Here is a 144,179-nt window from a genome sequence, read left to right as displayed (position 1 = left end):
GCAAGCACTAAGCCAACAGTTAAATGTGCGGCCAACTTTCAAACAATCATTTTACGAATGACCAGAATAGATATCAATATCTCAAATTCACGTAGAAAGTAACTGTGACGCAATAAATGAAAGACAATTATGAAGTCATTCCAACAGGTGTTTAAGCTGATGTAATATTTCCTGTTTAAACAGGCCCAAACAGGTCTTATGAACGATGGTGCAATTTTGGCACATGCTTTAGGAATTTCCATGACGTAATATTCAGTAGACTTGAACGGTTTTTATATGACGTTTGATTTGGTGAAAATTGTCGGGAACATAGCGGCCCCTAGTTATGACAGTCTGACATGGCATAACTAAAAAGAAATGACGACAATTGTGAGCCAATGAATAAAAACACATGATACACAAATTGTTTGAATCACTCACGTTTAAGTTAATACGCAAATACAAAGGGCATGCAAAGAATGAACAGCAATAAGAATAAACACGACGATACATGAAATTGGTACCATAGGTACACGCAAAAAATGACGCTATATACAATGGTTGCGATAATAACCGACTGTTCTGGGCTCAGACAAGTATCGGCCACCGCAGACAAAACCAGGCTCAAACCCTAACACTTAGGTGTTCTTTACGGGGGCGAGGCACGAAATATCCCTCAACACGTAGTCTACTTTCACTTTCCCCGTACTCTCATCATAGTTGCAGACGGCAACTTTGGCTCTACGAACCACAGGCTTCCCTTTCCTAATTTGTGGAACTACCTCATGCACCCTCCCAAGTTGATACTTCCCACGTTTACCAATGTCTTGGAGAGAACCTACCACTACAAGTTGACCAGGCTCCAAATTCTCGGCCATTTTTAGCCATTTTTTCCGGCCCTGAAGACCTGGCAAGTAAAAATCGATCCATTTATTCCAAAACTGCTGAGAAAGTGACAAATTGAACCGATAATCCCTTCTTAATTGGTCACGATCATGTGGTTGCCCAACAGCACAGTATGGGTCTAAGTATGGGGTCAAAAGTGAGGCAGGGGTGATGACAGTAAAATCCCTAGGGTCGTCACTCAAAGGTACCAAAGGGCGTTCGTTCACGATCCGAACGGCACTGCCTGTGTACGTAAGCAGTTCAATAAAATTGGGCTTACGAATTGAAGAGTCCAAAATGTGAAAAAAGTATTTGGTCACATCAGCCATGAAACCAAATCTTTCAAGCCGAAATCTAGCCAAGACATCTGCCAGAGGGTTTAACAAGTCAGACAATTCAGGACAAGAAGACATTACATCATTTACACAAGTTCCTCGGAATTCAGATTGTTTTAAAGCCTTCTTCTTTAAATCAGCAGCTCTATCTGACGCCAACACAAAATTGTTAGGTAAATCAATAACTTCCTTCAACGGAACAGGTATCTCAAATCGACCATCTTTCAACTCAATATTCGGTTCGACAAGTTCTCTAGCCAAAATATCATTGCGAGACAATTCACAGGTTTCATTTTGCAAAGTCAAATCCTGAATGACTTTATTCAGGTCTGCTATTTCCATATCGCGAGACTCAATTTTACGCTGAAAGCCAGAGATGACATCCGACTCTGAAGACGTCTGCACTCTGCACACTTTAGCAACGCTTTCAACTAAGGGTGACTTACCACCACAAGCCAACCAACCGAGAGGAGTGAGTAAAGCATGCGGTTCACTACGATTGTCACCAACACGCTCTTCTTTTGCACACATCAAATAAGCGTTGTCGTTGCCAATCAGTACATCTACAGTACTACAATCATTCAAATGAAACATATTCACGTCATGAAAATGACGGAAACCACTTAAATCTTGTTTATGAGGTAAAGTTTTAACATCGTCAGCCCAAGCTGGGTTAACCACCGAGGTTATATCACAAAACAGTTCATCAGTCTCTAACGACTGGATGTTGAGTTTAACAAGGTCAGCACAAGTAGGTTTCTGACCAGCCAGAGTATCTATTTTAAACGACGCTTTATCATACGGTTTAAGACCAAGTTCGCACACCAAGTCACTCGAAACAAAGGTCAACTGCGAACCAGGATCATGCTGACAATACACCAACTTCGATTTGCCAGTCATTGGATTCAAAACACGAGCAGCAGTAACGCGGTTAAAGGCTGCTTTAACATTTCCAATCTTAACATTACGCACAGGAACTCTGGCACCAGCCTCATCTTTCCCAACCAAATCCAGAGAATCACGTGACGTCACATAAAAATCATGCAGAAGAAAATAGTGTTTCCTATCGTTGGTAGGTCCACACTTACGACAGTTATTTGCATGATTACAGTCTCTAACCATATGCTGGCGCAAACAATTCAAGCATTTGCCAGCTTTCACAATGACATCTCTCCGATCTTTAGGTGTCAAGCGCAAAAATTCTTTACAATTAGACAAAAAATGATATTCAACTTGACCACGTGACGAACAACAAAAACATGCCGGTATGTCACTATGTCTGGCCACACCGCCGCGCGGTGCGCCAACAGCAGTCGAGTACTGCGAACTCCCTGAAATCACATTATCATGGGGCTTTACCGACGTCTGCCTAACCGGACATGAAGGCAATTTTCCTTTGCCAAACTTTTTAAAATGCTGCGACTCACCAGAATCGCCCATTAGCATAATGCTAAAATCAGTCGACTTGCGCGTTTCCTCCCGTACTACAAAATCAAACAAACTCTGAAAGGTAGGTTCCTCAGTGCTACCATACTGATCACCTAAAAAGTCAAGATAACGCTGCTTAGCGTCAAACGGGAGTCGCTTAGCCAAATCCAAAACAAAACGTCCTTCTAATTTATCACGCTGACCATAAGCTTTCGCGTAAAGCAAACACTGCGACAATTCATCTTTAAACTCTTTCAAATCACTGGAAGAGATAGAAGTCAATTTGCTACCATAGCGATACTTTCTAATTTCTGGTTCTGCGAAAAGACCTCCACGAACCCCAAAACGTTGGGACAAGCGAGCTAACGACATTTCTATCCTGTCTTCCTCTGACAAGCCAGGAGTGTCAGAAACCAAATTAGCAATCGTTTGTGCAGCTGTTCTAACACAAGCTGCTTGCAACAAAGTCAAACGAGTTCCCTTAAAGGGCGAAGCTGCCATCAAGGCCATAACACGATTTTTAAAGAAGACAAATGGCATATTATTACCATCGTAACCAATCAAGGCCGCCTTATCGAAGAACGTCCTACTATTTTGGTATTCAAAAAAGCAATCCTGCTGTTGAGAACTCGATTTAGCGGGAGAAGACAAGCTATATCCCTTAATGGGCTGAGTGGGCTCAGTCACATGCACAGCCCGATCACGATCCTCACATACGTTAAAATCAGGAGACACGATACGCCTCTCACAACCACCCAAATTACGTGTAGCTGGGCGATCAAAAACTAGCGGCGCTGAAAACTGTGAAGGGGGCAAAGCATTACTGCTAATGGCGGCCCCGTGACCTGTACGCTCTGGGGGAGGAGTTCGGTTGTAATTTGCAGACCTTGGCTCTACAGCCTTCGGAAGACCCTTAGCCGCGGCCCTGAGACCTCCTGAAACAGCTTGAAAACATGTGGATTGTACAGGTCCACTTACAGATTGAACAGGCGTCTGGAAAAGGTTAGGTAAATTAAACTGCGATTGATGTTCACTTCTGGAATGCCTAGAAGAGCCCTTCCTAGAGCTACGCCGGGAGCCCAACTCAGAACGATATTCAGCTAAAACTACCTCTTTACGTTGTTCGGCCCTCAACTGAGCGTCTTTGAGTGCGTACTCAGCAGCTCTAGCTTCGGCTCTCGCGGCGGCCTCAGCAGCTCTCGCTTCGGCCTCAGCTCTCGCGGCAGCCTCTGCTCGTGCGGCCTCAGCTCTCGCGTCGGCCTCAGCTCGTATGGCCTCAGCTCGTATGGCCTCAGCTCTTGCGATGGCCTCAGCAGCTCTAGCTTCTGCCTCAGCTTGGATCTGGAGCTCCTCTCGTCTTAACTGTAGGTTAATTTGTGCAACTATCCGTGACGAGCTCTCAGACATCCTAGTGCTTACATTTGAGGCGCTATCCTCAGGATGTATGTCAGCATCCAACCTATCTGAGAACTCACTTTCTTTTTGTTCAAAGTTATTTTTTAACGAGTTAAATTCGGGATCTACCCTATCACGAAGTTCTGCTAAGATTGCAGAGTTAAAAATTTTACTCAAGAGAGCATGGAAATGCCGTAATTCCTCTTCTAAAGTAGATAAGTTAGATCGAAAAATTAACAGTTCCTGCTTATCACTCAAAGAACCTAGGGCTACAGAAAGTTTCCCAATTTGAGTCAAAATATCCCGTCTAAGATGCCGGGCCTCTCGAACTGACTTAGCCTCATCGTTAATGGGTCCCTCCCCAGAATGGCCTGCCCGACCGCAAAGAACATCATCAGGCTTAAACTCAGTCGAGTCGACGGCGGTCGAGTCCCTGTCGCCACCGAGTGTAGACATATTAAATGTTAGGGCTAAATTTAACAATTAAAAAATTAAGTTACACAAACACACAAATTAAGTTATAAAAAACTTAACTGTAAAGACCGTAAAAATACAAAAAAGAATTTAAATGCACGATACCGTAGCTGTACGAGTATGAAGTCCTAAAGTCCACAAAACTTGTTTGGATTCTTCCACTTGAATCTTCAAGCACAGATGGATTGCCTTTAATCTTCTTTCTTGCCAATGAATGTCAAAGTTATTTTTCTTCTGTACCAAACTGAGAAGAAATGTCTTTACTTTTTAGCTTAAAGTTCTTCAGTTGCCTACCGAGAAGAAATGTCTTTAATTTTCTTTGCTTCTTTAGACTACCAACCAATAAGATCTTCTTTTATTATTTCTTTGCTTCTAAGTGCTTCTGTGCCAAACACTAGACAGAGAATCGTCTTTTATTTTTTTTATGCTTTTAAGTGCTTCTTGGCCTACCAGCTAACAAAATCGTCTTTTATTTTTTATGGTCACAGCGGTAAACCATAATCTCTTCGTGGGAAAATTGTAACGTAAGATTCCCAAATCCGTTCGTCTGCATGCAATGACCCAAAAATAAACACACTTTCGAAACGTCTATTCAAAGTGTATTCCAGTAAAATTAGCCCGAGGCTATCGAAAATAGGTGCAACGCCTACACCTCTAAAAAACTGTCACTACAATACAGATTAATTGGATAAAAGACGGAACTTTTGTCCAGCTAGCAAGCACTAAGCCAACAGTTAAATGTGCGGCCAACTTTCAAACAATCATTTTACGAATGACCAGAATAGATATCAATATCTCAAATTCACGTAGAAAGTAACTGTGACGCAATAAATGAAAGACAATTATGAAGTCATTCCAACAGGTGTTTAAGCTGATGTAATATTTCCTGTTTAAACAGGCCCAAACAGGTCCAAACAGGTCTTATGAACGATGGTGCAATTTTGGCACATGCTTTAGGAATTTCCATGACGTAATATTCAGTAGACTTGAACGGTTTTTATATGACGTTTGATTTGGTGAAAATTGTCGGGAACACACGTATCCCCCAATATATTCTATTATGTGTATTTCATCAGTTGTAAGCACCGTATTAGTCGTTTGTTGTTGTTGTGAAACTTTGCTATTTTCATCTCTGAAATGTAAATTTCCAAACGTTAATGTTTGTGTATTGAACATAGATGCTGGCAAGAGTATTTAATGGTATACAAATCGTAAATTCGTGCTATTTTTTACAGTAATGTAGGCAAAGTTAAAATATGCATCTTGCCCCGTTTTATGCATCTTGAGTATGTCTCATTTACTGGCTGGTATAGACAATTGCGTTATCTATTTGGCGACTTTATATGAAGTTTTTGGATATCGACCAATAAATACAGACTGAATTAAGACAAGTTTCGTACTTGAAGATAAGACGGAGAGATTGGGATTGGCTCAGTCAACAGCAATCCCCCGTTGGTTTTGTAAGTTTTCGGACATAAGTGACATCTGCAAAAATACCGGATAATATATCCAAACAATTTTATTCAGCTTTCAACACACAACTGCACAATTTAATTAGAGGTGCGAGGTCCTTTGAAACGCTTTCTTACCCAAATTCACGTTGCACTGTAGACGCGCTCGTTGAAATGGGAATACTTTGAAATTCTTCATCTTCGATTATTTCCACAAGATACTCGACGGTTAAATTATCAGAACTGTTTTCCATTGCACTGTTATAAAAAGCCAAACTTCTTCTAGCCCTGTTGGTTGTTTATAGCTGGATGAGATAAACTTTGATAACCATATAGCCTACAGTCAGTCGTTTTGTATCGTATTTCGTAGACCTTTGCTACCCTATACTAATTTAATATTGTTGTTAGCAAGAGCCTATGTATTTACCCTGCTTATTGACCTGTAACATCCTGATTAACCTACTTCAAAATTTCACACAATAATCTGAAAAGACAAGCGGTAACGAAAATAAACTTTTAAACCACCTAACAATAATACTATGGTCGGAACAGTCCAATTGCTTCGTGGTATTCGCCGTCACTTTAGCCTTGCTTTAGTGCATTCTTAGCACGCCGTACACCCGTGCGGTCGCAGTCTGTAGCCTTCCATGTGCAAGCAGTGAACCATGAAACGAACGACGTAAGGAAACGAGAGAGATAAAAGAGAAACACTAAGAGAAGAGTGAGTTTCCACTCATTGTGTTATATCTCGTTGGGCTGACCATACACCTACTTGACATGCTGTCATTGAAAGAAAAATTCCCTGATGTTTATGAGCAGTTCATGAAAGGGAAGTTTGTGATTCAGAAGACCAACAGAGAATATTCTGCGATTGCTATTGACCAAGCCCATGAACAGCATAATGCTGTTATGAAAGGAGATGGAGGGATAATTGGAATCACAGAACACGAATCAGCCTTACAACGATGGACGGTAGCAGGCCCTAAAGTCTGTAGAATTATATAGGAATATGAATGTGTTTCTAAAAGTCGAGAGAAAGTTTCCCTAAATCATCATGAAGCAACGGCGCGGAAAATCCACTGTAGATCAGGTCACACTGTTGACCCAAGATATCGAGGACTGCTTTGAGGCAAAAAAAGAAGGCCGGCGCTGTCTTTCTAGATCTCACAGCTGCCTACGATACTGTATGACATCGCGGCCTTACTTACAAGCTGCTTCGCCTGCTTCTTGACCGACATATGGTCCATATGATTATGGAACTTGTAAGGAATCGAAGCTTCACCCTCACCACCGGCAATCCACGGCGAAGCAGACTGAGACGCCTGAAAAACGGCGTCCCACAGGGATCAGTCCTGGCTCCACTTCTTTTCAACATCTACACCCACGACCTGCCAACCACGGTCTCCGCAAAATACGCTTATGCGGACGATCTGGCAATTCTCCGCTCCACAAAGTCGTGGGAAAATCTAGAAGACACCTTGAGCCAGGACATGCAAACCATCTCAGCTTATCTTCAGAACTGGCGACTGAAACTCAGCGAAACCAAAACTGTGGCGGCAGCTTTCCACCTACACAATCGGGAAGCTGATCGTGAGCTACATGTCCACAACAACGGAAAACCTCTGTCCTTCTGCCCCGAGCCAAGGTATCTTGGGGTGACACTAGACAGATCGCTCACATACCGCCACCATTTGGTGTCACTGCGCAAGAAACTGACATCCCGCGCTGCACTACTGAAGCGCCTGGCAGGCTCTAGCTGGGGGGCGAGGGCTGACACTTTGCGAATAGCAGCCTTAGCCCTTGTCTACTCTTCTGCAGAGTACTGTGCACCTGTCTGGTGCCGCAGTGCTCACTGCCACAACATCGACATTGTCATAAACAGCACCCTGCGCACAGTGACCGGATGCCTGCGTCCCACACCATTGGACAATCTCCCCATTCACGCTGGCATCCAACCTGCTGAGCTTCGTCGCGAAAAAGCCACTCTGTCCCTCGGTCGACGGGCACTGGAGCCTAACCATCTTCTCCACCACAAGATCTCTGCCTTCCCAAACGGGCACCCCCGCCGACTGAAATCAAGACACCCATTCGTGCCAGCCGCTCGGCTTTTGATCAACGAAGCTGATGAACAAGACATCTCTGCGGCTACTTGGGCGGACCATAAATGGAATTCTGAATGGAGGTCAAGCACCACCAGACTCCATTCATTCATCCCTGACGCCGACACACGCCCCATCGGCCTGACACTACAGAGACAGGCATGGGTGCGCCTCAACCGTCTCCGTACGGGCGTCGGGCTTTTCCGCTCAACCATGCACCAATGGGGAATGGCTTCTTCCTCCTCCTGTGAATGTGGTGCCGAGGAACAGACCGCAGACCACATCATCAATGACTGTACCATCTTCAAGCCACCTAACGTAGTGGAAGGTCTGCGCGTCATGGATGATAAAACTAAAGACTGGCTGCTTTCTAGCAGCCTTCCAGTGTAGTCCGGGAACATCGTGAATCTGGGGTGGTAAAAGGATAGACCCTCGGCCCCAGAAGCGCAGACGACGACGACCATCAGCACAGAAAGCATTTCTCAAAAATGTCATTTCTCTCACCCGAACCATTGAAGAGATGGGCAATCCCTGTCTCGAGGAGTCAACTTCAGATCTGCTTACTAGACCGGGAGCCCGCGACGTCCACCCTAGGTGAAAAAGTTATCAATTTCTATTCATACAGCGATGTCCGGTGGTATGTGAGTAGGCTACTCATAATCTGGAAGTCTGCCTGCCGCCGGTGGTGGGTATGGTAATGGGAGGCATTTTTCATGGCCCAAAAATGCGCTAGGTCAGCTGAAATAGTTATCGTTTGAAACTTAGTAGGCTGTAAAGTAAATTGTTTCTAGATGATTGTCTGGTATGCGATAGACATTTTTGGTGGTGGGGAGGATCTGACAGACAAGTTTTATATACCCCCCAAAATTTGCGCTAGGTCAGCTGAAAAAGTTACCGGATAAAACCCAACTGATTATCAATCTGTAAGTGTTAAGCTTCACAAAAATGTATTTGACAAATTTGCTGGTGGGTGTTCCCTGACAGACGACCTAAAGTAGGTGACCCCCCTAACTTGAGCTAGGTCAGCTGAAATAGTTAGCGGATAAAACCAATTGACAATTAATGTGTGAGTGTTAAGCTTCACAAAAATGTAGCTTATGTGACAGACAAATTTGGTGGTGGGTGTCCCCTGACAGACGACCTGAAATAAGCCTAAGTAACCCCCAGGTTTGCACTAAGTCAATTGATAGGAGGGATTTGTTAGCTGTGCTTTTGAAGTATGGTATACTAAGTAACAGAACGTGATTTATCTACTTCATTTGTCTACACAAATAAAAATAGTTTCAATGCAAGGAACTATATCAAGCGTTTTTGCATATGCTTGGCTCACTACAATCTTAGCCAGTAAATCAACTGTTTTCTACATTGGTTTAACGTCTGCAGACGTTGAATCAATTTAAAAAAGGGTTGATTTGCTGTCTGAGATAGAGAAATCCGGTTGTCTTACTTTTAGCGAGTTTGGTGATTGGAATTTTACAGCCCTAGTGCAAGCTATTAAATTAGTTTGAAAGGGATCATTTGCTTTTGTGATCAGTCACAGTGAGCAACGACACATTACTAACAATTCACTCCTAAAAGCGCTTAAGCGCTTGATCATCTGACTATACCCTGACCATTTAGCTATGGGATAACACTTTTTTCGAAACTCCCTACAATAAGCTACTATATGACATCACAATGATAAATAATCATGTACTCTACGTTTTTATTCCTCCATGATTCCCCCACACCGTTATTCCATAAACAAGACTTTTCAAAGAGGCAGTCCGCAGTGACAATTCAGTTTAAGCTACGCAACAAATCAGCGATCTAACGAGTATGGATAAATATTTGTAGGCTAAGTTGAAGAATATGATACAAAAACAGTGTAAAAAGCATCCTTTCGAAAAAACATTGACAGCAAATCAACCGTTTTTTACATCAAATCAACGTCTGCAGACGTTGAATCAATGAAAAAAAAACGGTTGATTTGCTGTCTGGGAGTAATTAGTGTACGTTATTAGCCAATACAAGTAGCCTATTGCTACTATTTGTATAGTTTTGATTTATGTCTGTTAATGCCCAGGTAATGTATACAATACGTACTCCTATCTTTACAAGAGTTATCAGGTGGCTTGGCTACTTTATTATTTTCAACCAGTAATGTTTCACCTATCACACCAAGGTTTTATTTACCCATAATTCTTGGAGTTACTCAAAAGATTGGCAAGGTTTTTTGCAGGTTTTTTGTAACAAGCATGTTGGAAAAGCAGCAGTAACTTAACTGGACAGACTTCAAAAGAGTGTCCGAATTTCGGAGTGATATTTTACAGACAAACAACTACGAAATGGAGGAGTGTGTCATTGATCAGTTGCCTACAATCATCGTAACTCCGCCGACCGATGAGGATGCGACTAAGGTACCGTATAGTCACTATCACGATAAAGGATGGTATTTCGTACGCAACATGGAAGCGCTTGATTTGAGATTAACTCTTATACAATATATATCGCGATTGGCAACCCAAAACTATAGATTATTCACCAACATGTTGCTAATTTAACTTTACGTTGACATACGTCAAACTGTTTAGGCTCACACATTACTTTTTCAGATCAACTATGAAAGACCTGGGGGGTCTGGGGATCTTCCAGCGGGGGGTCTGGGGGGCCTCCCCCAGAAATTTTTGAAAAACACTTCCAATTTGGTGCGCTCTGAGAGCATTCCCAAAACAAAACAAATAAAAATCTGTCAAATTGTGCTTCGCCTATGTCGTGATCATACATCCATTTAATGTTTAGAAGTCATGAACAATCTTAATTTTAACGTTGCAGGACCAAAATCCAGTGATAGACATGGAATAATAGTTGTCTAAATATTTAATTCGTTATGAATATTCATTCTCAGATATTCAATTAGGCCTACTCTACAAAAACTAACACTTAGGCCTAAACATTACAACCGCAAGCAATTTGTACAAAAAGCTGGATAAGTTTGCCTCCTGCGTATAGAAGCTTAACGAACTAAATATTGCATCCGCACCTGAACGTTCATTGGCAAAGTAACGTTATATCAACGCTGTAAAAAGGGCAAACGCATGACTAGGAAAGCTAGTGGGCTAAAGTACATGGCGAGGAGACATCAAAAAACAGCAACAATGTTTTCGCCTTTATGATGCTGTGCTATGTACCGTGACGAAAGACCATTCTGTGCGTATGACGAGATAGTCTAGCGATTATACGCATTGACATCACTGGGAAAGTAACTCTAACCATAACACATCTGATTGGCTAAGCAGCTGGTGACGTTTTGCAAAACGAGTGAGGATTGGATAAAACGAAGGCGTTTTTTGACGTTTTTGAACGTGGGGAAAGCCACTTTGCAAGTTGATTTCCCTGGAGCCTCAGTGATTGTTTCTGAAAGGAGCGTTTGCGTTAATTGGCATTTATAGGCAAGACATGTGGTTTGGCGAGGACTTAGACTACTCACAAGCGTTACGAGTAATTCTAGTCACGAACACAGTAATTTTCAAGTTAAAATAGACGTGATAAACATAATAAGAAGTTAAACCTAGAATTCAGTTATTATATTTTGCATAGTTTTCGCTCAGGTAAGCACTGCTTTTCTTGTTTTCCCTCACCGATCGTCACTGGTTACCCATAGGTGTCTATCATCAGTCATGTCACAAAAAGTAAGCAAGCGAAAGAAAATACCATTAAGGTCTCAACGATAGATGGATACGAATCACTTTAGTCAAGAGCAGTGCTTTCTAAAAACGAAAGGATTAAATCACTAATTCGTAGTGATGTGGACTTAATTGCCAAAGAAGCAGAGTATCATAAGTCTTGCCGGGTTCATTTTGATAGAGAGACTAAAAGCAATCCCCAAACCACCACAAAGTGGAATATTTCATCTCGCCAAACTCACAACCTTCCTTTGCTAACAATATGCGAATTTGTTGAGGAAGAGATGCAAAAGCAAACGCCAATGCTATTTTCAATATTATTTGATCTTTACAAGGATGAGTATTTGCTAAATGGAGGAAATGATGTTGAGCTATGGTCTAACACCACACAGAACCTTGTGAGCAAAATTTCTCATAAGTTTGGTGTAGAATTTTGACGCGAATTCTACGTTTAAGAATATCTTTCTCACTGGCGCCAAGCAGTGGATTGGATTATTATATGCGTCGCTCAGTTAATACGGTTATGCGCCTACAACAGACAGAAAAACAAGCCAAGTAGATTGAATCTGAACACGGTCTTGAGTTCTGTTAGTTTATTGTGGCAGATAGGTTGCAAGATCACAAGTTAGAAGATCACAAGGTCACAAGATCACAAGTTGCAGGTCGAAGGTTTAGCCACAAGGTTGCAGGTCGCAAGGTCCAGCCACAAGGTTGCAGGTCGCAAGGTCGTTTAACAAACTTAGTGGGCAGATATAGGCTACTTCAATTCTAGATAGAGCTGGTGATTACAGTTCAGACTCACCGAGACAGCAATCAGGGCTTGAAGTGATAATCCGTACAAATAATAATCCAAATAATAATAGTCGTAACAGTCATACAGCAATTGATTCTACTAGTGCATCTTATTCAAATAGAATACAAAATGTACAATTAGTAAATGGTCAAGAAATATTTCACATAAAGTTTCTCAATTTATGCTTAAGAGTTAAGATTTAAACATCTCGTTTTACCAAATGCAGCTAATACAAAACTCAACGGATATTTCTCGTCCATGCTCTCAAACGTTCGCTTTGCTAAGCCTTTTATGCTGATATTGCAAAACACAAAGAAGATGAGCTATATAAAGACAACGATAAGAAAAAATAGCTTCAGTAATATGCCTTGGTTGAAGAAAGCAAGCGGATAACAATCGTTCGCTAACGTTCATACAACATCTTTCAAGATGCGGCGAAAGCTTCGAAGAAATATTGTGCTACACCAAGTATTTACATTCACATACAGACAAACGACATTAAGACGTTGAATTACCGTTGGCCGTGCTATGCCAACATTTAAATGGATGATGAAAAACAACGATTAATTTTCAGCCCACAAGATGACATAAAATTGTTTTTTAGAGCAGTAGAGTTAAAAATAGCATTTTAAAACAACACACTACAGATACTCTGGTGCCGTTTCATGAGTCACAATCTCTTGCAAGCCCAGTCTCTTGTCTAGAAACTGACAGCAATTATTTAAACTTGTGTTTCGGGAAGAATAAGGAATTGCTAAAAATGTAAATTGTTTTTGTACAATTCGATAGACTACTAACTCCGTGGAGAGAGATATATGGATTTAAGTAAACACAAGCTTTATTTCTGTAAAAGTAACGTAATAATTCTATCAGCACGAAGACGCGATTGACGTTTCAGAGGTTATCTTAAAACAACAAAGAATGGCTTGTTCGGCTGATATACATAGACTGCTTCATAGAGTGGCTGCTACTTGACATGTCATTCAAGTCGATTATAAAATTAACAGTTTGGTAAAGCACCAACAATAAGTAGGCAATTTTATTTACATCTCACTTCTCTCCGCCCAAGAAGAAAAATATGCTCTGATAGGTGATTATAGTGCCAATCAAGATGATCAGATTTGAACAGTGGCACTTCTCTTACGAGGTGAAATGTTGAACTTACGAGCTACTCAAAACCAAAACCCCAAATCCAACAATCATAGAGAGCTTGAAGGATATGGCCCCAAAACTTCCCGAATCATTGCAACTCTGCTATAGCCTACCACACTATCATGCGGGTTGAAATCCACATTCAGTGATTCTCACATAGACACAATGGAAAGAAAATAGAATCAATGTAGACAGATGCTGTGTATAACGTCAGTCGAGGTCATGTAAAGCCATGGAAGCACACAATGCTTGGTTTAGGAGCAATGACAGGTTCCAAGTTAACTTTGCAGATATACCTAACAGGGAAGGCCACACAATTAACTACAATGATGTTAAAAGTTTAGATCCGGAATTTGCATACTCTGCTTTAGTACAGGAAGAAAGTAAGAATCACGTTTCGTGGGAGAAGCATCTGATTTTATTCAGGAATATTCAATAATGGATAAAGAGTCCACCTTGACATGCAAAATGAAGCCGCTAGATATGTATTGGTTCAGCAAAAGTAGAGATTTTGCAACTCCACTTTATGCTGGTTTCATGAGCAATAATAGAGTGGATTGTCTACCGCTACAACGAATAGCCTATGTTACATGGACCCAATAACAAGATGACCAACCAACAATAACGTTGTTAAAGAAACACTGGTTAGAAAGATGAAGGTTGCAACTGGAACTCACCAACAATATGCCGAGGTGACGTATGACGTAGGTGTTGCACACCCCTGGTTGCACGAAAAGCCTACTCCATTCAAGTCATTGAAGCCGCTCTTTTTGACAATCTCTTCATTATGCTTGGGAATTTCCACATGGATCTTGCATTTTTCGAAGCAGAAGGAACCTTCATAAATGATTGCGGCATAGAGTCCATATTGTCGGAGTCAAAGATCCTTGCCGAGGGATCATTACAAGAGTTCATTTTAAGAAAATTTACAACAGGTGTACTGTACTCGTGTGCACGAAATTACAGCCAAGGTCATGGAAAGAAAGCTTTATGATCGATTCTTGACAACTTTAGATGCAGATGAAATTGACAACTTCCAGCAAGTCATGTCCACTATTCCAACTGACCCTGATAAAGTAGAAGTATGCTTGGCCAATCCAGTCGTCACCGAACACCGGGAAAAGTATGAAGAATGCTTTAACAGGTCCATGAATGGAGTGTTTGGTGAAACCTGTCAGTTCTGGACACTATAAGTGTTCTTAATAATCCGACTCTATCGAGAAGTGCCGAGATGCGTCAGGATGAACGACGTAAGTGGTTACATGGTTATTGTACCAATACTTCTAGAAATATATTTCGCTCTGAATCGTCTAAATTATGCAAAATGGGGATCGTTGTTCTACAACAAACTAAAAAACGCGGATCCGAAACTGAGGGCTATCGTGACCCGACAGTTTATCGAAAGACAATTTATCGAACGACAGTTCATCGAACGACAGTTTATCGAAAGACAGTTTATCGAACGACAATTCATCGAAACGACAGTTTATCGAAACGACAGTTCATCGAAACGACAGTTCATCGAACGACAGTTTATCGAAACGACAGTTCATCGAACGACAATTCATCGAAGGGGCTAGAGGCTAGGAGTTAGGGGCTAGGGGCTAGAGGTTAAGAGTTAAGGTTAGAATTAGGGGTTAGTGGTTGGGAGTTGGAGTTTAAGGGGTAGGGGTTAAGGGTAGGGTTAGGGGTTGGGGGTTAAGGGGTAGGGTTAAGGTTAGGGGTTAGGGGTTAGGGGTTAGGAGTTAGTGGTTAGGAGTTAGGGGTTGGGGGTTAAGGGTTAGGAGTAGGGTTATGGTTAGGGGTTAGGGGTTAGTGGTTAGTGGTTAGGGGTTGGGGGTTAGGGTTAGGTTTTAGGGGTTAGGTTTTCGATTAACTGTTGTTCCAGGCCCCTAGCCAGCAGGGAGCCAGGGAGGCCTCGCCCCCCTTAAAAACAAATCCGCCCCCCCTGGCAAAATCCAAACATTCAAGAGCAACAGCTACATTTATAATGATTTTGCCCATTTAAATTTTTTCGGCCCCCCTTAAAAAAAGTTGGCCCCCCTTGCTCTGCGGTCTGGCTACGGCCCTGTGTCGTTCGATAAATTGTCGTTCGATAAACTGTCGTTCGATAAACTGTCGTTTCGATAAACTGTCGTTCGATGAATTGTCGTTCGATAAACTGTCGTTTCGATAAACTGTCGTTCGATAAACTGTCGTTCAATGAACTGTCGTTCGATAAACTGTCGTAGTACCGAGGGCTATACTGGATAATGGTGCTTTTTCAGTTAGGCGTACCAAAAAGAATTACTATACAACGGCAGTCGATCTGTCTTTAGAGGAAACTGCGAATAGGCTATGGACGCTGCGTCGCAGGTAACAGTAATAATTGGGTTTCGGAAATCAAAAAGTGCCATAAAAAGATGTTGTGTCACAGTTGCACAGAGACCTGCTTCTGTAACAGAATTAAGATATCTTGCAGGCTTAGAACAAGCCGAAGATGCCGGCATGCCACGAAACAATTACGCAATCACAGAATAATTGTTAAAGAAAACAAGCAAATGTCACTATTATGGCTGGTCAAAAACAAATGAAGTTATCATTCCAGGCTGGTTTGAAGGCGCAGCTATACCATCTGAGCTATTTAGTAAATCGGAGGAAAGAAGTGATGAGGATGACATTGAGAGTTGTGATGAACAGTGGAGCGGAGATTCTGACTCTGAAGATGAATCTGACTTGGAATTATTTTTTTAGTCAATGACTCGCCACCATTGCCAAACATTTCTTCCTGTATAGGCTAGACTGTTCAGTGTTGACGAAAAATTCAGGCAAAAACTTTTCAAGTATAAATCGGCTACCCTTAACAGTGATTGTTATTATAGATCTAACTAACCCTAACCCAAATTGGATGATTGCTCAATTTGCATCATTTTTATTCTGGTATTCCATTAGTAGTTAAATTGCCTGTTATACGTAATACTTATTTTCTGTTGTGCACACATAAAACAAAACACTTCTTTAAGTTTTTTTTAGCGGTAACTGCTGTCATTGATTTAGTGCAAAAATGGAAGGGGTTACCTAGACCTACTTCAGGTCGTCTGTCAGGGGACACCCACCACCAAATTTGTCTGTCACATACATTTTTGTGAAGCTTAACACTCACACATTAATTGTCAATTGGTTTTATCCGCTAACTATTTCAGCTGACCTAGCTCAGTTAGGGGTGTCACCTACTTTAGGTCGTCTGTCAGGGGACACCCACCAGTAAATTTGTCTGTCACATATATTTTTGTGAAGCTTAACACTTACAGATTAATGATCAGTTGGTTTTATCCGGTAACTTTTTCAGCTGACCTAGCGCAAATTTTGGGGGGTATAAAACTTGACTGTCAGAGTAGGGCATGTCAATTTACTCAAAAATTTTTAATTTAAAATGACGGGTGTTAAAAACTTGTAGTTGGACTAGAAACTTCGCTAAATATATTTTTTTTCAAAAATAAATGACGTCTTGCTTGGTAAATCGTTCCCTAAAAATTCAAATAGGGGAGATGTGGGACCAATGATACAAGGGGACCAATACAACACAGCTCGTTTTTGATCCCTACTCAAAATTAACTTTTTTATTTGTGGTTATTGGAACGAGATTACACAAACCTTCTTTGCCATGAGGTTTGAAAGTTAGCTTGTTGCAAACGCAGAAATGAGAGACAAAAGTATGTTTTTGGCAGGCAAAAGTAAAAAGTAGTACTTCTGGAAAACTTTCAATATTATCTTCAGGTGTTTATTATAGCAAATGCTAAGTTTTTCATGTACTAGGTAGGAAGGTATTCTACAAGATTGGTAGGCTTTATGAGAGATAATAAGTGGAGTTTTGTGAAACCAAGGTTCAATTTAAAGTTTTCGAGATGGGGGAGCTTTGAGACACTGTCAATTGGGACCATGTCTCAAAGGTCCCCGCCTGAATTTGAAAGTATTTTTTGCAGAAAATGCCTACGTTAAAGCAATCCAAAGGATTAAAAGGGAATTTTTCAAATGAAACTTTGAATAAAGCTTTGCAAGACATTGTTCAATATAACTTATCAGTGAGAAAAGCTGCAAAAAAACATAAACTTGATCATACCACTCTTGGAAGATACTTAAAGACGACGAAAACTAATGCTGATGGTACACTGTCTGATCCTGTGTCTAAGAAAAGCATGAAAACAGCACAGGTAGGCTACATTAACTTATCTGAACATTATTGAGTTTTGTCTACTGATTGCAGTAATATTCTTGATAGGCTACCCACGTTAGTGCATAATTGTATATTATAGGTAAGCCTGCTTAGATGTTCAATTTATCGCTGTTATTTTTTTCACAGATTTTTACTGATGAAGAGGAATTAGCGCTGCAAAACTACATCACAACCAACTCAAAACTATTTCATGGATTAAACAAGCTTCAGACTAAGCAATTGGCCTATCAATTTGCCATTAAAAAAGGAATTAAAGTGCCTTCCAACTGGACAAAAAACGAAAGTGCTGGTGAAGATTGGCTGAGAGGGTTTCGCAATCGTCATAAAAGCCTGAGTCTTCGCAAGCCAGAAGCCACAAGCCTTGCTCGGGCCATGGCTTTCAATGAGCACAATGTTCAACACTTTTTTCAAAATCTGAAAGCAGTTCTTTCCAGAAGTCATGCTATTTCTCCAAACAACATTTACAACCTAGACGAAACAGGCATCTCCACGGTGCAAGTTCCTCATCAGGTGCTTGCACAGCGTGGAACAAAACAAATAGGCCGAATCACATCTGCGGAGAGAGGAGAAAATACCACAATGTGTGCATGTATAAATGCTCTTGGCAATGCTTTACCACCAGTATTTATTTTTCCTAGAGTGCGTTTCAAGGACCAAATGCTTAAAGGTGCTCCATCCAGCAGTTTGGGACTGGCAAATTCATCAGGATGGATGAAAAATGAGCTATTTTCTGAAGTGTTATCACATTTCATTAAATTTATGAATGTCTCCAAGACCAATCCAGGTGTTTTGGTATTAGACAACCACAGCAGCCATCTTGGGATTGAAGTCATTGACATTGCGCGTGACAATTCACTGTCTATTGTAACTTTTCCACCTCACTGTAGCCACAGATTACAACCACTGGATGTATCTGTGTTTGGGCCATTCAAGCGTTATTACAGTGCATTTTGTGATTCTTGGATGACAACTAATCCAGGCCGCAGCATATCGATTTACGAAGTTGCAGAGTTAGCTGGAATGGCATATTCCAAATCCTTTACTTGTGAAAATATCACTTCGGCTTTTCGATCAACTGGCATCCATCCATTTAATCCAGATATCTTCTCAAAAGACATGTATCTTCCAGCAGAAGTAACAAATACCCTTTTAAATAATGAGCAGTCGTCTGAAATTTCTGGAAACATACAAAGTGAGAATTTTGTAACTTCTGATGAGCATCACCAAACAGGAGAAACTGAGCCTTGTACGTCAGCTTCCTTGCAACCAAATGATTCGATTTTGTTATCTTCAATACGGCCATATCCAAAAGCTGTTGCAAAGGAAAAAAAGAGAAAATCACGAAAACGTAAATCAGCTGTGATTACTGACAATTCTCCGAAGAAGAAGCGGCTGGCACAAAATCTTAAAAGAAAATCTTCAGAATCTAGCACAAGCAGTGTTGTGGAAATTCATCTGGAAACTGACACTGAGAGTGTTTGCACCGATACCAGTGATGTTTCATTTGAAGAAACTGCATTGCAAAATATAATTCCTGATTGTCTTTCCACTGGAACCTATGTAGTGGCCAAAGTTCATGCAAATGCAGATGGCAAATTTAAACATTTCATCGGCCGGCTTGCACATGGTCCTGATCAAGATAATGACTATGAAATTGAGTTTGTGAAAAAATCAGATAAAATGAAGGACTGTTTTGTGTTCCCAGAAAATGAAGATGTGGCTTCTGTGTCTCATTGTGATATTGTGTGTCTTTTGCCAGATCCAACTTCTGTTGCCAAAACGAAACGCCTGTCTGGTGTTTTGAAGTTTGCTATAAACTTGTCACAATATGACATTGCCTGATGAAAGACTTTTCATTTTGTGTGTCTTTTGCCAGATCCAACTTCTGTTGCCAAAACGAAACGCCTGTCTGGTGTTTTAAAATTTGCTATAAACTTGTCACAATTGCTTGATGAAAGATGAACATTGCTTGATGAAAAAGACATTGCTTGATGAAAGACTTGTCTGTGACGACCACTCCACGTTCCCCAGCTAACAATTAATGTTTAAACAATTTTGTGTTGAATCAGCTTGTTCGTTCTTTAATCTGTCCATGTTCGTTCTAGAAACTGCTTGTTCCTCGCTTTTCCACAAAATACAATCTTTCTTCAGAAAAAGAGGAGATATTGTGTGAGTAGTAAACCTGTCTCATTGGTCCCATTGGTGTGTCGCAAAGGTCCCACCTAGGTGGGACCAATGATACAAAAAAGTGAACATTTAGAAAGTAAAATAATTATTTAATCTGTCATCCAATTCGAAGCCACAGCTATGCGTAAATACAGTAAGAAGGTGTGCTTCACTCAAACGCTTAAGTAGCCCTGCACTGCGAAAATAACACGCGACATCGGCAAAAATACTCATTTTGTCTCATTGGTCCCACATCTCCCCTATTTGACAATTTTTCAAATTTTACCGACCTCTAGAAATTTTCATTTACAACTTGTAGGTTCTGTGACGTCATAGTTTGCTTCCTTTTGAAGCTTGCTAAGAAGGTGTGAGATATCAAATGAAGTACTATGATATCATAAAGTGCAGAAATGCTAGCAAAAAAACTCTCATTAACCAGCAACTTTTGCCTGCGATGACTGCAATTAAAGTAGGTTAATTCGATTAAATTCAATTACTGTAAGTAAACTAAACTTAGAATCAATTAAACTTAGTACCGGTAGTTGTTGATCAACTAAGTTTTGTAACAGTAAATACTATTGCTGTATGACAATTTTTATTTCAAACTATCAGTTAACAGTAGATGTTAATCAGAAAATATATTTCGCACTTGCTAGTGCATCTTCAGACCAGAACTGAAGATGCACTAGCAAGTGCGAAATATATTTTCTGATTAACATCTACTGTTAACTGATCCCTGGTGCCTTAGCAATTGAGGTTTTAGCTTTGAGATATGGACCAGGGATCGTTGCAGAACAAGACTAGGTCAGAAAGTGAGGCAGACTCCGACTCCGACTCAGCTCAGCAGCAGCCTAGAGCAGTTAACTACATGCCAAACTATATTTTATCATGTTACAGATTAACAATATTATAGAGCTTATTATGATATCAAAATCTTTTGTGTGATTTGATTTACTGTAATTTCAAACGGTGATTGATATGGATTTAAAGCGAAAAACCAGGAGTAGTACATTTACACATATGAACAATCTGATTGGAACTGGAAGAGAGCTGCTGCCATCTGAATTGCCTACTCTACGTGATGAGATGTGGCATTCTGCTGAGAGAAGAGTGTAGTGAAGATGTTAGAAACTATCCATCAACAAGCCTTGCTAAAGATATCTACTCAAAAGTGATTGACAAATGGAAGCTTGCTAACTGTTGTTTCATACCCCCAGTAGTAAACTCTAGGGTAAACATTACACGGAAGATTCAAGAAAATTGGGAGCAAGCCAAAAAAATATCTTTAGGGAGAGGAAAACTACATCAGAAAGAAGCATTCATTAACAAATTGGACAAGCTGTTTGACATTCTTACTTGCAAATGCCGAATTGTGTTATGCTCTGATTATGGGTGCAGTGGTGCACTGTCAATGGTATTTGCAAAAAAAAAAATTCACATGCACTGCAAGTGTAACAAAGATATGATAATCCCTGTCAAAGAACTTGCATTTATCAAAAGTCAAAGAGAAAAAAATGGATCTTTGGGACTATATCAAATTGGCTTACCAGATTATCCGGAGCATAGCAGACTAATAAAAAAACTAAAACGACAAGAAGAGGATAAAAATAATCTATTTAAGTTTAGCAAACAGCAAGAAATGAAGATTGAAACCACAATCTCCAGTGATGAAAGTAGCACAGAAGACTTTCATAGTGATGCATGCGTTGAAAAAGATCCAAGCTACGATATTGAAATGCAGGCACCAAGAATGTCTTCATCTGCTGCTCAACAACCACAACGATTACAGTATAATCGACTAGAAATTCCTCACGTTGCTATGCAAAGTATTCGTACGGAGTTGGCTTGCGCGCAACAGCTGCTATTACTACAGCAGCATATATTGATGCTGGTTTAGTTACTGGGAATGATCACACTTTTGTTGTGGATCATAATAAAGTCAAAAGGGCTCAAGAAAGAGTATCCGATTTCATCAGCCGGACACCTCATGACGCATCGGCAGTTCGCTCAATTGAATGCATTTTTTATGATGGTAGACAAGATATAACAAAGATTATGTTGCATGCCGACAACTCGAATCGACAATTTCCCAGTATGATCAAAGAAGAGCATTATACGGTATGCAGTGAGCCTGGTGGAAACTATGTCTGCCATTTTACCCCAGTAAAAAGTTCTACGGAAAAACATGCCGAAGTTATTGCTGGTCATCTGGTTAATTTTTTGAAGGAGACTGGAAGTGACAAAACCCTGCAAGCAGTTGGTGGTGACTCTACAAATGTCAATACTGGTTGGGAGGGGGGTTCAATGCACTGGGTTGAAGTTAAGCTTGGTCGAAAACTAAACTGGTTAGTTTGTGCACTTCACACAAACGAATTGCCACTCCGGCATTTAATAACCTGCTTGGATGGAAACACTTTATCTAACAACAAATGGGCTGAAAACCTTGGGAAAATGCTGGAGAACGCAACTGACTTGGAAATACATCAATCCTTTTCCAAGATATCTATTGGAGAAGCACTTATTCAACTTGAAGATAGTGTTGTAGATAATCTTTCGACTGACCAAGCATATGGTTACAGGATGACACAGTCAATCAAAACTGGAAATCTTCCCTCGGATTTGGCTCTCTTACACATTGGCCCTGTCAATCATGCTAGATGGTTGACCACAGCAAACAGATTTTGTCGAATATGGGTTTCGAAGCACAATCTAAAAGGAAAAAATCTCAAAAATTTGAAATTGATTGTTGAATATATTGTTGGTGTCTATATTACCCTTGTTGGTTTCAAATTAAAGTCAAGCACAATTGGATCGAAGGACCAAGTCATATTTTGTTTCAGCTTCGTCTACTTCAACAGCAAAACAAATCTGTCATACAAGCAGTTTTGCCGACAATCAAACGATCAGCGTGGTATGCATTTAGCGAGATGATAATTCAAACTATGTTGTGCTCAGAAGATATGGAAATGAGGAAAAAAGGTCTGGAAAAAATAACAGCAATAAGAGGCGGTGACAGAGTATCCAGTTTAGGTGATGACTCTGTTCGTCCTAGAAAGACTCCTACAATTAACATTAATGCAACTTCTTTGATTGAATTGATCGATGGGTCAACAGAAGTCTATGAGCCTCCTTTAACTGTTATGCTACCATTGGAAGAAATCAAAAAGTTTGTTGATACGCCAATGAAAGTCCCTGAATGGCCCTGCCACGGCCAAGCTGTAGAAAGATGTGTAAAGATGGTGACAGAAGCTGCAAGCCGAGTTTACACCCACGAAAAGAGAGATAGCTTTGTTAGAGTTCAACAAGCAAGTCGATGAATTATGAGTAAAAGTGAATCGAAACAAGATTTAGCTCAAATGACAATGCCTGCAACTTTTTAAAACTATTTTTGTATTTGTGAACAGCATTTCAGACAATTTTGCAAAGTGTAAATTGTTTCCTCTTATGTTCAAAGTTTGAAAAATTACACAATTTTTGGCAAATATAGGTGGTTTAGGCATTTTTTCACTAAATTTTCAAGATTTCTTCTAAACAAACTTGTTTTTCTTACTTGAAAGAACAAAAATTGAACAAATAATTGTTGCTTATGTCAAAAAATATAATACAGAATAAAGTGACGAAGAATATTTTAAACTGGGAAAGAATCAACTTAAAATAAATTGAAAAAAAATGTTTTTTTTAAGAATATTTTAATTTTTTGTTAATTTACCAAGCTAAACAACAAAAATTTATTGAAAAAATTGCATATTCTATCTTACTACAATCATACACAAGTTTTTAGACCCCAGCATCTAAAAAAAAATACAATAAAAAATTTATTGCTATAAATGACACGCCCTACTGTCAGAGCCCCCCACCACCAAAAATGTCTATCGCATACCAGGCAATCATCTAGAAACAATTTACTTTACAACCTACTAAGTTTCAAGCGTTAACTATTTCAGCTGACCTAGCGCATTTTTGGGCCATGAAAAATGCCCCCCATTCCCATACCCACCACCGGCGGCAGGCAGACTTCCAGATTATGAGTACCCACATAGCCTACCACCGGGTATCGCTGTATGAAAAAAAAATTGATAACTTTTTCACCTAGGGTGGACGTCGCGGGTTCCCGGTCTATACTCTTAACACGAAAAATATCATGGAGCAAAAGGTAACAGATATGCTAAAAGACTACGATACAAAAGGTAAAGATCAGTTGGAAAACTACACATCATAATTAGACAAATTCTACTCACCAATTGCTCGGAACAAATTCACACTGTTTAGCTCAAAAAAGATAACAAGAAAAGGGAGTCAGAGCACATTGAAGGATGACTGCAGCCTTTTTTCAAAGCTCTTTATTTCATGCCAGATCCGACAAGTTGATTTGCCTGAACTTTTTAGCCATGAAAACCAACGATTCCCAGCAGCTTTAAGTTCAGGAGGTGATCTTTACCAAACACAGAAAGCAGATTTAATGGGTTGCTTAGAGAATGTGGTACATGCACAGCATGCTTTACTGGACGATGTAGACATGATGGTGATAGATGGAGCATGTTTAGTACACTCTATTACACCAAAACATCAGACGTTTAGAGATTGCTCAGAAGGACTTCATGGAGAAAAGCCATATGCCAGAAAGCACAAACGAACCGATGTTGTGTTTGACACTCACAAGGACGGAAGCATCAAATCCCATGCTTGTATAAAGGGGGGTAATGGTAGCAGGGGGGAGAGTTACTCGAGATGGGAGAGTCCCAAAGAACTGGCCAAACTTTCTGCAAAGTACAGACAATAATAAAGAACTTTGTCTATTCTTAGCTGATTCCATCCAAGAATTCATGCCACCGGATGATATCATTTACGCTTCCAAGAATGAAAAAGCTGTTACTAATAATGACAATCCCGCTTTAGTCAATTTGAGCTCAAACCAAGAAGAAGCCGATACCAAAATGTTTGTTCATCTTCATCATGGTCTCAAGTATGAAACTATACAAAAAGAAGCCATCCTGGCTAATGACATTGATGTGGTCGTTATTGGAATTGGCTTGTTTGAAAACTTGAGCAAGGATGGACTTCACGAACTCTGGATATCTTTCGGGAGAGGAAACAAAATAAGATCGTATTTAGCAAAGAGGAAATACGAAATTGAGAGACTCCCACTTGATCATGTCTATGTGGATGTAGCCTCGACAGCTACTCTTTCTCAATGTTTTGAAAAAGATCCAGCTGGAGTTCGACAGGTGAGATCATCTTGCCTCAGTTTTATGCTGAAGCTAGTAGGCTAAATTAGGAAAAGGTCTATTTAATGATTCCAGGAATGACACTTTTAAATCTTTAGAGTTTTTAATTCTGTCCAATGCAGAGTGAAATACTTTCTACCAACATTGACAAAAGTATGTACATCTTTCAAGTTTTGGCAAATGTAGCACCACTACAGTAGATTTGGTAGACATAGAGTGGAGGAAACAAGCGATTGAAGAGCCTCAACGATGGTCGCAATGATATGGTACATATGGAATTTCGGAAAGAGCGGTTATCTCAGAAAACAATTAGAGGTGAATTAAAGTACAAGCACCTGCGTCAAGTTGCACTTGCCTAATGTCCCTGCCATGTTCAAATGTACCAGTTGAATGACTTTTTAGTAGCTTGAAGGACATTAAAACTGACCACAGGAACAGTTTAAAGAGAGAAGGTTTAGTTGGTTAGATACACACCCAACAAGGTATGAAGTCACCTGGCTTATCAGATGACAAACTGGGTTTAAGTGATCGATCTAAATTGTTGAAGTTGGCAAGGGCTGTGAAGAGTTCAGCTACAGATGCTGAAGCACATGAACTAATTGCTAGTCGAATTAGCTCTGATGAATAAGTCGCTAGTCGTGCACACTGCACAGCTTATGTCATTTTTGGCATGTGATCACTGATAAGCATTGGTATATCTTCACTGTATCCCTGTAATGTTAAGCATCACTGTAAATTTAAAATACTGCTTTTACATTTTGCTTTAAGGCTTAGCCCACTAACAACAAAGTCCTGTAGAATGGTTTTGCTAGTGTTGTTGTTTAAACCGCTTACCGTAACTCTTGTTTTTTGTTTCAGAACATGAAACTGAATGTAATAATGATTTAGGGAATTTTGATGCAATCTAGGGATTTTTAGACGTAGCCTAGCTTTGGGGATTTTCATGTTTTCGTTTATGAGAGCACTGGGTTGCACTTAATCCATCCAATTTGAACTAGTTTGCAGGACTTTGAGACTTTAGCACTTTTCTGTTTTTGCCAAACTTTTCGTCAATCTTTCCTCTACCCAATAAAAACTTTTTTTCAAAGTTACGCATCATGGTTTTATTGGTGCGTAACGACAAGAGGTCAGTTTCTTTTTACCTCAAAAAGTAGTAGGCCTAGTTCCCAAATAAAATAAATTTTCATCTTTGATGTTTGTTTTGTATTTTTATCCTGCATTGCGGAAATATGGGTAAAACTTTATACTTGTCAGTAAAAGTATTATGAAGCATTTATTCACTATGTGGACACTGAGCAGTGCTGAAAAACTCCACTTTAAAGGGAAAATTTCTTCATTCGGGTTGGTAGTTAGATACTAGCAATAGTCAACATGGGTGGTGGGCATTTGAAAGGAACATTAACCTAAACCTTTTTTGACAAATGCACTTACTTTTGGCAGCTAAAAATATCAGTGATAAGATCTCTTGCATTATGTCACAAATGATCTGCAAGAAGCATCATTGATAAAGTGTCTAAGACCTTACAAGTTACTACAGACGAAAAGAATACTTCTGTTTCAACATTTATAAAGCATACACATTAGGGTGGCTCATTTTCCTTGATGTTCTTTAAAAATTTTGTCAGTTTGGAATAATGTTCCATTTTGCTCACTGATATTTGTAAACCAAAAATTTTTGTTGGGTTTTGACCTTTGACCCTGGTTCACCCAAGGAGAAATTCTGAATTTTTCTGAAAAATTAGTAAATTTCGAAGTGGTTTAGCAGTATCTGAAGAGAGGATTTCTCAAAATTTGACAACGTGATTTTGACGTCACTTCCTCTGTTAACTTCCACGTGGAACATCTTCACCCTACTCCAAGTCTGAGAGTCACTAATAGTGCATGCTTTTAGTGTCATTTTAGTTGATTTTACAGTCTTTTCGCAGTCAGTGAATCTACAACATAGACAAACAAAAAAATTTTGGCACAAAAGATGAGAGTGATTTTAGAGTATTTCAGGGCCCCTGATTCCGAAAATGCACTTATTTTTTTCGAATTGGCTCTAGTTTTCGAGATATTCGACAATGAAAGTATTTTGAAATCGTTTCTCAAAAGCCTTCAATTAGCAAATTACTTATTTTCAGCCCTGTTTACCATTATGATGTCATAATCGCACTTGTCTAGTTCAATTGGTTCATATTGCACGAAAGTTCAAAACGCAAGCAAAGGTTGAAATGAACTGTGTTTAACGTATGGGAGACATAAATACTCAATGAAAACAGTTGTGAATCAGTAGGCCTACATCACAAGAAAAATATCCCGAAAGTCATGTGTTTATGAATGCAGCTTTATATTGAAAAGGTAGGCCTACTGAAATGGATACTTGTACAAATGAAGTTTTATGCTAAGCCTTTGCTAAGGCCAAGTCTTTGCTGCAAGAAGTTTTGTTTCTGGTCTATAGGCTAAATAAATGGCATATAGGCTAATAAAATATGCCTTTGACAAGTAGGATGATGTACAAACAACCCAGATATATTTTGCTGCATGAGGCAACGCAGAGGAGCAACACATTCTGCGATAGATACAGCGCTATATAAAAACAAGCATTATTATTATTACTTTGACATGAAGCTGGGTGATCAAAATAAGTCCTGGGTTCCTCCTAAAGTATGCAAACATTGCACTCAAACCCGTTTCTGGGCTCAAGGCTAAGAAGTTCAGAGTGCCATGGCATAAAGAGAGCCGTGGAATCACCATGAAAATTGATACTTCTGCACGGTGAGGGTGTTCGAAGGAAGTTGGAACATCATGTTTACATGGAGTGTGCAAGGCAGTCATTGGATGGATGTTGCTATTTCTGTTTTATGTTTCCCCTCTCTAGTTTCAAGTGGTGATTTGCTTGAAACAATAGGAAAACGGGCGTGACTGAGAGTAGCCTCAATACCTTCAGTAATGTTTTGGAGCAAGGTCAAGTTTTTTTCTCAAAACCATTTCTACCACCTACTGTAGTAGTTAAAGATTTAGTTATCAAAAGTGGTAGCTGCAATCTTGGCTCCTCATCTCGATGAACATGGCATTCTTGACTCCAAGGCCAAGATTACGTTCTTCCGCAGCAAGGATAACATTCTAAGCAGCTACTTTACTGAAGAACATAACTTTGTATTCTGTAATTATATAAATGGCCTTCGTACCTTGATGGGTGTTGCTCAGTAGACCAATCATAATAAAGAGTTGCGTTTGTTCGTTCATCGATAGCTTTGTTTTGCTTATTTGTCTAGTTTGTTAAGCAAAACAATGTATGCATTTTGTTTGTACTTAGTAGCTTACTTAGTAAGTCTGAGACTGTTGAAATCAACAAATATATTAATGCAAAACGCAAGTTATATATTCTACATCTTGTATCCTCAGGCTTACTTCACATCATATTTTGATTGGTACTAGGCCAGTAAACGTTAAATAGCTGTTTGTTTGGGTTGTAATCAACGTGATTGGTTCCAAATAGCGTTTAAACAACTCAGAAATGTGCCTGGGATTACTTTCAGTTTTGTGTATGTAGTAAACGACACGACGTTAAATCTATAGGGGCTCAAAATAGCGAAAAAAATATTTTTGCTGTAACTCAAAAACTAAAGCCAATTCGAGAAAACTTAGTGCATTTTCAGAATCAGGGGCCTCGAAATACCTTAAAATGACTCTCACATGTCTTTATATAAAAAAAAGTTTTGTTGGCCTATGAAAATCGATAAACATCGTCAAATAATTCAAGAAACTGAAAGCAGTAGATATTTACTACGTGAAGGGTGCACAAAGAAAATCATGTCTGAAATGTCGTAGAATTTGACATTTTGAGAGTAATACATGTGTCAGTGTTCATGGAGTTGCTAATTAAACCACTTTGCTTGCTACAAGTTTGTGTTACTGCCTCTTATTGTGTCCATTAAGATGAGTGCATTAGAAGATAGAGGGTGAGCAGTTTCAGGGATAAGCGAAAATTCAATATTTTGAAAAAATTCAAACCAGGTGAACCAGGGTCAAACGTTAATATTTTTTTGTGAAATTTGGAGTAGGAGATATATTTACTAAAAGGAACAATACTCCAAACTGACGAAAAGTTTAAAAGAAAAAAATTTTTTTTTCGAGATTTTGCGCCAGCCTAATACACATCGTTGTTAAGCTATCAGTTAAAAAACATGTTTAAACAAGCTATTGGCAATAGCTTACATTAGTAAACTACCACAAACAAGGTAATGTGTGTTTTGAATACTGCCATCTTGTTTTTGCCAAAATTTCGTCAACCCATTGAGTGTGTACAAGAATAACCAGTCCCGGTATACTAACATCGTAGGCTAACTTCCATAAAAGGAAAAAGAAATTAACTCATCTACTTTATGTCATGTATCAAATTGCATTAATTCAATGTTTGTCAGGTCTACTGCCACAAACATGTCTGAGAATGAAGAAGAAAGCGAAACAACGTAGGACTATGCAAAAAACATATGCTGCTGCCAAGCACAAACACTTAGGAATTTCAGCACAACCATAAAACCATTTTTAATAGTTTAATGTTTTTCAAGAACACTATAATGAAACTAAGCTGCAAATTGTAAAAAAAATTGCAACTTTTCCAGAAAAATATGAAAAAAAAAAACGCGTGTTTTTTTGGCTCAAGTTTTTTTTGAAACAAAACACGTTTTTAAAAAAAAAAAACGTTTTTTTTTTTCCATTTACATCTCTACTCATGTGGTCTGTTTCACACCGCATAATTTACTCGTTATCATTCCTGTATCATTTGTTTCAGTTTGTGCTTTTCAGTCCAGAGTGTCGTTGCAGTTGTAGTGCAAAGTCAAATTTATCTTACGATTTTTCATTTATGTATAGGCTATTGCAGATTTAATTCCTGATGAGGATCGACACACGTACCGTACGTGTCGGAAACGTTTGAGTTTATTTTAATTATGTTATATTTTTTGTGTGCAAGAAGTATGTTAAACCCGCTAAGGTTACTCTGTTTTATTTCTCTATGGTTCAACAAAGCAAACTCTCTACCAAAGCTTTATCAAATCTCAAATAAAACTATAATCCGCAACATCTGGCACTGTCACGATTTCTTTCTATCTCTTACCAGGAAAAAGACTTGGAAAGATTCAATGACGTAGTTTAATGGGTCAAACCGAAAAGCAGTCAATTAAATGTCGAATAATTCTACTAGTGAAATGATAATCTGACTTCTTGAAGAACTTTAACGAACGGCTTCTCAAATAACTCTAAATTCGAACACAATTTATATCAGCACCAATTCTCATCTACTTGTATTCAATTACTTCAAGTCTCAATCACCAATAATTTCTGCATCAACTACCAATCCACAACTCATAACACAACTCTCATAACCAACTCAATAATAATCATCATAATAATCCATTACGCAAATTACACCACTATTTATAAAAGGTTTGTTCGGTCTAGTAACTTCGAGAAGGTTACGTAGTGTTGCATCACACGAACTCATCGTCGGTCACGTAGCATTGAGCGGCATAAACAAGCAAGTTTAAAGAAGTCTAAAGAATGTCACGTAGGAGTAGAGGACTGTTACATAATACAGATTTCGTAATCAGAAGTCCATTCGTAAACAACCTTATGACATCATGACAAACGATATTGGCAATTGTGAAAACAACAGAACGTTCCAGATACAGAATGATCTAGAATTACGCTACATAACAACGACTTCACAATTAGAGGTTACTACTGGTCATTGACCGATAATAACATACCGCTCAAGAATTTTATAATGAAAACAGCACATTCTGTCAAGACGCAAAGCAGCCCGACGCGAGGCCTTGCACATTGATTGTGACAGGCACTTAAATTTTACACGCATCGGATTCAGTATTAAATTTCCGTTTCAGGAATGTGCATCAAGAGGTGGACATTTGAAAGGAACTCCCAGCAAAATGGTTCAAAGATCGAGAATACTGTATACTTATAAAAATTAATACGGTAGTCTACTGTTCAGTTCAGTTTGTTTCTATTTCTGACCATCACAACGAAAAAACAATTACATGCCAAACATTGCAGAGGTCTAGAAAAAGGTAAAAGCGACAAAACACGGACGTTATAACGTGCATGATACCAAAGCAATCATTTTAAAATAGGGTACGGTCGCAACACCTTGATAGAATTTTTAAAAATTTATAAGGAAAAGAGAGAGAAAAAAAGCAAGTAATTTTTTTTAACAATTTGGATAAGTTACTATATATAGGCTAATTAAAAAAACAAAAAGACAGTTGCTACAGAATGTTGATCGACCTTGGTGGGTTATCAAAGTACTGATGGTCTTGAGGGGAACACTCTTGATGCGTTAGCTCATCACGAAAAGCAAGGTATGTAAAGAAACCCCTGAAAGAAATCCTACCACGGACAAAGTCATTTCAGGGGAGTGGTTTACCTGGGTCTACAGCAGGCATGGAGGAACAATTTTAAAAGTAGGTAGGCCCAGAGGCGCAGCAGTCAAAGTCAATCTAACTTCTGGGGGGCTTCGGCCCCCAGACCCCCCATAACATTGTTGCATTCCTAATGCTTGAAATCGGTAATAGCTTACATAGTGTTTTCATGATAAACTTTCTTGCCAACAGAAGCAATTTTTCTATTTTTAGGTCCGATTTGGCCCAAAAAAATTACAAAATTGTTACATTGCTTTATAGCGATGTACACACAAATATAAAGGCAACAATAGGCCTACACGCACAGTTATAATACCACCTGGGAGCAGGGCCTCTGAGAAAATTTTTCACTAGGGGTACGAAGAGTCATTCCGGGCCCCCCTCTCTCCGGGCCCCTTTGTCTTGGGCAAAAAATGTGATGTTTGCTTAGGCGTATTGCACACCACACAACATTTTACTGCAGAATTGGACATCTGTGCGCAATAATAGTAGGCTATCAGGCTGCAATAAAACTATTATTTTGTGCTGTACATATCATGTGATCTGTCCCTCGCCAATTTGTGTAACCTTCATTGAATTCGTGTGTCAGTTGTTGATGGTGCTGTTGAGAGGTGTCGCTTGCAGCCTACATCTTTAATGTAAAATTTTTAAATTCATTTTTTTTTTTTTCTTAGATGTAGCTTATAATTATTTCTGAAGAGGACACTATGTGGCGTCGAAAACGTTGGATTTAGTAATTTTTTCATGTTTTTTGTGTGTTTAAACTACCTTTGTCAAATAGTTTTTAAAAACACACACAAAAAAACACCCGGCATTTTCTCAAACCTGCTTTTGCTACATTATGCCCCCCCAGGGCAGGAGAATAACTAACTTTCATGATTTAATTTAGGGTGCTTTTAACAGAACATTTTTGCACGTAAAGCATTAAATTACCACTTTGGGCCCCTAATTTGCTCGCAAAGCACTCGATTACCTTTCTGGGCCCTTTTGCTAGATTACGGGCCCCACAGGACTAAAGAATAATAACTTTTATGTTTGAACTCAGTCGTTTAAGATGGTTTTAACCAAACATTTTTGCGCGTAAACTATAAAACCACAATTTCGGGCCCCCCAACAAAAACAGACCCGGGCCCTCAAGGGTACGCCATACCCTCCGTACCCCTCTCTCATAGGCCTTGCCTGGGAGTTATAATCTGCAGCATTATACAGTACGTGCATATGTGATGATATGATTGTTTTAACCAAAGGCAATAATTATATTGATTGATAGATTGCTCCACCAATCACACACAACCCACCCACATGTTCTACCCATCCATAGTCGGCTCAATAAAAAAGTTTGAAGGTTGGATTTCATCATTGATCTATCAAAGATAACCAAACTAGTGTGTATCCCATGAGTGAAGACCATTCTTTTGGAACTCCCTCCCTGATTTGCCGTTTTCGCTACCTTTTCAAAGAAATTTGGCTTTCAAAAGCGGGTGGGTCAAGCCCACCCAGAAAATAAAGTAGTTGAGCCAAGGTGGTTCCTTCATGCCTGGTCTACAGTAGTCCAGAGATGTAGGCTACGTACACGCCGCAGACTTGCGTCGTAGACTTTTTGTTTACGCTAACGCTTGCGGCCACATTTTTTTGGATAGTTTGCGCTTGAGGCTACGCCGTAAAGTTTTCGCGGCTTTTTAGCGCATAGCGTCAACCCATACTTTTTAATGTATTTTTTTCGCTACAACACGCCAATACCTTCCAGCGCTGCAGTTGAAAGAATGTTTTCAATGGGCAAAGACATATTGGAACCAAAACACAGCAAAATGTCAGATGAACACTTTCAGATACTTGTGTTTCTTCGTGAAAATTCAAAATAAATCTTGTCTGTTTCGAGTGGTTTATACCGTGTGGCTGTGAATGTTTGGCACCTAGCAAACAAAATTAGTTTACGCTAGTGTATGCGCTGACGCTAACGCCGCCAAATTTTTTTACAAGTTACGTTGACGCATACGGCGTATGGTTTTTCGAACGTTTGAGTTTACGCTGACGGCGTCAATATTTTTTGTATGCTCGTACATCACTGCAGTAGCCTAATATTGCTTCATACAGCCCAACTATAGGCTTATGAACAAAAAATTACTAGTCGGCGAAAAATTAGAAATTTTGTTACCAGCAAGGCAGCAACACATTGTTTTTAAATTTTTTGTTCGCTTACATTTTCTGTCTTTTTTAACCTCAATTGCGCGTTGGGCTCGCAGTCGAGAGCCTGCATGTTCGACTCCAGCCACCAGCACTTGCTGTTGTTTCTCTGGGTAAGAAACTTTACGATAATTGCATCTACCCAGTGATCGATTTCGAGTAATGGGTAGTACCAAATTTAAGTCATAGGCTAAGTGGATTAGACAACCGGAAACAGATATTACCGTCGGCTGCAGCGTGGGTCAGGTGTACGTCGGAAGACGTACACCGATGCATAGCGCTCAAGTCCGCTTTCCCGCAATGCAGGATAAAGATATGAAAAACAAACAGTTGCAGAAGAAAAAAGAACATTAGCAGAGGGTGGGAATCGAAATGACTATTCCCTTTCCCTAACCTTAACCCATTAGGCCACGCTGCTTGTGGCGATACATTCACTTAATTTTGTTTGTATCAAAAATCTTTCGAGTAGATCGGTCAGAATATCACGTGCTGAGTCGCATGACTGAAATCAGCTGATTCGCAAGGAAAACTGTCCTATTTCAAAGTGCCTACCGTCAAAAACACCGCTCACCACTAGCCAGTAAGGCAGGGGTTCCCAACCTGTGGTACGCAAAGGTTTTTCAAGTGGTACGCGGGTAGCTTCCGTTTTTTTCACAAAAACCTGGATTCATTGCTTTATATTTTGTTTATCTGGTTTTGTTCACAAAAAATTTCCCGAAGCCTATTCTTATTGTTTCATATCATTACGATCTTCAAAATACAGGTCATGTCAATTGTCAACAAGGAGCAGTGCCGGTCTTAGGGTATTTCGGGCCCTGTGCGGAATAGGCTTTGCGGGCACCAATGACAATGATCTAATTCAGTAGCGTAGCTAGGTATTTTGAAAGGGGAAGGGGGTGGTTTGACGGTCGGCAGCGAAGCCTGACGGTATGTCCGCCGAAGGCGACACCCAGCGGCGGGGGGTCTGGGTTAGGGTTAGGAAAGTTTTGAAAAATTACTTTGAATTTGGGGCATTCTGAGAGCATGTTCAACAAAAATTTGGGTATGAATATTACTGTTAAATGGTGCTGTCCGTTGGCATAGCTAAAGGATAAGATCATGTTTTCTTTGGCATTTTTCGGAAATAAAGCAATGTCTTTATGTTGAGTCTGGATGCAACCTATTTCGTCCCCTGAACAATTCGTATCTCGATTTCGTAACCTGACATCGGGGTACGAAATAGGTTGAATCCTTAAACATTTCTAACCCTGACGTGATTGCATAGCACGAACAATCGTTGAGACTGAGAGAATATAATTTCCAGCGCATTCTAGGGCACATCTAAAAAATGTTAATACTGTATCCTTTAGCTTCCATTTAAGCAGAAAAGCTTTGGATTTTTAGGTTGCTTCAACGATTGATAACATTGAATCAGCGTAATAATAAAGCGCGGCGAGCGAGAGAAATCGTGGCTCCTTTACGGCGTAGCTCAGCGGGTTGGGTGCCTGCTAGGATGGGTAGGCAGTCCGTTGGAGTGGGACGCAGGCATCCAGTCACAGTACGCAGTGCGTCGTTGATGGCGGTATCAATCTGGTGGGTGTGACAACTACGACACCAGACCGGCGCGCAGTGCTCAGCGGTGGAATGAACAAGGGCTAGGGTAGCTGTACGAAGAGTTTTAGCACCAGCTCCCCAGCCGGAACCCGCCAATCGCCTCAAAAGTGCGACGCGTGTAGATAGTTTTTTGCGCAGTGACTTCAAGTGCCGGCGGTACGTGAGTGACCTGTCCAAGGTTATGCGGAGGTATGTAGGTTCGGCACAGTAGGGCAGGCGTTCCCCATCAATGTTGATGTTTATCTCACGCTGTGCCTCCCGATTGTTAAGGTGGAAGGCCGCCGACATTGTCTTTGACTTGCTGAGTTGTAGCTTCCATTTCTGGAGGTATGCTGATAGTGTTTGCATGTCTTGGCTGAGGTTTCTCTCCACTGACTGCCAGTTTCTTGCTGAGTGCAGGAGTGCCAGGTCGTCTGCGTAAGCATATTTCCTGGAGATGGTGGGAGGCAAGTCGTAGGTGTATATGTTGAACAGGAGAGGAGCCAAGACTGAGCCCTGTGGGACGCCGTTTTTAAGTCGGCGTAGTCTGCTTCGACGACCGCTACCGGTTGTGAGGGTAAAACTGCGGTTTTGCACAAGTTCCATCATCATATGGACCATGTGTTTGTCAGGGAGCAGACGGAGTAACTTGCAGGTAAGGCCGCTATGCCATACGGTATCATAGGCAGCCGTGAGATCAACAAACACGGCGCCAGCCTTCTTCTTAGCCGAGAAGCTGTCCTCAATGTCTTGGGTCAGAAGTGTGACCTGATCTACGGTTGATCGTCCGTGTCGGAAACCAGCTTGTTCACGGAGGAACTGCGGGTCTATTATTGGTTCGATACGGGCGTAGATGAGTCTCTCGAGGATGCAGAGCAGTGAGATTGGACGGTAGCTCTTCGGGTCCCCTGGGGGCTTCTTCGGCTTAGGAACTGCAACCACAAGGGCTCTTCTCCAGATTCTGGGAATTTTCAGTTTTTTTTCAATTTTCAGGGTCTGGCTCCTTCATCAGAATGCGAGTGTGGTGCCACGGAACAGACCGCAGACCATGTCATCCACCACTGCCTAACCCACCGGCCTCCACACGGTGCGCATGGTCTGAGGGTCCTGGACGACGAGACTGCTGAGTGGCTGAAGATTTCCTGCCCTCCAATCTAGCCTGGAAAGATCGCTCATACGCCATCATCAGCGTAATAATGGTGAATTCTTCGCTAAGAATGGATGGGAAGTCTTACATCACAATGTCTGGCTTTGATCTCCGAGTAATAGGGGAAGACGGGGCAAAGCGGGACACTTTTCGTAAAAACGTAATTTCAGCAACAGTGATGGTTGCATTTAGTTAATTTCTTTTTTAATCGAAAGCCTTAGTTGGTCAGCATATTTGGTTCGAAGATCAAGCGTAATCTTTCTACTGTTATAGTACAAATCAAAAAAGATTTTTTTTTTTTAATGTCCCGCTTTGCCCCAGCTGTGGGGCAAAGCGGGACACTTCATTTTTGCATGATTTCGTACTGTTGAGCCGCTTCTCTTAAAGACAACTTCTTGCTTTTCACATCTTCTATTGCATTCTTAATATTGATAGCCTATCCGTCCATTTACCCTTTTCAGTTTTTCTCTTATAGCGACGAACCATTGTCAGAATTAAATTGTGTAGGCCTACCGGTAGAATATAAATGAATGCTGATAAATATTTTACAATCTTGAAGGCTAAAAGAGTTATAAACAAAAATTCAATCAACAGAAGAACCACAGGTACAATCTAGACTTCTAGAGTCTCATGTTGCCCTAATGCACTGTCCTACTTTGCCCTTATACAACTGTCCCACTTTGCCCTAAAGTTTAGCCTTTAGAAAATAACATCTCTGCTGAAACCTGTAAAGTTTTAGATAAAAGTTGCCTTTGTTACCAACAAATACTGTCTTAATGTCTAAGATAAAAACAAAGCTACCAACAAATTCGCTTATGCTAACGATTGTGGTAGCTACTTTTCCATCTCTTTCTTATAACAAACCATGCCAAAACACATTTTACTTCCTCACGACACGCGTTGTGCTCTGCCAGTCGCCATTTTTTCACAGCAAATACTGTTTATAGTTGCCTAACTAGTGCTTCCGGTTAGAGGGAGCCAAAGAATACAAAACGTGAGAAATCGCGATGTCCCGCTTTGCCCCGCGTCCCGCTTTGCCCCGTCTTCCCCTATTGATAAGGCAAGGTTGGTTACAAAATTAAATTATACGAGTAGGCTAAGTTTTGGTACGGTATTACAGTAAGAAAGAAAAGGCCCAGGGAAAATTCCATAAGTGAGAATGAATACGATGAACCTACTTGCTCTCCATCACTTTCGCTAACAAGACACGCAAAAATAAAACTAAGGATAAAAGCCTAGTGAAACGTTGCACACAGTGTTGTATTCGTAAAAAAGCACAGGGTATAGGCTACTGTCAGATTTGCCAAAATAATAAATAATACACAACTTGCAAAATAGAAGAACTTCTTCTTCTACTGTCAGATTTGCCAAAAATAATAAATAATACACAACTTTTAAAATAAATAAACTTCTTCTTCTTCTTCTTCTTTGCAAAATAGGCTACTACTTTTTATTCTAATTATCAACATCAAAATTGGACAAGAGGTACCAAATTGTTTATTTTTCTATGAATACATTCCAAACAGCCTGTCGAGAGGAATTTACATCTTTATCCTCTTTACAAATTTGGGATCTAGTATCCTCAGCTGATCGGTGGTTTAGCAGCCAGGGTCTTATATATTTTTAGCGGTAAATTGTGCCACAGGTGGTTCATTGCAATTAATAAACATCAAACAGCTCACATTACACAGGCCAACAAAAAAGATAAAAAAATTTTTGTCTGCAATGTAAGATGTGATTTGGGGTATATTGAGGCTGCTGATTTCAAAAATCACATCAGATTTCATCCATCACATCAGGTTTTTGAGATTTTTGCATGATACTTTTTCTCATAATATTGGGTTTTTGGCCGAATTTTCTCTTACTGTTACCGTTTTATAAAGACCTTATGAGCCAAAAGTGTTTCAAAATTTGGCATATTCATGGAAATGATTTTATTTTGTAACATTTGGAGATGTATGATGACACCATGACCATTGGAGTGACCGACCTACCTTCAGAAGGTACACTAGTCAGAAGCCCCCCTAGCTAGATGGTCCACTGGTCAAACGAGTCACCTAGACCATCTGGCTAGTGGACCATCTGTCTATGGTAGACCATCCAACTTATGTACCTTCTGAGAACTGTCCATAAACCACCCCTTACAGACAGGGTTACATTCACTTTCGCCTGAATGCTTAGTACCATTCTACTTTTTGATAAATAACATCGGTTTTATCTTTTTCGCTGAACGTGGAGATTTAAGCGCATGTGAAACTTGTCTATGACTCATTCTTATTTGAATTTTCATGTATTCAGATTTTTTCATATTAGCAAGGTGTTAATTCTGTTTGTGGTGTGAATAAGTAGCAGAATGACATCTTCAAAAAAGTGTGAAAATGACCCTGATGTTCTTTGTTACATATGTAGCAGTTATAGGCTACTGTTCCTAATCAAAGGTAAACCATAATAAGTTTTGTGAAACAAGCATATCTTACATACTTTAAAATTCGCCTGGGTGATCACCAATTTCAAAATGTGAATGTTTTTAATTTAAAATGACTGGTGGAAGAGCGAAAAAATCAGAAAAAGATGAAAGTGTGCTACTGCTACAAGATATTAAAGAAGAACTGAAAGAACTGAAAGCTTCTCTGCAGGGCGTAGTGAGTGATGTAGGATATATAAAGGAACAACTGGATGAGACAAGAAAAGAGTTAAAAGAGGTCAAAGAAGAAAACACCATTCTAAAACAACTAATCAACAAAAACATTTTCACAATTGACAAACTGGATCAGTATGGGAGAAGAGAAAACCTAAGAATTTTTAATGTTGAAGAACCGCATGAAGAAGGTGATGATGGGGAGGAAGTTATATTAAAAATTAGTAAAGAATTGGGTATCAACCTTTGTAAGGAGGATATCCAAAGAGCACACCGTTTGGGCAGGAAAAAACAAATTTCAAAAAAACCAAGACCATTATTGTACGTTTCGTGTCATACAAGAAAAGAAATGAAATTATGTTCAAGAAGAAAAACCTGAAGCAAGGAAATGTTCTTAACAAGATCCCAAGTGCTTTTATCACAGAAGATTTAACCCCATTGCGTGCTAAATTATTTCATTATGTTAAAAATTGTTGTGATGAAAGATTTTCCAAATGTCATACAAAAAATGGAAAGAAAATTGTTTTTGAAGAAAGCGAAGACAGATGGTATGTTATTGAAACTCCTGATGATTTGTTTAAAATGAAAATTGATGTTGACTTCAAACTGTTGAATTATGAGCCACTCATACATAACTTGAACTCATAAATTTTTTGAAATTGGTGATTCTATCCTGAAATCTCCTTTTCTGATAACTATGGCATCCAAAAATTCTTGTAAAGTTTGTATTAAACTATGTCAACCAAAGCAAAGATCTGTCCAATGTGATATTTGTGATTATTGGCTACATTTAAAATGCATTGGTTTAACTTCTAAACAATTTTCTATACTTGTGAACAGTCCCCAACCTTTTTTTTGTGCAAGTTGTTTACAGGATGGGTTACCATTTCAAAGAATTTCTGATAATGATTTTCTAAACCTAATTAACATTGATTTTGATTGTGAAGTGAAGTGCAACACATCACATGACAGCAACTGCCTAGAATCAAATGTTGAGGATAATCAACCAAAATGCTCAAAAAATATAACAAACCAATTAAAACCAGAACCAAATACTCAATATTTTAACTATAAACAATTGCAAGAAACTGTTACAAGTTTCAAAAATAGTTTGTCTTTGTTTCACTTTAATACAAGAAGTCTAGGGAAAAACAAAGAAAACATTGAAGAATTTATTCAACTTGTCAATCATTCTCCTGATATTCTTGCCATTTCAGAAACAAAAATTGGTCCTAACTCGTTCCTTAATTATTCCTTACCAGGCTATGTCATGCTACATAAGGATTCTTGTAGCAGTGCTGGTGGTGTTGCACTTTACTTAAAACAAGGCAATGTATTTAATGAGCGAAAAGACCTTTCGATTGATATACCCAATTGTGAAAATCTTTGGGTTGAAATTGTGCGAAAAAACTCACCAAGTATTATTGTAGGAGTCATATATCGTCATCCTAGTTACGCTTTTTCTGCATTCAAAGACAAAATAATTGATTCTTTAAATAAATTAGAAAACTCTCGATGTAAATACATAATTTGTGGAGATATAAATATTGGCTTGTTAAAGGCTGCAAAGTCTCCTGCAGTATTAAATTATAAAGAAGCCCTTGAAGCTGCAGGCTGCCAGTCATTGATAACAAGTGCAACTAGATTTTGTGGAGAATCTAATCCAAGCCTACTAGATCACATCTACACAAACATAACTTGTAACCAAAATGCCTATGGCATTTGCTTACATGACATCTCTGATCATTTACCTATTTTCTTATGTGTTAAAAATAAAAATGTAGTGTGTAATTCACCCACTAAAAAAATTCGAAGCTTAAAAAACTTTTGTCTTGACAGCTTCTTATGCGATTTAGAGTCTAATTTGAATGAAGTAAATACTGATTGTGATAACGCAGACAACTTGATGCACTCTTTTATTATGCGATTTCAAGCAACACTAGATAAACATGCACCACTTAGAAACATGTCGAGAACTGAAATTAAGCTCTCTAACAAACCATGGATAACAAAAGGCATTCATAAATCTATTAAAACAAAAAACAGACTATTTAGATATTGGATAAAAAATAAAAATGAATCAGCAAAGAGGAAATACAAAGCATATTGCAATAAGCTGAATCATTTGAAACAATCACTGAAATATCAACATTATAAAAAAAAGTTTGAAGAAACAAAAAGTGACTCCAAGAAAACATGGAAGATCATTCATGAGATGATAGAGGGGAAAAGAAATTCGAATAATAAAAAGCTTCCTTCAACTATGACTATAAATGATAAAAGCTATAAAACAGATTCTATTGAATTCATTAATTTATTAAATAATTACTTCACAAATATTGGAACTTCAATGGCAGCTAAAATTCCAAATTCAAATGTAAATTTTGAATCTTTCATATTAAACAGAAAATGTTCTTCTTTTGGCTTTCCTGATATAAATGAGATAGAAGTATCTGATGCTATAAGGAGCCTCAAAGCAAATAAAGCTTCAGGCATTTTTGAAATACCTTCTAAATTTATTAAAATGGCTAATGTAATTATATGCCCTTTTTTAACAAAAGTACTGAATAAATGTGTCTTGCAAGAAATTTTTCCTGATGTACTCAAAAAGAGTCTGATAATACCTGTACCAAAAGTTAGTTCACCTTTACACTTTACAGATTTGCGACCAATTTCTTTATTGCCAACTTTTGCCAAAATTTTCGAAAAAATTCTATATAAACGGATGATGAATTTTATTGACAAATATAATATTTTAACCCCAGCTCAACATGGTTTTCGTGAAAATGATTCAACAAGCTTAGCATTGACAAAAATTTATGATGATTTACTTTCTAACTCGAATGATCATAAATACACATGCTCGGTTTTTGTTGATTTAAGTAAAGCTTTCGATACAGTTGATCATGGCATACTTTTAAAAAAACTTCACCATTATGGCTTTCGTGGCAAGTTTTTAAACGTTTTAACATCTTATCTAACAAATAGAATGCAAAGTACAAAGATTAACGGTAAGAATTCTAATTTCAATGTTGTTAAATGTGGTGTCCCACAGGGGTCAATCCTTGGTCCCTTGCTTTTTCTTCTTTATGTGAATGATCTTCCAAATGCATCTTCTTTTTCAACTACACTTTTTGCTGATGACTCAAACTTTCATATGTCAGATAAATGCCTGTCATCTCTCCAAAAAAATGTCAATAGAGAAATAGAAAAAATTGATGTGTGGATGAAATCCAATAAACTTTCATTAAATTATAGTAAAACTACTTATATGATCCTCTGCAACAGAAAAAGTGCAGCAGAAAATTTTAGTCTGTCCATTAGTGGCCGATCCATCGAAAGGAAGAAATGTATAAACTATCTAGGTGTAACTTTGGATGAGCGATTGACATGGGATAGTCATATTATTAATCTTAGAAAGCAGCTTGCAAAGGTCTGCGGCATAGCATTTAAGCTGAGATACATTGCCCCTTTAACAGTATTACGGGCTTTATATTATGCTTTGTTTCAATCCAAGATCCAATACTCGATTATAAATTGGGGACGAGCTAACTCTACATTGCTTGCTCCACTACAAGTGTTACAAAACAAGTTCATTCGATCCTGCTTATTTTTGCCGAGGTCAACAAATACAACTGTTCTTTATCACCAATTTAATGTGCTCAGAATTGACGATATTATTAAATTAGAAACTGCAAAATTTATGTACAAATATGTGCACAAAATGCTGCCCCGGGCCTTTGCTGGCTGCTTTATTTTTGTAAATGAAATTCACCATCATAAAACCCGTCAGAACCAAAAAAATGATTTATATTTGCCTTCTACAACGTCAAACTCTGGTAAGAAGATGCTATGTTTTAATGGAGTGAAACTATGGAATCAAGTACCAAAAGAAATAAAAGAAAAGTCTTACAATGTTTTTAAATTTAAATATAGATGTTTATTAAAGAATTTGTACAATGATCACTCCTGAAACGTATTATCCGCTTATTTCTCTTCACAATATTTTTTTTATGTTGCCCTGTGTTATTCCATTGTTAATGTATTGTTAATTCCATTGTTAATTTTTACAAATTAAAGTGCTGGTATTGTGCTATTTATTATATACCGTATGTGTTAATGTTCTTAATTTTGGGTCTTTTGTTTAAATGTTTGGGTGGCAGCTGACTTTGGTGACCTTTTGGTCTTTCGCTGCCATCCTTGTTGCGCGAATTATTTGTGTTTATTGTGTTTTTGCTTTTTGTGTCTTTCTTTTTCGCCAACAAAACAAAAAATAAACTGAACTGAACTGATCAGGACAAATCATGGGCTCCACACATGCTGCATGTAAAGCTTGTGTGGAAAACCTAAGACGATAGATCAATGGAAATCTTAAATCCACTCACAACATTCACAAAAATCATGCAAGGAAAAGTTTGTCCAGAGTAACGTTTCCCAAATGTGCATGTGAATTTTCTTTTTTTTGTAGAATTGAACCTATTTTTATGTGTCTATTCTATTCAACTTCTTCAATTTTATTTTTCTTTGCTGGCGCAAACATAATAACGAATGACATTACAAACACGCAACTGTAGCACCAACAAAAGGAAAAGATAGCAAAACCAAAAGGTTTAAAATATGTATTGGGGATTTGCACAGCCATCAAACCTACTTCTTAACACGAAAAAAATAACAATGTAGCCTACTCTAGTAAAAAAAAAATGACGTTGAACGTTTAGTGTTAGCAGATAAACTTTGAAGAATTGGGTTCAAGTTTACCACACTTCAATAAAATAAAAAATAAAAAAAAATAAAACAGGTCTTGAAATACCTCAATGTTTTCATTAATATTATGTTTGTATCTCTTATGTAGACTTTAGACTTTATCGTAATGAATTTAGACTTTATCACAGACCTTGTTGACAAAAAAGGGTTCAAATTCCATGAAACGCCATATAGTCTACCAATACAGATCAGGAGTCGATTTTACCCATTTTTACCAAAACAGCACCCAGATATCATAAAATCCTGATGTGATACAAAAAATCTGATGTGATTTTTGAATTCAGCACCCAAAATATACCCTAGAATGGCATTTACTATGCTGACACAAAAAGTGTGTTGGCTTGTGTTATCAATGAGCAAAGATGCTGATTGATTGATTGATTGATTGGTTTATTTTGTTGTGCAATATTATAACAGCAAAGTCATTAAATGATGCAGCACGCTTAACAAACACAATTGAAACAAAGAAAAATACAAATGTACACTGCATCTTTGAAGTAAATCACAACGGGAAGCTGCGAAGTGACCATGACGGTCTTCGAGTCAAGCAGCCACCCTCAGCCAAGTCGATGATAAACATCTAATAAACATTACACTAAATTATCTACACTTGTAACAAAGAGTCAAGACAGAAACAAACTTGCATCCATAATATGTCAAAATGTCAAGTTCCAATATTAGGTGTTGATAGTCATAACAATTAAAAACTTAAAGAGTATTGGTCCACATTAGTAAATTACACTGCATTCAACTTTAATATTCTGCAATTAGATAGTTTTTGTAAAGTTTTTTAAATAAGTCAAAAGATTTTTTTTTATATCTAGTGGGATTGAGTTCCATATTTTTACTCCACTATACTTGATGCTTCGTTGAAGTTTTGAAGTAGCATACAGAGGTACGAAGTAATTATCATTTTTGATTGAACATCTAGTTGAGCGATTATGAACGTTTGATGTTTTTTTGAAGTAATTCGAAAAAGTACACGGTAAAGCATTATGGTTATATTTAAACATTAATTTAGCAATCTCTAGTTTGTATATGTCTTTTATTTTTAGAACTTTTACCTGCTTGAAGTAAGGCGTAACGTGTTCTGACCACAACCCTCCAGCAACTATTTTTATTGCTTTGTTTTGCAACTTTTGTAGTTTCTCGATATATGCTTTGTATGTAGAGCCCCAAATGGCTATTCCATTCATAATATGTGGGTGTATGAGCGAATAATACAACTGCAGTCTAGCATTGAAAGGAAGAAAGTGTTTAAGTTTCGACAAAATACCAACAGATCTAGCAAGTTTAGATCTAAGAGCATCAATGTGAGGTTCGAATGAGAGCTGTTTATCAATTATTATTCCAAGATACTTAGCGTGGTCGACGGTTTCTAGCTCAACAGCCCTATAGAGAACTTAAACCTGTGATAATATTGTTTATTAAACTGAAACGACGTTCACATTCTGCTGTCGAACAAGGTAAAGTTGAAATAGCTGTCAAGAGAGACTTCAAATTATTGGGCACAATTTCAACTTTTTTACTAAAGTCTTTTAATTCTTGGATTGACTGTATTTCATCAATGACAAAGCGTTTACAAATTCTTCTCATCTCTGCTTCTCCATGACGCAAATTTTCTTCTATCATTTTTTCTGGATGCAAATTAGCAATATCAATCGGCAGGTGACCATTGTCAGTGTCGGCATTAGTGCAAAGTCTCATTTGCATTCTGCTAACAAAGCTCTGAATGAATAGATTCGCGTTAATTGGCACCATTTTAAAATTCTGTATCAGAGGAATATTTCTGAACATTAAATTATCCTTAGCTGCTAAAGCCAACTGTGTTTTTCGTGTTCTTTTTATTAGAAGTTCGGCTCTTGGTAAAGTTGTACTTCGAGACTGAACTTGATAACATGGGTAATTCTTGCATATGGCACCAAAACCCAATGTTATGTTTAATGTTAGGGTTTGTTCCAGATTGTTCCATACATTAGGAATCAGTAAGGATAGCATAGGCACTCTCTTTGGAAAACCAGAAGGTATACTATTAGTTGCTCGAAAAAGCAGAGAGTAGTACTGCGTATACCGCGGTATACCCTCGAATACAGCACCGGTTGCACAGCACTAAACAGTAACGTTAGTGCAGAAGTTTTCCGACTCGTGCTCAGTGATGCAAGAAGCCACACGACCTCGTTCGGTGGAAGTTAATCAGTTTTGTTGTGTATTGGGCAGCCACAGGGCGCTTTGACTCTTCAATGGTCTGGTCTGATGAAAGCCTTTCAGAGTGAAGAATTATCAACATAAAGCGATTAAGCATGACGATCGAAGTTAAATCTGGTGTGTCCGCCGAGATAGCTGCTCAGACTGGACACGTTTGTCCGCTGTCAACAAAATTGAATTTCGACCTATGTCGTCCCCTGAAAAGATCGAGAGAAATTTTGAAATGTTTGCGGCAACTCCGATCAGCGACTTCGGCTCTGTTGTTTTTATTTTCTCGACCTTTTCAGGGTACGAAATGTTCAGGGGAAGAAATAGGTTGCACCCGTTGAGTCTCTGTATTCTTGTTGCTAATTCTTTTGTTGAATTTTTCCATTGGAAATGACAAAAATTACTGCATTTTCTGAGTAAATTGCCGGCCCTTTGCGATCGCACGGTTTGCACACCCCAAAGACCGCACTGCAAGGAGCACAGTTGCTTTGAAAAGCCGTAGCCTACCGTAGGCTACAACGCTCTGGCGTTAATTATGTCAAATGATTGCTCTTGATAGATATCATCTACTGTTTTATAGCTTAAGCTACAAATAGCGTTGAATAATGCTAGTTGTAAGCTAAAAATAGATCGGAATAAAATGTTCAAGAACAGTTAGGCTACAAGGAATGTTCTTCAATAAACTTCTGGCTCAGTATGGCCTCTTCATGTTCAACGTTAGCTTCCCACCTGTTCCACAGCCACTGATTTTTCCTTCTACGTGGGAATGCGAGCAAGAATTTTCAGTCATGATGAACATCAAGTCAAAAAATCGAAACCAACTAGTTGCGCCCGGAAATGACTTTCGTTGCGCTGTTGGCAACTTTACACTGCGCATCGACCAATTGGTGGACAGTAAACCTCATTAAATTTAGTTGTGGTGCTTTAGTGTTATTTTAGTACGCCAATATTATTCTTCTGAATAAAATATGACTGGATCAAATCAGTTGTTCTGCCAGTGATACGCTTGGCAGTAGGCTACAGAGCGTCCAAGTGGTACAAGACCATAAAAAGGTTGGGAACCCATGCACTAGCCAGGGTGTAATAAATTGGGTGGGCGTAGTTGCTGAAAGGCGGCCGAGAGATAGGAACTGGCCATCCTACTCTCGCTAGTGCCGACGACTTAATACAATTAGAACCTTATCTTCCTCTATGCCTGGATCAATTATGGGACGCACCTTTTTTTTACTGTATAAAGTAAGTTAGTTAATTGAATACCTGAAAATGAGAATGGCCCAAGTCCAATTAGTGATACTATTTCGAGAAAATCAAAAAAAACTTCACAATTTTTTGTTTTGTTAAAGATATCAAAGCTTGGTTTATGTGGGTAGTTACTCATGGGAATAGACAACAAAAAAGCTGTATTGTGTGTTGCTGTGCGTTATAGTTTATGCGGTGCGGATCGTCAAACTCACTGGATTTGGACCCTTCTTATATTCCAGACCTCACAAATTTGTAATGCACTGCGCTTTGCTTGGATATAATGATAGATAGCACCTTGCCTACTGGCGTAGTAACCCCCCTGCAATACCTGCAGTCGCAGGGGGGCCCACACCTATATAGCCCCACGTTTAAGGGCCTCCTCTCGAGGTTGAAGACCTTTTTTGTTTTAAAAAACAACTTTTTTGGGACAAAAAACGGAGCGTTTCTTAGCTGAAGATGCAGTGACAAAAGCCACGCAGGGGAGGGAGGCGTTCTCGCTAGGTACACCACTGACCTTGCCCCATTGTCATATCAAAATACATTCATCATGAAAGAAATCTGAGACTTTTGTTATGTAGGCCTACAGTAAAAGCAGTTTTTCAGTTCATTGCGTAAGATAAAAGCAGTTTGTGTAAAAAGTAACTCTTTAGTTTTCATAGTCTGAGTTTTGTGCATCAAAGAATGCATCGTCCGTTTTTTTTTTTTTTTTTATTATCTTTATCCTGCATTGCGGGAAAGCGGACTTGAGCGCTATGCAACGGTGCACGGCTGTACGCCTAACCCACGCTGCAGCCGACTGCAAGGTCTGTTTCCGGTTGTCTACTCTACTTATGACTTAAATTTGGTAGGCTACTACCCATTAGGCTACTCGAAATCGATCACTGGCAATTATCGTAAGGTTTCTTGCCCAGAGAAACAACAGCAAGTGCGGGTGGCTGGAGTCGAACATGCAGACTCTCGACTGGGAGCCCAACGCGCTAACCACTCGGCCACTGCTGCCGGCCACTAGTTGGTCTATCATGTCTCTTGGCGCAAGTATTTTTTCAGTTTGATAACATCTTGCTTCTTCGCAGCCTTAATCGCTACTTGGCTAGTATAGCACTTACTAGCTTCTAAGGTAGGAAGAGCGTCAGGCTTAAGGTTCCGAAATTTAATTCGAGCGAGTCCCATCATATTCTTTGAAACGTCAATTTATGAAAGAATGGCCTAAGAACAGGGCCGGATTTACCAATAGGCTAGGCAGGCTGAAGCCTAGGGCCTCAACGTCCAGGGGCCTCAAAATTCGGTTTCGAAGTTTGTAATTCTTTTAAAAAACTTGACAAGTTTAAACTCTACCTAAAGTATATATATATCAAGCTTTTCAGAGTGGAAAATACTATACACAACTGGTTGCAACCACGTAGTAAACAGTCATTATTACGTCGTTTGCATCGATCATAATAAAGGCAATTATTACGCGCATTCTGCTGGAAGCTTCTATGTTAAAGTACTGTAGTCTTCTCTGCAAAAAAACAGTAGCCTATCAGTAGTTGACATCAGGGCTGCCACTCCTAGTCAGTGGACTAGCCAGGAATTTCGAAAGGGGGGGTTTTGACGGCCGGCGGGCGAAGCCCTACGGCGATTTCGCCAAAGACGACACCCAGCGGCGGGGGGTCTGGAGGGCCTCCCCCAGAAATTTTTAAAAAATTAATTTGACTTTGGTGCATTCTGAGAGCATTTTCAATAAAAATGTGGGTATGAATATTCCTGTAAAATGGTGCTATCCGGTCGCCCAGCAAAAAGATAAGATTAATGTTTTCTTCTGCATTTTTCGGAAATAAAGCTAAAGCTAGGTCTCTATGTTTTCTTGTTGCTAATTCCTGGCTGTGATATTTGAATATTAGATATTGGCAAAAGTCGCTCTTTTAATGCAGTTTCGTTTGAATTTAGGCAACCTTTGTTTTAGAGATATAAAGAGACTGAAAGCCTCATTCTCAATATCGTGACGTCAAACGCGTGCTAAAGTGGGGGGGGGGGTTGAAACCCCCCTTTGGCTACGCCACTGCTCCTAGTGGTTTTTCACTAGATCTAGTGGTTTTTGAAATAATCTAGTAGTCTAGTGGTTTTCTTGGAGAATCTAGTGTTTATTTTTTTAATTTTGAGAGTGGTAGCATCAGCTTTTCTTCTGTTGTTAACGAAGAAGATTTAGATGATTTGCAAGAAGAATAGAGAGCACTGCACACTTGATACAAAGCTCCCTGCACACTCGATGTAAAGAACTTGTGCCGAATTGTACAAGTTCACTTGTAGACTTTCAAGCAAAATTAGAGATGATTTTGACGAGTTTGATCAGCAAGCAAAAGCAACCTTGCCGAATATTAACTACAGAGCTGTCACTAGGAGACAAAGAAATGCATCTGACGCTTTAAGTGAACTCTCTTCAAAGGAAAGGTTTAAAATAAATTCCTTTATCCTTATGCTCGACGCACTTGAAGCCAATTTAAGAAGAAGAGCTAATGTGTACAGTGACATTGCAGAAATGTTTCTCTTTCTTGCTAATCTGAAAGCAACTAAGGTAGAAATTGTAGGCTACGAGGCGTAGAACTTTTAAAGGAAGCGTATCCAGAAGATGTTGACCCGAAACTAACTGATGAACTTCGGCATTTTCATACGTACTTGAGACAAACACAAAACCAAGGGCTTACCGGTACAGAAAAGCAATCTACTTTCTTGTCTCATGGAGACCTTTAGGCTATCAAATTATGTGCAAGGAAAAACTTAACACTGCCTTTCCTAGTGTGGTAGCAATATTAATACTGTTTCTAAGCTTAATGGTCACTAACTGTCAACTGCTCAGGAGAAAGATCTTTCTCAAGGCCCAAAAGCACCAAAAATAAACTGAGATTGACAATGTCTCAAGAAAGGTTGTCCGCACTGAGAGTGACAAATAAATTTTGATGAACCTTTGCATGATTTAGCTTCGATAAAAGCTAGAAAAATAATTTGGTAAAGGTAACCTAGTCTTACTTTATTTAATGGCTGTATAACTATTTCTTATATCCTCGTAAATAAACTTTACAATTATTGTAACGGTTGTTTGATCAAAGAAATTAAAAGCAAAACTGCCTTAACTAAATTTTTATTCTTTTAATTAAAAATTTGCACCCATGAATGTGGAAAATGAAAACAACGAAGACTTTAATGCACTCATATGTTTAACATTAAGCAATGACATGTGATGTTGTTTAGACAGAAATTTTGAGCTCAAAAATTGGGAAGGGCCTCACAAATGGATTAGCCCAGGGCCTCTCATGGTCTATATCCGGCCCTGCCTAAGAATGTAAGATATAAAAAAATTTATTATGAAAGAATGGCCGAAGTCCTGGGACTATTCTGCTAATCATACAAATTTATTTGCCTTCGATAACATGTTTCAAAGCGTGGATTTGGACCTTTCATTTGTTTATAAGTTAGGGCTAGGCGTTAGTACGTATTACGATGGTGGGTATAACTCATTTTGCCAAATATGTGGACTTGGGCCCTTCTCATTTTCAGGTATTCAATTGCAATGACTAACACTAAGCCAATGTTAAACTTTTATCTCCCAATTGGACGAATTCGACCAGTAATATAAAGTCTACATTAACCGACGATGGAGTATGATGATGATGACATTTACGCTAATTTCAACGGCTTTTCCAACTTATTATTTTGTTCGCAAACCACGTTTTCCGATTTCGAAAAACTATTTGCCGTTTTCCCGCACTTGGTATGCCCTTGATAGGGTTCACACAACCTTGCCTTGGGTGCAAAATAGTCTTGCGTCGGACTGCTGACGAGTATGCATAACTACCAGGTTGTGGCTTGAGAAACATCACCACAATCAATGTACAAGTGCATAGAATCTATTGCTGGTTTTTTGATTCCACATCTGGAAAACTGCAGCTGGTGCTGCACTTTCTATCGTAAAAAAAACAAGTAAAAATTCAAAGTCGCATATTTTATTTAAGATCTCGGTCTTTCCTTCTTTCCTGTAAAAAGAGCGTGTAAGGAGACGTTTGCCACTTTGACAATCTTGAAACGGACGCCAGGGATATCTCCAACAGCGTGACCACTTCGTCCGAATCCAGCAACAAGAACCTCGTCGTTTTCCTAACACACAAAGTCAAAATGAGTGTGGTAAACAAACAAGCCAGGCCTGCGATCGAGAAAGAAATAGATCAGTTAGAACATAATTTTATGTGGCCAAACTGCTGGCACTCTTCATCAAAGAGCCCATCAGAACACACCAATTTATAAAAACTACGAAAAAAACAAACAAATCATTGATCAAATGAGACAGCTGATTCTAAAGTGGCCCTGGAAGTCAACTTGGGCAACAAATGCCGAAATTTTGGCAAAAGCCGTAGAATTAAGCCAAACATGTGTCTTTGATGAAATCTTGCAGAAAACGGTAGGCTATAAGGAACCAAGTTACAGCTTTATTGATTTTAAACTGCTATCTATCTATTAAACTATCCGGTAATTTCAACACAGTTTACCAAGTGGGTGGAATTAATTCCTCGGCAATAACAATCGAAAACTCTACTAGAGCTGCCAATCTCGGTGGCGAGGCCCACAACAGTGGTTCAAAGCCTCTACATTCTACAAGTATGCAAAACTGCCAGGATTAAGTTCTCAAAAAGCTTCCCCAGTCTGAGGGTAAAACCAAATCGATTAATATTTAAAAACTGGCTAAAAAACAATGAGCTTCAAGTGTAAAAATGCAACGCGAAACTACTAGGCCTGTGAAAACTAAACTGCCGGTACAGGGAAAGTGCGACTCAAAGCAACAATATAGCGCTGCAGTCATCGCAGGTATGCATTGCTCTAGTAGGCAAAGCAATGACAAGTAGCTAAGCTAGTTGCGACAAAAAAAGTGGACAACTACAAGTAAGAACCACCAGCAACATTATAGATGCAAATTTTCGTATTTTGATGCAATAGGCTATCTGAGCAACTCACAGCATCATAGGTCAGCAAACAAGTGAAGCATGATCAACTGTTGTCAACATCAAACGCAAGTTATGGTTTCAAAGAAAAATTGTTCTCACCTAGGTCATGGGCTGAGATATTCTGAAGTGAAGAGAGTACCGGTAACATGGCTCATATGAGATCAAAAAACTGATGAAAATGCAGTATAGTACTATTAGCTAAACCACCAACATAAATCGCTTTACTATATAATTTGGTGGCCTTCAGCTATTGCTACCTTGATTATACAATGCAGCTACAATAACTAGTCGGTCCTGGTTTATCGCTTAGAATAGTATCTTACCTCAATATAGTTCAAACAACCATCGTTGGGCACGAAAGCGGTGATCTTCTTACCGTTCTTTATCAGTTGAACACGAACGCATTTGCGGATGGCGGAGTTGGGCTGCTTCGCTTCTACACCACTGCAAATAACGAAACAAAAAATGCATTATAACTAGGGCACGCAAAAGTCACAATTTTTTAAGAACCTCGTTTATGCTTTAAGAACTTTAGGTTACGATTGACAGTCCCTGAAATACAAAACTTCGATTGCTAAACTATTCCAATTATGGTGTCCGACCAAATTGTCTAAATCTATTGCTATCCTCAAAAGCTTACATTTTTTCCAAAACAATTCCCTTTGCATGAGATGCTCCTCCAAAAGGATTAGCCTTCAAAGCAGTCCCTAAGTGAGACTTTTTGTAGTCTTTGTCATGCCATTTTTGTTCACGGCGACGATTTCTCAACTTACGAGCACAATGAAGACCACTTGGCTTACCTAGAAAACAGGTAATCAATTATCTGATACTGTATAACTATTGGACCTAAATATTTTAGATACTGGGTCAAGTCTCAGCAAACAACTTTTTTTATAAACGTCATAAATTCAATTATCAGAATGCCGTACGATGCCACCTAATTCACCTCCTGAAAAGATTGATAAAAACAGAGCAGTATCTAGGCAACTGATCTGAGCTTCTGCAAATTTTTTCAATGTTGTCGGGAAAAGTAAAAAGGTGGGCAGCACCAAAGTTGCAGATTGGAGTTTTGACACAATTTTGTCACAAAGAGTTGAGAATCTTTTACTTATCGAATAGGAGTTTTGAATAGGGTTAAGGTTTGTTTCAGCAGGGCTGAATTATTGTAAAAGTTGAGTACAAAATTGAGTACCAAAATATACCAAATTAAAGAATAAAGCAGTCACGATTGTCGGTTCAAACTAGATTTTTGTTTTGAAAAAAGCGCTTCCAGGCAGAATCAAGCTGATATCTTTCGAATACCAACCCAATAAACAGCGCACAAGCCATTGAATCAGTTTAAAAAAGGCAGTGGCTATTTGACCGTCACATGTCTTTTAATCTAAAACACTATTTGACCGGCATGACGTATTTTTTCTTTCACCTTCTCTTTCAAAGCGAAAGACGAGAACAAATGAAAAAAAGTGCATACATAACTTCTAAATTCAACAGTTTTTTTAGACTGAATAAGTGGCGTGTGTGATATTTGTCAGGCTGGTATTCCTAAGGATGTGAGTTCGATACTACCTGGAAGTGCTTTTTTTAAAACTAAATTCTAACCAGAATACTCAATCGTTAGGCTACTGCATTTTTGTGGTAAATTTTTATTTTGAGTTGCCCAATTTTTTTTTGTCTTTTCAAGTATGAGTACGGTAATAAAGTTGAGTTTTTTTTAATTTGCTGGATTTTGAGAATTTCTCTGGATAAGTTTCCGTTTGCCATAAGAGGATGTGACCGTGTTTGCCGAACGACGCATTACATTTTTTGCTTTTAACAAGTTAGTTTGGTGGCTGTAAAAAGTTACAATCCGTCTTTTAAAAAAATGGTTTCATCAATGTTCAGTTTACAGTATTGTTCAAATTGATTGAAACTGTCAAGAAAACAGGCTGAATTTGTGTATATTTGGTTTATTGCAATAATTTAACAGATGTGAATAGTTTGATACCTAATGTGGCATCCACCTTCTTTCAATATTGCACGAACACGGCTTGGCGCAGTTTTCTGCAATTTTTCGGACCCGAAACTACACCTGAATGATGGCCTCCATGACCTTCCTTACGGTGGTGCAGTCCTTCTTGCATAATCGTGACTTGATTATGCTCCATAAATTTTATATAGGATTTAAGGACACATTAGATAGATTGATACGGAAGGGTGAGAAGGCAATTGCGGCACTTTGATGTGAATCCGGCCATCCTTGGTAACGGGGTCATCACCGGATTAAAACTGGACTACTACATTTAAATCTGGAGAATTGCTAGGCCAATCTAACACTGCAATCTTGTTTTTCTTCAGGCATGGTGTGAGGTCCTGATGAAAAATGCCCCCACCTTCTGGAAATGCTCTTTGCAGGTCTGGGATAACTTTTTCTTGTGATCACATCGATATATCGTTCAGAAAACGTCCTTCCACCAGAAACAGTGATCCAACACTGCTGTGGCTAAAACTTCCCCAGGACATCTCTCCAAGTTTCAAGTTAGCAAAAACATTCATAGTTAGCAAAAACATCCCAGTTTCAATTAATTCGAACAATACTGTACTTTCGTCTTTCAGGCAGTGTTTTTTAGCAGGCAATTTAGTTTAAAAGAAAACACTTCCGGGTAGTATCGAACTCATATCCTGGGGTGCACCAGCCTGACAAACGTCACATGCGCCACTAATTCAGTTGAAAGAAACTATTGAATTTAGAAGTTATATATGCACCTTTTTTACGAAAAAATATGTCATACCCAGTGGTGTATTTCGAAAGTTTGTTAGGGGGGGGGGGCAAGACATTGTGGCAGTCAGCCGCTCAGCAGCTGACTAGGCGGCTGGAGGCCAATGGGGGTCTGGGGTAGTACTAGTACACATGGGGTAGTCTCAACGGTAGTACACAGAAAGCTCAAATTTGGTAAAAATGGCTGTTAATTGGTTCGATTTACTTTTTACTTGGGTTAAAATTAGACTTGTTTGACCCTTTAAATAGCGGGGACTATACCAAAATGTCATATTATGCGTTAGAACGGGGAGGGGGTTAGCTGAAACCGTAAGATAGGGGGGGTCTAAAATCAAGAACGAATCCGCAGAATTAAGTTACTGTTCCAATCAATGAACCAACAAAAAACGATCAAACACTTCAGGACATAAACAATAAGTTAGTTCTTCCGACCTCGAATACCTTTTGAACATTCTCAGCAATTCGCAATGACAATTTACAGTTTAATGCAGGGGTGTGCAACCTTTATTACAGGAGGGCCATATATAAATATCTCGGTGAAACCGCGGGCCACACGTTTATTTAACATATGTTTTCTAGTAGTTGCAGGCACAAAAAAGTAGTTTTTTTGTTATTTATGTTAATCTTATGGCATTATTAGAGGTTATCTCCTTGCAGAAATAATAAGTTAAGACACATAAATTTCTAAAGAAAACTGCTATTTAAATTTATTGTCACACCGACTACGAGTTCAGTGAGAAATTTGCAGCTGGTTTCTTTTCCGGACGACTTTTTCCAAAATTACTTTAATGGAAGTGCTCGCAATTTGAAGTCCATTTTCCAGGTGTTCGCCTGTCAGAACGGATCGATGGGGATATTTTATGACGCCCATTTTAGAAAAAATCTGTTCGCACTAATACGTTTAGCCAAAAAGAGCCATTTTTGAAGTCATGTTTTTTTCAAATGTGGGAAGTCATCTTGGTTGAGATGTTTTCGGTAAAATCAAAAAATTTACGACTTCTTTCCGCAGTTCGTAAAATCGTTGCAACATGAAGCCCTTGCTTAACCAACGCACCTCGGAAAAGTAAAATAGATCTTTATGTGTCGTGTTGAGATTATCCAGAAACTTTTGAAACTGACAATGGTTGAGCCCTCGTGCTCGAATGAAATTACTGCCTTAACAACCGGACTTAAGACATGTTTGAACTTCAAGGATTTTGCGCACAGGTTTTGCTGGTGAACGATACAATGAAAAATTGCTATGTCATCATCGACTTTTCTCTTCCTCAAGGTAGACTTCAAGAGACCTATGAATCCAATGCCAGTTCCTGACATGGATCGAGCACCATCAGTTGCGATTCCGCATAAGCTGGACAAGTCCAGTTCGAAGTTGTCAAAAGCATCAATTCAGTAAAAATGTCAGCACCAGTAAGTTGTCGTACCCTTCATTGACTGTAATGACAGAAGCTCTTCCGTTTCGTTCAAGTCTTTGTCCACTCCTTTTCAAATATGGCCAACTGTGCTGTGTCCTTCTGGTCCGTTGCCTACTTTCATCGATCGCAAAGCTCCATGAAACAAAGTTCTTCACCTTATCCTTATTGAGAGTGTCACTAATATCACAAGCAAGATTATCGATAGCCTACGCCTCGCTATCGTCCACCATTTTCTCGAACGCACTCTTCATTTTAGAGCACATTTCTTATGGGACATCGATAAGACACTGCTTCACAAAATTACTGTCAGAATACGGTTTCATAGTTTGAGCTATTCTCTGTGCAATTCTGTGCCTCTGATCTACTGACGTTCCAAATAATTAAATACAATCGGATGAGCGGTGGCCAGTGGGAGATTTCTAAAATAGTTAACAGAAGGTGCGAAATGTACAATAATCCACTCTATAATGAATTGTTCGCACGTACCAGACTAAACTAAATTATAAACACATTTCGCGGGCCGCACACAATTCAAAATTGCCACATCTTCGCGGGCCGCACAATTTTTCTTCGCGGGCCACATTTGGCCCGCGGGCCGTACGTTGCACACCCCTGGTTTAATGCGATGACTGCGTTTGGCAAATATATTATATCATATTAATGACTGCATCATACTCGAGTACAATATCCTTGTTTAAATACATCTGAGCTAGACCATTCAAACGTGGCTTGGTCATGGTCGTGCGGTAATAATTTTTCAGGTACTTCAGTGTTCACTGAAACATCGCTCATTGGAGGCAGTTGTAACTGGAAGCGTAGCAAAGATTCAAAGTAATTTATGGATAATCGCAATAAGTGCCAAGTTGTTCAGCAGCTTGACACGCATCCACAAGAGTCACAGGTCGTTTATCCACAGAATCTACAAGCCAATTCGCTCTCCATCTTTGCAATTCAATAGCTGCAAAGCAATTGCTTGGTTCAACATACAGCATTTAATGGTAAAAGTCGAAAATCTTGTCGATCGGGCAGTCCTCATCTTCATGAATCAATGAAGGCAGAAATATGCTGACTTTTCAATTGTCAAGAAAAGGAAGAAAAACTGTTTGTTTGAAATAGATCTCCGCAGTTTCAGCTGGAATGTTAGGTCGATGTTGTTGTCTAGGTGCTCTCCGGGACATTAGAATTTCTTTGCCAAAAACTGAGCAAGCCTTGCCAAAAAGTTTTTTTTTTTGCAAAATTTGTATTTTTTTTATTTGTTTCACCTGATCATTAGGGGGAGGCCATCGCCTTTAGTCCTCCTCCTAAATATGCTACTGGTCATACCATTCAAATAGTGTTTTAGATTAAAATACTGGTGACGGTCAAATAGCCACTACCAAAAAAAAATTGGTATTTAGAAGTTGTATATACAATGTTTTCATCATTGTTCTTCTCTCATTTTATGTTTTAACCCTTTGCTTTTCAATGTTTTTTTGGAAGTTAACTGCTCAAGGGGGGGGGCCGTTTTTGGATCAAATTCAATCAGCTGTTACGTGTTACCCGCTGATGCTATTTCAACAAAAGTTGCACTGGTGTGAAAGCAAATCATTTGTCTATAAGTTTGAAAAGTCATTATTTTAAAATTTTATATGTTAAACTTGATATTTCAATTTTTGCAAAGGTACCCAAAATGACAATTTTGATTTAACTTGCCGCTATTTAATTACCGTGCTAATCCGATTTCATGCAAACTTCTGAATAACAAAGAGCTCGATCGAACGCACGAAGTGTGTGTGCGGTGTGCCGAATCATTGCATTGATTAGAATTTACGACTTGAGAGCAAATCTTATTGTAAGCTACTCACTGATTCTAAAATAGTTACAATCAGAGTATCATTGTTACACGAATTTGAAAAAAAACAAAACTGCGTTTGTTGTCTTACATTTTTATCCTAAACTAATACATTCCGAAACTCATGGCTAGCTTTTAGTTTTATGGAACCAAATTTCTCACAAGTAACACCTTAGCCTGCTTGAATAGCTGTTTACATCTTCGTTTGTGTATTTTAGGTCTACAATTGAGTTTGTAGTATGAATATTTTTAGTAGAGAGAAGACAATTGAACAAGTTGTTGAAATTATCTGAAATTTTTAAGTTCAAATTAGGTGCCTTTGAAATTGTGGATTTGTGTCAAGTTGCAACACAAATATCATGCAGGCCACATCATAAGTCATTTCGCTTACGGGTGTTTATAAACATGACTCATAAATTACATCCACAAAAAATACAGCATTTACATCAACAAAGCTAAGCTCGAAGCTCACTTTTTATTGAAGATTGTGTCAATCAATTTGAAATAACATTTTTAGTCCGCCAGCGTCGAAACAATGCAACAGCGAATTGAAGAACATGAGTAAACAAAGGAAATGTGAAATAACCCACAGTCAGCAAATCTACATAAATTTAACGTTTACAAATGTTGAATCAATGTAAAAGGACTGGATTGCTGACTGGGTCCTTATTGTTTGAAGCACAAAAAATAAGCGTAAAGGCGACAACATCAGCAAGGCAGCGATTATGTTTCTGACCAAAAAAAAATTACCTTTTGACTTCAAAGATAAAAATGATTATAACGAAGCTTCAAAGTTTGTCGTAAAAAATATTGCAGAGATACAATAAACATAATCATTTTGTGCCAGATTGTGAGAAGACTTCCTAGATTCTTTCCAAACATTTGCATGATTGCAAATTATTTTCTATAACTTTATATTGCCAAAAAATGGCTTCTTTGTTGAAACAACGTGGCTACAATTCTATAAAAAATTCTTAGGCCTACTACATTGAAGTAATGAAATTTTTTTTTGTGATTTTGCTGATGACGTTTTACAATATCCGAAAAGTAAAAAATAATAATGATGAATTATTTTACAAAACCGTGGTTTGCAAGCGCTTCACAAAAAATTGTTGGGGGAAAATTTACTATTAGACGTAAAATGTTTGTAAAAGAAAATTGTCGGTTTACGTATTTATAATGTTTATTGTGCTGTTATCGAATTATAAACTGCCTGTATTGTCTACCTTTGTGGTTGCCGGCCAGCTTAGACCAGCATGCAAACTACGCGTTTTTGGTATTTGCATCGTGTTATGATTCTCGAAAATTTCCCACAAGGTCTTTATTTTCATCGTGATATTTTTGTGCTTTTTCTGTCCTAAACTTGAAGTCATTGTGAAGCACAATCCACATCGGTTTTTAGACTTCATTGAAAATGTTTTGTGTGGTGCATCATTTCAAGTAGTGTCTTCCCCTAAGCTGTTACACAAACCGCCCAGAACCAGGTTGATTATTATGTATCTTACAGCCGTTGAGAGCCCGTTATTGTATGTGTGGAATTATTACTGTAGATGTCTGACTAAATTCATGCCAAAGTCGAGCAAATTCTGCTTTCGGGATCCTTGCCGTTATTTACGGTATTTTTTGTTGATAAGTTTAGGCAGCATTTTCCAAAATAAATGAAGACATCGGTATTGTTTGTCACTTAGATTTAGTTTTCGCAGCATTGTTTATTCATTCTTTGATCCACTAGTTTGTCTCACTTTTGGTATAATCGGATTGTTTATAAATGGCAGGTCTTCACAATAGCCGGCCTCTTCACAATAGCCGGCCTCAACACTATTTGACCGGTCATGACGTATTCTTTTTTCTTTTTAAAAGACGAGAGAAGAAAAAAGTGCCTAGCCTATCTAACTTCTAAATTCAATAACTTTATTCAACTGAGTCCGTGGCGCGTGCGATTTTTCTCGGGCCGGTGTTCGCAAGTGAATGAGTTCAATACTACCCCACAGCGCTTTTTTTTAAACTAAATTTTGATCCAAAGCAAACTCAATCGTTAGGCTGCTGTATTTTTGTGGTCAATTTTTAATTCGAGTAGCTTTTTTACGTCTTTTCAAATATAAGTAATAAAGTTAGAGTATTTTTAATTTGTTGGAATTTGAAAATTTCTCTGGGTAATTTTCCATTTGTCATAAAAAATTTAGTTTAAAAAAAAAAGCGCTTTGGGATAGTATCGAACTCATTCACTTGCAAACACTAGCCCGAGAAAAATTGCACGCGCCACGGACTCAGTTGAATTTAGAATTTATATAGGCACTTTTTTCTTCTCCTCTCGTCTTTTCCTTTGAAAGAGAAAAAGAATACGTCATGACGGTCAAATAGTGTTTCAGATGCCTGGTCAAATAGCCACTGGAGCTAAACTCAGCGCTTATGATCAACTGATTCTGTGGCGCGTAGGATACGTATTGGGCTGGTGCTCTAGAGGGAACGAGTTCGATACTTCGCGGAAGCGTTTTTTTTTTTTAATTTTGACCCGAAGTGACTCAATCGTTAGGCTTCTGCATTCTTGTGGTCAATTTTTAATTTGAGTAGCCAACAGCCCAATTTTTTATGTCTTTTCAAATATGAGTAATAAAGTTAGAGTTTTTTAATTTTCTTGCGTTTAAGAATTTCTCTGGATAATTTTCCATTCGTCATAAGAGGATGTGACCGTGTTTACCGAACGACCCATTACATTGTTGCGTCGTTCGGCAAACACGGTCACATCCTCTTATGACGAACGGAAAATTATCAGGTTTTTGAGCGTAGTTCTTTCCAGCACTCCAGGTTTGCAAAACAAGGAGAGCATGGCATGGTTGTAAGTATTGTGAGATATCATTTGAGATATCAAAAACATTCAAACAATTTTTTTGCGGTTATCTCAGTTTGATGATTTTGGACATAACTCCATTTGGTTTTACCCCAACGATATAGTGACGTCATGACCGGTCAAATAGTGTTTCAGATTCAAAGACCGGCGCCGGTCAAATAGCCACTGCCATAAATATATAGTATCTGACATCGTCCAGCTTGATAGCTCAGTTGGTCAGCGTGACTTCTGGAACGAAGAAGCTTCAAGATCAAGTGGCACTGGTTCGACTCTCTGGTTGTGCACTTAAGGAATGCACGTAAAGGACTGCTTTCCATTCAGCAGCATCTAATGGCTGGAATATGGTAATTCCCCGTCAACGAGACTTCAACAATCGGACAATTCACTCTGTCAATCTTGGTGACCAGGCCTGCGTCAGTGGTTCAAAGCCTCTACATATATGCAAAACTGCCAGGATTAAGCTCTGCAAGAAGCTTCCCAGTCCGAGAATAAAGATTCAATCAATCAAACTAAAGAAGTACAGTATGTTCTCTTTGAATTTGCCTACTAGTCCAGTTGCTTTGATTTCTTTTAGTAAAATTTTCATTTTTTTTACCTAAAATCCATATTTTGTGAGACACCGTTTAATAAGAAACACTAAATTAATAACAAACTCTGGAAACTTAATTAACTTACCCATCTCTAAGACTTTCAGACAGAAAAAGGATCAGAGTTTTCGACAATGCCGACATATGCTGAATTTTGTGGCGCTAGAACTCCGACATTTTTTCACATTTTCAAAGGGAAATTAAGTGGTGTAGAGCTGATTTCATAATTTGTTTGAGATATTTTGCTTGTGTTTGTCCTTGTAATAAAACTACAAATAAAATGCTGCAATAGAAGAAAAAAAAATCAAATACCATCAAACTAGTTTGTATTGTTGTAGTTTCATTAGGCACCTTTCAAACGTAAAGCTCGTGGGTTTTAAGCCAGTTTCTAAAAATGTTTCTGCATTGGTAAATGTGTTGTAACAACTGGGCAATGCACTCTGGACAGTATGCAATACAATGATCAAAAATTTGCTTGCTTGTTTAATGTTTTGCATTTTAGACAAGTAGGTGTGTTTTAATGACCGCATTGTAACGATCAATTATTGCGTCAGATAAGTTTTACTTCTAACAAGTGAACTTCTAACACGTCATCTTCCAAAGATTTTGTATTTTTCCATCTAAGCTAACTTGCTGTAAAAAGAAGAAAAAAAGAACAGAAAATAAAAACTGTTCACATTCGCCTTTTGGAAACACAGTCAGACCAGTTCAGCTCCGCTTAGAAAACATAAAATCGATTAATAACATTTGGAAGACTACTAAAATGTAATAATTCGTAATAATGTTTCACTGTCCTGTAGTTTCACTATCCTGCAATGTTTAATTTCAACTTCTGTCATAAACCTACAATATAATATAAACACCTTCTGATAACTAGAAATTATAATTTTTATTTATAACCACTGAGCTAACGGAGCGGACAACTCATAGGCTGCAAACAAAAAACTGAGCGAGTGTTTGCTGAAAAACGGTGATCTAGTAGCCTATAGATGAAAACGCAAATAGCACACAGTGGAGATCGACAGCTACTGGCTTACATTGGGCTTATAATGATGGCAGCTTAAAGTAGAACTACTAGTCACTGAGTGATCTGTAAGGCAAAAAATATGGACCGCCAATATTCAGAGTTACAATGCCGTAGCATCCGTTTATCGCTTTGACACTTAGCCCTACTCTTCATGTGTTTTGATAACAAAAACACACGCATAGCACGACGAGCCAATGACAAACTTGAAATTATTACTATCAGAGAAATTATATATTTTTTCTTCTTAATTTGGAGGATGTTGCAGGAGTTGCTTCTTTCATCATTTAAAATTTCTTTACCTCAGATGGAAATCAGGTAGGCTACCGTAAGGCAAACAAGAAAAATGTTTCTAACATTTCTAGGAGAACTGGTAGATGCAGAGATCACAAGACCCATCAGTAGGCTATAGTGGAAAACTTTGGCACACCATTAGAAGTAGCCTATCACATTGAGCAAATGGGATAACCACAATTAAATGCTGGTGCAGATATGCCAAAAGCAGTGGTTTCGGCAGTGCCCAAAAGAAAGCGGTGTTACTTGTGTAGGCTAGCCAAAGCAAAGACAAGAAGTGTTAAAAAATATTCCAAAGATCTCAAAGAAATATTAGTCGAGAACACTCATTAGGAACAAATATATGTCTCATGTGTGTAGGCCTATCGTAATTAGGTATCGACCCTGCCCGCCACTGGAGCGATGGGTTGTTAGGCTAGGGGAGCAACACCCCCCAAAAAAGTTTTTAATGTTATTGTAACGTTTTAATGACATGTTGAATGACGTTTCAAAAATGTTTGGCTTCATTCAGTATAGGCTACGGTAGCTATGATTTTAAACAAACTCTTTATTTTAAATATTAAAATGCTTACCTTTCCCTATCAGTTGTTTTTGCTTCCTTTAAATTTTTTTTTGTCTAGTTATGTCAGCTCCTGTAAACCGTTGAAGTGGTTACCGGTAGCCTACTGCTTACTGAGCATTCTCAATTATAGGCTAAGTTATGACTGTAGGCTACTTATAAAGTACCGTAGTTGTTTATTATTTTTTCATACGTCCACGGTTCTTTGATTTTAACATAGGATAGGTGAAAGATATGTAGCTTTGCGTTGTTAATTAGAAGCAAGTTTGGTTCAAGATCATGTTCTAAAAAACTTTGGAGTCAGGACTGGGGTTGGAGCTAGGGCCTCAGAAAGAGATCAGGACTGGTCGAAAAACAATACAAAAAAATGGGCCCCAAAAACAATATTTTTAAGCAAAAATAAAGGAACGAACGCTGCTGCAGTCATTGGTACGATCATAATTCCTCCAATAGTGCGACAGTCATTGATGCAATATAGGCCTAATCATTTTGTTCACTTAGGCTACCCTTCAACACAAAAATTAATCTGCATTTTTTGCGTGACACCCTAGATAGCAAAAATCCGTCTTGTTTATATTGTTTCAACGTTTACAGATGGTAAATCTATTTGAAAACCGCTGTCAATTAGGTGGTTTTATCTTCGTTTGAATATCTATAGCCTACTGCATCAATAAGGGAAAAATAAAATTGTGTCACTGGATGTTTCACGTTCTTAGTTTCCAATGCAGAGCTAACTGGTGCAGAGTAAACCATCAAGTTGAAACAACTTCAGAAATAGGTTTGAAAAGCTATGAAGGCAGCACAGCAATTATTTCAAGTTTTAATGGGCATAATTTGTGCCTCAAACATTAGCCTACTTTTTCTTTATTGACGTTTATATCATTTTCTTTCACAAACATAATCGAATCGACATAACTATTCTAGAAAAGATTCGAATTCTCAACCATTTAAAAACGCCCATCCTTAAGTCTTGGTGTCAATCTTGTCGGTATCAGAGTGGCTTGATGTTCCCGCAATGGTTGAGAAGAAGCGATCTTCCTGGCGTAGGCACTACCTGACTACTCACGATAGAACAGCGAGCATTGTGTTTCGCTAACCATACCACCACCGGTGTAGCCTCCACGCTAGCCATCAAGACTTTTCCCAAAAGCATGTGTTTCTCGGCAGTGGAGTGTAGCAAGAATTGACAGCGATAGACAGTTAGTTTAGCCTAGTTGTTTTCCTTCCACAAAGTAAGGATTCAATCAGTGCTGTATTAGAGGGTATACGGCGGTATAGGCTACACAGTAGGCTATAGCCTACTCTCTGCTTTTTCGAGCAACTAATAGTATAGGCTACCCTCTGGTTTTCCAAAGAGAGTGCCTATGCTATCGTTACTGAATCTTGATAACTTCTAGATTCCCCAATTTGTAAAGAAGATAAAGATATAGATTCCTCTCGGCAGACTGTTTGGAATGTAGGCTATTCATAAAAAAATAAACAATTTTGTACCTCTAGTCCAACTTTGATGTTGATAATTCATGTTATGGTAGAATAAAGATTAGTATTTTGCAAGTTGTGCATTATTTATCATCTTGGCAAGTCTGGCAGCTGCTACCTACCCTGTGCTTTTTTTACGAATACAGCACTGGATTCAATTGACTGGCAAAACCAGTGGTTGAAAACTTTGTGACATGAATTAGTGGTGCGATACTGATGAGCCCAGTCTCATAGGCGAAACACGTGTCTATCGCTGTTAATTCTTATTGCACTAGACTGTTTCCTGAAATAGTCGCATGACTTCTGCCCTGTTTTTTTTCACGGATTATTTCCATAAAAAATACAGATTATTTCCATAAAAAATCTCCAAAAAGGAGTAATTTTTTTACTTTTAATTGAACAGTAGCAGGTAACGGGACTGCAACTGAAAGAAACACAGCGCGCTACCGCCACATTGAAAAAAAAGTAATGCGGGCACTGCAGCCACCACTCCAACACAAAAGTGGGGCCGCATTCGTTACCAAAAAAATAGCGCGCTAGGCTACTGCCCACCTCTGGTCCCGTCGTATGGTAGGTTCTTTGTCCATTAATTATTCTTTCCATTTATGATTTAGATCACAATACTTGCATGACAGGTTGCAAAAAGCATGTCGTGATTTTAGTGGATAGCCTAGATGTTTGGTTTATCTTGGATAATGTGTTGTAGGCAAATTGTGAGTCAATCTATTTTGCCTATTGCCAATTAAGTTCTTGAAGTGTTTAATTTAAGTTGGGAAGCCTATGCTTTCTCTCCTTCTCAGATGTAGCGGGGAAATTGCGCTCATCCTCGGTAGCCATTGCATTGGGATTTGGGGTCGATTTGAGCGCTCCGGTGATTGTGCGCTTTTAGGCTGGGCTACTGTCACTCTTATTAGCCTACTTAGACATCAATTTTTTGATGTGTGTGTGGGGGCGACTTCAACATTGGATTCTCTCAAATCAATATATTCACAACGTTGTGATCTCAGTCTGACCTCATTCAGTGTTCCTTTTTGTAGAGTAGCATAAAAAAGTTCGTCTAGTTGAGGCTATTCCAAGGTAGGCAAAAAGTCAAAATTTATACATGACGTCACGTACCAGATTGGCAAGTTGCGAATGTCGTCACGACAAAGTTGCCAAGTTTTTCTTACAAATTGGGATAAATGCAGATTCATTGAAAAATTGATTGAAACTGTTCATCCGAAGATTTATTTAAACTGATAATAAATTATTTTGATGCAAAATAATATAAAACATAGGCTGATAGGCTGATTAACTGTATTTATTCCAACCTTTTATCAATTAGACAAGGCAGATTCTTCTACGATCTTAGTTAGACATCTGACCAACTCTTTAAAAGAGTCATTGGTGTGCGATTGATAAAACGACAAAACAAGTGCAGATGCCCACTTACAAAAACTTCTACTTTACACCAGAAGAATGTGAGATGTTTCATAGACATTCGTCAAATATGATTTTGTCGTCATCATTTTTGACTTGCTTTCGCCTTCAGATAGTATGATTTTAACCTTCAAAATATTAAAACAACTTTTAAAAAAATTGCTTCTCTGAAAATTGAATAAACATTGTCCATTTATTTATTTGTTTTAGATATGGACAATTCTGTCTGACGCAAATAAATAATAATAATTTCGACAACTTTATAGATCCTATAAATTGGCCCATCATCCATCAAACAAGAATTGAGTTAGTTTTTTTTCTTAAATTAAGCCTGAAATTGAAGTAGCGTTTGGCAACTTTGCAACAAAACAACAAAAAGGGAGCTTTCAGCTTTGGCCAATCTAATTTTTAGATTTAGGTTTTTAGGGTTGTTACTTTTAAGGTGTAGGCTAGATTTCTTGTAATTTATAGGCTAACTGCTTGAAATATCCAATCTCAACCGTTTAAAGTTATACAAAAGTTTACATACTGAAGAATGTGTTGTGTTTTAAGAAAGCTTGAGAAATAAAGGTTTTTAGCACAACCTGCTCTACTAATCATCATCCATTTTGCTTCAAAATTTATGATATTGTACCGTACTCTACTGTATGACCAGAGGTGGACATCTGCTAGTGCTACTTTAAAAGTAGAGCGCTACCGCTACTTAGGCTGTGCTATCACTACCAATCGACAAAAGTAGCGCACTACCTGCTTCTTGGGCTGAAGTACCGTAACGTGCATTACAGCTACTTGCTACTTTTGTCATAACTTAAAATGACACAGGAAGCACTTTATGATGTCAAAATGAGTGATATCATTTGTTTACATTGCCATTTCAAATACGTTCTAGGTAAGATTTATTGTTACGCATTTTTTAAAAACATGAGCATTTTAAAATGTTAGAGCCGCTGAGTCCTGCTTGCTATGGCTTCAGCACACCTTTTCCAATGGAAAAAAATCTCTCCACCACAACACTGTAAGGAATAGGGGTGTTGCATTTAATGAAGAGACATTTTCAATCGTTATTAGGAAAGCTCAAGGATTTTTCTTTCTGTATCAATGTTTGATGTAATGGCACCAACACACTAAAAAGTTCATCCTCAAAGTTAGGACTGGCGTTGTTGTCACTCTTGTTGGTATCAACACAGAGTTGCCATATGTTTGTCACAAAAAATAGCAAAAAAGTAGAAAAATGGTTTGAAAAGTAGCCCAATTTCTGCACATTGATTTTCTTTCCAGAAAACTGCACTTTTTTGTGAACGCAATTCATATTTTGTTGGCATTGGCTATTTGACCGGCTTCGGTCTCTTAATCTGAAACACTACTTGACCGGTCATGACGTATTCTTTTTTCTTTTTCTCTTTGAAAGAAAAAGACAAGAGGAGAAGAAAAAAGTGCCTATTCTAAATTCGACAATTTTATTCAACTTAGTCCATGGTGCATGCGATCTTTCTCGGGCTGGTGTTCGCGAGTGAATGAGTTTGATACTACCCCACAGCGCCTTTTTTTTAAACTAAATTTTGATCCAAAGTGAACTCAATCGTTAGACTGCTGCATTTTTGTGGTCAATTTTTAATTCGAGTAGCTTTTTTATGTCTTTTCAAATATAAGTAATAAAGTTAGAGTATTTTTAATTTGCTGGAATTTGAGAATTTCTCTGGGTAATTTTCCGTTTGTCATAAGAGGATGTGACCGTGTTTGCCGAACAACGCATTACATTTCGCTCTCAACAAGTTAATTTGGTGGCTATAAAAAGTTACATTTAAAAAAAATGGTTGAAATCATCAAGGCAGTGTTTTTCAGCAGGCAATTTTAGTTTAAAATAAAACGCTTCTGGGCAGTATCGAACTCATACCTTTGGGGATATCAGCCTGAGAAACATCGCACACGCCGCTGACATTGACAAACTTGACATTGATGAAACCATTTTTTTAAAAGAAGTATTGTACTGTATATAACTTTTTGCAGCCATCAAACTAACTTGTTCAGAGCAGAAATGTAATGCGTCGTTTGGCAAACCTGGTCACATCGTCTTATGACGAACAGAAAATTACCCAGAGAAATTCTCAAATTCCAGCAAATTAAAAATACTCTAACTTTATTACTTATATTTGAAAAGACATAAAAAAGCTACTCGAATTAAAAGTGACCTCAAAAATGCAGCAGTCTAACGATTGAGTTCACTTTGGATCAAAATTTAGTTAAAAAGAAGAAAAGGCGCTGTGGGGTAGTATCGAACTCATTCACTTGCGAACACCAGCCTGAGAAAGATCGCATGCGCCACAGACTAAGTTGAATAAAATTATCGAATTTAGAACTTATATAGGCACTTTTTTCTTCTCCTCTCGTCTTTTGCTTTGAAAGAGAAAAAGAAAAAAGAATACATCATGACCGGTCAAATAGTGTTTCAGATTAAGAGACCGGAGCCGGTCAAATAGCCACTGCCTATTTTGTTTGAATATATAATATATATATATACTTTGACTATTACCAATACGTACTTTGACTATTACCATATAGTTAATACTTTCTATAACCTCTACTGCAGCCTATTTTATCTTAAAATAGGGATCATCAGAAGGGGTTTATTCAAGTAGAATTGTAATTTCAAATTAATCCAAATATAATTGTACTCTAAGGAGGTTCTGATGTTGGTCCTGAGGATGTAGAGGTTTTAGAAAGCAATAACTATATTTGATACATACTTTGACATTACCTCAGCATATTGCCGATTGTTTTATAAATACAGACGAATTTGGTTAATCAAATCACCATTTTGATACGATTATACGATTGATTCTGGTAAGAAGATGCTATGTTTTAATGGAGTGAAACTATGGAATCAAGTACCAAAAGAAATAAAAGAAAAGACTTATAATGTTTTTAAATATAAATGTTTATTAAAGAATTTGTACAATGATCACTCCTGAAACGTATCATCCACTTATTTCTCTACACAGTTTTTTTATGTTGCCCTGTGTTACTGTTATTCCAAATGTGTTAATGTATTATGTAACGTGCTGGTATTGTGCTATGGTATATATCAGTGCTCAAACCTTTTTGTCCGTGGTACACCTTTTTTCAATTTTTAATAACTTCGTATACCTCACAAATAGCAATGTTACGAATTGTGCACAGGAAGTAAAAAAAAATATAATAATTAATTAATTGTTTGTTAAAGTGATTATAGTAGTCTTGAACGGAGCACAAGAAACTACGCATGCAAAAGTGCAAAAAACGTCAAAATTAAAGTTGATTTAATGGCTAGCTTGTTGTTGCATTGTTTCGGCAAGTTGGACATAACGTGGTGTGAGCTCTTTCTCTATTCCTCCCCGCATTAATAAAGAATCAATGTCAAGTATCGAGTTTCGTTTGTTTGACTTGATCTTAACAAGACTGGAAAATCCTTCTTCACACAAATAAGTGGTAGGCATCTGCTTCAAGACATCAATCAATCAAGTTTATTTCGGCATAGCTCCACATTCATTTTCAATGTACACATCAGGAGATATAACAAATCGCTTTTTTTAATATGGAAACTACACCATGGAGGCACTGAAAAAACCATGCGGTTATCTAAGTCAAGGTACCCCTACATGGGATGTTTTACTGGATACAGTATATAATTGGATTAATAGTACGGATCAATGGCTTTTTGGGCGAGATTTTTGTATTCGGGAAATTCAAAAAGAGAAACACAACATTCTGTGTAATCCACTTCTCGGAATGAGTATTTTTGATTTAAATCAGCCCGTAGTTCCAGTAATTCCTCATCCTCAGTTAGTTCTTCATTAAGTGGTTGGATAATCCACGAGTTTGCTTCCAGACATTGGTCGTTATCTTCAGGAAAATACGTAGCAATATTTCTAAGTAAAAAGAAAAATGTCTTGACAAAAGGTGGACACATGCCCGTACTTGCGCATTAATGACGCAACAATCCCAAAGTCAAATGCGAATCACACGCATTCAAAATGAGCGTATCTGTTTCAAAAGCACAAAGCAGGTTGGCGAGTAATAACCGCCTACCAGTAGGTCCGGTTAAAAGTTTACAAATATGCCAATTGCTGTCTCTGTTGTGACTTCCACTATCACAGATCTAAGCTGTATACCCTTCGTATACCCTTCTCCAGCTGTATACCCTAGTTTTGATCTGGTATACACTTGGGTATATAGAATACCCGGTTGAAAAGCACTGCTATACTGTATATTATATATGTGACTGTTAATCAGAGGTGGGCACCCGCTACTTTTAAAGTAGCGCGCTACCCGCTACCGCTACTTGGGCCAAAGTAGCGCGCGCTACCGCTACCCGTTGCCAATTTACAAAAGTAGCGCGCTACCGCTACTCGGGCCAAAGTAGCGCGCGCTATCGCTACTTCTTCCGCTACTTTTGTCTAAAATTACACTAGGAAACACTCGTCCCTAGTGACGCAAAAATGACCTTGAAAACGAATGTTATCATTCGTTTACGCTGTCATTTTAATGTCATTATAGAAAACACATTCTAAGGGAAATTTATTGTTACGCATCTTTCAAAAACACGAGCATTTCAAAATGAGAGTCACTAAGACCTGCCCGCTTTGGCTTAAGCATATCTTTTCCAACAGAGAAAAGTCTTTCCACCGCAGCACTGGAAGGAATGGGGGTGTTGTATATTTTAATGAACAGATGTGGGGGTGTTGTATCTTGGTATTCGAAACGCTCAAGGACTAGGGGCGTGAAACCAGAGGGGGAGGTACCCAAAAAAATAGTATATCCAATTTTATTTTGATAGATATACTAAATCTAAGCTGTATACCAAATTTTAGGTCAAAATATTGAAAAACCGTTCATTAGGGGCAAAAAATGTGATTTTTGACCCCAGCGAGGGAATTTTTTTCATAAAAATTAATTTGGGATATAAAATCTGACACAGTTGAGGGAATCAGTTGATTTAAAAGTGTATTCCTACTCATTTTTCAGCAATGAATCCATTTTTGGTGGTTAAAATCATCTATCTCATGTAGAAAGGGCCAAAACTTAATTTTTCTTCCAAAAATACTGAAAAAATACCCCTCAAAAAAAAAAATATTGTAAAAATCTTCTTGCTGTGCCCCCCACATCCCAATTCCAGTATTTTAAGCCCTTGTATGGGATGGTCAGAATAAATGCAAACATTTTGGTGCAAGAAAAAGTGAAAAAGCTCTTGAAATGGCCAAATGGTGCCATTTATTGTACACACGCGAGAATTTGAAAATTTGCTTCATTACATAGCACATAATTAACACATAATATATATATACACAGTATATTGAGCACAAGGATAGACTATAGCCTAGTCAGTGTTGTGTCCCAGGGGTGGATGTTCTTTCCCAATGCATGTGGAAATTCAAGGGTTTGTATTTGACTCCTTTTTTGTTTGTTTATTATATTGATGGGGGGAGATTGAGAGATTAGCAGGGGATTATATCAGGTGTTTTGAGAAGACCATTCACCTCTGATGTGTCCCAATATTTCTATGTTGCCATAATGAATGTTTATTGTTTATGCATATCAGAATTATGTTCATATTTACTGATATTTAGATCAGCAATTGTGCATGATATTGATACACTTAGAAGGTAGGTTTTGCTTTGTTGAATAGAGCTTCGATTTCTTTGGAATTTTTCAAACAGATTTTGTTTGTTCTACCAAAGTCCCACTTTCCTGTAATAATAAGCCTTTTTCCATTTTCATTTGTAAGGATCTGTTCTACATCAACTTTGTCACCAACTGGTTTTTCTGCATGTACCCAGTAAACATTCTTTTCAGAGTCCTTTCTCACAAGATGTTCAATATATACTATAATCTTTGGCTGAAAGCATATCCTTGAAGTTTCCAATATACCAAACTACAGTATCTCGTTCCCACCATAATGTAGCGCAAAGTTCATTGGTCTCAAAAAGAGAAATAGGAACAGGTTGGTGCGAGATTATTGCCAATGCTTCTTCATTGGTAGGCAATGCTACATGAGCAGATGATATTGCTGTGCCATAGGAACCGCCTAACAGTATGCATAAATTTTCCACCTTTTCTTCAATTGAGATTCTACTTTGGCGATATAATTCTGGATTAGATGCGCGTTCATGAGGATGAGTGTGAATAAAGAGTGCTAGTTCAGTGCATAGGCGCCGGGTTTTGAAAATTGCCGGGGGGGCAAACTTTCTAGCCGACTGATTGCTTACATTCAAAATGCTGATGTTTGTTTGTCAGCATTGATGTTTGTTTGCGTCTATCTGCCATTGTATATCGCCAAGATTTATAATGTAGGCTCAGGCCTCGAAATTCACGGCGGACATATCGGCCGTCGCAGCATGTGATGTCCGCGGGAAGTAACATCGAGATCGGCCGTCGCAGCATGTGATGTCCGCGGGAAGTAACATCGAGATCGGTAATATATGTCCGCCGAGAAATAGCACAGGAAGTAGCGATACAAATCGTCATTGCATAGCACGAACAATTGTTGCGATAATATATTTTCCAGCGCATTCTAGCGCGCATCTAGAAAATGTGAATCCTGTATCCCTTAGCTTCCATTCAAGGAGGAAAACTTTCGATTCTTACGTTGCTTCAACGATTGATGACATTGAATCAGCGTAACAAAGGTGAATTCTTCGCTAAGAATCGATAGGAGTACAGGTACTTCTACACTAATCACGCGCAATTTAGTTTAAGTTTTACCTCACAATGTCTGGCTTTGATCTCCGAATAATAATGGTACGGCAAGGTTGGTTACTAAATTAGATTATACGAGTAGGCTATTACAGCAAGATGCAACAAAACTTGTTAAGTTTTGGTATTACAGTAAGAAAGAAAAGACCCAAGGAAAATTCAGTTTCGCTCACATGACACGCAAAAATAAACTTACAGAAAAAAGCCTGTAAAACTTTGCACAGCGGAAAATAGTAGCGTTGGTGTAGAAATTTTCCGACTCCTGCCCAAAGCATTGTGACCATGGCGATCTATACTACTGGCCATCCCAACGTGGCAACAGCCAAATAATGTGGGGGCCTATACGAAATTTCAATTTACCGACTGAGATAAGTGTTACAACATGAAATCAGCAATTTTCATTGGTCAAGTATTGTTTTTTAGCCTAAAAATTACAGTGTAAAAATTAGCCTATACAGTGCCAAAACGTAATTAACATGTCATATTATTAAATAAGTGGCAAGAAAGCAGGACAATAGCTACATGTTAAGAATACCATGAGAATCAAGATATCAACAGAATCAAGGTACACGAAATCAAGAGTGACCCAACTTTCAAAACTCTCTTTCAAAACTAATTATCCAGAAATGTTAAAAAATTCGTTTTCTAATCCAGAAGTATTTGTTTTTAGTAATAATTCATGCAAAAACGCCTTTTTTACGCCTAATACCTGTTAGTTGCCAAAACTTAATAGGCCCCCACATTGTTTGGCTGTTGCCACGTTGGGAAGGCCAGTAGTATAGATCGCCATGATTGTGACGCAATAAGCTACACGACCATGTTCGGTGGAAGTTAATCAGTTATGTGACGTATTGACCAGCTACACGGCGCTTTGACTCTTCAAGCGCAAGTCGTTGGTCTGATGAAAGCCTTTTAGAGTGACTTTACTGATTTTTTAAAAAGCCTTCTAAAACCGTAGTTAGAGTTCTGAAATGGCGAAGAATTATTATCAAGATAAAGTGATCAAGCATGACGATCGACGGCTAAAACTGGTGTGTCCGCCGTGAGACTTAATTTGTCCGCTGAGATGGCTGCTCAGACCGGACACGTTTGTCCGCCGTCAACAAAAACGAATTTCGAGGCCTGTAGGCTACTTCGAATTATATGCTGGTCACTTTGAACTTTAGCTCTTAATATGAGTAGATACTAAACTGAGCAAACTGCTCCTCGTTATTGACACTTCCAAGAAAAAAAAAGCGGAAGAAATCAAGAAAAATGTTTTTCAATCATTGTTTGCTTCAACGGAACCATGCTAGCGTTTATCAGCTACCGTACTTCTGTTTCTTTTGTTATCTTAGGAGCAGCGCTCTTGTTGCAACAAGTAGATCTTTTAATTGAGATCGATCCGCAATGAAGGTCAAACTAACGCAAATCTGAACTTATAAACATTTGATTTAGGATTTTTTTTTAATAATTTGCGGGGGGCAGCCACCCCGAGCTAAATTTACGGGGGGGGCGCCGCCCCCCCGGAGTCGGCGCCTATGGTTCAGTGCATACAATTGATTTAGTATTGTCTGGATGTTGTTGGAGCACAGCCAACAACTCATATTTGGTTGTGCATGGACCATTCCAGCTCTTGCATGAAGTGAGAAGTTTTGTGATGTAATCAGTGTGCTTTTGTTTTTTCTCACACTTCTCTGCCAGTCGCTGTTTTCTCAACTGCTCTTGGGAATCTGACCATTTGATACTCATCAAATCAAGAGCTGATTTCACAGCTTTTGCACATTCTGTGATTTTGCACGTTTCTGTGAGCCAGTTTTTGCCAATACCATATTATTTCTCAAAGTCTGTCTATTGTGTGTACGGTTGCGAAATTTTGCTGTTTCAGAGTAGCGGCTGAACATTGAGAGCTGCCTTTCGCATGGTAAGTTGTTGGTTGTAGCAGAAACAAGAATATCATCTGGTATCAGTGTTAAGTCAGAAGCCCTGGAGCCTTTCACACAGTTTGGTCCTGGGAAACCATATTCCCTTCCACATTGGCGTTGGAGACATCCAGCACTTCCTTGACACATGAGATGGTACAGTTTTTGCTCCAGCTCTCCACTCAGGCAAATCTCCTCCCACTTTGATTTAACCTCATAGTCTTGGAGTAGAGTCAACTGGTCTTTTAAAAGCTGCTCATGCAATGGCTTTAACAGAGATTTTAGCTGCACTGCATCCAACTTTTCTACACAATTTATTAGAGGGAATGTAAGGTGTTGTCCAAAGTAAGCAAGCATTCTCAATTCAGTGATGAAAACATCACACTGTATGTAAATACGATATGCTTGAGCCAACATGTTGTTTGCTGGTGTTTCATCCAAAAGCTTTTCAAACAAGGGCAATGCTTGAAGTAATCCTGCAGCACACAAACCAAGCTTGCAAAACCTTCTTTCAAAGTATAAGACCATTTTCTTCTGTTGATCATTTTGGATACTTCAAGGAGATGCTTTCAGCCAAAGATTATAGTATTGAACATCTTGTGAGAAAGGACTCTGAAAAGAATGTTTACTGGGTACATGCAGAAAAACCAGTTGATGACAAAGTTGATGTAGAACAGATCCTTACAATTGCAATTATAGAGCGACAATAAATAAAACCATTACATTATTATTACTGCTGACCTTCTTGGTGTGACTTCCATCGTGGCGGCAGAGAGATTTCCAATCAAACAATTTGGCCAAAAGTTTCAGCTGTTTGCATTAGCTCAAGAACCTAGTAGCCTCTATTGTAGTAGGCTTCTCTTTGGCTTGGTGGTAGCTTTTCCAGTGCAATTATTGCAACAAATAATTACTATTTAATTTGCAAAAGTTTTTATCGCTCCTTTCATTTTACTTAATGTTAATGCTTTGGTAGAGAGTATGCTTTTTTGAACCATGGACATTGGACAGGCAAAACAAAGTAACTTTAGCAGGTTAACATAATGTATTACACACAAAACAAAATATATAACATAATGACTCAAACATTTTCGACACGTATGTGTGTCCTCAACTCCTTATCAGGAATTAAATCTGCAATATACATAAAATGAAAAATTTAAAAAATGAAAATTGGTCAAATTTATCTTACAATTTTTCATTTATATTGCAGATTCAATATCTGATGAGGACACACATACGTGTCGAAAACATTTGAGTTATTAATTATGTTATATGTTTTGTTTTGTGTGTAATACATGTTAAATCCGCTAAGGTTACGTTGTTTTGCCTGTTTATTTAATGCAATGGAAAAGTTTTTGACATTGTAAACTCCAGTATGTGCGTTCCTACTTGCAATTTAAGAATAAAGTTACCACATTGACTTTGTGCAAGGTTGCACAGAATCAAAATGAGATGATTTTCTTATTACAATTAACCCCATATTGGTGGTTAAGTCATGACTTGTGAAAAGAATTTTTTGTTTAAAAAATACTTGCAAGTTATTGATTGTTATGCATAGTCATAAGCTTATACATCTTAAACTAATGCTTGCAAGTTGCACCGTGTGAGGATTTTTAGAATGCTAACTAGCACACAATGCACAGCACTGTCACAGATTAGGTTACTGTTATACTGGACAGGCTGCAATTATCAAATCATTCATATTCAAGTCGATGTTGAATGAAATGTGGAGTGTTCTAATCCCTTCCTCTATCATTTACTTAGTGTATGACTGATGCTGTACTACAGTACTATGTTGCATATATGCCTGATGCGGTGCTTCATATTGCTTCCTATTATATCATTGTTTATGTCATTCGTTTGTTTCTGCTTAGAACATTATATGCTGTGCAGCTGATTGTCTTGTTCATTTGTTAAGTAACTTGGCAGCCTTCTGCTTTGAATTCTAGACTATCATTAATTTTTGTTTTTATGTTTCTGTTAAATTATTTATTGAATTAAGAAATCATTTTAACAATTTTTTTCATCTTGTTGAAAAGAATAATGGCGCTTAGAAACAACGCAAGTGGATTGGTACAACGACGTACAGAAGCAACTATTGCAGCAGCCGCTAGCATTAGAAACAAAAGTGATGATGAGCATGACAGCGAAGAAGACAGGTACGTAAAAGTCGTTTAGATGAAAACATCTTGCAAAAGTAACAACCCCAGTGATTAGTAGTTAATTATCCACTCAGGCCGCAGACATTGCGAGACACAGCGAAATTTAAAATGTCATCTACTAAATTTTCTATTATCTTGAAAATGAAAAGTGATGCAAAAGCAACATACAGTACTTGACACAAAATTTGATATATATATATATATCCTAAAGAATGTAATCTACAATTGAAGGTGTCTAATATACTCCATGTTCAGTTTCATGTAATAAACATTGACAAAGTTAAAGCAAGTGGCAATGAAGCGTAACTTTGACAAATTAAATTTAATTAAACACCTTTTAACCCTATCTTAGTACAAGCTGTTTTCGTATGTGTAAAGTACGTCACGGGCTATCTTAGCTCCGTGCTAATAAATCGCTAATAGCGAGAGCTATGAATATCACAGAGCCAAAATATTTTACAAGATAATAGCCATGTGTATTGTAAAAGTATGGTAAAAATGTGCGTATAGAAATTAAATTCTTACCCAACAAATTTATTCAAATAAAGTGTTTGACATTAAAAAACGTCAGAAAGGCGGTTATTATTCTAATTTAACGAAAATATCTTCAAAATTGAAATTTTTGAATTATAACATGAAGTAATGCTAAACTAAACAAAAAATTACTTTCGCTCATAAATATAAGGCATTTTTGGACGTTTTTACATTTCAAAGTACTTGCACTAACATTAACATATACATTATACAACTAGCATTGCATTAAAATTGAAAACGTCTCGCCACCTGCGACGAAATGCTTGTTGTGAAGGACAGGAAGGTAGAAAAATGACCAGGTTGGGATTAGAAAGTTTGCAAACAATAAAAACTAAAAGTCAAGAAATTTCTAGCATATTTTCTTCTGTGAAATATTTCACTACTAGAGTGGGGCGTCGTAATAAAACCCCGTGTCGCTACAGATAGGGTTAAGACTTAGCCTACTTATCAGTGCAAATTGCTTATGATGTTATTGAGCATTCCAATTCTTATCACGTTATTATTTTGAAAAACTTCAAAACTTTTGCTTAAGGCTTTCTAATGTGGATATTTGAATGATCTACTAAAAAATAAGATGTGACATTTTTTTTAGTTTCAAGTGTGTTGTTTTAGACAACATACTTTTGTTTTCGTGCAAGTTTTACGGTTATGCATCATTTTGTATCTTTTGGTTAGACAAGACGAAGGTTCGGACAAAGACATCAGACTAACTTTAATGGAGGAAGTTTTATTGCTGGGATTGAAGGACAGAGAAGGCTACACTTCATTCTGGAACGACTGCATTTCCTCCGGGCTCCGTGGGGCGATCCTTGTGGAGCTTGCCTTGAGAGGACGCATCCAACTCGAGAAGCAGCAAGTCAGACGACGCTCGTTGCTATTGCGAAAGGTAAGTGCTTGAAAACTTGCTCCGTCGTGCTTGGAGGAGCTACGAGGCCAATTCAATTGTACGGAGGTTAATGAGTGGACCGTGCTACCTCAAGCGAGTTAACTTTCCGATTGTTTTAGTTGGTTTTGATTCAGGAGGACAAGAGTTACGCTTACTGCATCATTGTTATTTCACACAAACAGTCAAACACACTCGAACATTTACAAGCTGTTTGCCATATCATACAGTTATCGCAACCCACAGACTCCCAAGTGTATCATGTTTCCCATAAATGTTAGGGTAACTACGATATACGCCCACTTTTATTTGCCCCACTTGTGGCATGCATCACTTTGTTGCAACTTGGGTTTATGTTTTATCACTTTTTTGTTGGATTCAGGCTTATGCCCTGCAACTTGAAGATGTAGATTAAGTGAACGTGAAGCCAACCTTCGTGTCTTCATTAATTTTTTTATTTCGTGTTTTATTTTGTGTTTTTACTTTCATATGATTAAGTATCGTAACAAATACACAAGATCGTGATTTCGTTAGGTGTCAAACTGTCTCCCCACCCGGCATCATGCAGCCGATACGTGAATGTAAGTGTTGACGTTGTGTCACTGACTATCTTCGTTTCTTGCTTAGATCCGGTGCAAGAATGAGACGCCAACCGGTGACGTCATCCTGGACGAGGCGCTCAACCATGTGCGGCGAGGCGGAACGGACGAAGGCGTTCAGGTGAGTTCAGGACATGACGTGCAACTTTAAAGATCCAGTGATGCACTCATCTCATTTATTGTAAGAAAAAGTTTCTCACACGATAAGAATCATAAAACCTAACCGACTGGAAGTTGCCTTTCGATGACGACAGAAACTGTTCTGTTTATGTGGTGTAGTTGCTTTGCTATGTTGTGTAGACATCGTTTGCTGTGGTAAAGGGTGCAATCCATTGTGTCTTATGTGACTTCCCCATAATGTTCAATGGACGGAATGTCTGTATCTGTAGTGATGTTTACAATTCTGGCAATCGTAAAGGGACTGGTTTCGCTTTAACTGTGTATCTATCCCCTCCATTCTGCGATGTCTGTGATCGGTTTGTTCCTTGCAGGGCTGGATTGATCTGCTCTCCGGTGAGACGTGGAATCCATTGAAGCTTCACTTCCAACTGCGCAACGTTCGTGAGCGAATCGCCAAGAATCTTGTCGAGAAGGGAGTACTTACTACAGGAAAGCAGAACTTTGTCTTGTTCGACATGACCACTCATCCCTTGTGTGACGAGACAATCAAGTCGAGACTCGTCAAACGAGTCCAGGACGCTGTGCTCTCCAAGTGGCCAAATGACGTATCGAAGATGGATCGACGTACCCTGGCCCTAATCTACCTTGCTCATGCCAGCGACGTACTGGAGAATGCCTTCCAGCCGCTTAGTGATGAAGATTATGACATAGCCATGCGGCACGTGCGCTACCTGCTGGATCTTGAAGTTGAAGACCAGGCGTCGAAGAGTGACGCCAACGAGCTCCTCTGGGCCGTCATTGCTGTCTATCTAAAATGATTACTTCACTTGCTGGAACTTAACTATCTGCTTCCGTATAGATTATATTTATCTCGTGGGGATTTCAAGGGTTTGTCAATTCATATTCAAGTAAATAAGGCGCGAGCTTTTTGCGGTGGCCGCTTCGCCCTTCTGTACGTTTGTAACATTCTTATCCTTTTCACTTTCGTGTGTGCAATGCCGACAACGTGATGGCGTTACATGTTTTATGAGGGATGTTAATGGAGCTTTAGAAGGGAATGGTATATTTGAATAATCCAACGGTTCGTTTGTTTTGTGACCGATAGCGCTTTGTAGTTATCCAGTCAGTTCCATGCATCAAATATTCATGAACCACTGAATGCTGGCTCGTACGTATTTCCACCAACGCAGAACAACAATCATCATCGTATAAACATGAGGGGATCAAACTCTGTAAAACAATTCTCTATCTTTCACGAAGTTGGAATGAGCTTCCCATGAGTGGTTGCTATGAAACTCTCTGAACGACATGGAGTCATCACTTTGCATTTTTGTGACCACACACAATATGGCCGCCACTTCCACGGCCACTTATTTGCGTCCTCATCAGTTACCCACATGATTGAAGGCATTCCGATGTTGTGACAATACTAATTGCGTTAAGAAAATCTCATCGCTTGCTTTAACCTTACATATGAAAAGTCATAACCTAGGTAGTTCGCCATGCTGGCTTGTTTGCCACTGGGTGGCTTCTAGCGCACCGAGCCCCCTGGCACATCGGCGTTGGGGTCACCGTCGATTCATTGATGTTTCCATCTCTTCTACGATACGCGCCAACCATCTCAAGCCCCGTCGCCTCTCCACGTATGGCAGTTCTTTCATTTTTCCCCTCATCCAACCAATGTCGCTGTTTTGAGCTATGGACAATCCGTGCTGTGACAGCACGCTATCGACTCGCACTCCGAAAGAAACCCTTAATAAAGAAGGGAACGAAAAAGCCCTAAAACTTTGAAACATAATGCTTAGTATTTGCTATATCCATTATATGCATGTATAAACGTGTAATGTCAATTGTGTTGATTTGTTCACAACCGATGTATCATCGGTGGTTTCACATTAGACACTGGCGAGAAAGTGTTCATGGAGTTGTAGCTTAATCGTAACTCCTGCCCATTGATACCGAGAGCTAAATATTAAGTGAAATGGCTCTCTCGAGATGCAAATCAAACATTGTTGATCATGCGCACTGCGCAGGTCTGGGGTGACAAGATAAGCCCAGTTCGACTCCAGATCCTGGTTATGGCTTGTCCTTTCCGCTCCAAACCTGTCACCATACTAAGGATCACTGTCATGGCCACCACATGATTAGAAGTTATTTTGTCACTAACCCACTAACTTATCATTGGCATATTGGTGACGTATGTAACCTGGTGCTCTGTCCACTCAGCTCTCCCCGCCATTGGTCATTTGAGGCACGTCGCTTTGGTGGCACCTCACAATGTACAGTTTGTGTATTTTATTGTACTGTAGTTGCATTGTTGAGTTTGTATACAAATCATTTTGCTGTTCCTGGATTTTGTGTATATAATCCATCAAAGGCCTTGCTTGCGTTCGTTTGAGGGGAAGGCGCTGCAACCCCCGGCAACGTTTCCAGACTTGATCAGTCACTATTTTGTACATTTGCTTATCGGAAGATTGTAGATTGTTTTTGGGTCCTTGTTTTCGCTACAAATAGTTGCTTTCTCCATGCGATGTCATTGTCAATCAAACTTGTTTGACGTCTCGTTTAACTGAGCCACATGAAGTTGCTGTAAAAATACAAGTCATTCTTACTCTGTAAAACTATTGCACGAAGCCTTTGAAACATTGTTTACATTATTGATTCTGAAGAGTTGGTCACAGTTGAATTTTTCGCCGAGAAACAAGATATTTGTAAAGTCATTGTGGTTTTGTGTCTGCGCTTATCCTGAGATCATTTCATTCAGGGATCTCAGTGCGGTGGAAAGAGTTGGCTTGATTTTGTTGAGAAACTTAGAAGTAGCACTTCAAGCTGTCTTGATGTAGCAACGTTGTGAGCATGATTTCCGCTCAATCATACGAATGGGGAATGGTCTCTTGTGAATGTGGTGCTGAATAACAGGTCCCATCAAACCACAGCATCAACGACTGTACCATGCTCAAGCCACCCAACAAAGTAGAAGATCTGTGTCTTGGATGATGAAACCTGACTGCTCTCTAGTAGCCGTACAGTGTATTCCGAGAATATCGTCAAGTTGGGTTGGTGAAAGATTAGACCCTCGGTCTCACAAGCTCAAACAAGGAAGACATTTTCTTATCGTCCATAGATTCCACTGGTTGCTTAGCGAGATCATCACAAACATTTATCTATTTTCGATCAAACCAAAAATTAGATCAGAAATTGTGCGCTTTTGAAGCGTTTGTGAAGGTCGCCAGAAGGCGAATTGAGGGGCAATGAACCGCGATAGGCACCCCCTCCCTGCAGATGACCAGTAGCTGGAAGTCCCCAAGTCTATTCTCGGGAGCAACACCTTAGATTGGTTTAATCTTGCATAAGCTTCAACCACAGACAAGAGTTGAAGTAATTTGATTTTGTCGATCAAGGTAGACCAAAACCCTGCGTCATTCACACTGCAGCTGATGAATCCACCAGCATGTCCACTGTCCGGTTTTGCCCGTCACAACTCGGAATGGTCCAGTACAGGCTACATTGCATCTACTTCTGACATGATGACGGACCGACCGATTCGAACTGACTATTGGTTTCCCAGCAATCTGTTGAATGACTGGCTTAAAGTAATTTTATTGTAAAATGACGTCGTTTGAATTTGATTTCAGCCACTGTCGCAAAACAACATGGCAAGCGTTACAAATGAGCCAATAATCTTCAGAAAATAAAAGGTAGGCTAGACCCAGGACCCCCTGTGATCTCTACTGGGACGAAGGGTGCTTAATTGCTTATACTAAAATGCGATGTGATAACAATGACTCCTTTTAGTAATGAAAAATGTTAATGGAAACTCTATTTACCAGACAAGCGGTGTCGCCCAGCTGAATTTTGTCCTAAATCATTTCAAAACTGGTTGTTTGTTTTGTGCAAGAAAGCCATTGAAACATTTTTGTTATTGTGCAAACCTGATGAAAATGTTGCCAGTTGTTATAACAAGACTGGAATCACAACGTCATTCATGTAGCCCAACTCTATGCCGGGAATCACTGTCAGCGCAGGAGAGCAAGTGATGACGCGAAAATAATGAACATCAGCGATCAACTGAGCAAGGATAATGCAGGATCTTCATAGATCAGTGGTTCTCAACATTTCTGTTTTGGACTCTTTTTGGTGCCCTCGAAGCAGTCGCTGACCCCCAACCAAAATTTGATTTGAAATTTTAATATATCGCGTTTCTTTAAACTGCCTCAGTTCAGTTTGTTTTTATTTCTGACCATTACAACGAAAAAACAATATAGGCCTATGACAAACATAGCAGAGGTCTAGAAAAAGGTAGAAGCGACAAAACGCAAACGTTATATCGTGCATGATACCAAAGCAGGACAATCAGTTAAAAATATGACAAGGTCGCAACACCTCAATAATTTTGAATTAAGAAAAAAAACAGGCTAGTGAATTTTTTTTTGGGGGGGAGGCCCTTCAGACTTCCATCTGTTGCATTTGTCTTAGGCGAACACGTGGCCGAGCTTCTCCCGCCCGCAACACCTCCATTTCTAGAACTCACTGGACGATAAAGATCGTAGTTAAAAAAAATCCAAAAGCAGGGAAGCAAGAGTGGTTTGGAAAAGTTTTTTTTTATAATAGGCCACGGTAATGACGAATGTGCGATTTCAGACGAAACAAAACCATTCAACGCAAATTTTGAGAAAGTTTATTTCCTCTTTCGTGCGTGAGATAATATACAGTGCAATGCGCACTGACATGACATCGGTTTCTTGATAACTAACCTAAGTTATAATTCTACTAGCCTACTGTAAACCTCTTTTGTGTTTTTCAAAGTTGTTTTTGATGTGACAACACATCAAAAGCGGTTTTAATTAAACCAATCAAGCGCTATGACTGGGTTGAAAAATGTATGTAATTTTTCATCTGTTTTACTTTTAGTTATCAAAATGCAATTTGATTGGTTATCGCTTCTCCTCAATTTCACAAAAAAAAAGGATTTTGCACAGTAGGCCTATAGGCTAAATGAAACAGATAGAAACAAAGCTCAGAGAGAGGTAACCGGAAAAGCCGCTTTTGCTTATAAGTTTGCAATTACATAGTTTTCATGCCATATGGCATTATGTAACTGTTTTCTAAACAAATTTGCAACTTGGATAAAAACTCCTTAGAATTAGGAATGAGGTGAGTGAGGACACCCTGGGACACCTATAAACTTTCGAAGTTCTAGCCTGCTGAAAGGCTGCATCATACTGGGCTATAGCCAGGGATGGTGGAAACACGTGGGCCTGGGCCCACCTACTTTATTTTCTGGGTGGGCCTGGCCCACCCACTTTTAAAAGCCAAATTTCTTTGAAAAGGTAGCGAAAACGGCAAATTAGAAAAGGAGTTCCAAAAAAAGCTCTTCACTCATTTGATACACACTAGTTTGATTACACAGGCCAACAAAAAAAATTGGCACAAAAGGTGAGAGTCAATTTAGAGTATTTTAGGGCCCCTGATTCCAAACAAGCACTTAGTTTTTTCGAATTTTTGAAATTACCAAGAATTGAATTTCGAACCAAGATTACGTTCTTCCGTAACAAGGATTAAAATTTTAAGAAGCTACTTCATTGAAGAACACAGCTTTGTATTCTGTAATTATATAAATGGCCTTCGTACCTTGATGGGTGTTGCTCAGTATGAAAGGCCTACCATAATAAAGAATTGCGTTTGTTCATCGATGGCTTTGTTTTGCTTATTCGTTTAGTTTGTTAAGCAAAACAATGTAGGCCTATGCATTTTGTTGTTTATACTTGGTAGCTTAGTTAGTAAGTCTGATACTGTTGAAGTCAACAAATATATTAACGCAAAGCACAAGTTTCTGGGCAGCCGATTGTAGCATCGAATAGACAGCGATAGACACGTGTTTCGCCCATGAGGCTGCGCTCATCAGTATCGCACCGTATAGTGTTAAACTGTTTTATTCGCATCAACAGCGCACGGGTACAAATAATTGACACGGCGAGAGAGCACAAACAAACATAGCCAGGTCGAAGACTTTCAGAAACCGGCCTGCCACACCCCGCGGCGGCGGGGAGCGGCGTGATTTAGGGGTGACGATGCACCCGGAGGGGTAAGTCCACCAGCTTAGGTCGCGGGGGCCAGGCTGGGGAGTCGAGGTACCTGTGGAGGGAGAGTGTGGATCGAAACACTATATGGCCCGTCCGCAAATTTAGAATGGCGGAGCGGGCCAGGGAGACAGGCTCTTTCTGCATTGCCCAGAAAGATGGCCTGCGACGGGCCGGGCGACCCGTCGCGTGTGGACGCTGGAACCGGCGGTAATTGACCGCCGGACGGCGCCCACGTCTCCCTCACGCGACCTCGGCGCAGGTACTTGACTCTTATACCCGGTCTGCCAGTAGGCAGAGCGGATAAAATTGGGGTCTACCACGAGGAAGAGAGTCAACTATTTAAGGATAATTTGGCTCTCGTGGCAGACGAAATTCAAATAAAAATGTGGAGCAGAGGCTCGATTAATCAATAGAAACAAAAAATATAGGTGGGAATGTAATACATACTCACTGGAGAAGAGTAAGCTTTGATTCGGCGAGCACGGATGTGCACTGGCCAGACGTTGAGGCAGGTTCGCCCAGCTGGGTCGGGGAGGCTAGCGATCGAAACCAGAGGCACTGATAGGCTACATTACCAGGAAAAAGTAAAAAATTGGGGTGGAAATTTTGAGGCTGCGTCGAGTTGATCAGGGGATCGTGTTGATCAATGCGTTGAAAGCAGAGCGAGGTTGATCCGAGCGGGCAAGAACAGCGTTACAAGGCGAAGGCAGCGTAAGATAATTCGAAACAATTGATTGATTAATACATAGAGATATAGTGATGATTGAAGTTACTTAATTGCTGTTAAACCAGTCTCGATTCACAATGTACATTAGACATTTCATTCCTTTCCGTTGTTCATTTTTGAATGCTTGGGTTTGATGAGACTGGAGCATTATAAAAAAGATGACACTGGTTTATAGACATAAGTTGATGATATAAAGTGATGAATTTTAAGACAATTATTGATATAAGGTTATGGCGTCTAAACGGTTTGCTGTCTTGCGCGCTCGGATACTTACTGCAACGCTATTAGGGAATAAGTTTCTGATCGCTGAAGTCGTCTTTTCTATGACGTAGCCCCTCCACAAGTGAGCCCGGCGTTCCAAGCTTTCCAGACGCGGAAGGATCCTTCGATTGAGAGGGAGGCCACTTTTCTAGCCACCTCTGCTACCCCACGAGCAGGAACGCCCAAGGCCGTCAGAGCTCGAGAGCTCGTCGGGGCAGGGCCCACAAGAGGGGAGGACAACCGGTGCATTGCACCGGGGCCCGGTGAGTTCAAGAGGGCCCGACAAAATGTATGAATTCACGCGATAAAAAGATTGACTTCAACAATTTTGCATAAAATATTGTTTTTATATTAGTTCCGTATGTCGAATGGGTAGCCTAGGTTATGCCCTTTTTTAAATTACAGAATTTTCAATTTTTTGAGTTTAGGGGGGCCCGACAAAATGTTTAAATTTGCGTGCTCAGGTCGGTTTTGCATAAAATATTGTTTTTTATATTAATATTAGTTTTGTATTTTGAATGGGCCCCCTCATGGGTATGCCCTTTTTTAGAACAACAAAATTTTCATTTTTTTGCGTTTAGGGGGCCAATAAAATGTTTAAATTTGCGTGTTAAGGTCAATTTTGCATGACATTTTTTTAATATTTTGAAGTTGGTATTTCTTATATGAAGTTGGTATTTCTTAATGTCATGAACAATAGCAATGCATTCATCCTAAGTTTGCTGCCCTAGTCTCTGCAGATTTCAAGGTCAGAAATGGTATTGTATGTTGGTACCCGGTCAGTTGGTTGACAGGACAATTGGTCGACAAGACAGTTGGTCGACAGGACGTTAGGTCGACAGAACGATTCATTTTAGGGTTAGGGTTAGTTAACTAGGGTTAGTTAACCTAACTCTAACCCTAAAATGAATCGTCCTGTCGACCAAATGTCTGTCGACCAATCGACCGTGCACCTGTATGTTAATGTAAAGCTGTAAGCACACATATGCAATGCTATGTCAGCCATGTCGGATAGTATTGCAATTTTTATCTTCGAAATGGCTGATTTTACCCACTTGCTGCCATGCTTACAATCAGGTGTTGACAGAGTTAGGAACGGTTAGAGTTAGGAAAGGTTAGGGTTTCGATCTTTGCCCAGGACTAAAAAAAATATCCAAAATACAAGTTTTTGTTTTCAACAGCTATAAACTTTTCCTCAAATTAGGGCAGAATTCCATATCTGACAACGCTATTGAGGCTATATTTACACTATGTAGTGTTTTAGCATTTTACAGCATTTTATCTTTGTGTATAACTAGTGTGTATCTGTGAATTTAAAGTTATATTTACATAGTGCATTGTTTGTGAAATAATGGAGTGTTAATACTTTAACCTAATTTATCCTTTGTAAGAACGCGCACCGCAAATTTTGCTTGTGATTGGTGAGATATCACGCGACATGTCGCGCTGGGGGGCCCGGAAGCAACATCTGCACCGGGGCCCGGCAGGGCTCTTGGAGGCCCTGCGTCGGGGCATAGCTCCCGAGGGAGCCTACGACGAACGGAAGTGACAGGACGTCCCTGCAAGGGCGCTTCCTGTCTTCCTTTATGTTGACACATAACTCGCCGTACTTGTCGTGTTTCCAGGGTTGCCAGATACTTAAGCTATAGTAAGGCCAAATCCATTATAAAATAAGGCCAAAAAAAGGCCAAATTTTTTATTTACTTCTAAAGCTAAATAAACGCTAACAACTTAATTGAAATAATTTTTTGAAAATGCCATTTTACGATCAAATATGACAGATAATAATTTAGCACTGTTAGAGCATAATGACCGGTTCGTTTGCATAATTTGATTAATGAAAAATTGCTGTAGTAGCAGATAAACTAGAAACCATTATTACTTCAATTCATGAACACTGAACAGTGCTATTCGGAACATCTAGCTAAGCAATAAGCATGAATTTGTCTTATTGAGTATATTTACCAGGGATATCTACAACTACATGATTGGAAACTCTTTTCAGTGCTATACATGACTACAGAAGAATTATTAAAATAAAACACTGCTTGTATCAACTAAAGAATGTATAAAATTCAATTTCGCAATAACAATATAAAATATAGCCTACACTCACATCAAAACTTATTTGATGCATAGAAGTTTAAAACCACGAATCTAAAAAATCAAAAATAAACGAATGCAAAGATTCCCTGTCGTTCTGTAGCATTTTGCGTATTGCAAACCGGATCAGAAGTAAACGTGGAGTGTTCAACAATCAGTGAAATGTGTTGTCGTAGGCTTTTATAATAAACTTATTCACAGACCAACCCAGTACGAAATCAATACGTTTAAGATGTCATAAGAACTAAAACTAATACTCGGTTTTGAAATTATTTAGCAGCAAACAAAATACGACAAAATTGCACAAATGGAATGCAAACACATCACATTAACAAACAAGGCAAGTTTATACTTTACGCCGGTTTACGGCAGGTGCAACCATGGCCACCTAAAGATACGGCCTGATTTGTCACATTTTGCAGAAATTTCCAGGTCTTTCGAACTTTGGGCGAACGTTTAAATAAATTTTTCTAAAAATTAGATTTTTACGCTTTCTTTGTTCTTTTCCCCAGATGACACAATAGGTTTTAACATACTCACATGTTGAAAAACAAAGTAAATTTGATTTCGAAAATTTTAGTCAGACTGTTAATTTTCAATAACAGTCTGATTTTGCGTTTTTCAACTTTTTCTCATTTGCTACTACTTCCCCAAGGCAACAAAAAAGTTTTATGTCATTAGGAAACCGCAAAAAGTAAAAACATCTCAAAAAATGTCAATCAAGCACTAGCAGTAGCTGTAATCAAAATCTGCAAAATGTGACAAATCAGGCCGCATCTCCAGGTGGCCATGGTGCAACTTAATAGAACCGCCCTGTCCACCGCTAACACATTCTCTACTCTCTACCTATGTCTCTACTCACTAATTAAAATTAAAACGAATATAGGTCAGGCTCTAAGTGATGATAAGTGAGAGAGAGAAGTTCTTTTATTTTGCATCAACAGCACATGTGGAAAAAAGTGATAGGCCTACTTTATAATCCAATTGAAATTGAATTTCCTTAAAATAATACTTTCTAAACCGGTTAAAATTTGCAGCTATAAAAAGGGCCAAATAAGGCCAGATTTTCTGGCCTTATTTTCATCATTTTTTTAGGCCAACTGCAATTTAAAAAGGCCAGTTTTCTGGAATTTGGCCTAAAAAAAGGCCATCTGGCAACCCTGCGTGTTTCCTGTCGGCGGCTTTTCGAAGAGAATCCGCGCCGTTGTCGAACGGACATGTGACGTCACATACGACCGTGACACCGTCAGGGCGTTGCAAGACGATGTCAGGACGCAGATCGGCACCGCCCGCTTTCACGTGCTGTGGAATTGTTGGGTAATCGACCGCCGCTTTACCAGTCAGTTTAACTCTTATCTTTGTGGAAAGAAAAGAGCCAACAAAACCAGCAGGTGCCAGGGGTAGGACATGTGAAGAAGGGGTGTTCTTCCCGGCCATCAGCACAAGGCTGATCACTCGCTAGAACAGCGAGCAGCAGTAACGCTTCGCTAACCATAACGGTGTAGCTTCCACGCTAGCCATTAAGACCTCCAATAAACGATAAGTTTCTGGGCAGCCGATTGTAGCATCGAATAGACAGCGATAGACACGTGTTTCGCCCATGAGGCTGGGCTCATCAGGCAAGAATACGGTGCGATACTGATGAGCCCAGCCTCATGGGCGAAACACGTGTCTATCGCTGTCTATTCGATGCTACAATCGGCTGCCCAGAAACTTATCGTTTATTGGAGGTCTTAATGGCTAGCGTGGAAGCTACACCGTTATGGTTAGCGAAGCGTTACTGCTGCTCGCTGTTCTAGCGAGTGATCAGCCTTGTGCTGATGGCCGGGAAGAACACCCCTTCTTCGCAAAGCACAAGTTATATATTCTACATCTTAATTGTATCCTAAGGCTTGCTTCACGTCGTATTTTGATTGTTACTAGGCCAGTAAACGTTAAATAACCGTTTGTTTGAGTTGTAATCAACTTGATTGGTTCCAAATAGCGTTTATAAAACTCGAAAATGCGCCTGGGATTACTTTCAGTTTTGTCTATGTAATAAACGACACGACGTTAAATCTTTAGGGGCTCAAAATTGCAAAAAAAATGTTTTTGCTGTAGGCTATCTCAAAAACTAGAGCCAATTTGAAAAAAATAAGTGCATTTTCGGAAGCAGGGGCCTCGAAATACCCTAAAATGACTCTCACATGGCGTGCCTTTAAAAAAAAATTTTTTGTTGGCCTGTGAATGATGAAATTTAATCTTCAAACTTTTCTGTTGAGCCCAACTGTTGATGAGCAGCACATGTGGGTGTGGTTGCGTGTGATTGGTGGAGTAATCTATAAATCAATCTAATTGTTCTCTAAGGTTAAAACACTAATAACATTACATAGCATGCAGTGCATGCATGTAGGCGTACTGTATAATGCTGCAGATCATTTCTCCCAGGTCGGTATTATAACTGTGTGTGTATTTTGCCTTTTTATTTGTGTGTAGGCCTACATCGCCATATTTTGTACAGCGCTATAGAGCAATTTAACAATTTTGTAATTTGTTTGGCCAAATCGGGCATAAAAACGGAAATTTTTTGCTGGATGGCACAAAAGGCAATCATGAAAAGACAATGTATAAACGATTTGAAGTATTAGAAATGCAGCAATGTTATGGGGGGTCTGGGGGGCGAAGCCCCCCAGAAGTTTGATTAACTTTGAATGCTACGCCTTTGGGCCCACCTACTTTTAAAATGGTTCCTCCATCCCTGGCTATAGCCTATAAATTTTCAACAAATAAATTATTGAAATCCTTCTGTGGTGGTGAATAAAGTTTTTTTGAAATGGTAGGCTAACTTACATTTTAAACCAAACCTTCTACCCAAATCTAATTTTAGTTTGATAAATATGGTACCATAGCGTCCATGGCGACCTTTGGTTACTTTTTTACGCCAAAATACCTAAAAAGTAGCTGACTGAAACAAGATTAACTTTGTCGAACATTTCCGGGGAGCAATTAAGCCCCCCACACCTCTCTATCCAACTTTGCATTTTCATACTTTAAGTTTTGGATTGTCTATTTATCGTATAAGTTTTGCTTTTGTAAAAACTTTGGTCCTTCTCCAATTTTTTTTCAGATCCTGCATTGTTGGCAGATTTAGCCTACTTTTTTTTTCTAAAGAATCTACAGAGTTGTTCATTCTTTGCTGAAATGATGAATGTGGATTTATTTCCTAGATTGAAAGAGTTTACGGCTATAACTTCGTCCTATTTTTAAGAGCCATCAATACACAACCCTAACCCACTAGTGCATTTCGGGGTAGGGACAAGATAGTGCTCACATGGCCTTGAACATAGATATTGCATTTAGGCTAAACTCTTATAGGCTACATTTTTTTTTACTTAGAAAAGTGAACTTTTGAGAGACGTTTTTTGAAATTTCATAATACGCACCAGGCCCACAATTTCAAAATCAGTGTATAATGCACAAATAAAGCACAAACAATTTTTCAATGTCGTAATTTATAAATCATGCTGCAAATTCGGAAATTTTCACGGGCTCCCTTGAAGGTGAGTATTGACAAGAACACCACTTCATATTTACAAATAGACAATTTGTTTTTGATGAAGTCGACTTCTAGGTAGGCGGATAGAGTTATTTGAAGATTTAAGTAAATAAATATAAGCTTACTATTTCGGAGGTTTTTCAGTAATAGGCTATCACATTCGGGTCAAATAATAACTAGGGCCCGCAAAAGTCAATAAAGTCAAATTTTTTTAAGGGCCTCGTCTGTCCACGAATCAAAAAATAAAGTTGTTTTCAGCACCTAGGGAACTGTTTCTAAGAAGTTTATAGGTCAAAATAAAGTTAAAATTGACAATAAAGTCAAAATTTTCAATACAGTCAAAATTTGTCAAATTATGGTTTTTAACAAACTTAATTCTGTGTTTCTAGAGAGTAATTTTTGTCAAAATCCTCGTAGAAGCATTGCAAACCAGGAACTGCGATACAATTTATTCATTGTTACCTGTTTAAATAATTCTAATAAAACACTTCCTCTTTGCAAACGTGTTCATTTCGAAAATCAACAGTTTGGATTTTAGAAATAGCTTACTGACATTTTGTAATACAAAAATGACTAAGCAAGTTAAATCGTCATCATCAACAGTTAGACAATTTGCCGAGGTTTTCCTGATAAATTTGCAATTCTCGGGGGTGATTTAAAGTGCAATTTTTGCGAGTTTATAGTGAAGTGCGATAAAAAGTATTTTGTTGAAAGCCAGAGGAAAAGTAAACACCATCAAGCTGGATTGCAGCGATAAGCATCGCAATCAATGCAAACTAAACTTTTATTGAACACGTTTGGGTCTGAAATCGACAAAATATCATGTTTGGCTAAGTGGTATCAATTCAAGGAACAACTGTGGCCTCTACAAATAAGCAATTTTGTTAGGTCAAAATAAAGTCAAAACTTGATAAAAATAAAGTCAAAAAAAATTTTTTTAGGTCAAAATAAAAATGGCCCTAGTAAGAACGAATAAATTACATAAACTGAAAGCAATGACATCACAATTCAAGGTCGGAAAGTCCAAGGAAGCCTATTTTCTTTAGAATCTTCTTCTTGTCTTCTTACAATAGCAGCCAATGGAGATTTTGAAGTAGACTTTCCTGCCACTTCGATGAGTCTGCTTGAAGCGCCGATGAATAGGAGTGGAATAATATCCCTCTAGTGGTCGTCCTGTCGAGGGGTTACGGCAAGAGGTGCCAGTAAAACACTTGACGTACGAATATTGATCAATGTCATAGTTTCTGACGTCAACGCAATGACGTTTGGTGCCTGGCGCGACGTCATTGCCATCCCAGTTTCCTAATTCTAAGGGTGGTGACGAACATCTGGAAACAAACAATTAATTTTACAGCTCATTCCAAATTTCTTTTGCAATAATATGTGTTTTAGCGCTGCTATAGTATCCATTGCACATTTGTGTTGTCTTCAGCGCTTCACAAGGCAGACAGTGTCAGCTCAGCCGAGTATAGTTTTGCCTGAATCTAAGGACTGGCTTTATTGATTTTCCTTGCGATGTGAAAAGCTGAAAGGTTATTTTGAAGACAGGCTGTTATTTCAGTTCTGCTTCTCTGTGACATCATTGCGGCGTCACAATATTTTACAAACCCACCTGTGGTAAATAACCGGGTATCCATGAATCATTCGAACAATCATCACCGCGAACATAACCCCAATAAAGTTGATACAACAAGTCTGAAAAACAAAGCAACGTTCGGAACATAAGCTAATCAACAATTTTTTTTGCTTTTGCGTGTCAAACTTCAGAATCTGCCCCGTCCAAGTGGAATGGAGTAAACACTAATCGGGTCACCATGTAAAAACTTTCAGTGATGTTGACAATAGGTGCAGGCGTTAATTTTGGACTGGAATCTTTTTAAAAGGCATAAGAACTGAAACAAAACACCGCGTATATTTTAGATTTAGGCTATATTGTGATAAAAATTTTGAAACAAAACGACATTTCTTTCTTTGCATTAGTGTTTAGATTAGGTCTATATCCGCACAAAACTAACAGGTTTCAATTGTTCTGAGTGTGCAAAGAGTAAATTTTTCATTTCGTAAATAATGCATTCGTTGATTTTGGGAAAATTTCAAGCAACTTTTTAACGATTTCAATGTTTTTCATTTTCGGTGAGGGGGATTTCCACTTTTTTAATTAATGTTATTCACAGAACTTGTTGTTTTTGGGAGCGAAATGGTTGAAATGCCTGGTAAATCTAACCAAAAAATAAAGAGCCTAAAACATATCCTACGATAAGCTACTAAACTCATGTACAGCAAACGTTTCGAAAACGAAACGGTTTTTGTCTTCAGCGCTATTAAATGAAAGCAATTTTCAATGTTGTTGGTTGAAGTTTATTTCACTCCAAATTGTTGTTATTTGACATTTTGTCTGTCTGTCCCGAGCAACGACAAACGATGAAGCAAAAATCTTATTCACACAGAGTTAAATAAGATTTTAAATCACATTGTCGACAATTTTGTCCATGACGGAAATGACAGAAGCATTTATCGTCAAAAATACATTTAACCCTGTTCGGCTGTATGAGTGCGCTGGACACAAATAGCCGCCATTTTGTTTGTCACTGCTATTTGTTAGGGTCCACTTGGTCACACACAAATGTTTTCAGATCTACTGCTTTACGGTAGTCTCCATCTTTGTAAGAAGACACTGCATATATTTAGACAACATTCGTGCAATTAAAACAACCTATCATGAATCAAGCATACTGTAGCCTAGTTCTTTATAAAAAAAAGTGATCCAAAGCAAATAAATAGGCAAATTTATACGTAGATAAACCTTAATATAAAGTTTTATCTTGCAGCTTATATGATGTCTTTCAAATTTGTGCGTTTTAGCTGCAAAGTGATGTAAATATTGGACTAAAACAAAATACTCTATATAGCCTATACTAGCCTACGCACTTCATTTCAAAGTTTTCTTTTAATCGGATTCTAGTAGCCTATAGATTTGCGACGTTTATAGATAAAAGTAAATCAAGGGACTTTAAAAACTCTGAAGTCTTTCCATGGTCTTGTTTTGAATTGAATTAACTCTAAAGTAATCAACTTATGTTTTGCATCAAAACTTTTATCCATTACTGTCCACTGCAATAATTGCAATAACGCATCTCAACTTAGTGCTATATTGTATTGCAGTGCCATGCTACATCAGCCGACACGAAAATTTTCGTCGAATGAAGAAAAATACTCCATTGGAAGAAACCAATAAATTACTTTAACTTTTTGTCTTTTTTCACCTCCATTTAAATCGTACCCACCTTCCCTTAATAAATATGACGGCTAGTCAAAATTCGCAAGATCATTCATTGAAACACTTCCTCTTTCAAATATCTACTTTTGATTTGACGATCATGGTCAGATGCAAATCGTATCGACCAGATAAATTTATCTAAATATTCTCAGAGAAATTCTCTCAAACCTCACTCCATTATAAACCTTTAATCCTTCTTCGCTCTTCAACTTTTATATTGACCATTCTCTCTTTATTTTAGTGAAAATCCGAAATTATTTACAAAAGATTAGGCTTACCTAACAATAATATCGATTGCTTGTGCTGTACTTTTATGTTTGTAGATATTAACAGCAAACGCAACACTCCATAACCAACACGACACGTCGCAAAAGGGGATGAGAGCTTCATCAACACCATCAGAACCTCATCATCTACCACCTCATCCATTCCATCACCCACCAGGACAAGAAACAATAACTTAAACTGGATATCAAACCTCAATTGTCTTAGGCTACTGTGTGATGTGCAGTCTGACCATAGAAAGAGCTCAACACCTGCTCTCCTGGGCTACATCGAAACGGGCTTTTGCCTGAGGATGGGTTTCTTTTACGTATGTCCGGTTTTCTTTTTCCATCCTATTATTATTATTATGACTGCTCATCCACATCAATATTGGAACTGGCAAATTTTATCCACAACACTTTTCATTAGGCTGTCATTCATTACTACATGTGTGCTTCTCTCTGTTTTTGTTATTTGTTTTTTTGGTTTTGTGGCCGTGCTAACTACTGATATATAGCCTTCTACATGATTTCCCATTCAGGCATGTTTTAAACCTTTCAAGGTTTTGCCACCTTTTCCCGTTCATGAACGTGCTGGTAGGTTTATATCGATTTTTGTAGTTAGTATCTTTTTCGTCCCGGATGCGACGAAAAATAGAATGATTGATGATTGATTGATTGATTGAATGTTTATCTAATACCAAAAGCCACCAAACTATTGGAGAAAGGGCAAGGTGACTGTGAAAAGGCTGTCGCGTCCGAGAACCATTTTGTTTGCAACTTACGGTGATGATGTAACAAAGTGTGTGTGATTTATTCAGCTGCATGCAGAGATGGGCATGATCTAGATCTCGAACATCATTTTTGTTTTGGTGATCTAGATCTAAGATCCTTTTTTGTGCGATCTTAGACCACTTAGAAAATTAAGTTGACTTCTTAAATAGTGGCATTTTTTAGAACTGGTACTGCGTGTAAAGTAATTTTGTGACCACCAGGGGCTCCGGACACTTTCTGAAAGTGGGGGGGGGGCAATTTAAGCAGGGGTGGGGAACGATATTTTGACATCGACAAGGGGCTTATTGGATTATCCCATCACATATACTTCTGGGAGGTCGCCCCCCAGACCCACTTCGCATTACTGAAAGCTTCAGTTTCTTAAACAGCGTCTTAGGCGATATGTTTCGCGACGAAGGCGCAAAATTTTTGCTTTTCAGCACGATTTAAAATCGAAAAATTATTTCAACGAATCTGAAATCGCGAGCAAAAGCTCTTTAATATTTGCCACAATTTTTAAAGTTTAGAGACAATGTTGACTGGAAGAGGGGACGTACGCAAAAATCCCTCTCTGTATTCTTCCTTGGCTCAAGTCCTCCAATGTTTGCACTTCAGATGCTAAAAGGTTAGATTTAAAAGGTCAAAAGCGTTAAGGCTTGCAGCACTAAACCAATGATTTGCTTTATTTTTAGTATCAAGTGTCATCACATTCTCACAGATTGATTAGAACAAACAGGTTACAGTGACACCTAGTACCCGGAGACCAAAGTTTTAATTTATACATCAAACCACCCATGCTCCATACAGGCTAAACGGTCTGAAAACCTCTGATGAAAGTATAACTGCAAGGCAGCTCAAACTATGTTCAGACATCCAGTTCGGTAATAGCCTACTGCCCTATACGACCGATGTGGTGAAAAACTAACCCTTGGGAGTGACCTTGGGAGTACTTTCACTACGACAACGATTGACAGGGTTGTTGAGAGGATAATTTGGGTCAGGTAGGCTACCAATGAGATACTCGGGCCCCAAATTAAGACACTTAAAAGACACTATATCCAACGAATAAAAGGTGGTTTCTTTAAGTTCCAGGACTCTCCTCTTCCTGTTGATGCTACTGACGATTGATAATAGCAACAGTCACTGACTTTCTATAATTCTTACGCCAAAGCTCGATCAGTTCAAAGAGCAAAGTCAGCAACACCAATTATCTTTACTTAGGTTGCTTACGAGTACAGTGTGCTTTTTTTGCAATCTTATTATTTAAAAACTGCATTTTTTGAAGTAGCCTACCGGTAGCCCATACAAAAGTGATCTTGATATTTAAGATCACGATCTTAATTTTTACCATTACATTGTTTTGGTGATCTGATCTTGATCTTCAAGATCACCAAACCTGGTGATCTTGCTCATCTCTTTCTGTATGCAACAATTGACCCATTCGCTTATTGCAGACAAATGAGTTGTGAAGAAAAAGCTATAGCGATATGATTTTTATTTACTGTAGGCTATATATCACATTTTTTGCACATTTCGACCGCCGGATGGACGAACTTAGCGACCGTATTTTAGTGACTGCCTTAAACTATGATGAGCACGTAGGCTATTTGTTCCCATAAATTGCTACTACAAGCAGCGTACCTTCAACATTCTTTTGAAAGCCAATTTCTTTCGAATTGGATGAAAATTGAAATAACTGTTTAAATTCAATCTTTGGAGAGTGATGTTAAAATACATGAATCTTTTCCTTTTTGTAGCATTATATATTGTTGTAACAATTCTACAATTCTTTCCTTCAAAATAGTTTGCTTGGGAAATCTTTTTTTAAAGTTTGCTCAAGCAATGCAGCCATATGATACAACGTTGCCGCTTGGGTGAGCGGGACTGGGGCTGATTCCAAGTCGGGAATTTTACTTTTCAAAATAGTTTATTTTGTGTAAGCTTCATATAAAGAATATGCCTTTGGGATTTTGTTGCACCATACACGCATGATTAACAGCAAAGTTACCTTCCTGGCTCGACAACATTGTTCAAATAGAAAAAACAATAACAGAACAAATTCAATTAAGTTATTTAAATGCTATTTTTGTTTTCACTTATTTTTAAACTCATAAATAGAATTAAAAAAAAAACACAGCAAAATTGCTTTGTCAAATTGGGCAGCTTGGTAACCGCCCCTGGTGCACTATTTACTGTTTCACAACCCTCGCTGGGGACCTACTTGTGTCCAGGGGCCCACGCATATTTGGTTCGTCTAACATTGTATTTCGGTCGGCAGCATTGTGTTACAAGTATTTCGAGAAAAAAAAATCATAGCTTTTATTCATTTATTAAAGTGGAGTGTGGCACAATGGGGCGAAACAATTGAAGCTTGCTTAGGGTACAAAATACCCTTGCGCCGGTCCTGAATAATACGTAGGCAATGGCATAAGTAGGCCTACTGTATGTTGCAAAAGCTCGTTATTAGTGGCTTAGATCAATGGACAGGCGTGATCCCTGTTGTGAACGGCAGCTGTAAATAAAAAAATTAAAGTTCCGTTTCAAAACATGCTTTCTATGCAACTTTTTAGAAGTTAAAGTAATAATATTTTTTACTGACAGTCGTCGTCGTTTGAATCATAGCCGACGACTCTTTGATAAAATAAATAAAAGCTCGTAAATTTTGCTATGGCTCTCAACCTCTCGTGGTTTTACCCAGTGTCCGCATGTCTGCAGTGCTGAATTCTTCATAAAGTTGAACAAGCTGAAGCTTTAGCCCACGAAAATTCCATCACAAATAAAAAGTTACTCATGGAAATACATAAAAAACTCAAATAAAAAAGTTACTCATCATATTTGACAATGTGGCACCGAGAACTCTCTCTGGCGTCACGCGCGCTGGAATCCACTTGATTTGTGTAAATACCGCGGGCTTTTAGCGCAATCCCACGCCATACTTAGAAATGTAGGGAGTTGAACTCAGGGGATTGTAAGCACTAAATTTTTGTAAGAATGCCTAATCGCATTCTGGCTATACACACGTAGATTTACCGTTATGTTATATTGTGTGGTTGTGTTTAGCGAATGCAATGCTTACAGTGGCGTTCTTCCAATCAAGATTAGGACCTTTTTAAGTAGCTACAACCATGATTTCTGGCTCATTCTTTTTGATCTTTTTCTTACTCAAGAAGAACTCCTAATGTTTGAAGTCAAGTTGGCAATGTAGGACGACAGAGCGTTGTGTTAATTTTTGGTGGTGGGACTATCTGTCGTTCCGGTGTTTTTCGTTTGGTGCTTCTGTTACCTGGATTCTGTCGTTCAACGTCAGTCTTGTTATGTTGGAATGAATCAATAAACGAATCAATCACGAAGATCATCGTATCCCGATCACTCTTCGCCATAACCATGCCCAGGAGTGTTGTCGTCCCATCGACGACTCTAGGCCTATATGGGCGAGCATGCTAACGAGCAACGTCCGCTACAGACAACATTACTCACGACTTTGCAAATGCAAAAGCGAGAAAGGTCAACGTCTTGAAATTTTTATGGGCTGTAATGTATAGTCTATGTACGCAAGTTATTTGCAATTTGAAGTTGTAATCTTTGACTCTTTGTAGCCTACTGCTTTGATGAGTTATTTTGCTATAGCGTCTAAAGTACTATTGCTTTGTGAAAACTAACTGCTTGTTCTAATCCGCTCCGTAGCTCAGTGGTAAAGCGCCCGACTCAAGATCAAGCCGCGCTTGGTCGACTCTCGGGGTGTGTGCTTGTGCAACGGATGCTTAGGACTGCTTTCCACCAAGTAGATGCAAATAGTTCACAGACAACGCTTCAACAACAAGCGGAAACTTCACTTTGTCAATCTTGATGAACGGGCCTGCGTCGGTGGTTCAATGCTTCTACAAGTAGCCGTTTTATGCTACACTGCCAGGATAAGCTCTTAAAAAGCTTTTCAGTCCGAGGTTAAAAATTCAATCAAAAATAACTGTCAGTGTCATGTACTGACTGCTGTTTTGCTTAAGTGAGCAGTAATTCAATTTAACGTATGCATATGTTGAATCAATCTGAAAATAAAGGATTTTACTCTCTGGAAATAGGCTACTTTGATATGCGTAGAAGTTGAACTGAGATTGGAACCAAGGAAGAGAATTTGAATCAATTACTAAACCTGCAGCCATTCACATATTAGCGATCGAATAGCTTGCTAGAGGTTTAGTTGAAGTAGGCCTACGTTTAATCTCCCATTGCAAGCCAAAATAGGTCTTAGACGTTTTTACGCACTTAAAAAAGGGCCCACAAGTGATTCGAGCTTTAGGCCTACAATACCCACAATTCGGCACTAGCAGTAACTTGGAAAAAGAAAAATGTTTTCAGAAACAGAAGAAAAGTAACATCTTTCTCCAAATCAATGGCTCTAGGGCCGTGTGAGCACCATCTTGCCTCCCCCCAAACCCACTAGCAGACCCTTATTTTTTTATTGACGTGCTTAAAATGCTTCTCAAACCATGGATTGTGAATTCGAATCAAAAACACCAAAGTTTAACTCATCAATCTTCCAAGACTCTATCTTTAACTCCATTACAATGCAAGGGGCTACAAAGCATACTGAGCACAAAAGAAGACCTACATTTGTTACGAATACGCTCAAATCTTTCCAACAAAACAGCCTTTACACTTTTAAAATTTATTAGGCCTACACACGCACAGTTATTGAGCATTCATTTCCATGTTTTCAGTGATTAATGAATTGTGCAGAATGATGTGCTTTCTTTGTGGTTTTAACAAAACGTTTCACCATGAGATGTTAGATTGTCTCTAATTGTGAACTTGGTTGTTGAAAACAAGGAAGTACCCACGCATATTTTGTTCTTGCAACTTTTTTCGGCTTGTAATTTTACATTCAGGCTAACATTTAATAGCCTATGTGATTTTTTTCCTTTTTTGAAAAATTTTCTCGCTTGCTTTGCTCGCTCAACCACATTTTATTCACGTAGGGCGTAGGCTAACTAACGATGTTGAGCAAGCATATTTCAAAAGTGGATTAAGGGAATAAAAAGCTTTTATGTAGGCTATCACAAAAAAAAAGGAATAATGTAATATTATGAAACAAACACCGCTCACTCAAATATCCTAGTTCCATGCTCAGTGGTGATGGAAATAGACTATAAAGTGCAATGTGCCATGAGAATACTATAGGTGAGGACACGTTATAGATTCTTGAAGGTTTAACGTGCTGAAAAGCTACACAATACTAAGCTATATAAATTGTCATGAAATAAATTATTGAAATTCTTCTGTGGTGGTGAATATTTTTTTTAATACAGAAAGCTAACTTATTTTAAACCAAATCTTTTACCCAATTTTAATTTGATGTATTTGGCTACATACAAAGCGACTTATGGACATGGTTAGATACCAAGTATGCATACTAAAAAAAAAATCATTGCGCCAAAAATGCCTAAAAAGTGACCAAAACAAAATTTCATCTTCAAAATTTTCTGGCAGGCAAGCTCCCTTTCACAGCTTGTTTATTTAACTTCGCTTTTTCGGACATAAGGTTGTTCAGTTTGCAATGTGCATTTATCATACAAATTTTGGTTTGTTAAAACTCTGGTGAATTTTAAGAGCCGCCATTAAATGTAGGAGTCCACTAGTTGATTTCAGGGAGGGAGGGGGCCAACATGGTGCTCACGCCGCCCTGCCCTTTCCCATCGCACCCACTCGTAGCAAACAGGAGGTAGCCTACTTTTGAAATTTGAACGAGGATGATTTAGTCATTACCATGTTAAGTGGGAGCCCGGGCCAACCGTTTAATGGAGCCAACGGGTAGCCTAATAGATTTTTGCAACTTTTTTTTAATTCTAAGCAATAGTGTAGCTATGAATTGAAAAATTTGTGTTTGGTATCACTTACTTATAGGCTACATTTGTGTTGCTTTCTAAACTGGTCAGGAAGTCCATTGAAGTGAACCACCTTTCCATATGGTTGCAGTGATAATGCACACTAGGCTATAGGCTATTATCATAGATCTGCTTGTCAATAGGGGCCCAAAATTATTTTGGACCCATTGCCACAAAAGGCTTAACACAGTAGGCTACTGATTTTAGTAGCCTACCGTAAGCCGAAAGCCGTAAAACACACCGCATATTCTTTGGAGTCCTACTGAGATACATTCCACTCATTTAAAATTGCTTTTTCAGAACGCACTCCATCTTTGTAGTGGTAGGTAGGCTAAACTGCTCTTTTTCTTGATAAACTTATTAACTTACCGTCCTAGTAATTTCTCCTTTCTTGAAAATAATTAATGCCTTACCTTTTCTGAGGTTTTTTGAGGGGTCTGTGCCTTTTATTAGTACCGGACCTTGTCCGGACCTAATTTATCGTCTCAGCGGCTTGGTATGTGTTTATCATCATTGGCACATGTTAATCGGCGTTGTTTATCAAGAAACATTGTTTATAGCCTGTGTAGCAACTAGCAAACGTACGCTTGGCTACTTGCTTTCTGTCCTAAAACGTTTCTTTTTTTCATTGCCGGATCAAGTTTCGGTATTGACAGCAGCAGTTTTAAAGGAGAGGGGAAGCTGAAGTGCCCAACGTAGGCAATAAGGTTGTGGTGCGACGTGCGAGATTTGGTTTATGGAAAAGTTATTTTCACACATAAGAATATTAATAGGCTATGATTCATATCTAATTTTAGTAGGCTAAAAACTTTTTAAAAAATGTTTGTATTTTGCTTCACATGTAGGCCTACACGCTAATTAAGTAAAACAACTTTAACTTTTCTTTACAGCTTTTTTTGTAAACTGATCACTTGCATTTGTAGGACAGCTGTTATTTTTGAAAAGAAAACTTAATTTATACTTGTATAAATCATCAAAACACGAGTTTAAGTGTTGATGTTTCTGCTTTAGTCTTGCTTGAGTAAACACTAGACAACAAAACTTGAAGCTTTATGGAAAGTTTATATTTGGAGAAAAAAGCTGCTACATTGCTTGGTATATCTCGTAACATAAAGTTGGTCACACGTAGATTTGCCAGTGCCCATTCATGCATGACAGTTTTTCAAAATCGGAATTTTTCATGCACATTTGGTTTAGTTCGTTGTCTAACAACTTTTTGCACAAGTTTTATTTTTGGAAACGTTGCATAAAAAAAAATTGGCGCAGAATTAACTTGTGAGAAATCTACGGTCAAGCGCCAGGCAGACGAAAATTTTCTTTACAGTTAAATTTATGACTGATTTTGAAAATACATAAGACTTATTTGTAGACAACTTCCTGAAAAGTTTGGACATTTTGCTTTCCTAATAATAGTTGCAAGGCTTATTTAATAAATTTTCAGAGCAAATAACATGCACTACAAAATTTTGAAAATATGCTCTTGTGAAAGAGAAAAAGTTAATTGGGAACATAGTTAAGACAAATGTTGTTTTTAATCTAATTGAAAAACTAATCGTTTTTCCTTTATACCGGTAATGTTATGCTTGGGAAAAATTTTTCCAGATTTCCCCGGCTCCAAGTCCATGCACGTGACCAAAGTCGATCATAGAGTTCAGTTTTTTAGCATCAAAGGGAGAAATAGTTAAAATAGATTTTTTGGTTTCAGTGTCGGTTGATCATTTGATTGTAAAGGTTTCTTCCTGCCAAAAATCATTTAAGTCAACCTTTCAAGATTTTCTAAATCGTTTTGTCCCACCTCAAAAGCAAAATGGATCAAATGGTCTTTTTATCCCACAGCCTAAAAACTGATTTCTTTCCAAAGTCATTTTACCCAACATCTTTCAAACTTACATGTAAATTCGTTAACTACAATACGAAAAGCAAGGTTAAATAACTCCAAGATTGGATTGAAAATAGGTGGTAGAGTTATAGCCCAAAAAGCAATCCTCTGCACTATCGATACCTCACAAAGCAATGAATAGCAATTAGTAAAAATTGACTGGCCAAAGAACAAGCAACCCGCAAACTAAAAAAAAACGAAAACTCGAAAAAAAAAAACAAGCCCAAACTTGCGGGAAAACCGCAAAGTTGGCAACACGGTTAACGACTCTCACAGTTTTTCTGAACTGTGTTGCCGCAAAATTTTCCTTTATCCTTTAAAGTTCGAAAATCGGAAGGGGACTAGGTCGGATAGTAATCCTAAAACTAAATCTCATAAATTCGTTTTGACGACAAAGTAAGTGAACAACAAAAATGATTCAGCAGTTCTCCTAAGTATCGATCAGTGAAAAACGAATAATGATTTCGTTGCTTGCACAAAAAAGCAGTAAATAACGCGCATTTGATATTTATTTTAAAAGGAATGGGTATAAGCATTCGATATTCAAAAAGCAACAAATAATGCTATCGAATAGTGACAACTAGTCGTTACTTCCAACCATGGACCTATGTACGGTAGTATAATATACAGAACGATTTTTGACTGGGGGGGGGCAAGATTATGAAAAAAGGGCATTTTTGTTGCTGAAAGGCCAATTTTTTTTTAAGTTTTAAAATAAGATATAGCGATAATGCTCATCTGTCAGCTCATTATCGAGTAATGATACAAGTGTCCGGTATACAAAAAACAACGGCACGGAAGGGCATCATGCTATGCTATAATGATGTAACTTATTGTGATACAGAATTTTGTGTCGGGAATATTAATTATTTTGAGGCAAAAATGAAAGATTACAGTATAATTAGGCTAAAAGCGAATAGCAGAAAATGTTATATTGCAAAATGTGCAGTAGCTTACATGACCTTAATAGGGCACCATACGAGCCTCTGAAACCAGCTGTTAGGGGAAAATTATTGGCACAATGTAGCCTCGCTGGCAAAGTTACAGCCTCAATGTAGCCCAAAAACAAGCTGCAAAAGATGGTCTCTTACATCATTTCTGTTTATGTACCATCTTTCATCATGATACATTTGCACACTAATTTAGTCGATCTATGATGAGTGGTTCCGGAGATACGGCCAAATTTCGAGATTTTGAGGCCCAAATATTTCAAACCTAGTGGACCACCTCAATACGACGTAATAATTAAAAAAAAATTGGGGTGTAACTTTTTACCCCAAATACCACCAGACGGAACCACAGGCATTTTGAAGTTCAAAAATGATGAAAAAATGAAACACCGTACTGTACCAGTATGCGAAACTAGGCTACCAGGAATAACCAATCAAGACTTTGTCAGTCCGCGAGGATGAAAATTCAAAAACCAAACCAACAAATACAAAAATTTCCAAGACTTTGCACAATTCCCTTGCTTGCTCAATACATTAAATTAACGATGACACAGAAATTCGCCCCGTTAGCTCAATGGTTAAGCCCTGATCAAGCGACTCTGGAGCAACGCATTTGGGATTGCTCTCCGTTCAGAGGCACCAAGCGGATAGAATAATTCTCCGACAACAACACTTCAACAACTATCGGAAACTCCACTCTTGTCAAACTCGGTGACTGGGTCTGCGTCAGTAATTCAAAGCCTCTAAAAGTATGCGATACTGCTAGGATTAAGCTCTCAAAAAAACTTTCTCAGTCCGAGGATAAAGATTCAAATAAAAAAGTGTGTTGTAATTGTAAGTCAGCAGCGAATTTAATGAAAGGGGAAAGGAATTTGGTCACGCGCCAATCGAACGTCGAATTGCAAGTCTCGTAAGCTAAAAGATCTCACATTTCATTCAATTTATCTATCCCGTTGGTAGTATAAATTGGCTACGACTAATTTAAAAGGAAAAGTGAGTGGCCTTCACTTCGCAAATTTTAATTTTCAGACTTTTATTATAAAAAGCAGACAAAATCGTGTGCTCATTATGTTGCAAAATCACTGTAAAAAATAGTAACTACAAATAATTGCAATAACTTTCACAAACACAGTTCTAATACAAGTAAGCCTTCGTGATGTGTGAATGACAAGATTGTAGCTTATCGCAAACTTAATGTTAATTGAGATTGAAGCCTCAAATTGTTCACGGCAAGTACTTACTATCAGTTGTCGGTGGAGCGGTTCACATGAGTCACTGCGTCGTGCAATGCACGGTGGGAAGCAACATGAACTGAGACGAGATATTGAATCGATTGAGACAAAAACAAAACAAATAAGTTTATATCAAAAAAGAACATTGATGTTAAAAGATTTGAAAACTGTCCTTAAAAGTAGAATTTTCCAGCAACAATCAAACATGAGCAAAGTAGTTTTGGTCATTGTCATCCTCTCCTATGCGGTCATGAACGGACTGTCGCTTGTTCATGTCATTGTGCATCATTGTCTTATCGCGGAGGCGCGCCTGGGGAGGAGAAAGTTCAATCGTTGTAAATCAACGTTAAAGAAAACATGATACACATCCACAAATGGGACGACTAAAAGCTTGATGAATATAGTTGGAACCTCTCAACCAGATATCAGAAAACTATAGTTCACTGCAAACCACAGAAGATGAAAGCAAGCGGAAGCCACTGGAGATGAATACAAGTCCCAGAAACGCACCATAAAACATCTTATATTGGAATGTGCACCCCGATAGCTCAGTTGGTTAGCGTATGACCAAGAAGCTTCAAGATCAAGCAGCGCTGGTTCGACTCTCAGGGTGTGTGCTTGAGCAACGCATTCTAAGTACTGCTCTCCATTCAGTGGCAACTAATATTATGGAGTAAGAATTGTCCAGCAACAAAACTTTAACATTCGGAAAAATCACTCTGTCAATCTCGGTAACCGCCCTGCGTCATAAGCGTCTACAGTCTACAAGTATGCGAAACTACCAGGAATAGCCAACCAAGGCTTTGTCAGTCCGAGAATAAAGATTCAAAAACCAAACCAGTTGTCCAACTTTAAGGACACCACAGGCCCTCCAACGCAACAATGACCTCAGGATTGGCTAAATCTTTCGGACTTCTAATCCAATATGTAAGTGTCTAACAAATTAACTACGAGATCTTCCAGCTAAAAAATGTCACGGAGCCTCTTACCTGCATGAGGACATGCTCAATGACTCCGATCCGGATGTCCATCTGCACGGACTCGTTCTTCAATCGATTTAACGTCTGCTTGATCTTCACAAGAGGAGCTACAAACAAACCAAGGGAATGATGCGAGAGATCAAGTGGATGTGGAGCACTAACAAGGTGACATTGTTATAGGATGAGTCTCCACCAGACAATTTGTCATTCGCGCATCAACCGCTCAGAACAATTAGAAACAAACCGCCCACACGGTGTAGTGAGTGAGGAAACACTTTGTTGTACAGTATGGTGTTTCATATTTTCACCATTTTTGATTTTCAAAAGGCCTGAGGTCTGGTGTGGTGGAGTTTTGGGTAAAAATTGACACCCAATATTTTAGCTTATGTGACGTCAAAAAAATGTGGGGCACACCTCTTGAAGTCCAAAATAACCTAATTTTAACGTATTTCGAAAACCACTCATCGTAGAGTGATCAAAATTGGTTTCAAAATACGCATAAGTGATGGTATGACCGCTTCTGGTCGAAAGATGTGTCGGCAGCAGAAAAAAAAGTTATTAAAAAAAGTAGGTTTTGACTAATTTGCAGTTATGATTTTTAACCAATCGTGTTTTCAGCAACTTTGTAAGGCGGGATCACATGCATTTATTCATTTTTTGTCATTCAGCTTAATTTACAATAAACAGTAAAACACAGAGAAAACCAGGTGGGCTAACAAATTCTAAAAAGTGCTTCAAAATAAATCAATTTCCGGAGTAACAATAATTCAATATTGCATAAAATTTACGCAAACGAACATCAGAACGATTCAGCTGTGTAGCGTTTTCACTAATTTTGTCTTTCAAAAGCAAGGCTATTTGAATTTCTAATTTTTCGTTCAAAAATGTAGGTTACTCTGTGTAACGACGCAAATCCCGACGCAAGCAGCTAACCTACATTTTGTAACCTACATTACCTAACCAACAATAACTTTTTTTCTGCTTTCGACACGTATTTCAACTCTTAAAAGTAGACAAGATAGTGAGCGGAACAACATAAAAGCAACTTGATTACCTTTATGTTGTTCCGCTCACTATCTTATCTCATGACCACACTCCCGCATAGTTTATGACAGATTGTTACCACCTTTTGTGTTTGTCCGTCAGTGGTTGCTTGTACGCAGGTCAGTGCAGTTTTATTTAATTTTAGTCATTTTTTATCAACATTTCACGAATATTTGTTTTTGTTTAGATGAATTAAGGTATTTTCCTGACGAGGGCAGAAAGTTTTGCCGTTGAAGTTATGCAGCTATTTTATTTTATGTATTATTTTTTGAATTATGCAATTCAATCTTATAAAGCTGTTACCAATTATCTGTCTATGGTTTTCAAAAAGTATGTCTAGCTACCAAAGCTATACTATCCTAATATTGCACACAATGCACAGTCAAAAAACTCAAACCAATGTTTCCCCTGCTGTAACAATTCAATTTTCATGTAAAATGTCTCTGAACATGAGATAAAATTTGAATTCACATTTTTTATATATTCCATATCTGTCATGTTGTATCTCACATAAGGACATACCTCCATCTGTCATGCTGTTCCCCTTTTCTTCCATTTCCAACTTGACTTTCTCGAGTTCTTCTGTAAGCTCAGAAAGCTTTTGGGAATGCTTTGTGACGCCACCGCTACCTTGCTTGTACTTTTCTCGTGACTGAAATGTAAAAAAATATTTCAAGAGAATGTGCGGCAATCTTGTTTGGCTGCTAGCATGATGGGTAGCGCCTAAGGATACAAGTTGGACACTGGGGTGTTTCATATTCTTACCATGTTTGATTTTCCAAAAGCCTAGGTTTTGCTAAAAACTCGACAACCAAAATTTTAGCTCATTATGACGTAATAAAGATGTGGGCACATCCCATTGAAGTCCCAAATACCCCATTTTCACGTATTTCAAAAACTACTTATGGCAGAATGAAGATGGTGTTTAAAATGCACAGGAGATACGGTTTCCAATGACCAATTCTAGGAGTCGAAAGACGTATCGGAAGTAGAAAAAAAATATTCAATAAAAAGTATTTTTTACCTATTTTTCCATTGCAAAGTCATATTATTCTAGAACATGACGTAATAATGAACAATTAATAGTCCACAACGTCAATCAAGATAGAGATATGCTGAAACGGGGGACATCGCCCCGAAGTTTCCGTCCCATGTCAAGATGAAGAACAACCTTGCACTTCTGTCCTGAAATCGTGCGTGTTGAAAGATGCAGATTGACCTCCGATGGCCATTAAATTGAGGAAGCGGGATGCGACACCGAAGTGTGGAATAGATTTATCAGACGAAAACACGAAAGAAATAATAAATGATAAAGCTTTGGTAGAGAGTTTGCTTTGTTGAACTACAGACAAACATAACAAAGTAACTTCAGCGGGTTTAACATGTTATATTACAAAGAGATATAACATAATCAAAAAATGAACTCAAACGTTTTCGACACGTACGTGTGTCCTCATCAGGAATGACTTAAATCTGCAATATACATAAAATAAGAATTATAAGATAAATCTGACTATGAACTATAACTCTATATCTGCAATGACACTCCGGATCAAGTATCAAAAACTTAACAAGTGATACAAGAATGATTAGGAGTAAATTATACGCGGGTAACATATCACATAAGGTGACTGTAAAAGACAGGTATGTGACAAATAATTAGAACACGCACAAAAGGAACGATGAGCCACAGGCGAATAACTGTCTGTTGAGATAACTTGAAATCATTCTTGTATCACTTGTTCAATTTGTGCCTTTCAGCCTGGAGTCATTACAGTTAGTGCATAGTCAGATTTATCTTACAATTTTCACTTTCATAAGTGCTCAATTTCTGGTATCGTAATCCAGATGACAGATACACGCTGCCATATCGTTGATGTTTTACAATGTATTGTAGATTAGGACACTCCCCCGTGGGACATCAGCAGGCCTAATGTCCTAATCCAGTACTATTCAAACTTTTTGGTGTGGCGTACCGGAAGAAGTCTTATTATCATTCGGCGTACATTTCAAATAAAAAACTGACAATAACAAGTCCGATCTTGGTTTTAGACATCTACAGTGAGCAAATTCACAAACACTCTTTCACTAACATTTCGCCAACGATGTGCGATTTTCGAGCTTTTGCAATCCTTAGCGCTAGTTCATAGAAAATACGCAAATCTTTTACATTTATGAGAGTGTTTGTATATCTGTTTTTCCAAAGATTTCAATATGTTTCGTATAAAAAAAATTATTTAGCTTAGCTTTAATTTGTTCTTTTTTACACAAGTCTTTCTATTTTCTGAAGGTTTTATTGAGTCATTGCTGAGCACAACCCCACACACGACAGATTACGTTTGTGAATCACAGATGGATAGAATCGGTGGGAGAAAATTAGAGCAAAAATTCTCTATTTTTCTCTGAAAAACTTCTTTGCACACTCTCGTTTTCAGCGGCAAAACTAAATCAGTTCTTTTCAGCTTCGCTCAGGGAAGGGTCAATATTAGAGTTGCCAGTTTTGATTTCACGGTGTCTATTGCTGTCAGTTCTTGCTACAATCGGCTGCCGAGAAACATATTGCCAGTTTTGAGTTAATTTTGTTTGAAAATTTTGAAATTACTGTAGCTTTTGAGAACATATTTAATAAAAGTAACGAAAATCAACAGACGTTGGTTTTAACTAGTTTCGAACAAGATTACAAAATGAAATGTTTTAACGGTAATTTTTCTCTGAAGTTACATAGCGGCTGGCCACACTACTCAAAAATCACCAAAATTCCATGTTTCTCAGTCAGAAAATCAATTCTTTCAGGATACAACAAGGCATTTTCTCAATGTCATGACTGGGTGAGATCGATGAAGATGAAGCTTAAAGGTTATCTTGAAATCGTGTAACACTTGCAACGGTATTTCATCGTATTCGTTTGCAACAGCTAGCCTACTTGTTTAAAATATATTTAACACCAGCCACACATGAAATACGTAACAAATGCTGTATTGTGACATGCATACGACGCAAATAAGTAACATCCTAGCAACTTGACTTCACATGATTTTAATTAGACCTGCTTCACTTTTTGACACTTAACTTAACGCAACAAAATTAGTAAAACTGCTTAACATCTGACATTGCTTAATGCTTATGCTATCAATGTAAACACTTCGATTTCACATTCTGAGCGATTAGGTTTAAGTTGATTTTTTTTATACAGTAAGCTTATGAATTGATGTTGTGCCAATACAATAACAAGGAAATGACAAGCTATTTTGAGTTTTACTTTTCAAATTTTACAAACGTTTCAATTCAACTTTATTTTTTCTTGTTGGCGCGAACATAAAAAGAACGTCAAAGTAAATACAGGAGTTTGGCACCAACAAAAGAAAGAGATGGCAAAACCAAAAGGTTTAAAAGATGCATCGATGAAACAATTTTTGAAAATTAATATTTTACATTTGCACAACTAACAAACCAAATTGATATTGCTTTGTTACTCGATTTATGATGAAAGCAGTGGAGATGTTCAAAGTACTGATAAATAGCCAAACCCCATTTTGACATCGTTGCAAGGATATGAAATAATATTCGCAAAAGATAGTTTAAAGGCGAACTAATGTAACATGCAAGAGAAAGCTGAAGAAAATTTGCTCATTCAAACATTATTTTTTCTTTTACTGTAGATCAGATTCTCTCGATTTTATGTCTAGCCACCTACAAAAAGTAAAGTTTAAAAAAAAAAAGTAAATATGCCGACAATGCAGTAGCAGATCAGGAAAAAAGTTGGGAAGGACCAGAATTTTAACAAAGCAAAACTCATAAGATAAATGGACAATTCAAAGCTTAATGTGCGAAAAAGAAAAGTTTGACAAGGGATGTGGGGGGGGGGGCTTTCTCCCTGAAAACTCAATAATTACTTTCTTGGAAATTTGCATATAGCCTGATATGGTGTAGCTCTTCAGCAGGCTAAAACTTCGATAACAATCTGTCGGAAGTGTCCTCACCTTCGCTTCATCTATTGTACTTTTACAGCACATTTTACTTTATAATAGCCTATCTCCAATAACACTAAAATGTATTAATTTCATTGCTAATTAACTAGGCTATGTGAGTGAGCAGTGTTTATTTCTGATTTTTACATTATTGTTAGTTTATTGTGGGACACAAAAAACTTTTTACTCTCTTAATTCACTTCTGAAACAATGCATGTCCAATATCGCCGGTTAAGTGAAAAAAAAAAAGAAATAAAATGTGGTTGAGCGAGCAAAGCAAGCCAGAAAATTTTGCAAAACGGAAAAAAAGCAAAAAAAGCTGCACGAACTAAATACGTGCGGCTCCCAAGACGGAAGTGGGCGTGGGCCTCCAGCCGAGGGTTGGTGAAGCAGTAAATACGGCTTTGCATTAATTAAGCCATCAATTATCGAGCTTCTGTAGCAGTTCTTTTTCTTTTCTAAACAGTCAAAAACATAAAAAAGACTAAAATGAGTGGGCCCCTAACAACCGTGGGTCCCCTCACGGTTGGAGGGACAAGGGGTGGTTAACACGTCTCTGATCACATGCATCGTACTGGGAACAAAACTTGAACGATTTTTTTCCGCCAACACTTTGGCACTTCCAATGTATAATAACTTTTGTCCGAATCGGAATCAATTGGGTCTGAAGTTACAGTACTGTATCTCTTGTTTATGTCCAATGTCCATACGATCACGGTTTGCCGTTTGAAAAATTAAGTTTGCTATACTGTAGTGTATACTGCCAGGTATATTGTATAGCCTATCGCTTCAACAGCACAAAAAAAAGTACGGAAATCAAGCCGCGAAAGAAAAACAACCCGAGCATGGTGAAAACACATCCTGATCAACACAAAACGATATTCAATATTTTTTTTTATAAAACTAGTCGCGCATCGGCAGTCAAGTGCTTGCGTACCGGCACCGGAACGCGTACCACAGTTTGAGTAGCACTGACCTAATCGACTAATTCCTCACGAACACCTGATATTTTACAATTACCGAAACCAACCTGGGAGAGTTGGTCCTGGGCATTCCTGTACTCCTGCACGTGCTGCTCTAGTTGGTTGTTTATGTATTTCTCTCTGCTCGCGATCTTCTCAAGCGTGCGTCGGATCTCGTCGTGGAGCCGATCCAGCTGTGACTAAACAATCAAGATCACAAGATATTGATAAACAATCAAAGAAAAGTAAAACCAACACCTCCATATATTCAACACTCATCCAGTGTCAACACACTGAATTAGCAACAAACATCGTGTCAACTTCTCCGGTAGGTTCCCAACGGACGTCTCTATTCGAATAAGTTACATGTCACTCACAAATGACCGGTGTCTAATCAAGCCATGTCAACAAGAAGTGAGAATGACGTAAACATTCGATCAAAAAAACTATAAAGACAACCCAGCATTCCATCACGTTGTTGTGCGGATGGGCAAGAGCACAGTTTCTTTAGATAATCCAGAAAAAACGTGGCCCTGTGGAATATTCATGCGGCATTGTTTGTTCTACGATCACCCTAGCAGTTTCTTTCTTTGCGAGTGTAGGCTATATAGTGGTAAAGGAGCTTACACGAACGCCAGAGAGTGAATGTTCTATTCCTTTTTGGTGCGTGTGCATTTGATCGACATGGCTCCTCCAATCTTTGTTGTCGCTACGGATTGTCACTGAGAAATTGTAACGAAATAAATTTTATGATTACGCGGTAAGTGTAACTTAAGTCTAAAACAAGCCGATATCATCGATTGGTGAAATAAATGTCAACATTTTGTTGTTAAAAGTAAGCGTGTCTCTCACGGCTTTTCCGACATACAATCTAGGCTTATATTCAAGCCAGAAGGGAAGCCTACTTAGCACGTCGTATGCAGGCATCATGGCTGACGAGTCACTGCAATATTGGCTCCAGTAATGAAACAATATGATATCTCAGTTGTTTGAGCGCCACGCTTTATGAATGAAGAAGCGGCAATATCAAGCAGTATGGGTTAGACTCAGGGGACTTGCGCTTGAGCAACGCATTTCAAGGGCGGCTCTCCAATCATCGGCACCTAGTGGATAAAATAATTCCCCGCCAACAAAACTTTAGGAACAAGAAGAAACTTTAGTCTGCCAGCCTTGGTGGCAGGGCGTGCGTCAGTTATTCAAAGCCATATGTATGCAAACTGGATTAAAATCTTAAAAAGGCTTTCCCAGTCAGAGGATAGAGATTCCCACAATCAAGCCATTTCGTTTAGCTCTGGATCTGCATATTTTAAAATAGTTTGAGCTCCATTAAAAGTACTTTGTACAATTTACCGTGGTTAAGTTACAGCCAATATTTCACACACAACTCAGCTTCCCTGTTTCAAATCTACATTGCTTGTTAGTTTCGTTAGTTAGCATTGTAAGTTTCCGAAGTTGGATGCTGGCACACCTACAAGAATGAGGCTATTTCGAGCCACCCTTGGTTCAAGAAAACGAGCTGCTTGTATTGCACATCACATTAATAAAAATCGCATTGAGTGTGATGAAAGACCTTCCCGAGCAGGCAGCCAACAACTGTCATGAGTATTATGGGACAACAGTAAGCTAAACAATTAGCAAAACACAATAGAACGCTGTTACAATTACAGCAGCATTGTACACAGAGAATAGCTTTGCTTAACAGTGGAGTGAAACTGATGAACTTTTTATAGCCTCAAAGTCAGCTCTGGATAAAACTATAAATGAAATGCCATGCAGCTCCCGCATCCCAATCATGATAAACACGGAATAATAGTGCGTATGCACCAGATGCCTTAAGTTTTGCCCAAGTTTTTTCCATCAAATTTGGCAAAAAGTGGGTAAAAGATTTCATGAAACTTATATCAACACCACTATGATAATAGTGAGATGAAAATGTTCCTGGATCAGCTTGAACGACACATTGGAAATGTCTGACAAAGACAAATATTTATAAATGCACTTCAAACATTACCTTTCAGTTGTGGAGTCACTCGTTCAACTTCAAGTTTCCATTCATCAGCGTTGGTCTTTGATTGCATTATATCAAATTGCTTTTTCGCGTCTTTACCCTAAAAGTGATCAAAACATATGTAGTCCTTGTTTTCCTTGACATCGATCTTAACAAACAATGAACAATTTTATAACACAATGCAATGTTAGTTTAGACTGCTCAGCTGTGCCAAACTGATTAAATGACGCATGCATGGCACGTCAAAAAGCGCAGTAATCAGGCACTATAAGGGGAGGGGGTCATTACAGCTAAAGATGTCTGTTAAACGGTAAGGTATATTTGTTATCAATCTAACATGTTGTTCTTACAGCTTTCTGAGAAGACGCTTCGAGATCGAGGAAGGGTCCAACTCCTTCCTCATCCGAGCCATCCCCAACTTCTAACGCTTCATCATTATCGATCTTGTCAAGCTTCAGTTCTGCTTGGTCTTCATCTACAATGGTTTCCTCCTCTTGCTGTTCCTCTTCGGGATACAACGGTCTAAGGGAAGAAAAATGTGGATAGGGCAAAGTAGCAACTGTGTCATCGATCCATTGAAGAGACGACCAAGAGTTGCGAGAAGTCCCTCAAGGGACCCCACTTCAATATTCAATGGCATAAGGAAAGCAACACACAACTCCAAACCATGGTGGGACTAAAAAACAGGGTTGGTCTCTAAGTGGTCAAACCTGGTTTTAACCGGTGAAAACTAGGTTCAACCGGTCAAAACCCAGAAAAATATTTTTATGTAGTGAATGGTCGGCTACCTGGGCTATGGGCTATTTAGAAAATATAAAAAAAAGTTGTGAGTTGTGACCATTTTGATATGCAGGCCTCGAAATAGCTGGCGGCCATGGCCGCCTGAACTTTCATTAATGGCCGCCAATACCGACCTGTCAGGCAGCCACAGATGGCTGCCTGTAAAATTCGTACGAAAGATTATATTTATCTTGGATTTTTCTCTTGTTTCAGCGCCGCCAAAAACAAGACATCAAACAGCGTTAAGACTACTACCTTAATTACATGTCGTGCTACGTCTTATGTGCTACGCAACGGGAGGGCAAACGTTGCGCAAAGTTTATGGCAAAATTGATGGCAAAAGTTTTTCATAAAAAGAAAATTTGTTGGAATAAATTCTTGTACGTACTTCAGTTGGCTGTGCAAATGGTTCATCGTTCTACCACGCATTTTTTGGTTCATCAGAAACTTATTTTTAGAATTTGAATTTACTCAATAATTAAAATAACCAACTGATTGAAATATTAAAAATAAACAGAGAAACTGAATATTTTTTGTTCCAAATCCAGCATTTAGGTTATTGTTGATCAAAACAAAATATAGTTGAACATCATTACTGAATATGGAGGGTAATATTTTTAATTCAATTGAAAAGCAACTTGATTCATACACTAAAAGGGTTTTGACCAGTAATAGGTGGTCAAAACTGCCCGGTTTAAACTAGGTTTTAACCGGGCGGTTTAAACTGCCCCGGTTTAAACCGATCAACCCTGCTAAAAAAAATATTTAAATAATAAATAAGCCTAGCTAGCTCAGCAAGAGCGAGATAGATGGCAGAGAAGAATTGAGAAATATTTGAAAATATTTGAAAAAAAAAGAGTTGAAAATATTAAGCTAATACATTTTCTCATTATCGTGTATTGAGAATATTAAAAGCATAAAGCAGTGTGAGGCATTTACAGAAAACATTAAGCCTGATTAAACAAAAACTTTTCTTGCGGAAAAAACGAAACTTATGTGCAATAGAGATAACAACATATAGATGGATGAGTAAAGTTAAGCGTGAATGAACAAATGAAATAAAAAAATAATAAAACGAGGTTGTACAAGAGTACTTAGAGATGTGAGTCGTTTTTTTATACACCAACAATCTCTTCAAAATTTAAACGTTGGAAAAAATCTGCACTGTTGCTTCTCTGAAATATCTGTTCTGAAATAATGCAGACTTTGATAAGCTACCAAAATAAAACTTCGCCACAAGACTTTTGGTATTAAAATCTTCTTTTAACTTCACTAATGATCCAAAAGGATACATAGTGTGACAAAGTATCAAACAAAAGTAGAGAATACGACAATAAATTGGAAAATACCAGTTTATTAATTCTGAATTGAAAAATATTGAATTTGCCTATTTAGTGTGGTAGCCTACTCTGTACTGTTTTATCGATAAGTTAACCTGTATCAGTCGACTGGACTGCAGATTCATCAATAAGACTTTAAAGAACATCATAATACTTTATACAATAATCATAATAGGCTATATGCAATGAAAGAAATAAACAAACTAATAAAAGAAATTAAGACAAGCAACAAAGAAGGTTGACTGAACAACATGATGAACAGTGGGAACTGAACAGTGAACAGTCCTCATCATTGGTAGCACTTCAAGTTGGGAGGTTCAATCATTGATACCATTTGCTGAGCATGCGACCACATTTCTGACTCACAGAAATTAGTCAAAACTGCAGTAAACTAATTTATGATAAGTTATTCAGCAGCAATAATTTTCCAGTTTCTTTTGCAGTTCTTTATTATGATGAATGAAAACTGTTGTTGCTTGAAAAACTGTATGAAACGACTGTAAACAGTATAGGATATAAAAAAAAACGACGACTAAAAAACTTTTAACCATTCCTAGTCACAATGCACAATAAAACATTTTACTTGTTCAGCTGTTAAGTAAAGTAGATGTGAGGTTCAAAATATAGTTTACCGTATTTAGTCACATGTATGCAGTGAGGAGGACAATAAAAAAGGTGGAAAGACTTAAAAGTTATGCTTTTTAAACACCACAAAACATCCGTGAAAATTAAACAGTTATTTCAGCAAAAAAGACATAAGTTGTGGATAACAGTAAAAATGGCTATATAGGAGGCTCAGTATATTCATTATTCAATTGTACCTTTTCCATGAAAACTGTGTGCTGTGTAGCGCTGTGGTGGCCAGTTTGTCGAGGACATAGCAAACAAACTCTCCACTTCCTGTCTTCAACTTGGACGGCGGGAAATCTGTGCTTATACCCTATAGACAAAGTGCAGTGTCAGTGTGTTTGCGGCTAACTCAGTATAAACATATGAATAAAGAAATAAACATGGAAGAGCGTATGGTCACCCCAACAGGTAGACAGTGGACACTGACATCCACCAAACAGTTCTAATAGAAATGCACCAAGCATCAGGTTCATACAAAACAGCATTTATGGAAAATTTTCAAAAACGTCACATTGTATCACACAGATTGGTGAAATACGTTACGCAAGCCTTAAAGCAGCCGGCGGCCATGGCCGCTAAGTAGTGCTTGAATGACCGCCGGTGCTACCTCCTCAGTAGGCCAATTTGGCCGCCAGTTTCTTCTAGCTAATTATTTAATTTCGCAATAGAATGATCGTGGATTAACTGTCAAAAATATCTAGTATCAAAGGGTGACGCAGAATTAGGTCAGCGCGTTATAATCACCACTGTTGTATTGTGCGGAAACTTTTGCTATTGCATGGAAAATATCCACCTGCGATCACCAGCTATAAGTCTTGTTTGTAATACCCGACGTTTATTTTAACAAAGTGTTAATCCGAAGTGCTACTTTACATCGGCTGGCAATATTGTCGTGTTTATGTCGTTGTTAAAAAGGAGAACGTGTTCAAAAGGAGAACTACCCAGATAACAAAATTCGTCATTATTACCCTGATTTAACGACTGCAAACGTAGAATCAATGTAAAAATGACGGATTTTGTTGTCTGGGTAGGTTAGTTGACATCCGAGGGGAAAACACGTGTCTTCAGAGTTGAAAAATGTTTCCGCTGTGGGTTAGTGACTTCACACCCTCAATGGTCACGGTGACATCATAAGGGTACTATAAATGGTCAGGTTTTATGAAAGGCGGTATGCAGTTGAAACAATTCAGTGTTGTTAGATGGTCCCGCATAAATACCAGATTACAATCCCGATAAAGCAGTTATTGCGTGGTACAACGATTCTATAGCAGGACGTCGCCCAGACTTCAACAACACTAAGTGATCACTTTGGCCTTGTTGCAAGTTTAATTCTATTTACTTGTGCTATCTTTATTTGTATTTTGGCCTCCAAGTACGCAGATTTGGCCGCCGAGAAGGAGCTCTCAGTAGTCCACGATGGCTGCCGGAAAAAACACGAGTTTTAAGGCCTGGTTACGTTTAGGGTAATATGAATGAAAAAGTAACCAAACATCGTCTTTCATTTATTTAGTCGACATCAGTTGATTTCGAGATCATGACGCAATAACGATCTTGTAACTTCATTCTCGTAAAGGGTCGTCGGTTAGTCGGCTTTTTTTCAAATTTAACTTTTGGCCTGGTTTTAGAATACAACTGGACATTCTAAAACCTCTGGAAACTAAATTTTGAAATTTCAGTCCAAAACTCTCCCTACCCTGAAATATATTTTTTGCATTTAATTGCCTATTAGGCTATTGCATGGACGTCACTTTTTGTTTATGGCATTTAAAGTTCAAATATTATTTGCTACTGTACTAATATGATACACAATAAAATATGTTGCAAGACTGCCGTAAACATTTTTCTGGGTTTGGTTTCATCGTAAAACACGGGAAAGTGGTCATTTCGGTTTGTGCGCATGCGCAAAAACGTGACATTTATGTACACAGCTTGTATGAAACTGGTTGTAGTTGAGCCGCCGTAAATAGATCAAAACCTAATTTTCAGAAAATAAAGTTGCATTTAGCTTGTTTTATTATGGTAACTGATTTACTGATAAAACATCTTTGGCTTTTGTCTGCAAAATTTACTTTGTATTTTCGATTCATTCTCATTCTGAGATTCTCGGCTCAATTTAATCAGTTTAATCACGGAGCTTGACATGCTGACATGCCTTTGGTATGCTTCTACTGCAACAACTAATTGAAAACCTCATAAGGTACTGTTGTAGGCCAAAATCAGGGCTAAAGTTGAAATTAAAATTTCCCCTCCCTCCCTAATTTTGGCCGGATTTTTTTCTGTTTGTGGAAAGAGCTGTCATCATTAGTTTTATGTGTATCAGCGGGCCAAACACAACACATTGTCTCAAAACATGCCCACGTAAAAACGCATTGCGGGCTCATTACATGAAAGGGTCGCCATCACACCCGCAATTGCGGGCTCTGGGTCGCCATCACACTGTACAGGATGGAGTTGCATAGAGCTCTGAGAAATGAACAAAAAACATGATGTGGAAAAGGAGAGATCTTCGCCTGCCAAGAAAAAAACATGATGTAGGCTACCGTAACACAGTGTAGAAACCCACTCTAATTGACTAACAACACACAATTTTAACTTACAAATCGCCGTAGCTCATCTAAAATGTTGGATATAGTAGCATTCGGGTCATCATATTCTTGAGGAAAGTCAAACGTGCGCCCTCCAACATTGATCAGCCAAGCGCATAAGGTAGTAAAAAGGTAAAACTGTTCGCCGGGATTCGTAGACAAAGCAAAGTAGTGCCTGAAGTGATAGTGTAGCAGAATCAAGATTATGCAGTAAATTAGAAAACTCTTCTAAATTATTGCTTTGGTAGAGAGATACTTTTTGAAAACCATAGACAGATAATTGGTAACAGCTTTATAAGATTGAATTGCATAATTCAAAAAATAATACATAAAATAAAATAGCTACATAACTTCAAACGTTTTCGGCAAAACTTTATGCCCTCGTCTTCTAAATTAATAGAATTGAATTGCATAATTCAAAAACAATACACATATTCGAACGTTTACGGCAAACTGTCTGCTCTCGTCAGGAAAATAACTTAATTCATCTAAACAAAACAAGCAATATTCTCCATTAAGTCCTACCATGGCTAATTTTTTCCTAGCACATATTGAAACAAAAATTCTTGAAGAGTCTGAAGATTTCCATCCGAAACTTTATCTTGGGTATGTAGATGATATTTTTGCCCTTTTTGATGACAATGATTCGTCAATGTTCAACTTTTTTAAATGTACTAAATTCTCAACATAAAATTCACAGTGGAAAAAGCTAGAGAAACGATACCATTCTTGGATATTGAACTAAAGATTAACGAAAGTACTTTTAATACATGAGTTTGGCGAAAACCAAGTAACACTGGATTATTATTAAATTTCAACACAGTGTGTCCTATGAAATGGATATTTGGGTTAGTTTTAAATTTGCTTAATCGTGCGCGTTCTATCTGCTCAGATAAATACTATTACCAGTTACCACTACATGAATGAAATCGCCAAAATTAAATCTATGCTATGTGCTATTGGATATTCCGAGCAGTTTTTTGATAAGGTTTCATTTCAGTATCTTCACCGAATACTGGCGTCATAGATTTTCATAACTCTATATCCATACCTTTCCTAGAAAAGGAGTCACTCGTGCATGCTAAAAACTATCTAAACTCTTTAAACTCAAACTTAATATCGACATTGTTCAGTACAAAACTTTTAAAATAGGTAGACATTTTTCGCTGAAATCTTCCGTTCCCCAGCAAGCCCGTAACTTGCTTGGAACACAAGGGGGGGGGGACAATAAGCGGGTCTGCTACTATTCGGTGAGTCCGATTCGGTGAGTCTGATTCGGTGAGTTCCTAATTTCTAACCCCTAATCTTAACTCCTAACCCCTAACCCTAAAACGGCAATGATAATTAGGCTACGGTACCCGATAATTTAAAAAAAAAAATGAAAAAATCCCCCGTTAAGGGATCGGTCTCACCGAATCGGACTCACCGAATCGGACTCACCGAATCGGACTCACCGAAACGGGCCATTCCGACAATAAGCATTCTAGAGGGGCCCAATTTTTATCTTCCGTATCATGTACGAAAACGACATTTGTACACAATGTGGGTATATTTATGCAAAAACATTAATCGTATTACAGCATTTACATTAGCATAGATTATCATAGAAACAGCAGCGTCAGCTGAAATTATACAGTAGAGTCAATTAGGCTACATGCTGTAGCTTAAACACTAGCCTACAGTTATAATGACAACATAGAAATTGAGAAGCAAAATCTGGCATAGATTGGCATGGAAACCGCAGTGAAATTTATCATTTTGTAGTTGATTCTATTGTTAGTTAATCCATTGCCTCTCATGGACTTCGAGTTTGTTTTGTTTTAGTTTGTTATAGTTTCACACCATCAGTGAAATGCACCCTCGTCATAGATAGGTTAGGTCCTACTTTAACAAAAGGCGTGGATGGACTTCACTGAATCTATTAACAAAAAAGGCCAGGTTTATTTTCTCGGTCATTTCCTTTTCAAACCCCAACATAACCAACTTGGCCTGTCTCATCTAGAACATAGACCTGCATGTAGGCTTGTCTATCCGAGATAGACCGAGAAGTCACTCTCACAAACCGCACTACTGGACCCGAATGATGCCACAGCAGCGGCAAGTTTATACACATTCGGGAATGCCAGTCATTGATTGTAGGCTATAGTTCTTTCAGTAGTAGGCTATATTGAAATTCATTCTGGTGTTCTGCATCTTCCGTATGGTGGTGTAGCCTACTGTAGAAACTGTTTTCGACTTGCAATTCCGCCTCTGATATCTAGATCTTCGGTTCCAGTGTACCTACTGCACTGAGGAGATCGGAAGGTCGAAACAGTGTGCACTGTCCGCAGTTATGGCTCTTGGCTTACGCCGATTGAGCACTTTACTGGAGGCACCTTGCTATGCTTTGTGCAAAGCTCACTGCTTGCAGTTTATGCACTTTAGCAAGGTTGGCAGTAGTACCATTTTTGGTGTTTAGGTACCACAAATGGGAAAATGTCACATGGAGGTATATATCTCCATGGCCCTTGCTGAGGAGACCGAAAGGTCGAAACGGTGTGCACTAAAAAAAAAAAACCGTCTGCAGTTATAGATCTTCAGTTGCGTATGTAGTGGAATAAGCGATTCACGGTCCAAGAAGTTTTCATTTTTTCTTGAAAGAGCACGAAAAGATGTGTAATGTATAATAATGTGTAACCATGCATTGTCTGCAAATCTGAGTTTTATCTCCAAAATTATTTTGTCTATCACAACATACATCAGTATAAGTTTCTCAGATGCCTTTCCTCCTCCATTCATGCAGCTACTGGTAACTCTTCCATCACCAGGAAATCAGTAAGCCTTCTATTAAGAGTGCGCTTACGTTTAGGTTGTAGCAGTGCTTCACCAGTTTAATTTTCATAATCATGTTTTTCTTTAGCCATCTGATCATGCATCTTGTTGCATTCCTGCAGAAGCGCATCTTATCCATCATCACTGACACTATCAATCAAGTTTATTTCGGCATAGCTCCACATTCATTTCCAATGTGCACATCAGGAGATGTAACAAATCGCTTTTTTTAATATGGAAACTACACCATAAAGGCACCAAAACAACCATGCGGTTATCTAAGTCAAGGTGCCCCCACAATACGTAGTAACTGAATCACGCTTCATAAGGAAGCGTAAAGGCAGAGTACGCAAAGTATTCCATGACGAAAACAGCAGATAAACTGCAAGTCAGCAAGTATAGAAGCATACCTAGAACGCAAATGCCAAGGTGGTTGTCCGGTACTTTAACAATGCTTAGTGGAAGTAAACTGCACAGAATTCTGGAGACAGATTGGCTATCACACTGCTTAGTTCAGTTGGAAACTGGCGTAGCCTGGTCGGGATCTAACCAGAAATAAATCTCGATTCTGTCTGTTTAACACAACAATTGACCACACTACTAAACACACTATGTTTACAAATTAAACAACAGAAGAAAATCGGGTATAAAACTGAAAAATCTGCAAACAAAGCTAAATAACATCATTTTTTCAGGGGGCCAACATTTGTCGAAGCAGGACATTAAGGCGCGAACAAAACGGCGCGAGACAAAAAGGCGCAGAAAAAAGGGCGCAGAGACAAAATGGCGCAGAGGCAAAACGGCGCAGACAAAACGGCGCCAAAGTCAATGTAACAATTTTTTTTTCTTTTGAAAATACTTAACTCAAGCGCTATAGTTGATCAATAATAGTTTTGATTCAAACGCGTTGCTCACTTCAAGTTCATTTGGGAAGCACGAATAACATTATTGTAAAGAGAAACTGCTGTGCAATAATATCTAATTTGTGATAATTAAATGAGTTCAATAACACTCAATGACATTCTTAATTCAAATGCGTTGCTCCTTAAAGAAGTTTAAATGCTTTTGATGTCATCCGTCGGCGACTGGCCTCCAAGGAATGGACACGGACAAATTATTTCGGCTTGGGAGGGAAGTGTTGGAAAGCATGTCCAAAAGTTTAAACCAGAAAACTTTGGAGAATTTTTTTTTAATTGCTGAAAAAAAGTAGCCTACTGTTGTGAAATGCAGTGCGTAATTTCATTTGTGCAGTTTCGTTCAGTTGAGGAACATTGCAAATTAATTATTTTACCAGACAGCGCAAAAGGCTTGAAAAAAAAAACCTTGGCGATTTCAAAACAAGCAATGAGTGTGAACCGTGTTTTTCTACCTTACCACTATTTTCGTAGGCCACATTCCATTCTCAAAACTACACAGCTGGTAAGGAGCTAAAAATAGCACGCTTGAATCAAAAACTTCAACAGTCAAAGTTCCCGTTGTGACATCACAGAGGTCGGTGAGATGAAAACAAGTCCGATTGCCGCAGTTTGTAGAAAAATGCTTTGATCGTACATGCTCTCCCAGTCAGCAAAGATGGTCTTTTTTACATTGTTTCAATGTCTGCTGACGATAAATCAATGTAAAAAGGACCAGTTTTGCTGGCTGGAACATACATCATAGTGTTAATGTGACACAGAACTAGTAAACTCTTTAAAGTTTAACCAGAATTGTAAACAGTTGTATGAAGTATCAGTCCTGGATCCACTTCTTTTCAACATCTACACCCACGACCTGCCAACCACGGTCTCCGCAAAATACGCTTATGCGGACGATCTGGCAATTCTCCACTCCACAAAGTCGTGGGAAAATCTAGAAGACACCTTGAGCCAGGACATGCAAACCATCTCAGCTTATCTCCAGAACTGGCGACTGAAACTCAGCGAAACCAAAACTGTGGCGGCAGCTTTCCACCTACACAATCGGGAAGCTGATCGTGAGCTACATGTCCACAACAACGGAAAACCTCTGTCCTTCTGCCCCGAGCCAAGGTACCTTGGGGTGACACTAGACAGATCGCTCACATACCGCCACCATTTGGTGTCACTGCGCAAGAAACTGACATCCCGCGCTGCATTACTGAAGCGCCTGGCAGGCTCTAGCTGGGGGGCGAGGGCTGACACTTTGCGAATAGCAGCCTTAGCCCTTGTCTACTCTTCAGCAGAGTACTGTGCACCTGTCTGGTGCCGCAGTGCTCACTGCCACAACATCGACACTACCATAAACAGCGCCCTGCGCACAGTGACCGGATGCCTGCGTCCCACACCATTGGACAATCTCCCCATTCTCGCTGGCATCCAACCTGCTGAGCTTCGTCGCGAAGAAGCCACTCTGTCCCTCGGTCGACGGGCACTGGAGCCTAATCATCTTCTCCACCACAAGATCTCTGCCTTCCCAAACGGGCACCCCCGCCGACTGAAATCAAGACACCCATTCGTGCCAGCCGCTCGGCTTCTGATCAACGAAGCTGATGAACAAGACATCTCTGCGGCTACTTGGGCGAACCATAAATGGAATTCTGAATGGAGGTCAAGCACCACCAGACTCCATTCATTCATCCCCGACGCCGACACACGCCCAATCGGCCTGACACTACAGAGACAGGCGTGGGTGCGCCTCAACCGTCTCCGTACGGGCGTCGGCCTTTTCCGCTCAACCATGCACCAATGGGGAATGGCTTCTTCCTCCTCCTGTGAATGTGGTGCCGAGGAACAGACCGCAGACCACATCATCAATGACTGTACCATCTTCAAGCAACCTAACGGAGTGGAAGGGGTGCGCGTCATGGATGATGAAACTAAAGACTGGCTGCTCTCTAACAGCCTTCCAGTGTAGTCCGGGAACATCGTGAATCTGGGGTGGTAAAAGGATAGACCCTCGGCCCCAGAAGCTCAGACGACGACGAAGTATCAGTTGTAATGTGCGTTGCTGCCTAGTCAGCACAGACACCTTCTCAACAATTACGCCCATTCACAATTACTGCAGAAACGTAGTAAATAAACAATTCCTGATTTCGCTAATCATCGGCAAACCGTTGCAATTTGTACCCAGCTCGAAAAGTAAAAATAAAACCCGTCTGGTTTGCCATAGATTCCGTCCAACTGTGGTATTGATTTGCATCCTATCTTTGACACCCATCTCTCTGAACTGTCACGTGCACTAATTCTGTACTACAAAGCAATTATCCAGGTAACAATATCCGCCACTATAACTTTGATTCAACGTTGCCAGACTTTGAATCAACATCAATGCAAAATCAATGGAATTGTTAGCTGTGTAAGAATATATTTTTGCGGCTTGTAGCCAAATCTGCCTACATCTCAAGCAAACATTTGTTTCCGATCTTCGCACCTTTCAAAACAAACAATTTTTACATCTAAGCACTGTGGTCGCACTTTTGCCAGCTGGATAATTACAGAATAAATAGTTTCTTGGCAGTTGATAAGCCGTCACGGTTGTTAGTGTGAGAGACAGAACGCAAAGTGTGATGCGGGAATATTAATCTCGCCGTATTTTGTCTTGAAAATGATGCGACACAATCTTTGAACTTATTGCAAACAAATGTACGCTGTTTCAAATTGCTCCCCAACCAAATGTGGTCTTTACTTCCCGACTGAACTTGACTTCAAATATAAGGAGCAACGCATTTGAATTAAGAATGTCATTGAGTGTTATTGAACTTATTTAATTATCACAAATTAGATATTATTGCACAGCAGTTTCTCTTTACAATAATGTTATTTCGTGCTTCCCAAATGAACTTGAAGTGAGCAACGCGTTTGAATCAAAACTATTATTGATCAACCTTCGCGCTTGAGTTAAGTATTTTCAAAAGAAAAAAAAATTGTTACATTGACTTTGGCGCCGTTTTGTCTGCGCCGTTTTGCCTCTGCGCCATTTTGTCTCTGCGCCCTTTTTTCTGCGCCTTTTTGTCTCGCGCCGTTTTGTTCGCGCCTTAATGTCGTGGACCGACATTTGTAAAGGGGGGAATCACCCCCCTAATTAGGGAACTGTTCCCCAGACTCGTTGTTCCCACATTGTCTATAAATTCACTTGTTCGTGTGACACGAACATGACATACCATACATTATGTCCACAAAAATATTAGATGAATTAAGTTGTTTTCCTGATGAGAGCAGAAAGTTTAAAAATAACGTTCAAATTTATGTACCGGTAGTTATCTTTTACTTTATGTATTGTTTTTGAACTATGCAATTCAATCCTATGCTACCAATTATCTGTCTATGTTATTCAAAAATTATCTCTCTACAAAAGCTATATCATACTCTTTTAAATTTGTTCAATTACAAAAAAAAAACTTGTAGCTATCTGATCACAAATAACTGACACTTTGTATCATACAGTAGCCTACTTGGTTAATTATGGTATTATCAAAGTGAACATATTCTTATTGCTCTTGAGAAGCTTATAGTTTGAGCACCTACTGATGAGAATTATACTGTATTACAGTAGTAAGCACTGTGGGGCGTGTTTAATAGTCAAGGCATGGAAGTGAACCCCACAAAGGATAAAGAATTATAGCACATAATTCTGTCTAGCAATGTACTTCATAGGGTTAACCGATTTCTAGTTAGCTTTATCATGAACTTGAAAACTAACCTTGATATCGACTTGATGTTGTACTTCCTGAGAAAGTGCTCTTCATAGTTCAGTAACTTTAATTTGTCAATCAGGTTAGTCATCACTTCATACATTTGGTAGACGGAGCCTGAAATAAATGCCAGCAACACTTCATGCATTAGATATGTTGTGTACATACATGCATACAGCTTTTGGGTTAAAGCATCAAACTTGCGTTACAATTTGTTTAAAGTATTTTGTGTGGAGAATTCAGAAAGCATGTAACCATATTAGTTTTTGTCTTTATCCAACATTTAACATGCAGACAACTTGATGAATTTCTAAGTTAGTCAGTACAATAACTTGATCTGACAAATTTACAAAAGCAATAGTTCTGTTCTCAGTAAGAGCATACATCCACAGTTTAAGGACTGTACAACTTTTCAGAAGTACGGCTGAGAAATGAGAGCATGTGATTAGATGCTTATTGAGCACATAAAGGTTGGTTATGAAAAGATCATAAATGGCATGTTGAAGGATTCAAAAAAAGGTTGATTTCTTGCTTTCTAATCAACTAAAAAATTAAATTCTAGGCATCAGTCTGGATGAAAATAATTCAAATTTAAAAAATATTGTGTTTCAGCAAAACTATTGTGCTTTTAGTAAAGCAAGACAAACTTGAAATTCTTGATTCACTACCGGTCAGCCTACTTGCTACCATATTCAACTGTATGAACACACAAGCAATGTCATAGCAATGCTATGAATTATCGTTAAGTGCTCATTGCTATCATTATCTTTTTCTTTCACATCATTAAGTGATCACTTTTAGATCGACCTTTAATGCCAGGGTATAAATAACTCAACTACCGGTAATGAAAGAAAAAGGTTGATGATCAGGCTATACTGACACAACAAACAATGGTGTGCAAAAATCACCTGGACCTCGCTCTTCCTCATCCACTCCTCCACGCCGACCATCATCAGACATTACTAAACTCTTTTCAGAAAACAGAATTGAATATTTTGCAGTAAAAAGAGAGTTTAAGTTATATATATTACATTTGAAAAATTTTCTGAAAAAGGAGTGCAATTGAATTTAAATTTGAGGAAAAATAATAACTCAGCAGATCATAATAAAGAAATCTACCAAGCAGGGAATAACAAAATAACAGCATACAGTAATAAAAAAAATAATAAAACTTTTCAGCTGCAAATTAACAACATAGCTCAAACTCCTTGTGAAAAAAGATTGAAGTTGAATTTGAATTAGAAAAATTATAGACTAATAACTCAGCATATCATAATAAGGAAATGGACCATGTCCATATATAGCCTAATGATAAAAAACTATGATAATAATTGCAAGAGTGATATACTTGACAGGGGTCTGCTACTATTTGGTGAGTCTGATTCGGTGAGTTCCTAACCTCTAAACCCTAACCCTAAAACGGCAATGACAATTAGGCTACGGTACCCGATAATTTAAAAAAAAATCCCCCGTTAAGGGATTGGACTGACCGAATCGGACTCACCGAAACGAGCCATTCCGACTTGACAGAGCAGACAAGAAATATAATATAGCGGAACATGATTGTTCTTTGCCAAAAACTTCAAAATTTCCTAAATTATAAGTTTTTTTCTCAATGGCTTTAAAATTTGTTCAAGTTCGGGTAGAATTCCTTCTTTGGCAACACTACTATTCATAGACACAGAGTTTTCAAAATAGCTGAGCGGGCGAACACATACTGTCACGTCACAAAGGTTATTTTGTGCGTTTTTCAAAAGGGCGATTTTGCTAGGTTGTTGGGCTAGCCTAGTTTTACATTTAAGTCTATGTCTACTCTAACACGATTTGGAAACAAGTAATAAATATAATTGGTAGGCTACGCAACAACGTCTGGTCCTGGTAATTCAGTTCCGCATATTTTTTGTGATTGGCCTATGTCAGAGGTCGGCAACCTGCGGCTCCGGAGCCACATGCGGCTCTTTTAGCCCTCTGCTCTGGCTCCCGTGACTTTAAACACTGCGAGCTTGGGCAATACAAAAAAATTTTGTTGTAAATTAATAACTGCTCTAGGCTATAGTTTAAACTAGTTTTGTTGAAAATTATGACTTACAAATCCGTTCAGTATGTTTGTTTTTTTTACCAAGATTTGATGCTTTTATTTTGCTAAGGAAAAAAACATTTAGGACTGTTAGGAATAATGGCGGCTCCTCACGGCTTACAATGCATGTATTGTATGTGGACAGATTCTGATTTGTCCGCCCCGTCTGTGAAACGATAAAGAGCATATTGTTACGTGATTTACCGCACAATTAATGTTAGCATTATCTTATACCTGGCAGTGTCACAGTGCAGTTTGTAGTAGCCTTTAGTATTTTGTAACCAGTTAAAAGTGTCAGATACTCTTTGTTAAATATGTAAATCGCCATTAGTTATTAATCAGTAACTTTGGCAAATTTGCCAAATTATTGCCAGTATATACCAGCGTTATCTTTACTAGTAAGCCTAGTTTCCGTAGTCTAGAGCAGCATCTAACTGAAAATCTTTTATTTAGTAAAGAGTTTAGAAACGATATTACAACAAAACAGTATAGTCTTGTATCGATTAATAATTAGCAATGGAAAAGTGTAAGAAGAGAAAAGTTGCGAACGAAAAAAGAATGTTCAACCCCTCATGGACAGATTCATTTGCTTTCATTGCTAGCGAAACTTGCTTGCCGGTATGTTTGTTATGTGATGAGAAATTAGCAAACAACAAAAAATCAAACGTTGAAAGACATTTTCTGAATAAGCACAATGTCTTTGCAGAAAAATATCCTGCTGGAGATCAGCGAAAAAAAGCAGTTTTAGAACTTCGGCGGAGATCCGATCAAAGCAAAACTTGTTTCAGTAAGTGGATGAACTCATCCAGATCAAAGACTTCTGCTAGTTTTATAGCGACTCGAGAGATAGCCTGTCATGGAAAGCCATTTACAGATGGAGAATATTTGCAAGAGACATTCATCAAGATATCAGAAAATTTATTCTCAGACTTTAAAGACAAGAATAAAATCATTCAGAAAATCAAAGACATGCCCCTCTCAGCAAAAACTGTCAAAGACAGACCTATAAGAATGGCAGCCAACATCAATTCTCAACAAATTTCGGATATCAATTCAGCCCCAGGATACTCTATTGCCTGTGATGGTTCAAAAGATGTCAGTGATGTTGAGCAAATATCGCTGTTTTGCAGATACGTAAATTCTACTGGATTAAAGGAAGAATTGATTGAAATAATTCCACTAAACGGCCAGACGCGAGGTGAAGACATCTGTGGGGCAGTTTTAGACTGTCTCAAAACAAAAGAAATAAACACAACTCACTTGATTTCGGTCGCTACTGATGGAGCACCAAATATGATAGGAACGCAGAAGGGGTTTGTAAGTTTACTTCAAAAGTCACTGGATAGAAAGCTGTTGACGTTTCACTGTATGTTACATCAGGAGGCATTGTGCGCTCAAACATTTTCCCGAGAGTGCAATGAAATGATGAATCTCGTCATTCGAGTATTAAACAAAATAATTTCACAAGGATTAAACCACCGACAGTTTCATTCATTATTAGATGAACTTGATAGCACATATCCAGATCTGCGGCTACACAACAATGTCCGATGGCTGTCCTGAGGGGAGGTACTGAAAAGATTTGCTGTGAGTTTGGAACATGTAAAAACGTTTTTAAAAATCAAAGGGCTCTCTTCTCCTGAATTGGATCAGCCAGATTGGGTAGAAAAGTTGCATTTCATGGTGGATATGACATCGCACCAACACGTTGAACAAAAGCTTGCAAGGAAAAGGTAGCACAACCCTGCAGATGCTGGAGGAGGTTTTGGCTTTTGAGCGCAAGATGACAGTGTTTGCCAGAGATTTACAAAGAGGTACACTACTTCACTTTCCCTTTCTAAAAGAGTTCAAAGAAGCACACAACCAGTTAAATTTTGTTTACTTTCAGCAAGCTATCATCGATATGCAAACTGTGTTTCAACAACGATTCTGTGATTTTAGGAAGGAAAAAGACACCTTATCCTTCCCCATTACCCCTCTGAAAATCGATCCATTACTGCTGAATATGACTGCATTCACAGCTGTAAGTCAATCTAGTCTTGAACTTGAACTGGCCGACATAGCTGACAAGGATGTGTGAGTATCTAAGTTCCGAAGCTTGAGAGCTGACCTTGAAGATCTTGCTCGCCAGAAGGCCACGCTTCGTCACAACCACAAATGGAGTGACCTTAAAAAGCTTCAAAAACCAGACAAGCTCGTGTTCAATACGTGGAATGCCATACCTGACTCTTACATGAACATGAAAAAAAATGCATTTGGAGTTCTGTCGATATTTGGATCAACATATTTATGCGAACAAAGTTTTTCGGTCATGAATTATTTAAAAATAAACAACGCTCACGCCTAACAGATGAGAGCTTGCAGTCCCAGATGAAACTCAAAGTGTCATCTTATCAAGCTAATGTAGATGTGCTGTGCAGTGAAATTCAGGAGCAAATATCGCATTAGCTGGGTGAAATAAATGATTATTTGAGAATGTATGTTTTTACCCAATACTGTGCCCGTAGGTAGCCTACTAAAAAGTGTTGTGTTTAATAGTCAGGCTTTGTTTGTTGAAATTCTAGAATATTCGCATGTACAAAGCAAAAATTGAAAGAAATTCTACATGAAGTGTAGGCTATAATTTCCTTTGGTTTTAGTGGCCAACTCGACAGTTACATGTTATGGCTCCGAATATGTGTTAATTTGAAGAAACTTGGGAACATTGGCTCTTTTAATGCCAAAGGTTGCCGACCTCTGGCCTATGTGTACGTTGCGGGACGAAAACTGCAATATTGTACTAGTTCCATAATTACATTACTATTGTTGATACAACACGATAACACACACACAATACATCGGTGGGTTCATACGATAGTCGCTCCTAGTGGGAGCACAGATAAGAAACAAAATGCTGTAATGCAACGCAGAAGCGATTTTACGGCAATTCAGCTCCCGAGAAGCTTATAGTGGAGAAAAAAACGAAAGGTATAAAACACTTTTTTACAAACGGCGCTCCATAGCATAGTTAAACAAAAAATGTGTTTTACCAAACAGTGCTTGCGGAGATAAACTGCGCAATTATTTTGTCTTTGTCAAGTACGGTACATCAACTTCTTCTTTGTGAACGGTCATGATGCAGGCATGGTTAAAACGTTTCTACGTCATGGTCGTTTGCAATTTACTTGATTTATAGCACTGGGCTACGAGTGGCAGAGTGGAGACAAACGGCGCGGCTGGACACTTTTGCTCGTTTAACGGCAAATCAACGTTGTTTAACATTGCATGAATGTAACAATGGCAATAATTGACGAAAACTAATCACTTAATCAGTAGGTCTAGAAGGACCTATCATATGGCGACAAAACCCTGCAAATAAGGTAAGTAGGCTAGTATTAGAAGTTGGCAGATGGTTACAGAAATTTTGGGCTTAAAATTGCATTAATTTTTTTTAATTCCTGAAATGTCCAGCGGGCGCGGCCGCCCGGGACTCGGCGCCGGTGCTACTATTGGAAAAGCAACCACAGCTTTCATAAAAATGGCTGAATTTTTTGAAGTCATTTTGGACAAGCGACTGAAAAGTTTCAGAAAATAAAACAGGTACCGACCGTACAATAGTACCCAGTGGTTCCGCACCAGGCTCAAAATCATGCGACGCTGGTTTGACTCTCGAGGTGTGCGTTTGAGCAACACATTTCAGGAAGGCTCTCCATTCAGCGGCACCTACAATAACAAATGGAATAATTCTCTGGAAACAATACAACAATCAGAAAACTTTACTCTGTCAATCTCGGCAACTGGCCCTGCATCAAGAGCCTCTACAAGTATGCAAAACTACCAGGAATAACCTATCAAGGCCTTGTCAATCCGAGGATAAAGATTCAAAACCAACCAACAAGACAAACGTTCTACCAAACCCAGGGGCAGATCCAGGTATTAACGTTAGGGGGGGGGGGGGGGGGCGATGTCATTGATATTCAGGCAAGTGATCAGCCCGGCACAAACAACGACAGGGGGTCTCGCCTAGAAAATTTGGGTTGAATTTGGTACGTTCTAAGAGCATTTCGAACACAAATTATGAGAAATTCTATAACTTAAAAAAACCCTCAACAATGCTGTCACTTTTTAGAGATAAAAATCCAAGGTTCCCTGCGATCTGCGCCGTTTCATTTTGCTGACAACTTTTAAATCATCTGAAATAGCCTACTGCAATAGTTTCATAGTTCGGTGTCGCTCCTCAGGTCCTGTAAGAGAAATATCCAGTGGTGTATTCGAGGGTAGCCACGCGGCATACGCAGTATATTATACTCTGTTTTTTCGAGCAACTATAGTATGCCCTCTGGTTTTCCAAAAATAAACAATTTTGTATAGTGATTACTGATTATCCTAAACACAAATTTTTGGTAAAATAACCCGAAACACGAATTTCAAATAAAACAGGCTAATGTTTGTTTAAACTCAAAAACTGAAATGGCAAAGGTAAGAAGATTGCTATCCCTATTTCTGCACTAAAAATTCGACCAAAACCGCTTTTCAGATTTTAGCATTCAGCAAATATTTCACCTAGGCCCAAAACCCTGTCCCTAATAAAATTGAAAACTTTCTGACCGTCTGCACTAACTTTGCTGTAAAATCTCGACTGGTGAACCTAGAATTGCCATTGAAACATCAATAAAATCGGAAAATAATACTCTAGTGCCAGGTGGCAAATAAAAGTTCAAAACAGCAACCGCTAAATGGCGATAGTAAATTTCGGGTTTCGAGCAATTTTACCATTGCGCAAGAGCAGGCATGCTTTTATTATATCTGTTTTGATCTGGTCATGGAAAAGGTAAGGAAGTGTAATGAACAGAGGTGGGCACCCGCTACTTTTAAAGTAGCGCGCTACCCGCTACCGCTATTTGGGCCAAAGTAGCGCGCGCTGCCGCTACCAATTTACAAAATTAGTGCGCTACCCGCTACCGCTACTCGGGCCAAAGTAGCGCGCGCTACCGCTACTTCTTCCGCTACTTTTGTCTAAAATGACACTAGGAAACACTCAAGTCCCTAGTGACGCAAAAATGACCTTGAAAACGAATGTTATCATTCGTTTACGCTGTCATTTTAACGTCGTTATAGAACACATTCTAAGGGAAATTTATTGTTACGCATCTTTCAAAAACACAAGCATTTCAAAATGAGAGTCATTAAGTCTTGCCCGCTTTCGCTTAAGCACATCTTTTCCAACAGAGAAAAGTCTCTCCACCGCAGCACTGGAAGGAATGGGGGTGTTGTATTTAATGAACAGGTGTTTTAACTCGGTATTCGAAAAGCTCAAGGACTTGCTTTTGTCCGAAAAAAAGGCGTCCACTATTGTTGCTTCCTTCTGCACTGACGTTTCACGGGATGGCGCAAACACTCCAAAAAATACATCCTCGGAGACTCGGAGTCATGACTGGTGTTGGTGTCACTCTTCTCAGTATCAACCTGGCTTAATGTCTCCCGCAACAGTCGAATTACATCTGTCTTGACTTTTTCTCACAGTGCGTCAGCATCATCCGTGGAAACGTAGTGCAGAAATTGTAGCCACGACGTCTTGAAGGAGGGATGAAGACATGATGCCATAACGCATTTCATGTTGTTGAAGCACTTGTTGAATCATTTCTTCACCCCTTCAAGGACTTTCACTTTCAACTCCTCACAGGTCACAAGATCACTGATCTCGGTCAACTTCTTCCCGCAAATTGTGATGGTTGGAAGCAAGACTCCGTAATATGCCTTGGTCTCGCCCTGGAGAATGTCTAAAGCAGCACTTCTTAAACTGGGGTAAATTTACCCCTGGGGGTAAATTTCCTTGTTTTGGGGGGTAAATGAGCTATCAATCAAAATATCCACATCAGTTGACGGGACAGAAAAATTGTGCCAGCTGTAGGTATTGGTATTGTAGATATCATTTCACCGCTTGACGGAGATAGCTGGAGATGATCTCAATCAAAACTTGAAGAATGACATCATCAGTCATCTTCAAAACTTGCAGGAGGAGTTTGAACGATATTTTCCCGAGATAAATACTGGCAGCATTTTGATGAAAGTAGCGAGAAATCCTTTTGTATGTAAAGTGAAAAATGTTCCTGAAGCAATCCAAGAAGAATTTATAGAATTAACAAACGATTCTTTTGCAAAAGATGCGTTTCACTCTTGCAACCTAGAAAAGTTTTGGGTTAAAATATAACATTGCTATCCAAGGATAGATATATTCAAGCTCTGAATGTTTTGGTCACGTTTTCTTCAACTTACCTAAGATGCGAAAGTGGCTTCTCTGCATTGCTTAGCCTACTATCAAATCTAAAGCACAAAACCAACTTCATGTTGAATCCGATATTTGTTGTGCATTATCTCCTACTGTACCAGACATTGAATAACTCTTTGCTAAAAAGCAAGGGCAGCCGTCGCATTGAATGTAACTGTTTCGTTTTTTAATAAATGAGTACCATTTTATCTAATTGGGGGTAAATCTGATATTCATCTTTGTCAAATAGGTAAAACATACAAAAAAGATTAAGAACCACTGGACTCTAAAGCCTGGCAGATAGGCTTCATCACACGGAGATATTCGCCGAAGAAGTTGACGTCAGCTAGAAAAGACCGAAACTTTGCAACCAAGCCGATTATATAGCTGCTTGACCACGCCAGTATTGCAAAAAAACAAGCATTTTTTTCAATTTAAATTAAAAAGTAGCGGGAGTGCGACTGAAAAAAAGTAGCGCCTCTCCTGCTACCGCTACTTTGGACCAAAAAAAGCGCCGCTACTGTAGCCGCTACTCCAACTAAAAAGTAGCGCCGCTAGTAGCGCCGCTACAAAAGTAGCACGCTACTGCCCACCTCTGGTAATGAAGAGTAGCCTTTGCCTAGGATGCAGATATATGCATTAGAGACAGGGTTGTCGGTATTTTACCCGACCCAAAAAAAACCCGGGTGGTTTTTTTTTTAAATATTTGTCCAATTTTTATCAGAAAATTAAAATGAACCAAAGTAGCCTACTACAAGGTACTTAAAACAAACTTCAAATTAGGACTTGAGAATGTGATTGTGAAGGAAATTTCCAAGGATAAGTTGAAAACACAATGGATATTTCTGTACACAAAAATCAAGTAATGCAACTTTGTACTACACTAAAACTCATTTATGCAAAAAGGCCTCATAGTTAAACAGCCCTAGTGCATAACTTTATTGAGTTATGCCAGCATGTACTATGAGTGAGAGGCACTTTATTGGTAAAAAGTAGTATTTGAGGTGAAATAAGCATGAATCTACCTTTTTTGCATCTTTTTTAAATAAAACCCAAAAAAACCCGGGTTTTTTTGCGGGTTGGGCTTTTTAAAAAAACCCGGGTTTTTCTCAACCCTGATTAGATAATGTAGAAACTTATTCAAACATTATTGTATATTATACCTAGGCTAGTGTGGGGGTGTTCAGAGCCGGAGGCAAATTTACAAATATCAATCAATCAATGGTTTATTTGTCAGTAACAGGAACATACTACATGTTTCAAATATGCAAAATGTCCCGGATCATTTAAATCCAGACATCTCCATTTTCCCAGCATGTGACGTAATATCTGTTGCATCCATGCTGCCTCTTAAAGGCAACAAATGGCAATGCACTAACTATGATGCCATAGTACGTCTCGCGCGCACTCGTCACGTAGAGCGAGTCAAAATATTTGAAGACTTAGTTAAATCATTTTAATTCCTCTGTGTTGTTTTCGTGTTTCTTATGCTGTGTTCTTTATTTTAATTTCTTTAATAAATTTCTTTTTTTTCACTGTTGCGTTGTGTAATAGTGTCCGCTCCGATAGCTCAGTTGGTTAGCGTGTGACTTCTGGAACATAGAAAGATCAAACGGCGCTGGTTCGACTGTCGGTGTGTGCGCTTGAGCAACGCACGTTAAGGACTGCTCTCCATTCAGCGGCATCTGATGGATGAAATAATTCCCTCGCAACAAGACTTCAACAATCGGAAACTTCACTCTGTCAATCTCGGTGACCGGGCCTGAATCAGTGATTCAAAGCTGGGTTTTTTTTTCGGCCATTTATCGGTAATTGACCGATTTTTTAGCAAAATGTCCGAAAAAAATATAGTCAATTCGGTCAAAATGTCCAAAAAAAGTTATAGTCAATTGACTATAAATGACCAAAAATGACTAAAAATGACCGAAATAAATAAAATTGATCGAATTTTTTCAAGTCATTTTGGACAAATGACTAAAAAGTCTCAGCAAAAAAAAAAAACCCAGATTCAAAGCCTCTACAAATATGCAAAACTGCCAGGATTAAGCTCTACAAAAAGCTTTCCCAGTACGAGGATAAAGATTCCATCAATCAATTGATGATTAATGTCATCACTGCTATTGTGTTCTCAAGTCTTTAAAATGTTTGGATTGATATTTTTTTACTAAATAAATAAGCATTAAGAAAATTGCGGATCCGCGGTAATTTATACATATTTTCCTTAAGACCAACATCGTTTTCGGGATCCATTACGCCAACCAAAGTTTTTTTGTTTTTTTTTCGGATGAAACTATGTGAAAATAATCAGTAGGTATGCAGGAGCAAATTAATTCACTCAAATTAAGGCTACTCAAAAGGCTACTCAAATTAAAAATTGACCACATAAATGCGCTTCGGGTCAAAATTTAGATAAAAAAAGAATGCTTCCGGATAGTATGATATCGAACTCACCCTTCTAGATTGGCAGCCAGAGACGAACCCTACGCGCCACGAACTGAGTTGAAAAATACGTGTTGAATTTAGAACTTATGTCGGCGCTTCTCGTCTTTTGCTTTGAAAGAGAAAAAGAAAAAAGTGCTTATGCAGTGACGTCATGACCGGTCAAATAGTGTTTCAGATTCAAAGACCGGAGCCGGTCAAATAGCTACTGCCTTATTTAATAGGTATTCAAGTCATGGTAATGCAGCGGTTAACTTCACGCAACAGCGGTAACGGTAGGTAGCCTCATACTGCTGCAGTAAGGTTCTGCAGATTTTCTAGCACCACAAAATTTTAACCAAATATACCGTAGCAATTCATTTGATGAGAATGAATTTACGCAAAAGCAAAGAAAACGTTGTGCAGTTCTGCTAATTTTTGAACTTCTTAGTGACCCTCCAGCTGTCCATTTCACAAGAAAAATCAGTAAAGTGAGTCGTCCCGGTATTCCACTGTCCCTAGTTTTAGGGGGGACGATCACTCCAATCGCCCTCCCCCCCCTGGATCCGCCCATGACCAAACCAAACCTATTAGTTTTGCAACAGTCATCTACAAAACATCATTTCTACTTTTTCATCTGTATTAGCTGCTAGCTTTTCTTTTCAAAAAGCTTTTATTACCTTGAAAACTTATCCTCCTCAAAAACTTAACTAAATCGCCTTAAAAACTGAAAATATTTTATGTGTCACTCTCACTGAGAAGATATCTTGATGATAGACTAAATGTAGCTGTTTCATTTGAAAAAAAAAAATTAAAAAGAACCGCTAGTTTGTTTGTTTGTTTGTTTGTTTGTCATATCTTTATCCTGCATTGCGGGAAAGCGGACTTGAGCGCTATGCATACCGACGTACACCTGACCCACGCTGCAGCCGACTGCAATGTCTGTTTCCGGTTGTCTACTCTACTGATGACTTAAATTTGGTACTACCCATTACTCGAAATCGATCACTGGGTACAGGCACTTATCGTAAAGTTTCTTGCCCAGAGAAACAACAGCAAGTGCGGTGGCTGGAGTCGAACATGCAGGCTCTCGACTGCGAGCCCAACGCGCAAACCACTCGGCCACTGCTGCCGAGTGGATGAAAACAATCAACCAATTTATTTTTTGTCATTAACTCGTCCGGGACAAAAAAGATAGTAACTACAAAAATTGATATAGACCTACTAGCACGTTAATGAACGGGAAAAGGTGGCAAAACCTTGAAAGGTTTAAAACGTGCCTGAATGGAAAATCATGTAGTAGTTTGTTTGTTTGTTTGTTTTTTCTTGTTCCGGTGTTTCAGTTGTTTCTTGTCCTGGTGGGTGATTGAATAAATGAGCTGGCATATGATGATGCCCTGGTGGTGTTGATGAAGCTCTCATCTCCTTTTGCGACGTACGTGTCGTGTTGATTATGGAGTATTGCGTTTGCTGTTAATATCTACAAACATAAAAGTACAGCACAAGCAATCGACATTATTGTTAGGTAGGCCTAATTTTTTGTAAACTATTTCGGATTTCCACTAAAATCTTTACAAGAATGTTTGTTTGTTTGTTTATCTTTATCCTGCATTGCGGGAAAGCGGACTTGAGCGCTATGCATCGGTGTACGCCTTCCGACGTACACCTGACCCACGCTGCAGCCGACGGCAATGTCTGTTTCCGGTTGTCTACTTTTCTTATGACTTAAATTTGGTACTTATTATTTGGTAATTTGGTACCATTACTCGAAATCGATCACTGGGTAGAGGCAATTATCGTAAACCATAAACAGACATAACTAAGCATTAAGCAACAACACTACATTTAACATTATAAAAACAAAAAACAACAAGCGAACGTTTTCGGCTAGTCATATAGCCCTTTTCAAGCCTATAAGAAAAATACATTATTGAAAGAAATGCTAAAGAATCATAATTATAGTATCACAGCAAAAATATGGTCAAATCTAAACATTTGAGAAACTGCCTTGCTCACACAAAATGATAACTGAAAATTACACAGCGCAACAGGTCAAGTATTTCAGAGGTAAAAATAATTGATTGTTCAGACAAGGACTCAGGCAGATGGGTGGGAGAGCATTTGAATTTGGCTAATTTTAATAAAAACAGTGCAATTAAAGACCATATTAGAAACTGCCAATCGTGCTCAAATAATAAACCGTCATTGCAGTCTTTCAAAATTGTACCTAGGCTAAGTGTTTGTCCGAATTCGAAACCAAAATTCATGAGGCATTGATCATCAAATCTTTAAACCCAGGGCTCAACAGGCAATTATTTGCTTGCGGAGCTTCTTACCTTTTAACAGTTTTTTGATTAAATTATCACGTCTTGTGCTTTTCGCATTACTTTGTTTTGTGCCACTATCTCTTGTGCTTCTGTCTTTCTTGCGTAATCTGCCTGAGTCTTTGTCTGAACAATCAATTATTTTTACCTCTGAAATACTTGACCCGTTGCGCTGTGTAATTTTCAGTTATCATTTTGTGTGAGCAAGGCAGTTTCTCAAATGTTTAGATTTGACCATATTTTTGCTGTGATACTATAATTATGATTCTTTAGCATTTCTTTCAATAATGTATTTTTCTTATAGGCTTGAAAAGGGCTATAGGGGAGAGTGGGGAGGTTTGAGCCACTGGGAGGTTTGAACCATGGCTGTTATTGCGGATACCATAAAAGTAGAAATGACGTAACTATGTCTGTAGACAGAGGAAGTAAAGTGATTCCAAAGCATGTCTACGTTAGAGCGATAGCAGCAGCGATTTTAGCGCAAGCAGGTTAGAACTTGTTTTCCTTGCAAAAAGTAAATTTTAGGAATTTCAGTTTGTAGCTGCATGCCATCTTCGCTGTTTTACTTAGGCAATAGTTAATACTACCATGAGTAGTCCTATCTAAAAGGTGTTTAATGATGCTGGCAAATGCTCTGTAAGTGAAAGATTTAATAGCTGATTAGACAAGTTTCTTAAAATGGTGGCAACAGGGAGGTTTGAACCAGTTGATTCGGGAGGTTTGAACCGGTGGCTCAAACCTCCCAGAAGAAAATAAGTTTTAGTAGCTTCTTCTGAAATAGTTTGCGGTCTGTAGTAGTCAATGTATTGTAAGTCTAGTGCTTTAGTATGCATTTGGCTACTTATAAATAGGCTATACAGTCTATGTTAACTGTAGTAATATTGCGAATTGCTTACACAGGGTATTCCTATTGGCCACAGTAAATTACAAGCATTAGTTGAATTTAAGTTTTTATTTCCATCACTATGCCTCGCAAACATGTTAGAACTACAAGCCACGCATCAGCCACTCGTGAGGAGATGTTGCTTGCTTTGGAGGAAATAAAGAATGGAATGTCGATCAGAGAAGTTGCCAAAAGAAGACATATTAACAGGACCACTTTAGGTCGCTATTACAAAGAGTGCAATCGTCCTGGATCTGATAATGGTAGACTCTCAGAAAACATTGGCTATAATAGAACGAAGGTAAAAAGTCTGGTGTTTCCTTGGGAGTTGGAAAGTCTGCTCGCACAGCACATAAAAGACCTGGACGATAGATTTCACGGACTCACACGCACCAAATGCCGTGAGTTGGCTTTCAGTTTGGCTGACAAGAACAACATTCAGATGCCAAGTAACTGGGTGGTTTCTAAGATGGCAGGTTTGTTTTATTTTAAGCCTATGTTGTTTAAAAATTGAATGAGACTGTTCACCAGGCATTTAATTCAATAACATGATACGCTCTTCTGGTGTAAAATAAGCAAAACTATCACAAGGTGTTTTTAGTGATAATCTGCATTTATTTTCCGACGTTTCGTTAATCAGACACGATTAACTTGTTTATTAATTCTGTGTGGAAAATTGTGTACGGTAGCACATTGTAGATCACATTGGTTTGTTTTTTCGACATTACTCAACACACACCACCTCTCAATTCTTTCCCATAAACTTTTGCAGGAATTGACTGGTTTGAAGGTTTCAAGGAGAGACACCATCTGACATGTCGTAAACCAGAAGCGACGTCTTTAGGAAGAGCGACAGCTTTCAACAAAACAACTGTTGGGGAGTTTTTCGACAACCTTGGAAGAGTTATGGACAGGTCTCGTAACAATAGCCTAACATTGCTTTGTACTTAGCAATTCTTATGATCTGAAAAAGGCTTCATTGTATCGTTTTGTGTTTTAGGTACAACTTTGCTGCAAGTAGAATATACAACCTTGATGAAACAGGTGTCACAACCGTGCAAAGACCAAATCATATCGTGACAACGAAAGGAAAAAAACAAGTTGGTTCTGTGACATCTGCAGAGAGAGGAGAACTTGTAACAGTTGTATGTGCTGTCAGTGCTTCAGGTGTTGCCATTCCCCCCATGTTTATCTTTCCAAGAGTAAGATATAAGGAGGAAGTTGTTAGACATGGACCAGCAGAATCCATTGGAGAAGGTACCAAATCTGGGTGGATTAACGAAGAAAAATTTTTGGTCTACTTGAAACATTTTGTGAAGCATAGTGGTTGTTCCCCCTCTCAACCTGTCCTCTTAATTCTCGACAACCATGAGTCTCACGTTTCTTGGGAGGCTGTGGAGTTTGCTGATAAAAGTGGCATTGAATTGCTGACTTTGCCTCCTCACACTTCTCACAAACTTCAACCGCTTGATAAATCAGTGTTTGGGCCATTTAAAGGCTATTACAACCAGGCTGTAGATGGATGGATGCGAACCTACAACAACAAAACTTTTCGGATTTATGACATTCCACAATGCGTTAAGGAGGCTTTTTTAAACGCTATGACGCCAAGGAACATCACTTCTGGCTTTGCCTCTACAGGAATATATCCTTTTAACAAAAGTATATTCACAGACACAGATTTTGCCCCATCACTTCTGAGTGATAGACCAAATCCCCAAACAAGTACCTCCCATCAACCTGAAGTGAATGAAGCTAATGTTATGGCCGCAGTTCCCAACACTATTGCTAACCGATCAACTGATAATGCTTATTTCTTTGAAGGTGCGACACATTTACCCGTATCTTCATTGCAAGATCTCGAGGAATATCACGCCTCAGAAAGCTTCATACCACCCAACGAAGTTATTCCATTACCATCAAGCAAAACCCCAAGAGTTCAACGCAAAAGGAAACGAGTAAAAAGTCGGGTTCTCACAG

The 144,179-nt window shown here is 38.6% G+C and overlaps 4 protein-coding genes across 4 annotated transcripts; 2 read left to right on the top strand and 2 right to left on the bottom strand.

Annotated features, from left to right (window-relative positions):
* Positions 1–51,290: 51,290 nt before the first annotated feature.
* LOC145766899 (small ribosomal subunit protein uS12) lies at positions 51,291–61,977 on the bottom strand. Its single transcript, XM_082578606.1, has 4 exons — positions 61,917–61,977; positions 53,036–53,195; positions 52,719–52,839; positions 51,291–51,553 (listed from the first exon to the last, which is right to left on the bottom strand). The coding sequence occupies exons 1-4, from the start codon at positions 61,918–61,920 to the stop codon at positions 51,407–51,409; spliced, it is 432 nt and encodes a 143-aa protein (XP_082434732.1). The 5' UTR covers positions 61,921–61,977; the 3' UTR covers positions 51,291–51,406.
* A 10,248-nt stretch (positions 61,978–72,225) lies between these two features.
* On the top strand, positions 72,226–82,251 carry LOC145766492 (Golgi phosphoprotein 3-like). Its single transcript, XM_082578218.1, has 5 exons — positions 72,226–72,242; positions 77,273–77,392; positions 78,605–78,815; positions 79,440–79,532; positions 79,903–82,251. The coding sequence occupies exons 2-5, from the start codon at positions 77,277–77,279 to the stop codon at positions 80,347–80,349; spliced, it is 867 nt and encodes a 288-aa protein (XP_082434344.1). The 5' UTR covers positions 72,226–72,242; positions 77,273–77,276; the 3' UTR covers positions 80,350–82,251.
* Positions 82,252–104,901: 22,650 nt separating this feature from the next.
* LOC145766223 (intraflagellar transport protein 57 homolog) lies at positions 104,902–129,291 on the bottom strand. The gene is made up of 11 exons (XM_082577893.1): positions 129,159–129,291; positions 128,259–128,367; positions 120,804–120,966; positions 118,398–118,516; positions 115,807–115,978; positions 115,460–115,556; positions 114,076–114,170; positions 113,517–113,648; positions 109,041–109,170; positions 107,484–107,581; positions 104,902–106,804 (listed from the first exon to the last, which is right to left on the bottom strand). The coding sequence occupies exons 1-11, from the start codon at positions 129,208–129,210 to the stop codon at positions 106,694–106,696; spliced, it is 1,278 nt and encodes a 425-aa protein (XP_082434019.1). The 5' UTR covers positions 129,211–129,291; the 3' UTR covers positions 104,902–106,693.
* A 1,552-nt stretch (positions 129,292–130,843) lies between these two features.
* LOC145766672 (general transcription factor II-I repeat domain-containing protein 2-like) lies at positions 130,844–132,407 on the top strand. The gene is made up of 2 exons (XM_082578383.1): positions 130,844–131,640; positions 132,269–132,407. Exons 1-2 carry the CDS (start codon positions 130,844–130,846, stop codon positions 132,405–132,407), a joined length of 936 nt encoding a protein of 311 aa, XP_082434509.1.
* Positions 132,408–144,179: the final 11,772 nt, after the last annotated feature.

Source organism: Aplidium turbinatum, chromosome 3 (assembly GCF_918807975.1).
Source record: "Aplidium turbinatum chromosome 3, kaAplTurb1.1, whole genome shotgun sequence".
In the NCBI taxonomy this organism is placed as follows: Eukaryota; Metazoa; Chordata; class Ascidiacea; order Aplousobranchia; family Polyclinidae; genus Aplidium; species Aplidium turbinatum.
Note: the sequence above shows the minus strand (reverse complement) of the source record. Positions and strands in the feature narration are given on the sequence as shown.

Coding starts and splice junctions, on each gene's coding strand:
- LOC145766223 (XM_082577893.1), bottom strand. CDS start 129,210: ATGTCTGATGATGGTCGGCGTGGAGGAGTGGATGAGGAAGAGCGAGGT. Junction 118,517..120,803: donor TAGATGAGCTACGGCGATTT/GTAAGTTAAAAT, acceptor CTTTGTCTATAG/GGTATAAGCACAGATTTCCC. Junction 109,171..113,516: donor CCCAGGACCAACTCTCCCAG/GTTGGTTTCGGT, acceptor TTTACATTTCAG/TCACGAGAAAAGTACAAGCA.
- LOC145766672 (XM_082578383.1), top strand. CDS start 130,844: ATGGAAAAGTGTAAGAAGAGAAAAGTTGCGAACGAAAAAAGAATGTTC. Junction 131,641..132,268: donor ATGATAGGAACGCAGAAGGG/GTTTGTAAGTTT, acceptor CTGTGATTTTAG/GAAGGAAAAAGACACCTTAT.
- LOC145766899 (XM_082578606.1), bottom strand. Junction 52,840..53,035: donor GGAATTGTTTTGGAAAAAAT/GTAAGCTTTTGA, acceptor CGTTATTTGCAG/TGGTGTAGAAGCGAAGCAGC. Junction 51,554..52,718: donor GTTGTTTGAACTATATTGAG/GTAAGATACTAT, acceptor TTTGTGTGTTAG/GAAAACGACGAGGTTCTTGT.
- LOC145766492 (XM_082578218.1), top strand. CDS start 77,277: ATGGCGCTTAGAAACAACGCAAGTGGATTGGTACAACGACGTACAGAA. Junction 78,816..79,439: donor GCTCGTTGCTATTGCGAAAG/GTAAGTGCTTGA, acceptor TTTCTTGCTTAG/ATCCGGTGCAAGAATGAGAC. Junction 79,533..79,902: donor GAACGGACGAAGGCGTTCAG/GTGAGTTCAGGA, acceptor TGTTCCTTGCAG/GGCTGGATTGATCTGCTCTC.